General features: G+C 41.6%; 2 protein-coding genes and 1 long non-coding RNA gene across 6 annotated transcripts; 1 reads left to right on the forward strand and 2 right to left on the reverse strand.

The window, feature by feature from the left end:
- Positions 1-1862: 1862 nt before the first annotated feature.
- On the reverse strand, positions 1863-9846 carry LOC307182009. Its single transcript, XR_013827096.1, has 3 exons — positions 9281-9846; positions 2341-2425; positions 1863-2065 (listed from the first exon to the last, which is right to left on the reverse strand). It is a non-coding gene; the product is annotated as an uncharacterized lncRNA (long non-coding RNA).
- A 203-nt stretch (positions 9847-10049) lies between these two features.
- EPC1 (enhancer of polycomb homolog 1) lies at positions 10050-104092 on the forward strand. 4 transcript variants are annotated; one of them, XM_079913095.1, is made up of 15 exons: positions 10050-10263; positions 75546-75705; positions 86375-86520; positions 86926-87132; positions 87509-87657; positions 88558-88717; positions 89726-89902; positions 89990-90079; positions 90163-90311; positions 91888-92240; positions 100035-100153; positions 100234-100320; positions 101153-101294; positions 101404-101767; positions 103740-104092. In XM_079913095.1, exons 1-15 carry the CDS (start codon positions 10261-10263, stop codon positions 103810-103812), a joined length of 2379 nt encoding a protein of 792 aa, XP_079769221.1. In that variant the 5' UTR covers positions 10050-10260; the 3' UTR covers positions 103813-104092. The 4 variants fall into 4 exon arrangements, with proteins under 4 accessions (XP_079769221.1, XP_079769222.1, XP_079769219.1 ...); XM_079913093.1 differs by lacking the exon at positions 10050-10263 and adding an exon at positions 36800-37243; XM_079913094.1 differs by lacking the exons at positions 10050-10263; positions 100234-100320 and adding an exon at positions 36804-37243.
- Positions 12955-37034, reverse strand: LOC307182008 (uncharacterized protein; the record flags this gene model as incomplete). Its single annotated transcript, XM_079913097.1, has 2 exons — positions 12955-15889; positions 35302-37034. The coding sequence occupies one exon, from the start codon at positions 37032-37034 to the stop codon at positions 36294-36296; it is 741 nt and encodes a 246-aa protein (XP_079769223.1). The 3' UTR covers positions 12955-15889; positions 35302-36293.
- Positions 104093-144179: the final 40087 nt, after the last annotated feature.

Here is a 144179-nt window from a genome sequence, read left to right on the forward strand (position 1 = left end):
GTGTTTTAATTTTCTTTGGCTATATACCCAGGAGTGCAATTGCTGGATCATATGGTAGTTCTATCTTTTAATTTTTGAAAAACCTCCATACTGTTCTCCATAGTGGCTGCACCAATTTACATTCCCACCAACAGTGCACAAAGGTTCCCTTTTCTCCACACCCTGGCCAACATTTGTTATTTGTAGACTTTTTGATGATAACCATTCTGACGTGTGTGAGGTGATATCTCACTGTGGTTTTGATTTGCATTTCTCTGATGATGAGCAATGCTGAAGTTTTAAGCAGTATGGTCTCTGTCAATGTATGATTTTTTTTTTTCATCAGTAACCTGCAGTCCAGGGTGGGGTGGGGCAGTCAGGGAGGGAGTTCTAGACAGTCCAGTTTTTTAAGAGCAAAAAGAATAACTTTCATATTGAATACTAGATGAAAAATTCCTTTGTTGTGTTTTTACTGTGATACTTCCAATACCATATACTACAAAAAAACTCCAACCTGGGGTTTTGCTGTTTAACCACTTCACTAGGTCCACAATAGGTCAGTTACCACAGAGCCTAGAATTCTGATAAGCCATACAGGAATAAGAAATCTGAGTGGCCCAAGACTTAGGGTTCATAAAATGAAGATGACTGCTGCTGATGGAGACATGTGCCTTGCTCTCAAAGAAGAATATAAGAAAAAGAATATTCAGAGAGGGAGTAGTGATGGAATATGTGGCTCTAGGACACTGTGTCAGCAACGTGGTTACAGGGAAACAAGTAGAAATGTAAGCTAACCATTTTTTTAAATTAATTAATTAATTCATTTATTCTTTTGCCTGCGTCGGGGTCTTAGTTGTGGCACGTGGGATCTTCGTTGCGGCATGTGGGATCTTTTTGTTGTGGCGCGGGGGCTTCTCTCTCGTTGTGGCACATGGGATCCAGAGCGCGTGGGCGTTGTAGTTTGTGGCACGCAGGCTCTCTAGTTGAGGTGCACGGGCTCAGCAGTTGTGGCATGTGGGCTTAGTTTACACAAAGCATGTGGGATCTTACTTCCCCGACCAGGGATTGAACTCGCATCCCCTGTAATGGAAGGCGGATTCTTAACCACTGGACCACCAGGGAAATCCCAAGAGAACCATCTTTTTTTTTTTTTTGAGAACCATCTTTAAATGAGGGAAATGGGTACTTGTCTTAGGCACTTGTATCAAAGAGATTATTGAATATTTTTTAAAAGAATTGTATCTGTCCAGCTCTTTTACAGTGTCTATATTCAAATTATCAGATCCCACTGATACAGGAGGGAAGGGGGTAGGGCACAACCCTTAAAGAATGACACAGCCATTGAGAAAAATTGGATACAACAAAAAGTGGTCTGAACAAATTAGGCCCAAGATGGCGGAAGTTTCGACTTCCAGCAGAACTTAAGCCTCATTATACGCTCAATGCAACACATCAGCACCTAAATGACACACCACAGGCACCATGATGGTTCCAAGGCTGATGATAAAAGGCCAAAAAGTGGGCAGTGGCCCAATTCCTGGAAATCCCCGCCCCTTCTCCAGAATAGTTGGAATACTCCTCCCACGCATTAGCCCGTGGAATTACAAAGCGCATAAAAACTAACCATCCCATATTTCAGGGCCGGTCTCACCTTCTGAGACAGGCTGCACTCTGTCTATGGAGTGTGTTTCTCTCTCAGTAAACCTGCTTTCACTTTGCTATGGCTCTCGCCCTTGAACTCTTTCCTGCACGAAGCGAAGGGCCCTCACTTGGCGGCCCACCCCAGGGGCTCACGTGAGACCTGAGACAGGACCATCCTCTCGTGCCCCGTTATCCTGCAAACTCTTTGCAAATGATACTAATAAATCCACTTCTTACCTATCAATCACTTTGCCTCTTGCTGAATTCCTTCTTCGCCAAGACATAAAGGACCTGAGCTTCAGTTAAGTCCTGACACCAGGCGAGTGATTTTAATTAAAAGACGGTGGGTGGGTTCGAGTCCCAGCCCATGGGTTCAAGTCCGAAACTGAGTTTTGGCTGGTTTCAAATCCCATCTGAGGCGTTCAGTTTCAGTTTCACCTTCACTCTGTTACACATTAAAATAGCTTTCTTTAATTAAGGGATAACATAAAATAAAACACATTCAGTGCACACATCAACGTACAGCTCAATCATTTTTACATATATGATATACGTGTACATATATGACACACACATGGACATAGATAAATTCATATCTCATAACTATGTAATCACAACCCAGATTAAGACAGATTTCTTGCATTCCCTAAAGTCCCCTCATTCTCCTTCTCAGCCTGGTACTACAAAGCATTTAAAAAGTAGCTGAATATAGGGACTTGCCTGGTGGTCCAGTGGTTAAGGCTCCACACTTCCACTGCAGGGGGTGTGGGTTCGATCCCTGGTTGGGGAACTAAGATCCCACGTGCTGTGCGGCACGGCCAAAAAATGGAAAAAAAAAAAGTAGATGAATTTAACAGAGAAGGTACTTTGAAGATTACTCACACTAATTGTACTAGGAATTGTATTTGGTTATGAGGAAGATACCCCACAAAGCAGTGCTTTAAACAAATTGGTGGTTTTCTTTTTTTTTTCTCTCATGTAAAAAAAGATGCAGATGGTAGGAAGGCTCCAGAGAGCCTAGCTTCCTTCTTTCTGTTCAGCTACCCTTGGCCTTGAGCTCTCCTCCCGGTTGTCAAATTAGAGCTCCTGACTTCACCCAGGTGTGGTGACCACACTCCCAGCAGGAAGAGGGCGAAGGTGATGAGCAAAAGGCACCTCCCGCTGAGTCAGCCCCCTTCACGGGCTTTCTCAGAGGCTCAACCAATGGACCTCTGATTAAACCTCACTGTTTAAACCTGTGTGGGAAACACAGGTCTGGGTGGCAAATCCAATATAAAATCCAATTTTAGGGGCTTCCTTGGTGGCGCAGTGGTTGAGAGTCCACCTGCCGATGCAGGAGACACGGGTTCGTGCCCCGGTCCGGGAGGATCCCACATGCCGCGGAGCGGCTGGGCCCGTGAGCCATGGCCGCTGAGCCTGCGCGTCCGGAGCCTGTGCTCCGCAACGGGAGAGGCCACAGCAGTGAGAGGCCCGCGTACCGCAAAAAAAAAAAAAAAAAAAAAAAAAAAAAATCCAATTTTATCAGGAAGAAAGAAAGGGAGGATGGATATTGGTTAGTCAGTGAGCAGTCTCGGCCACACTGATGGTCTACAAACTGCTCCCGGGAATGACCCTTCTAGAAAATGCCACCTGGCTTGCAGTGGATGAATGCGATCTAAAGTCATCCCACAATGGGCAAAGAGGTTTAAAGTAAACACTCTTAGCCTCTCTGCCAGAGACATATTCAAACATTTGGGAAAGAAAAGGTCTGGTGAGGTGCTGCTTTAAAATACTTTGCCAAGAAGGCATAACTTTCACTATTCCTTTTTTTTTTTCTAGATTGAAGTATAGTTGATTTACAATGTTGCGTTAGCTGCTTCTGTACAGCAAAGTGAATCTCACTATTCTTAAGGAAAATATGGGGGAAATCATCAGGGGTAAAATTTAGAGGATTTGTCCAAGACCGAACAAGTAACTAAAGTAATTTGTTAGTGCAGAGTACCTTCATTTATTAGGGCCCGCAAATGGAAATCTGACCATTTCCAAACTGTAATTTTGTTTATTTCTTTTTATTGGATATGTTTCCCTGTGCTATACAGTACGACCTTGTTGTTTTGTAACTGTTTATAATCATTAGGATTATGAGCTTTGATTTAAGCTAAGAATATCTTTTTTTGTCATTCTATTTATTTATTTATATTTTTTCTTCCAGTTTTATTGAGATATAATTGACACACAGCACTGTATAAGTTTAAGGTATATAGCATAATGACTTGACTTACATACATCATGAAATGATTACACAGTAATTTTAGTGAACGAACATCCATCTTCTATAAATACAAAATAAATAATAGAAATTTTTTTTCCCCTTGTGATGAGAACTCAGGATTTACTCTCTTAATTTGCCTGCCACATGGGTCTGTATTAAGCAATCTGGCAGGCAGTATTCTCATGTTTAGCTTCCCCTTCCAGATATTTTTTCCCTTCTCTGAAATCATAGTCCTTTATAGCATTATTTCAGATAGACAGAATTACTTTTGAACTCTTTTTTTTTTTTTTTTTTTTTTTGCGGTACGCGGGCCTCTCACTGTTGTGGCCTCTCCCGTTGCGGAGCACAGGCTCCGGACGCACAGGCTCAGCGGCCATGGCTCACGGGCCCAGCCGCTCCGCGGCGTGTGGGATCTTCCCGGACTGGGGCACGAACCCGTGTCCCCTGCATCGGCAGGCGGACTCTCAACCACTGCGCCACAGGGGAGGCCCTGAACTCTTTTTCTTTTAACATAATTTTTTTCAAAGCTCTTACTGAGAGAGCCAACTTTTGGTTTGGCTCAACCCTCCTGAAAATAATAAAATTTAATATTCCACCTATAAATATCTACCACACATGAAAATATTCACTATTCTAGGCCAGACTCAGGTAGGAAATATACAATTTGATTCTTAAAATATGGAAACCCTTGACAAAAATTTTAAAGGGTCATAAGAATATTTTTTTAAGAAACAACTGGAATGGGATTAAAGTCCACGGTTGCACAATCCCTTATCCACAGTCAAGGATTCTCCAAATCTTTGAAAACTGAAAGCTTCCTCAAAAGTTGTAGTATCTGTTTGGTGACAGAAGCTGACCTGATCTAATATAGGGCTTCTTACGGTCTGCCTTTACCTCATTTAGTGTGACTGATCACATATTTCATTACAATATATTATTTTATTTGATTATGGGGTGATTATGATAATGCATCTATTACTATTTTTTAATTATTTAAAAAATCTGAGTTCCAAAACAAATCTTGCTTCCCCACACAGTTCTGAGAGGTAGAGATCTTAAAAACTGCATTCCTAATTGGTTCACAATTTGATTTGTTTACAGATTCCTATTACTATCAAAGCTCATTCAAGGGATTACATATCATTGATTTGACCTACTTTTAAAGTCTAAGAACCTGCTGTTCTAAGTCTTGGAATCTGAGAAATTGAACACATTGTTTCTGCCCATGTGTGCATAGGATTTTGTTTGCTAACAACCAGTTAGTAAATTCAAAAACAATAACTGTTTTTATTCCAACTATATGAGTTAAATTCTAGCTTTAATAATGCTTTGCCTCATTTGTTTAAAAAGAAGTGTTAATTGAGCTTCGTTCAACTGATATGAAATGTGAGGTTTTTTGAATAAAAAATACCAGAATTGGGGCTTCCCTGGTGGCGCAGTGGTTGAGAGTCCGCCTGCCGATGCAGGGGACACGGCTTCGTGTCCCGGTCCGGGAGGGTCCCACATGCCGCGGAGCGGCTGGGCCCGTGAGCCATGGCCACTGAGCCTGCGCGTCCGGAGCCTGTACTCCGCAACGGGAGAGGCCACAACAGTGAGAGGCCCGCGTACCACCAAAAGAAAAAAAAAAAAAAAAAAAAAAATACCAGAATTGACACTGTTAAAGAGAAGCACAAAACTGAGGCACACCGTTGCCTTAATTCTTCCTTTTGGTTTTCCTAGTAATGTATATGGTCTTAGATATTTGTTTCTTGCTCATATTTCTTTATGAACATAGTCATAATCAATGTCTATAACAATGCAAATGAAGTGTGGATTTTTAAAAATATGATACCAAAACACCGCGATACAGCTATGTAAATTCAAAATTAGCGTGGAGGTTTTTTTGGTCACTTCACCACAGCTTCGCTGGATCTTACCCACACTGAAGCCTTCAAACTCTCAAATTCCAACATTTTACTCTCTAAATAAGATTCACTTTCTTCAATGTGGAACTCCTCTCTGTAACTTAAAAACTTCGGCAGGATGTCACTCCATTTCTGACCTCCTCCGATGTCATTTTCCCTTTCTCTCAACAAGCTGCAGGGCCATTGAGCTCATTTTACTTCCTGGAATACTCCAAGCTCCACTCTGCCTCAGAGCCTTTGCACACGCTGTAACCACTTCCGGGTCTGCTATTTCTCATGCATTTTTCTTCTCACCCTTTGGCTCCTTCTCTTCCTTCAAGTCTATCATCAACGCCATGTTCTTAGAAATAACTTTCCTTATCCTCTTATCTATGTCTTTCCCTCCCTGTTATTCTGGAAGACTGCACTCTGTTTATTTCTTAGTAGCAATTATAATTTGCAATTATGTATTTGTTTACTTGCTTGTTTCTTTGTGTTCCCACGAGACTGTGAGCTTCATGAAGGAGAGGAACTTCCTGCTTGTCCATTAATGTGTATGTAGCACCAAGCATCACGCCTGGCACACCCTAAGCTCTCAAGAACTATTTGAATAAACAACATGAGAATTATTTATCCTATGTCTTTCAGTGATAATTTTTCCAAAACATCTCACTCTACATTTGACTTTTACCAAAACAAAAGATGCTCAGATCACGTGTATAATGAATATTGTCTCAAAAACTCTGAAGAAAATTCGGCCTTTCGGAAGTGCATAACTTGAAATATGTGTATTGTGGAAAATGCATAGAATATTCTATGGACATGCACATCCATATACTTATATATAGATGTACATATATACTTACATTTACATGTATAACTGTATGTATATATACATATATGAATCTCATGCATATGTAAGGGTGGGGGAAGGGATGGGAGAGAAAAGGACAGGGCTGGGGAGGTGGATAGACAAAATAGTATGTAGTGAAAATGGCCCCTAGCAATTTTTTTTTCTGTTGGAAGGACAACTGCGTAGAAATTTCTCAAGAATTGTAATCTACTCTCTTCACTAGATGACTTCTTAAGGATGTTTTCCTGACTGATCACATAAATGTCGTTGAAATCGACTCTCATCAGGTAACTACTGATGAGATTACAGAATAAAACGTTCGAAAAATGTCCTGGTTTAGACAATAAATTGTATAGTCACCCTAGCTATTGCTCTCTAAGAATGTTACCTATTTTTTTTAACATCTTTATTGGAGTATAATTGCTTTACAATGGTGTGTTAGTTTCTGCTTTATAACAAAGTGAATCAGTTATACATATACATATGTTCCCATATCTCTTCCCTCTTGTATCTCCCTCCCTCCCACCCTCCCTATCCCACCCCTCTAGGTGGTCACAAAGCACCGAGCTGATCTCCCTGTGCTATGCGGCTGCTTCCCACTAGCCATCTATTTTACGTTTGGTAGTGTGTATATGTCCATGCCATTCTCTCACTTTGTCACAGCTTACCGTTCCCCCTCCCCATATCCTCAAGTCCATGCTCTAGTAGGTCTGTGTCTTTATTCCCATCTTGCCCCTAGGTTCTTCATGACTTTTTTTTTTTTCCCTTAGATTCCATATATATGTGTTAGCATACAGTATTTGTTTTTCTCTTTCTGACTTACTTCACTCTGTATGACAGACTCTAGGTCCATCCACCTCACTACAAATAACTCAATTTCGTTTCCTTTTATGGCTGAGTAATATTCCATTGTATATATGTGCCACATCTTCTTTATCCATTCATCTGTTGATGGACACTTAGGTTGCTTCCACGTCCTGGCTATTGTAAATAGAGCTGCAATGAACATTTTGGTACATGACTCTTTTTGAATTATGGTTTTCTCAGGGTATATGCCCAGTAGTGGGATTGCTGGGTCGTATGGTAGAAAAATGGAGCTGGAGGAATCAGTCTCCCTGACTTCAGACTATACTACGAAGCTACAGTAATCAAGACAGTATGGTACTGGCACAAAAGCAGAAATATAGCTCAATAAAACAGGATAGAAAGCCCAGAGATAAGCCCACGCACATATGGTCACCTTACCTTTGTTAAAGGAGGCAAGAATATACAGTGGAGAAAAGACAGCCTCTTCAATAAGTGGTGCTGGGAAAACTGGACAGGTACATGTAAAAGAATGAAATTAGAACACTCCCTAACACCATACACAAAAATAAACTCAAAATGGATTAAAGACCTAAATGTAAGGCCAGAAACTATCAAACTCTTAGAGGAAAACATAGGCAGAACACTCTATGACATAAATCACAGCAAGATCCTTTTTGACCCACCTCCTAGAGAAATGGAAATAAAAACAAAAATAAACAAATGGGACCTAATGAAAGTTCAAAGCTTTTGCACAGCAAAGGAAACCATAAACAAGATCAAAAGACAACCCTCAGAATGGGAGATAATATTTGCAAATGAAGCAACTGACAAAGGATTAATTTCCAAAATATACAAACAGCTCATGCAGCTCAATATCAAAAAAACAAACAAACAGCCCAATCCAAAAATGGGCAGAAGATCTAAATAGACATTTCTCCAAAGAAGATACACAGATTGCCAACAAACACATGAAAGAATGCTCAACATCATTAATCATTAGAGAAATGCAAATCAAAACTACAATGAGATATCATGTCACACCAGTCAGAATGGGCATCATCAGAAAATCTACAAGCAACAAATGCTGGAGAGGGTGTGGAGAAAACGGAACCCTCTTGCACTGTTGGTGGGAATGTAAACTGATACAGCCACTATGGAGAACAGTATGGACGTTCCTTAAAAAACTACAAATAGAAGAATGTTACCTATTAAATGCCAGGCGAGAATAGGGATACCAGACCGAGCGTGCATGCGTGTGCGTGTGTGGGGGGGGGGGGGGGGTCGGGGGAGGGATATGTAGAATGCAGGCACTTGCCCACTCCTTTCTTCAGCCAATTTCTTTAAACCCGGTTCTACCCTTGGCTCACTAGAAATTTAGCTGGCAAAGAATTTTATACCGAATGTGTTCAATTAACACGTGTATGCAGTATTTGACATATTTCCATATTTGCTGACTTTTGTGGCTTTACATTTGCAATCAATCATAGCCTAACGTTCATCTAACGTTAATCCTTTTTTAAAGTTTTCAACTTCGTTTTTATTTAAAAGCCCTGTTGCAACCACCAAATACCTGACTCAGCTCGCTGCTAGACACAGAGCGTCAAATTTCCCAGCCCACTTAATTTGAAAGCCTGCCAAGATAGGTGAAAGGCCTTATAAATATGTAAAACAGGAAGTTCAAATTACAGTCAAGTAAATCTCTAGTGATTGATGTTCGTTTCAAAACAGTTTTTTAAAAGAACTAATGAAAAGCAGCACATTTCTAAGACACCCCCCACCCCCACCCTCGCCCCAGACCCCCAAGGCTTCACCGGAGTTCAGCCTGGACAATGTACTTTTAGTACTGTATTTATTTTGGATTTTTACCACTTCCTGGAGGCCTGGAGGAGCCACAGTGGGAGGATCCAAAAAAACTCAGTACCACAGCCATTTTGTTTGTAAGGCAGACTGGTAGAATTCTATCAGCCGGCAGACGTTTCTGAAACAATTTTTAAGAAGGAAAAAAAAAAAAAGTATGCCTATTGTTTGTAATGTAGCCGCTAAAAAGTGTTATTTTATTTTTATTTTCTTTACAAATGGAAGTTGTTGTGGCTAAGCAGTTCTATTTTTTTTTTTTTTTTTCCCAAGGAGTTAAAGCTGCAGACGACATGAATTTTGTGCAAGGCTTCTTTGGGTACCTTCAGGACGTCCAATGGGGAAAAAAAAATGTTTGATGGGAATCATTTTTCACTGGCCACATTGGTATCCAAATTAGACATCGATGTCGGTGAATGACCATCTGCTTAAGAAAAGCATGCTATTCCCTAAAAACCCACATGCAAGAAATAAGAGCGTTGCCGGTCGTCAAAGGGACATTTTCCTGAGCTCACGGGCGGTCGTGGGCGCTATTGTTTTGCAGTGTCACTTCATAGCGAGCTCAGACTTTGTCATTTGGGGGGCTGTGTGTTTAAAAGCCCAGTGTAAAATGGCACTCACACTGCATTTTTTTCCGAGCTGCAGGAGGCGGGAGGAGAGGGGGACACTGGCCTCCCAGCCAATCAGGGCCTGCCTGCTTGCCATCGCAAAGTTGTTAACCCCAGAGTCTTCTAAGGCTGCCTCGGCCTCCTCTGCTTTTAATCTTCCGCGGATATTTCTCCGATTTCTCCCAAACGCCCACAGATCCTTGAGAAGCCACCGCGAGCAGCCACCGATCAGGGAAGAAAGTATGACTTTTTATTTACCCAATATTGTGAAGATGTTGGAAGATCCGTGTGCCGCCTGGAGGCTGTTGTTTCTAGGGACACAAGTGTCCAGCCTATATTGTTACAATTCTTTTTCCAGAACTGGCTTCTTCTTCGCCTCCGCTGATGGTAAGTTTGTAATTTTAAACATTTATGTCATTACATCTTTGAACGAGCCGCCAGCTAAGAAGGATTTTCATTGTGTTTCTTCTAACAAAACCAATCTTTGTATTTTTCTTTAGCTTTGATCTCTGCACATTTCCAGCTAATCTTGTCTGGCTAATTTTTACCAGAAGAAAAAAAAAAATTAGTGTTTTTTTTTTTTTTAACCCCATGACTAAAGCTAAATATTTATGATATAAATTATACTTTAATTACTGTGAGCTAAGGGAAACTCAGCTATTTCAAGATGGACTTGTTTTGTGCCAGCATGTTGGTAACGCCAAATATGTGCATATCCTCCTTATAAAAATGATGTATTACCTAATTTGTCCAGGACTAAATGATTAGCAGGCGAACTATGGATGTAGTTTGGTTTGAAACAGGCCTATTGTGGTTTTCCTGATGGATTACTTGGATACAAACTACAGAAAAGCTGCCCTTGGTATAATGAAGGTGGAGATTGACATAACCGGGTTTATATTAAGTTATGGCTGTTACTAAATAGTGGATCTTTTATTTGCTGATCAGATCTAAACTTGTGTTCCATGATAGTAATTCTCTGAGGCTCCTCATTAGATAATCTTTGCAGATCTATCTTGTTTTTTCTCCAAAAATGTATATTTGGGAGACATTTTGTAATTTGGGGCATTTTTCTAATTTTTTTTTTCCTCTTTTTGCACACGGTGGGCGATCTTTTTTGTTTTGCATGGATCTGTGCTGGTGGCGCTGTATAGCTCTCAACAATTTACGTCAGTTTCACTAAAAGAAAAAAGGAGGAAAAAAAAAAGAGGTGGGGCAAGATTTGATCTATTATCCTCTCCCTTTATTTCCTAAAAGAAAGTTCAATTTGGTCAGAGGAAATTATTCAGTTGTGTTAGTTTAACGTTTTCTGTGAACTGTGAAGGGTGAGAACAGACACGTCGTCACAGCCCGTCCGGGGAGCAGCAGGGCCGAGCATGCAGTTTGCAGTTGTGTTTTTTCTGATCTGATTATCTCTAGATCAGAAAATTTTCGATAGTAAGCTGTCAGCTTACCCTCTCTTTCCTCAGTAACATTTTGCATTTTCCTTCTATTACAATATCATCCATTGCTAATGTCTTCAATTGAACAAAACGTTTTGCGTTTTAGCTCACTGAACGTTGTAAAAGTTGAATTTCATTTTGAACCTAGGAATTTCTTAAATAACTATTCTAAGTTTCTCCTGGGAATTTTCTAGGAGTTTGACATATAAGAATGCCTACATTGTTGTTTGTTTTATTTTGAAGTGATACTTCAGTTGGATTTATGTACATCCTTGCTTTAAAAAGAGCAAATATTTTGGAATAGGATAATTTTTTTAAGAATATGGATACAACTGCTTTTAACTTTAAAAATATTGGTGTTTGTATATCTAAATGCAGGGTAAATCTTTTCCATCTTTGTTCTTATTGGGAGTTATCTGATTAGAGAATATGGGATTTAGGCCCAAAGCCTCCCAAGAACAAAAATGTATATTATGATATGACATAGTTCTTACTGGTCTCTGTGAACATTTCAGTTGTTTATGAAGATAGTAAGTATGTCCTTAATTGAAAAAGAAAGTGGGAGAAATCAGTCATTGTACCTAAAAACACATCATTTTGCCAAATAAAACAAACAAAAAAACTGAAATAGTATCCTAAACCACCTTTTCATATGATTGTAGAGATGATTTCTTGAGTAAAAATTTCTGGAGTTATTATTAAGTGTTGTTATTCACTTTGAAATATGTAAATGCTCATTTCACTAATCATTAAAATTTTGAAGTAAAAGAATGTGTGAAAATGAGTAGGAATAGTATTTCCAATTTCTGTGTCCTTATAATTTATTTATCTGTGTAGGACCCTTTCCTTGAACTTCAAAAATATTTATATATGATGCCTATATTTTGTTTATACTCTGCTATAAAAATTTGAAAATGTTCACTGTAACATTTTATCTCTTCAAAAAATTTAAATGCCGCCATCAAGACTGGTTTTGACGTTATAGATTATTTATAGAATGGAATACTGCAGGTGTAAATATATTATCTAACCCCCTGATTTTGCTGGAGTTTAGTTCCCCGAAGTTAATCTACTGAATAAAATATACTGCCCAATATGTTTATTGCTAAAATATTCTCTTATTCAGCTGGTGACGTTTTTCATTTTAATTTGTGAAAACTAAAAATGTTTATATAATGTAGCCCCTCTTTTTAAAAACAGACTGATGCTGTGAAGTCCATATGTAGCTATGCAATGTTCTTTGTTCTCCTATATCATTGACTATTACATCATTGATTATGAGTAACCATTATAGTTACATCTTCACTTTTTAAAATCACCCATAGATATTTATGTTAAAGATATTCTTCTATCTGTGACTCTTACATCACTAAATAAGGAGGTTTAAATCTATGAGGCAAAAACAACTCATTGTTTTATATTATTCTCCATTTTTAAATCCACCTTGGGCTTCATTTTAGCTCTTCATTCTTTGGACGTTAATTTTTTTTTTTTTTTTTATTGACAACGTTTTGTAGGCATTTAGTTTGAGTTTGGTGAGATTATGATTAGAGTGATTATAATAAACTATGTTTTATCAGAAAAAAATCTTTATTTATTAAATTTGGTGTACAGGGAACTAACTCAGTTTTTCATAGTAACAGTTGCTAGATCATGAACAATAAAGAATTATTTTTTTAATCTTGAAATGTCATTTCAGTCAACATTTACACACTTATTTTTTCTTGCACACCTTTTTATCAGAGATAGTAGCAAGTAGCAAAATTGACTATGTTAAAATATCGTTATCATTTTTTTCACCCTGCCCATCCCTCTGAGGGAGGGGGAGGGATCAATGAGTAGTGAAATGGCCAAAAAACAGTTTGCAGAAAGAAGAAATAAATAATGCCAAAGACACAGAAAATCTGTAAATCAAATTCCAAACAATAAACCTCAGAAATACGAACTTGAAATTATGAGCTTGGTCAATAATGGAAATAAACTGAAAATTTTATTAAGACTTCATTTAGTGAACCAACATAATTTCCTAATTTATTAATTTGTATGCATTAGTATTGCTAAAGATTGGGGAAATTTTCAGGTTAGCAAACCTATTAGGAAAGATGAAGTAACAAAGGGAAGAAACATGTGCAGTGATATCAAGATGACATCATAAAATGCTGAAAATATCAATTAGCCAGAACCAATCTAATACACCTTGGAATAAACTTTTTTAAAAGAAGGAAAGATAGCTAAAAATTTTGCCCTCTGAAAACCAAGTTCAATAGAGACCTGAAACTGTATATATTTCTAATTCCACCCTCTTTTTGTGCGTACTTACCTGTGCTATTTCTTGGACATATCATTACATGTTTTGCAAAGGAAGAGACGGGGAAAGAAAATAAGAGACCAAATGGGTGTTTGTGTTATGACTTTGTTTTTTATCTTTCCCAAAAGATTCTCAAATGGAGACTCTGAAGGGAAAGTAAAGCAAAGATAATGATTTCTTGAAGAAAAAGATGAAAGGAGTATCCTTTATACTTGATTTATTCAGCATTTTTTTCTTTTGGGGGTATGTTTGTTCTAGTATTTCTTCCTATTATGTGCTATGATGCTAAAGGGCTGAGATACAATATTAAGACAAAGAGGCAAGGATCCCTGCTCTCAGGGAGTTTACAGTCCAATGTGGTTCAACATTTTAAAGATACTTAAATCTAAGATCTTGGATGTGGGAGGTTCCCATCTGAGAATAAAGGCAAAGTAAGATTTCTGGGGTAAAAACTTAAAAAAAATTTTTTTAATCTATTTATATAGGATTTAACAAGTGTCCTTCTGTCCTTCTACTAAAGGACCATTATTTGGGACACAGTGAGGGGAAGATAGCCCTCAGATTTTAGATATAGCCCAAACAGATGCTATATAAATAGCTGGTTAGCTAATGCAAATTCCTATTGCAAAGTGAGAAATAAAATATTAACTTATTCGCTTGAGAAGAAAGGAGACGGGGATCACTCTGGTTGTAGGAATTTTGGATGTGTCCTTGTGAGGTCCGTTTAATGAAAACTTTTTTTTTTAACGTGGTGAAGCCTCATTTTGTACATTTTGCTCTCCTTGTCATGAAATAAATGTCAATGTCAATAAAAATGGTGAGATGAAGCAGGGAAATACAATTATAGTGTTGAAGGATTACATCAGAATTAAGATATTTATTTTTATTTTGAAACCTGAAAATTTTAATGATATTTATGTAACAGAAATTTTTATAATAACCTTTTGTATTTTAATTTATGAAGGTAATATGATTAGACATTTAGCTAATCGGTAATTAGTTAAGTACATCAGATATGGAGCAGGAAAGTCAGACTGCTGTTATATATAGATGAATTGGAAGGGAAGGAACTCTTCATTAAATCTCTACGTGTGGTTTAAGATCACCTCCAGAATAAAGTCACCAAATTAGTTTGTCACACAGCCAATTAAGATACTAAATGTATTATATCATATAGTTTGCTTTTGTACTAACGTAGGATCCTACTGATAATGGTGTGAAAAAATGAGGAGATTTATTATTTCAACTAAATTAATAATCAGGAGGCAAGCCAGTTCTAGGTTGGGTTCAATAGCTCAACAATGTTACCAAGTTCCTTGGTAGGTTCTATTCTTTTACATTGCCGTAATGTCAGCAGTGTCTTTCCTCATAGTCACAAGATGGCTGCTGCAGCTCCAAGCATCATATCCTGATATTACAATTTCCAGAGGGAGGAGAGTTTCTCTTATGTATCTTTTTAGAAGGGAAGAAATTCTTTCCCAGAGGCCCACAGCACACTGCTTCTTACAGTTCTTTGGCCAGGTTTGTAGGAAATGCTCATACCTAAACCCTTCACTGACCGGGAGATTGAAGTTACCTTAATCGGTTTAGCTAGGGAGGATCTTTTGGAAAGGTGAACACCTGCTGAGTAGCCAGTGCTCAATGTGGCTAGCTCCCATTTGTTTTGTATAAACTTTAATGGCTTTGTAAAAACATTCTTCAACGATAAAACATGAATATCTGTTTTCATAGAGAGCAGACTGCTCATGGATGCAGCTAATTTAGAAAAAAATAAACATTTAATTAGAGCTTACTATGTCCCAGCCTCTAGGTTAAATGCTACCTTTATTAAAGATCTCTTTAAATCCTCACACAAACTTTGGGGATAGGATAATTATTATACCCATTTCACAAATGAGGAAACGGAGGCTTAGAGAGGTTTGGCCCAGGTTACACAGTAAGTGAAAAAGGTGGAGTTTGAACCTGGAAAGTCTGAAATCATAGCCTGTATAACTACCTATTCTTCTATACTGTCACACTGGATATTTGTGAATTTATGTTCTGTAAATTGGCATATTTTAAATGCACTGTATGATACTCCTGTTTAAATGAATCCTCTAGTGACTAATTTTATAAATCTAATAATCTTTTCTTAAGATGAGTAGTGCTTACCTAATTTATCAGTTGTACATATCTGAATTTTTGTATTGAATTTGCAGAAGGCACATGTACTGCATCTCATCTCTTCAGGAACATCTCTGAAATTCTTTTAGAAGTTGCATTTCTATAGGGAAAAAAAGATCAGAGAGTAGAGAGTCAGTGAGGCTTTGTTGAAGAGGGTAAATTCATGATTCATAGCACTAGGTTGAAAGAGAATACTGGCTCCTATTTCACGACTTACAAGGTCAATTTTATGTACAAAATGTTTCCATCTTTGGGATGTATGGAAGTTTTCCCCTTGGGGGATTCAGTGTACCTCAAACTTGAGTGTGCACCGGAATCACCTAAAACACAGGTGTCTGGGCCCACACCTGGGGTTCCTGGATCAGTGGGTCTGGGGCGGGGCCTGAGAAGCTGCCAGCCCCCAGGTGCTGCCGATGCTTTCAGTCCAGAGACCACCCTTTGAGACGCTGCTCTAGAGGATCAGATCGTACCTGCCATGGTAAATATTCTGGCTTGAAATATGCCAAACTGTAAAGGATGTCATTTCATAAATGGCGAATATATGAATAAATACATATGCAGGATGAATAGGTGGTCAGGATATCCTGCTTGAGAGCTGAGCGATGACTTGAAGGAGGATTCCTCTTATCCTCAGCATGAACAACACATTTGAGACTTATTTTTCCATCAATTCATATATGTGTGTGTTTTTAACTTCAAAAAAAATTAGTCCATAATTTACCAATTATTTTTAAAACCAAGTAAAAATAGAACTTAGTTGTACTCGGTAGCAAGTTACATCTGAAAAAGACTTGTGTATCTGTGGCATTTTGATGGTTTTTCTCAAGATTTTATCCCACCAGCCACTAAAGCCCCACTTTCATTAAAAGGACACAGTTTTGATGAGACTGAGAAAGAGAGGCCGTCATGCCAATGACCTATATTTAGCTCTGAAACTCAGGCCGCTGCCCCAATGCACTGGAAACCCTCCATCCTCCCAAGACAGAGGTCACAACCTCCAGCTGAAAAACACTCTCACGTGCCAAGGAGCCAAGAGGGCCTTTCCAAGAGTGTAATTGCTTCACTGCTTTGAGACATAAGAAACAAGTTAGAGACTTCCCTGGTGGCCCAGTGTTTAAGAATCCACCTGCTAATGCAGGGGACATGGGTTCGATCCCTGGTCCAGGAAGATCCCACATGCTGCGGAGCAACTAAGCCCGTGCGCCACAACTGCTGAGCCTGCGTGCTCTAACTACTGAAGCCCACACGCCTAGAACCCGTGCTCTGCAAGGAGAGAAGCCACCGCAATGAGAAGCCCGCGCACCACAACACAGCCAAAAATAAATAAGTAAATAAATAAATTTAAAAAAAAGAAATAATTTAGTTCTGAAGGCTTTTGCTCATTTTTCATTAAAGTCCAAGAAACAAACCTCCCACATAAATGAGTAAAAAACAGTCAGCCAATTCAATGTCCTTAACATTTCCAGTAGCCTGTGTAAGTGTTGAGTTATCCTTGTATCCACTGGAGGCCTTGGCAAGAAGCTGGGATGAAGTACCCCGAGGAGGCAGCTTTGTACTGGTTTTGTCCAGTATCAAAAAGCGTCACTTAGCACCTGTGTAATAACAGACGCACATCATTTAAAATGGCCAGGACTGCCAGAACTGTGCTGTCCAGGATAGTGGCCACTAGCCACACGTGGCTGTATGTAAATTTAAATTTGAAGTAATTAAAATTAAACATTCAGTAGCTACACCTGGCTGGTGGTTATTGGACAACAGGTTTGTGGAATGTTTCTGTCTTAGTCGTTCAAGTTGCCGTCACAGAATATCATAAACTGGGTAGCTTATAAATGACCGAAATTTATTTCTCACAGTTCTGGAAGATAGGAAGTCCAAGATCAAGGTGCCAGCAGATTCTGTGTCTGGTGAGGGTCCACTTCCTGGTTCATAGATGTGTCCTCGCACGGCAGAAGGGGAGAAGGAGCTCTCTGGGGTCTCTTTTACAAGGGCACCGATCCCATTCATGAAGGCTCCACCCTCGTGACCTAATCACCTCCCAAAGGCCCCACCTCCAAATGCCATCACATCGGGGGCTAGGACTTCAATATATGAATTGGAGGGTGGGGGAGGACATAAACGTTCAGTCTGCAGCAACGTCCATAGTTGTGGAAAGTTCTCTTGGAACTTCAGACCACGGTAGGCAAACAATGTAGACCAGTGGTTCTCAACTCTGTCTGCACTTAGAATCAACAAGAAACTCAAAAATAAAATGCCTGCACCCCATCCTCAGAGGTTCTAGCTGATCTGGGTGGAATCTGGGCGTAAGTATTTTGCAAAAGCTGTCCACGTGATTCTATCGATATTACATAGCCAGGGTTGAGAATTGCTGAGCGACACTACGGAAGAGAGCCACTAAACCAAAAATTGGGGTGGTCAGTAGATAGTGTTGCTACTTCTCATCTCAATCTTTCAAAAGCTACAATCCATCTTCTAGGAAGTGAGGAAGGTTCAAACTGAAAGAATAATTGGACAGTCCAACCAGTTCTGTTAACATATTCTGATTGCCTAATGAGCAACTTTAGTTGGAAGAAAAATGGATCAACTGCTAGTCTTCAGTTACAAGTTACTTGATGCTCTCAAGAGTGAGTCTTGTATATTGAAAGACTATAGATAGTCTTGTATATTGAAGGACTTTTGGTCTCACTTATATAAACACCTCCCAACTTTTTATATACATTTATACATTTACTACATCTGATTGCCTACTTTGGTACTTTAGCAGACATTTTTAAGTTAAGAAAGTCTTACCTGTCTCATAAATTGAACTTCTAAATATGTTGATTCTTAAGTTCTCTTTAATGTTTATACTTCATATAACTTAGTAGGAGTTCTACTTAAATGTGTAATAAGCTAACCTCTTACTCCATTAGGTCAAATGTAATGAAACAGAAAAATTACATAGACTAAGAAAACATTTCTGTACTTATCCTAAATCTTTCTGAAGTTGAAAGATTCTTACCTACTAAGAAAAGAGTTATCCTACCAAACAATTTGTGGTGTTGCCTTCTCAAGTTTATTTTTTGTCTGCCTTCTCAGCTAATTGAAGTTTCTCGATGAGCAGAGATTTTGATTAGAACACAATTAGATCCTTGTCTGAGACACTGATGTGACACAATGAGCCTTATTTATGTTCACTGTATCAAAAAAAACAAAAAACTATTCTCAAAGTCTACTTCCCTGAGATATTGAGTCATATCTTTACCTTTTTTTCAAGTCATGTCAGAATCGTTGGTCCCCGTACAAGTGGCTACATCAACTGACAAATATTTGAATTTCGCATTTCTTAATCTTTTAGAATATATAACTGTCCCTTAGAGACCTTTGAACTTGGCAGGCTTCTACATTCTTTGTTTTTTTTTTTTTTTTTTTTTTTAGTTCTCTTAATAATTTTATCTTCTGTAGATACAAATAAACATGTTTCAGATGTAAGGATTTCAGTTTCCCCCACCACATAAGAACACTCCCCATGGGGACAATCTTGTTTTACTTCCCATCAGCCAAAAATGGAATTTGATAATAGACGTAGCTCAGTAGAAAAGGCAGACGTTACTTATAACTATTCAATTACAATTATGAGAAAACTTAAGAGCTGGCTACTTATACCCATTCCTGTGAAAAATAACAATCATCACAATAATAGAAATAATAGCTACCGTTTATTGAGTTTTACTGTGTTTCAGGCACTGTGCTAAGGGCTTAAAGTGAATTATGCTGTGTAACCCTTAAAGCCCTGTGAATACTACCGTCCCCCCAATTTCCAGAGAAGAAGAAAATGGAGGCTTAGAGAAGTACTGTCTCAAGAGCCACAGAATTAGGGAACAGCGGAGCCAAGGTTGCAAGGCAGGCAGTCTGCCTTGGAACCCCTGCTCTTAATCACTGCTACAAGCTACAAGCACTCAAAGAACTCAAATAGAAGTCCCTCCCGTCCCAGGTTATCTTCATAAAGTAGTATGAAAAAGTGGAAGATGTAAATGAAAAAGGCCAAAAAAACCTCCGGTTATCCTATTATGGGGGGAAAACACAAAAACCCAAAAAACCCTATACTAGTTGATGTTACTTTCCTTTCTTTTTTTTTTTTTTTTTTTGCGGTACGCGGACCTCTCACTGTTGTGGTCTCTCCCGTTGTGGAGCACAGGCTCCGGACGCGCAGGCTCAGCGGCCATGGCTCAGGGGCCCAGCCGCTCCGCGGCATGTGGGATCTTCCCGGACCGGGGCACGAACCCGTGTCCCCTGCATTGGCAGGCGGATTCTCAACCACTGCGCCACCAGGGAAGCCCCCTTGATGTTACTTTTCTTAGTCAAGAAAACAATGCCATAGCATACAGCTCAGAGTAAGTCATATAATAAAAATACCAAGAAACAAAATAAATAAAAATGTACATATAGCATCATTAGGCTCACTTTAGTCTAAACAAATATAGAATATTCAAGAAATCAAGAATTCTTGCAGGCTCCTACATTCTTTCACATTCTGTCTTGTAGGCAATCAACTCTTGCAGATATTAACAGATTTAACTGACACTGAGTCTCTCTCATGGCTTTCATCTGACTATATGGTCACAATTTCCAAGGCGATTCTATTGACAAGGTTTTTTTTAACTTCCAGATAGCTGACTGGAAGTCTCTCCATACACATTTCTGTTGAAGACATTATGAGAACACTTTAAATACACAGCTTTGACCAATCTGAGTTCCTCGGTCTGCCCTTTACGACGTGTGTAACCTTTGGCCAGTTACTCAACTGTGCAGAACCCCAGTTTTCTCTTCTATGAATCGAAGTGATATTACTTACTCACCTGGCTGCTGTGAGATTACAGTGGGGTTCATGCATGTAAAGCGCCTAGAATGGTGCCTGACATGACATAAGCACTCAGTGTGCGCTTTAAGTTCACTTTTTCACAGTCACTCCTGATTTTAGGGATCAAAATCAGTCTTACTTGGTGTGATGGGAATTAAAAAGACCACTCTATTCAGGTGTAAGGTTGTTGCAATATTAGAGAGGCTCCCTTTGTCCTCCCCCAGGTCCTCTACAAAAAGTCAGTGAATCAGCTATCCTCTCCAAGAATTAAGATTCCTTTGCTAACTGCTCTTCACTCATTAAATAAATCCTTATTGAGCTTCCACTACATTAAAACAACAACTATATGGTGCAGGGCCTTAAAGGATTAAAGGGAGAACAGAAGAGAAAGATTTGGGAATTGGGGTAAACCTCGTGGAGCAGGTACTTTTGACCAGAACCTTGGAAGGTGGATAGGCTTTCAACATGTAGAAATTGAGAGAAGACATGCGGGTAAAGAAAGCGTGAGTGAGCATAGGCAAGGAGGAGAGAAAACACTGTGGCACTTGGGAATACCAGCTAGAAGTCCAGTGTGGGTAGACAGTAAGCTGTAATGCTTGGGGGCTAGAGACTGGGGGGAGATAGACCCATGATGGTAGCTGGGAAACAGCACAGGGAGGACTTGGGAACCTGGATGTTGGTCATTGCCCATCAAACATCAGTTCAAGTGCTTGTAACTGGCCAGAAAATGGTGATGGGTTAAATAGGGAGGAACTACTTCTTTGATATATAAACCTGTTTACGCATTAGGCTGGTAGAGGAAAACTCCAGTGGTCTGGATCTCCGGCCAGATAAGTTTTGGTGGGAAAAGTAAAGAGAAGTAAAATAGGTTGAAAGTTTGGGACAATTTTCAGTTAAGTGTGAACACTGGGCAGCAGGGGGCAGCAGGGGGCAGCACTGAAGAATTGAAAGAATGCATAAGGGATTTATTTGCTTTTGTTTACTATTTCTTGGCAATTATGAGTTTGTATCTATAAGGCTACTTGTATTGATAATAACTGAGTATTCTTTTTCCCTAAATGAATAGAAATGTAAAGAGAAAAGAAGAAAAATAACAGGCTAGCTGATGGCAGAATGACATTACTCTTCATTTGAGACCATAAAAATAGACGGTTGTCTATGTATTATTTCCTTTCAAATGTATGGGAACTCAAATTTCGTATAAAATTTAAAAGTATACATTTCAATTGGAAACACATCTTTATTTGACTCTTTAAGATTTTGTGCTTTTTTGGAAGCACACTTGTTCAGCCACACTATGTTAAAGGAACTAGTGAAACAGTGGGGGAAATCTTGAAAATAAAATTTGAGTTAAACAATGAATAGAAATTTTAAGTACACATTCTATTTGACATACCAAATATATGGAATTTCAAATTTTGGTTTTTATGATTATGAAATTTTATTTTAAAACTTTATTCTTTAGATCTAAAATTCAAGATTAGCTACACTAAATTTCATAAGATTTTTCTGGCGTAATTCACCTCTTACTAAACTTTTTAAAAGTTTGGATGGTTAGTGATGTTAAGAGTGGAATATTGGAAATTTCCAGGTAGTTTCTTTTTAGCTCTGGAATTTACCATTGCAAATGCTACATTACACCCAACAGAGAAACTCTGTCTCTCTCTCTCAAGTGTGTGAGGAAGGTGGTATCACACTGCTTCACACACTTGGGGAGGAACTTTCTTCTCTCTGTTCCTTCGTGATTCTCTCATTGTCTATCATAGATGTTTAGGAGGTCGTGATCCCTGTGTGGGTTCCTCATGTACTGCTCTTTGCTCCCTCGTTTCACCTTTGCTGTAGGTGCTTCTTTCCATGTACTGCCATAACACCATTGTCACTTTAATAGATACATAAATTACTTACTTTACAAGGTTGTGTTAATTTCTGCTGTACAGCAGTGATTCAGATATATATATATGTGTATATATATATATACACATATATATATAAATTCTTTTAAAAATATTCTTTCCATTATGGTTTATCATAGGATATTGGGTATAGTTCTCTGTGCTATATAGTATGTGGTGTTGTTTATCCATTCTGTATATAATAGCTTACATCTGCTCACCCCAACCTCACTCCATCCCTCTCCCGACCCCCTCTCCTTTGGCAATCACACGTCTGTTCTCTATGTCTGTGAGTCTGTTTGTTTCGAAGATAGGTTCATTGGTGTCATATTTCAGATTCCACATATAAGTGATATCTTATGGTATTTGTCTTCTCTTTCTGATTTACTTCACTTGGTATGATAATCTCTAGTTGCATCCATGTTGCTGCAAATGGCATTATTTTGTTCTTTTTTATGGCTGAGTAGTATTCCACTGTATATATGTACCATATCTTCTTTATCCATTCATCTGTCCATGGACATTTAGGTTGTTTCCATGTCTTGGCTATTGTAAATAATGCTGCTATGAACATAGGGGTGCATGTATCTTTTTGAATTAGAGTTTTGTCTGGATATATGCCCAGGAGTGGGATTGCTGGGTCGCATGGCAGTTCTATTTTTAGTTTTTCAAGGAACCTTCATACTGTTCTCCATAGTGGCTGTATCAATTTACATTCCCACCAACAGCATAAGAGGGTTCCCTTTTCTCCACACCCTCTCCAGCATTTGTTATTTGTAGAGTTTTTCATGATGAATAGTCACATAAATTGATGGTTGACTATTCCATGATGGTTGAATATTGATTTCCAACTTCATTATGGAAAATCTGAAATGATGAATAAACTTTCGGTTTAAGATAGTTAACCTGAAAAATTAGTTCTTAAATATCATGAAAAGAGATGAAAATAAACCAGTTTGTAAAGTAAATTTATGAAACATTTCCAGTATATTTTATTTCAATCATTTGTAAATCTGAAAATATAAAGATATAAAATTATTTTAAATGTTCCTTTCAAACCAGGGTATTCCAGAATATTCACACAGGACATACCCTGTTTGTTTTTACACAACTTAAGTTCATTAAGGACAATGCCATCTCTTTCTTTGTATCTCCCATGGTTCGTAATACAATGCTTGCACAGAGATGGAGCCCCGTAAATGAAACAATGTTAGGAAAACTTATTAAAGTATATAAAACGTAACCTAGTTTTTTGATGTAAGATTTAAACGTACTCTTCATACTTTCATCATACTTTTCAAATTGTTATTGGTTACATTGTTACTATTATTGTTGTTATTGTTGCTGTTTGGTATTTTTTTCTCAGTGCTTGAACAATAATATTGTGTTAGTTACTTTCTTTATTACATAGAAATTCCCTGCACTTTTCCAGTGGTAATATCAGACTAACTGCAGACGTTTTATTACCAGACTTAATTATTTTGACCATTTCTGCTTCAGCTTTTGTTTCGAAGTTTGTATCTTTCTTTCCATATTAATTCTGAATATTTATTTTCCAGTTTTAATGATATATTTGTAAGCTACATGGATTTCTCAGACCACATTTGACCACACTTATGGCAAGACTACTTCTACTAAGCATTCTTTAAGAACTTTTTGTTTAATCATCAAGTGTTACTAATTACCAACTAACACAGTATAACATCTTGACTCACTCATTGAAATTACTCTCCCTAAGGCATATCTTCTAGGACTTTATTAGCTCTCATAACCTTCATAAGGGCCTTCTATACTATGTAAACATAGAGTCAGGAAATGCTGAAGGCATAGTTTCCATGGAAATCACATATCTCAAATTTAATTTTCTTTTCCTAGCGTTTTACATTTAGAAAATTTCATGTATCCCCATTTTTTTCGACCAACTACAGCAATGGGGAGATAATCATAAAATTTGAGTTGGAAGCATCGGAAGGGATCAGTAAGTCTTAGGCCTTTTTTTCAAAGTCGAAGATACTGAGGTCCAGGGAAATTAAGATCAAGATCACACAGCTAGTTGGTGGCAAAGCCAGGATTGGAACCTACATCTTTTTCTTTTTTTTTTTTGCGGTACGCGGGCCTCTCACTGTTGTGGCCTCTCCCGTTGCGGAGCACAGGCTCCGGAGGCACAGGCTCAGCGGTCATGGCTCACGGGCCCAGCCGCTCCGCAGCACGTGGGATCTTCCCGGACCGGGCCACGAACCCATGTCCTCTGCATCGGCAGGCGGACTCTCAACCACTGCGCCACCAGGGAAGCCCCTGGAACCTACATCTTTTAAAGTAAAATGCTAATAAATATTTAATACAGATGAGATAGCCTAGTGTGAATTATTTTTTAATTCATTGATGACTCAATTATAAAAATGTAACATGGCTTAAAAAGCTCTTTGCTTTTAAAAACTAGTCCTAAAAACTCACGTAATGGAGACAATATTATTATAAAATTAGACTATTTCCTGTATACTGAAAATTGTTTTTTTTTTATTCCCATGGGGAATTAAGAAAGACCATTATATATAATTTGTTAAAAATTAATGCTGAAGAATCATTGTTTCTCAAGGAGAGCATGAAAGTTTATTCAAAAAAGGCACAGGTTATGGAACAACCCAAGAAAATAAAGGCAAAGAGAATTCTCTTAAGGTGGAAGGAGGGCAGGGGCTTCCCTGGTGGCGCAGTGGTTGAGAGTCCGCCTGCCAATGCAGGGGAGGCGGGTTCGTGCCCCGGTCGGGGGAGATCCCACATGCCGCGGAGCGGCTGGGCCTGTGAGCCATGGCCGCTGAGCCTGCGCGTCCGGAGCCTGTGCTCCGCAACAGGAGAGGCCACAACAGTGAGAGGCCCGCGTACCGCAAAAAAAAAAAAAAAAAAAAAGAACATGGAAGGAGGGTAACGAGATGCTGGAGAAACACGCAATAGTGTCCCCTACAAGCCTGATGTGAAAAAGTGTGTGTGTGCATGCACGCGCACACAGGCACTGGTATTTTTGTGAAGGGAATGAGAAAGGATGGGGTTTGGAAAATTATTCAAGAGGGAACACTTTTTTATTTAGATAGCATTTCTTTTTTTTAAGGTTTGGGTTTTGAATGTTTTTGTTCAAGAGAAAGGAGGACTAAACAGCTAGTGTAAACCCAGTGTAGCGTTTATGTTGAAATGAAAGTAATTTGGACCTGGGTCACCCTACCCGAGCAACCAATTTTCCACCCTCCACTGGAAACTATTTCTTAGTCTATAAGAAAAATACTCAGGTTTTTTTGTGAAATAATATCCAACATTTATTGGAATCTTACTATCACGACAGGAACTGAAGCCATTGTAAGATTTTGTAAGGATTAAATGAGATCGTGCAAATGAAGCACACGGGCCAAAGTAAGAACTCAGTAACTTTGTTTATGTGGCTTATCTGTATATTCCAAACAATACTTGGAAGTATGCATTATCTCAGTGTAGTGTAGAAGTTAAGAATTTTATACAGGTTCACAGAGCTAGAAAAGAGCAGAGTTGAGATTCACACCCAAATCGTGTCTGACTCTGGAGCCAGCACTTTTAACCACTATATTACAATCTTTTAACAATTGTTCTTAAATCTCCTCCGTATCGTCATCTGCCAGAAACCTTGAATGCTGCTTTAAAGGTAAATTAGTGAACAAAGTCAAGAAAACATTTTTATTTTCTGTTCTAAATGTGGGTTTAGATAAGGAGAAATTTGAGAAAACTATAAAAAATTATAACCATAAAAAATATAATACAGGTACATTTTTTATCTCAAAATAATTCAAACTTATCATAGATTTCCTAAATTTTTATCTTGCGCTAGACACTCTCTAGAATAACTGAAAAAATATGGCAAGATAAATTAAAAGTGGTGAAAGAAAGACTATTGAAAAATAAATAAAGTGGGTGAATTTTGGTGTTGTCTTGAAGATTTCCTATTTAAGAAAATGTCTAAAGGGCCCTAGACTAGCGATAAAATCTTCTGTGATCAACTGGACGATTTGAACAGCTGACAGATGTTCTGTTTCAATGTGTTATTTGGGGGCAAATATACCTATGCCCTTCCTAACCAACTATGGTGAAATGGAAATTAAATAACATATTCTTCCTTATTATATGGCATTTTGCAATTGTCAAAGATTTTTCACAATACTATCTCTTTTTTTTTTAAACATCTTTATTGGAGTATAATTGCTTTACAATGGTGTGTTAGTTTCTGCTTTATAACAAAGTGAATCAGCTATACATATACATATATCCCCATATCTCTTCCCTCTTGCGTCTCCCTCCCTCCCACCCTCCCTATCCCACCCCTCCAGGCGGTCACAAAGCATGGAGCTGATCTCCCTGTGCTATGCAGCTGCTTCCCACTAGCTATCGGTTTTACATTTGGTAGTGTATATATGTCCATGCCACTCTCTCACTTTGTCACAGCTTACCCTTCCCCCTCCCCATGTCCTCAAGTCCATTCTCTAGTAGGTCTGTGTCTTTATTCCTGTCTTGCCCCTAGGTTCTTCATGACCTTTTTTTTTTTTCCTTAGATTCCATTTATATGTGTTAGCATACGGTATTTGTCTTACTCTTTTTGACTTACTTCACTCTGTATGACAGACTCTAGGTCCATCCTCCTCACTACAAATAACTCAATTTCGTTTCTTTTTATGGCTGAGTAATAGTCCATTGTATATATGTGCCACATCTTCTTTATTCATTCATCTGTCGATGGACACTTAGGTTGCTTCCATGTCCTGGCTATTGTAAATAGAGCTGCAATGAACACACAATACTATCTCATTTGTTCTTCGTAATGGTCTAAGAGGGAGGAGAAAAAGTGTTCTCTTAGATCAGGCATACAAGAAGCTCAAGGTCCAGTAACGAAATCATTTCTATAGGCTCATGCTGCTGGTAAATGGTAGGCCTTACATGAGCATCTGGATCTTCCAACATGGAAGCCAGCGTTCCTTCCAGTACATAATGCTGTGTCTCACTACACTATGTTGCTACTTTGAATGCAAAATGTTACATAGCATTGGACTCTTTTTTCACACAGCACTCACCCTGAGAGAAACTGTAGCAACCTGTGCAGAGAGGCCCTGACCCCCTGGGGAGGTGGCCTGACCAGATTTGGAGATTAAGCAGTCACTGGGCAACCGCCTGGTGAATCAATTGGCAATGGGGGGAGGGGGTACAGCAGAGGTCCTTGTAGATTTCAACATAGGAAACAAAACTCCGAAATGGAAACGAAACAAAAAGATGAGTGTAAGAGTTTACATAGATTAGTTTATATATGTATCTCGGTCTCTGGTTTCATTTGAGGATTTCTTAGTTTTGTTTCCTTAGCTAAGAGTTTTGAAGCCTTTACAATGAATGTTATGTTTTAGACTGTATGTACAAAAATAAAGCTCAGAAAAGTAGAATGACCTATTCAAAGGAATAGAATAAAAAATATCCTTAAAAAAATAGCTCGGGCTTCCCTGGTGGCGCAGTGGTTGAGAGTCTGCCTGCCGATGCAGGGGACACGGGTTCGTGCCCCGGTCCGGGAAGATCCCACGTGCCGCGGAGCGGCTGGGCGCGTGAGCTATGGCCGCTGAGCCTGCGCGTCCGGAGCCTGTTCTCTGCAACAGGTGAGGCCACAACAGTGAGAGGCCCAAGTACCGCCAAAAAAACATAGCTCGTGGGGGTTGATCGTGACTTTTGTGTCAGGTCCCTGCTAAACTCTTTGCATTAATGATTTCATTGAATCAATGTAACAACATAGGTGATAGATTGTATCATGATTCCTATCTTATGGACGGAGAAACTGCAGCTCCAAGAGCATAAGTAAGAGTAAAAAATTAAATTAAATTTAATTTAAAAACCTCTCTGAATCAAAGTTCAACATGCCCTTTTTAGTGGAGACACTTTTGGAAGGAAATGTAGCTAGACATTTTAGTTAATTTAGTATTAAACACCAAATATATTGCCAAAGTATAGCAGCCTGCTCAGTTCTAGTGCCTGTCTTATTTGCACTGTTTTTACCAGGATAAAAATCTTAAGAAGTGTTAATAAAGATACATTTTTACATTTATAAGAACTTTGTTTTTTCAAAGTTCACATGTGAGACTTCTTAAGTAATTAGATAACTTGATCAGATAAAACTTCTATTTCCTTGAATTGCCTAGGTTAGAATTTCCCAAGGTGTGCTTTTATAAAACTAAAGGTAATAATTGATAGTATATGCATGGTAAGGGGTTGCAAGGTGAGATAACTTTGGAAAATACTGTTCTAAGTAAATAAATTTCTGCAGGACTTCTTTGCGCCTATACATTGTGAGCCTGTATGTATTTTAAAGAGAAAGATATAATAGGCAGTATTTCCCTCACTTATTGGTTTTATATGGAACTCTTTATGGAACTCTCATCTTAGAACATAACTTCTGGGATTAGTGTTTTATGAAACATACTTCTGAAAAAAACGCTAAGCTAACATTTGGGAAGAATATTTAATGAGGTGGTACTATCTCAAATTACACTGAGAAGTGAGGACCACAAAATAATATACAGTATTATTCCAATGTTATAAAATAAGAAAGTGAAAAACAGAAACAAAGCCAGAAAGACTGGAGGGAATAAAAACATCAAAAAGTTAACTGGCTAATGAATAAATCTATTAACACCAAAATATATATCCAAATATATGTGTTACCACAGTGTCCTTGTGCTGCTTGTAGCTAATGAGCCTAGTGTTTGGGAAACCTAATTCAGAAGAAATTTTAAGATCTGGGTGTGGCGTATGCTCTTGTCAGTAACTCACTTCAACAAGTCAGGTTGGTCGTTTGTTTACTATTTCTGCAACTTTAAAGATGGAAGATGTGGTTCACTTCCTCCTGTCACCAGGATTTTGTGAGGACTCGAGAAATAACGCAATATATTCTCTTCTAATGGGTCACGTGGTGGCGCGGTGCTGCTGATGTGTCCCTAGCTGTGTCCTGAGGCTAAGCTGATTTCCTTGCCTTCAGGGTGCTCTCACTCCTGTGAGCGAGTACCTAGAAAAGTCTTGTAAGGAGGCACTTATGAGGCACTTGACCTCGCTTGACTTGCCTGGGAAATGACTGATGAGCACGTTTCAGGCACCACTCAGCCCGTTACTCCTTCAGTTTTCCGCCCACGTTGTCCTGTGGCAATCGGGATTGCTGCGTCTCCAGGGACCTCCTCATCGATCGCCGCCTTGAATAGTCATCTGGCTTCTCCCAGCCTCCTCTGCTCTTCTCCTGGCCCTTCCGCCTCTGCTGTCTTCTAGATGTTGGTGTTCCCCGCCGTTCCATCCCCAGCCCCTTCTCCTCATTCCATGAATCATTCTTCACACCCATAACCACACTCCTCAGGTTTGAAACCATTCACCTGCCCTTCGCATCTCTGGAAGAGAGGAGGAACCGGACCCGGAGTGCTTATCTCGGCAATCGGCACAACGTTACTCAAACTGTCATAAAGAAGAATACATGTAGTGAAAGTAAAAGTTTTATTTCGCTAATATTACGTTTCAGATGAGTATAGCAGTAAGTTCCTTCCTTGGGTCATAGGAGCAAAGGCAGTTCACGCAGTCTGTCTCTTGAATGCCTTCCTCCCTGTCAACGTTTCTTTGTCCATCACCCACTGGTAACTTTGACTTCAACCTTTCAACATAAATTTCGACTTCATTAAACAGCTTTTTTTCTTGTTCCTCTAAGTTTCATCCCTTCACCCCTCACGTACCATTTATACCATACTGATCTGTGTAACACTCAAGTAGTATGTTTCATATGCTCAAGACTGTAGGGCACCTAAAGGTTCCTACATTTCCCTCTCTCCTCCCTCTCGTTTATGTCCTTCTGCGCCTTACATTGGACCAACACGTAGGCTACAGACAGTGTCTATCAGTAAGTGCCAGTCACTGGATTAAATAAGGCAACAGTAATTTAAGGGGCTTCCCTGGCGGCGCAGTGGTTAAGAATCCGCCTGCCAATGCAGGGGACACGGGTTCGAGCCCTGGTCCGGGAGGATCCCACATGCCGCGAAGCAACTAAGCCCGTGCGCCACAACTACTGAGCCTGTGCTCTAGAGCCCCCAAGCCACAACTACTGAGCCCATGAACCACAACTACTGAAGCCCGTGCACCTAGAGCCGGTGCTCAGTGACGAGAAGCCACCGCAATGAGAAGCCCACGCACGGCAACAAAGAGTAGCCCCCGCTCGCCGCAACTAGAGAAAGCCCGCACGCAGCAACAGAGACCCAACACAGTTAAAAATAAATAAATAAGTATATTAAAAAAACAGTAATTTAACAAAATCCAGTTTAGATAAATACTACCAAATACATATTTATTTTTTATATTTATTTATATAAATACATATATATATTTATTATGAGCCTCCGGACGCGCAGGCTCAGCGGCCATGGCCCACGGGCCCAGCCGCTCCGCGGCATGTGTGATCTCCCCGGACCGGGTCACGAACCAGTGTCCCCTGCATCGGCAGGCGGACTCTCAACCACTGCGCCACCAGGAAGCCCCCGTTACAGCATATTTAATGGGGGTCACAGAAGCAATATCTGAACTGCTGATTTCTCTACAGAGTTGATTTATGCATGGAATTCTGTACATACTATTTAAGAACTATGTTTTGTATAAAATAAAAACAGTTCAGAATATATCCAGAAACAGTCTGCCTCTACCTTAAAAGAATAAAAGGCGAGGGCTTCCCTGGTGGCGCAGTGGTTAAGAATCCGTCTGCCAATGCAGGGAACACGGGTTCGAGCCCTGGTCCGGGAAGATCCCACATGCCGCGGAGCAACTAAGCCCGTGCACCACAACTACTGAGCCTGCGCTCTAGAGCCCGTGAGCCATGGCCGCTGAGCCTGCGCGTCCGGAGCCTGTGCTCCGCAACGGGAGAGGCCACAACAGTGAGAGGCCCGCGTACCGCAAAAAAAAAAAAAAAAAAAATGCTGCAACGCAATTTCAACATTTACTTTCTAACATACAACACATCATAAAGGGCTCCCAGTTTTTATTTTCTTAAATGTTATTTTGGAAGAATTATTTGATGCCATTTCTTTATAGCTTATTATGAAAATAAAAAGAAAGTGAAGGAAAATGATTACTGCAGGCGAAGATGTATTTAGTACTTTTGCACAATGCTCTCAATTAGAGCCCTGTATCATTTTTTTTAATGTTGAGATCATTGTGCATCACACGTCTTGAAGAGATTAACTGCACATTTCCCAAGTAAATACAAGCGCGGTATCTTACTTTATTCTTAGCTCTGTGAGGCTACAGGGATCATGTCTTGTTTATTATTGTTCTTCTGCACAAACGGCTTTGCCTAGCTGTCTGTAACCATCCAGGAAATATTTGTTGAATGCTTGAAAGGAGGGAAGAATCTGGACTCCTGCTACCCAAACTGGTATCAGGATTTATTATGATTATTATTTTTAATCTTTTGGCCCATCAGTGAGAGTTTATCTTCTTTGGAATTCTTCTCTGAGAGTTTAACCTCAGAGGAAGTCGGTCCTAAAGTTAATCCATTTACATGATTCTTTGCTGTCAGCAAACAAATATGCCCACGTCTCTCCCACCCTCAGAAACAACGCAATCGGTGGCCCGACACGTCCCGCTTTCCTTCTCGCTGCCTCCTGCCCTGATTGCCAAGCCTCTCTCTCGGCTCACTCCCAGTTCATGCCTCACTTCACTTTATTATCTGGTTTCTGGGGCTCCACTCTGGAGTCAGATCCCAGGGATTCTGGTCTCAGCGTTGCCTCTCACCAGCTTTGAGAGGCAGGACTTGCAACCGCTCTTAACAGGAGGCACCTCATAGATATTGAAAATTAAGTGAGATGATGCATTTAAAATGTACTTCAGGGCTTCCCTGGTGGCGCAGTGGTTGAGAGTCCGCCTGTCGATGCAGGGGACACGGGTTCGTGCCCCGGTCCGGGAAGATCCCACGTGCCGCGGAGCGGCTGGGCCCGTGAGCCATGGACGCTGAGCCTGCGCGTCTGGAGCCTGTGCTCCGCAACGGGAAAGGCCACAGCAGTGGGAGGCCCGCGAACCACAAAAAAAAAAAAAAAAAAAAGTACTTCTGCGCTGCCTGGCACATAGTAAATGTTCGATAAGTGGTAGTTACCGTTCTTGCTCATTGAACACTCTAATAGGAGTTCAGAGATGAGAAAGATTGGCGAAGGCTTAAAAATTAGTTTGAATTCACCTAACTACTTACTCATTCTTCAGATTAGGAAATTAGAACCCAGAGAAGTGACGCCGTCAAAATTTCATGAAGGAAGATCACTGAGTTGCATTTTGAAGGATAACAGCAGTAGCTTACATCTATTGAATGTTTACTGTGGACCGGAGACCGTATGAATGCTTGACATGGATTGTTTCATTTGATCTTCAAAACATGCCTGTGAAGTAGCATTTCAGTAGCTAGAAGTAGATGGTCTGAAGCTGGACAGGGAGAACAGACAGAAAGGAATAAAGAAAAAACCTGGAGACAGGAAAGACTTGGCCGGTTTCTAAAGCTGGTGATGAGATGTAAAATCCAGAGTGAAGAGCTTTTCTGTCTTACGCAGTAAGGAGAAATGATGTTGGAGAGAGTGAGGCAAAACTATAAGGCCTCGACAGCCACGCCAAAAAAACACCCACAAAACTGGCTCTATCTAATGAGCAAGATGAATCAGTGAGCTGGGGAAGGGAGGATACAGATGGAAGTGGGGCTTCAGGTTCACTGATTTGGGGGCCTGCACTGCACCGTGAATGCCTGAAGGGCAGTCTGTTCTGTATCGTCATATCCCCAGGGATCCACAGCCTCAACAAGCCACCGTTGGTTCCCAGCAGCCACCGTTAGGAGAGCATTAGCCCCGTGGCCTATAAAGTGGAGTTTCATCGAGGCTTATTGAAGGAAGGAGCGAAATCAAGGAGACTTGGACTTGGAGGTTGTTTCTAGGTGGGACGTGATGAAAGCTGAGGTGATGGTGAAGACAGTGGGAAAGGAAATAAGGAGGCAAATCCTAGAAACAATTTCAAAGAGCACTTAATGGGACTTGGGCACATACTGGGCATAAACTAATATCTAGAGCTGCATTTCAGGTTTATCATCTATAGCAAAGTGCAGCGTCAGCGCTCTAGCATTTGACATATTCTCGTTGTTGTTTAAGTAGACGTTTTGTATGTGAGATCAATCGTAATGAATCACGTTGCAAGGTGATGATCTTATGAGCGATTATTATTACCGTTAAAACGTATGTCTCTTTCCTTTCTACTCCTTCTCCCTCCACCCAGGTTCTTGCCAGTTTTATCTTATACCTGTGTTGTTATCATCTCCTACTGAACCCTGGCCAAGTCCTCCTTCTCATCTCCACACACACCTGGCAGTAGCCTCCGCCCCGCTTTCTGTCCATAGAGTTGCCCTCTCCCATGAAGACCTTTTCCTCTACCATTTCACTCCCGTTACCAGTTGGAATATTAGCCATCCTTCAGAACCGAATCACACGCTATCTTCCCCATAATGTCTGATCAACCCACCTGGAACTGACTGCCTTCTTTCTGAACTCCCAGAGCACTGCAGGCCACCATCCTGCCTGGTCATGGTCATTTTGTTAACGGGGTGACCCCTTAGCAGGATCTTATTTGTATCCCCGCCATGATGGTACTGTGTGCTGCCTACTTATTCAATAAAGATTTGTGGCGTGAATCAAAACTGTTTTAAATACCGCACGTCCCTTCCCAACCCAAAGCTTCCCTTTGGGGAAAGGCTAGTGCATACAGCTTTACATTAGTATGTATCTTTTGCAACATGGCGAATGTCATCTCATTCTTGTTGTGGGTACTTAGAAAAAAAGGGAAGTTTGAGTTGGGAATAGAAAAAGTGAAAGGCAGTGCAGGATTAGCCATTTTTGCAAGGGACCTTTGGGTTGGATAAAGGATGCTGAGGAAAATTAAACCAGAGCCTTTATTGCTGCACTCCTGCCCCATAGGAGGGAGGGAAGTGAACTGAATGTAAGAGGCTTGGGACTCCAGCCTGTGGGTCTTTGGGAAGCAAGTAAGACCTACAAGTCAGAAATCCAGGGCATTGAGCTGGATGGGGACCGGTGGCAGAAAGAAAATGTCTCTCGGCAGGCAGATCACCTGCAAAAGGCAAGCAGAATTGGAAAGCATGTCTCTGAACCTGCCATGGAGGGTGAGTCTAGAATTTCTAGAGAACAGGAAATTAATCGTATAGTGCCCATTATTACTTGTGTAGGATATGGAGAATGTTATCAATAGGCTCTTATTTTAATGAAAGTTATATATATATATATATATATATATATATATTCACTTTCTTGGTGGTTCACTCATGACTTAAGACTCTATTTTAGTTCTTAGGTTCCTCAATCAACCGAATTCTACTACTAGGATTTTCAGAAATCTAATATAGTAGGCTGGCGAGGACTGCTGTACTAATATCCAGCCAGTATTTTCGGAACTGTTCAACCTGGCTAATTAAGTGTCATGGTCCACGGTGCGGTGAGGATCCCAGAATGTGACACGCCCACTCAGGGCTCTGGGTTTTCCCACGTGCTGCTCCCCTGGCCCAAGATACCTTTCTCCTCTTCATTTTTGCAACCTTGGCCCATACTTACCCTACACCCCGATATCATCTCCTCCAAAAAGCCTTTCCTGAATGCTTTCGTTAGAGCCACTCACTCCCCACGGATTGGGTGCCACTTCTGCCTGGTTCCAAATAGCCTGAGCTCTCGCCCTCACACTTACCCCAGGTGTGGCAGTTGCCATCCGCCGGTCCTGCTCCCACCATGTAATCTCCTCCGGGAGTCCTGTGGGTGCTGAGTAATTAGCAGCATACTTAGAGGGCCGTGAAGTCTCAAAAAATGTTTGTTCACTGAATGAATAAATGCATCGTCTTAGTATAGGACATGTAGATGAATGTCCATCTGCTGCATGGGAGGTGAGCTGTCAGTATTAGAGTTTGAGGATAATTTTGGCGACCTGCAATCCGTTTTCTCCCCACCCCAGAGGGTGGTAGGAAGCCAGCCTGAAAGATAGCACTTTGTTTCCGTGCCTTAAGCCAATAACAGTTCCCATCCAATTCAGTAATTAAGAATAGTGATCATTTTTACTAGGTATCCCCCGGGGAGAAAAGTGGAGATACAGGACATTTTTGTATCTTGGCAAGTATTTGAAAATTTGCTGTCAAACCTATTAAACCCACCGCAACAGTCTTCCGGATTTTTAAAATATTCCACTGCAAAGAGCTCTCTAGATACTCATTTTCGTGTGTAATATAAGTCACATGGTAGCCATCACATCTATCTAAATCTCTTCTAACAATACATCTTTTCCTCTTTTTTTAAGTCTTCTTTTTTTGGTTTGACAGGAGCATTATAGGGTCTTCATATAATTCAATTGTATAAAGTTTTTCAGAGGACAAATGATAAGTGTCAACCCATGGCTATGTTGAAGCAGCATTTTCTTCCAGTGTAGAAAAATCATCCGGCTCTCAAATTTTGAAGTGTCTTGCTTTAAAAAAATTTTCCCTGAAGGTTACGGTGTCCAATAATAATTATTCTCTTTGCTTCGATGACAATAAAAGAGTGCGGGTCGATAAAATGCAGGATGAAAAAAAAAAAACCCCACCAAAGCCCTACTTTGGAGCAACGTAGGACGCCTCCTGTTTACACGGAGCGCAATGATGGGAACTGACACAGGATCCACGCGGAGCCCATCAAATACAATCCAGAGTTTCATTAGACGTAAAGATAATGGCTGGTAAAAGTTCCGGCAAAGTAGCATCCTGCCGCGAATGCCGTCTGCATTTTCGTCATAAGACCTGAAGCGCCGCGCCGGCCCGGGCTGGGGGCGCCCGCTCTCCCACTGCCGGGCCGGGCCGCCGGGCAGTGACAGGTGCCCGGGCCGCCGCCGCCGCCGCCGCCGCCGCCGCCGCCGCGCCGCGCCGCGCCGAAAGCCGGCGCGCGAGGGGCGGTCGCTTCCCTGCACCCTCGCCTGTCAGCCAACGGCGCCGGGCGGGAGCGAGCGCGGGCGGCGGGTAGCGGGCGCGCAGGGCGGGGAGGTCGGCCGTGGCCCCCGGCGTCCGAGGGCCCCGCGCGTCCCGGCCCGGCCTGTTGGCGGCCGTGGGGGCGGGGGCCGGGCGGCCCGGCGCGGGGAGCGGGGCCGGGCGCCGGGGGTTGGCGGGACGCGCGCTCCGTGCCGGCGCCCGGCCTCGAGCCCGCGCCCCCCCCCCCGCGTGCCCGCGCCGCTGCGCGATGCAGTGTGGGGAATGGCTGGGGTTGGCTGAAGAGCGCACAGTGGAGTTTTAATGTCCGCCATGTTGGCCATGGCGTATTGAGGAGAGCGAGCGAGAGAGGAGCGGAGCGGTTCGGCCTCCCACCTCCCGGCGGCTCTGAGTGCCCGGACGGCGGGCTCCGCGCTCCGCCCCTCCAGTCCCCGGCAGCGGCGGGCGAGTGGGGACCGAACCCCCGGTTCTCCATGATCCCGCTGGCCGGGGCCGTTTCCCCAGAGCGGAGAGGTATCTGCTGCGCCTGAGATGAGTAAACTGTCGTTTCGGGCGCGGGCGCTAGACGCCTCGAAGCCGCTGCCGGTTTTCCGCTGTGAGGATCTGCCCGACCTGCACGAATACGCCTCGATAAACCGGGCCGTGCCGCAGATGCCCACCGGAATGGAGAAGGAAGAGGAGTCGGTACGTGTTAACTCCCCTGTCCGACCCACCGCCGGGCCCCGCTGCCTCCGCTGCCTGCGGCGGCGGCGGCGGAGCGCAGACCCACACAAAATGGCCGCCATCTTCTCTCCGCCGCCGACTCCCGTCGCCGGCGGGGCCTTTACCTCGCCGCCCCCGGCCTCTCCCCCCGGCCGCGGCGGCCCGGCGGGGCCTCCTGTTGGGCCACCCGCTGACCCCGGCCCCTCGGACCCGGGCCCCGCGGAGTTCAGGCGCCCGCAAGGCACAAAGGGGTCACGTGACGAGGCTGCCGGCAGCCATTTTGTGGTCGGAGCGCTTGGGCTGGGCCTTGTGCATCCGGAGAGGGAGCGAGCGGGCGGGCGGGCGGCGGGGGGTGCGGCGGCCGGGCCGCGGAGGCCCCGCCTGCAGGCCTCTCCGCGGGCCGCTGGGTGGCGCTCTGGGGCCGGTTCGGCCTTCGCGCTCCGCCGGCGCCGGCAGCGCAGGTTCCGGGCGCTTGGGGGCCGTGCTCTCCCGGCGGCCGGGGAGGCTGGCGGGGCCGGCGCGGCCCACGTGGAGCCGCCAAGGGGCCGGGCGGGGGCGGCGGGAGCCCTGCCGCGGAAGGTCGCGGCTCCCGAGCCGCCCGGATCCGACTTAGGTGGTGCGTCCTCTTTGTGGGACTTGTACCTCCATCCCTCTCCAGTCCTACCTGGTCGGACTCCTCCTCCTGACTTTTCCTTTGATCCTTGAGAATATGTTGCGGGTTTGGGGGAGGGTACTATGTGGCTCTTCTGGAGCCTGTAACGTTATTAGTTGCTTCCCTAATAAAACCTGAGTCCGCCCGATGGCTGGGTTTCTCGAGCTAGGGGAGAAAGGACCCCATGTAAGCAGGTGTTAACAGATCTACCTGTTGGAAGAGGGCTTTCTTTCTTACCCGCCACCGAACTCAGGTTAAGTGAACCCCTTCCTAGAAATCTTAACCTGGAGGTGTTTCGGTTGGGTGGGCTTCGGCATGTAAGTGTCGACGGCTCCCGGACGCCGTACCGCAGCGGCAGCTCTCCCTGGTCGTGGAAGTTGGGCTCAGACCCACGGATAATAGGCTCTTCCCCTCGTTCCCCCAGGTCCTTGGCAGGGTCACTTGATGGCTTCTCACCCTAAGGAATTGCATACCTTGGTTTTCAGGTACAGCCACTTAAACAGGGGGCAGTGTGTTGACAGTTCCAGGAAGTCGAGGAGTCGCTGGATTGGTGCTACAGTTTTGTGGTGGAAAATCGTTCTGTCATACCTCTGTTTGGTGCTGTAAGAATTTTCTAAATGCAGAAATCCTGCTCTGTAATGTCGATTTCGAAAAATAAAGCTGTTTAAACTCTTCGGGTTGTTTGACCTTTCAAAGTCAAATAGTGGTGACCGTCGCCTGCTCCTTCCGAGAGTAGCGTCTTAGCGTGTGGAGTAGTTGAGATTGTCCAGCGCGGTCCTGACCTTTAGCACGTTGCCTGTGAGACACCACCTCTCAACGTTTTACTTGTATCAGCGGCAGAGTAGAATGGTGCCGCTTGTTTATTTTTAAATAAGTGATTTGTTTTTAAAAATTAAAGTACTTGTGACTGCAGAATCTCGTCTTTTGGTTTTATTTTTGTTTCCAAGTTTTGCAGGTAATACTTTCAAGTGGGGGTGTCGTCGTTACCACTGCCCTGGAAATTAATTGGTAGTTCCTGTTTTGCAGCCGAGGAAGGGGAGAGCTTTGATAAGAACAGATAACCCTGCAGTACACTTTGAAATTCAGTGAAGTCTTGCTCCTCGGAGCACATTGGACTGTCCCAAGGGCCCCAACCTGAAATCAGAGCTGAGCTCAACTGAAGTATCAAGGCTTATTAGGTTTTTACGGATCATTTCTGTTCACTGAAATGATTTTGACATTTTGTAGTTCATTGTTTTCTAACATGTTGAGTCCCTATTTTTGAGGGATTGTTTTTTTTTCCCCCTTCAGACTGACTTTTCCCATTGTCCGTGTAGAATTTGTTTCACTTCACATCCAACCAAAACTATGACCAGTGAAACATAGACTTCAGGAATAGACACTGAACTGAACAGAAGAATGTAAACAGTCCCAGGCAAACAGCTGCTGTCCAGTCCTGCGGCTCGTGCTGGCCGGGGGTGGGGGTGGGAGGAGGCTCTGTAGATCATAGGATTGAAAGTAGCATGTTAGCGCTGAAATGTATGCCAAGCACAATTAAAGGTAATTGAATTCCGGGTTAGCCTGAGGAGAAGAAACTTTTTGATAATTTGCTGAAGAATGATGTGCTTCTTATAAAGGCGAACTCATGCCTCCGATTGACATGTCAGGGTCAGGAGCGATCTAGAAACCTGAATTGAGTGTCTGGTTTAGAAAATGTGTAATCCTATGTTGATCATGAAAGATAGGGCAGAATTAGATGAGGACAGTATTGTATATATGTCACCTCACTAAGAAGGCATTTTATGATCAAATATATCTGGAAAATTGTCATGTGAACTGTACCTGCTAACTGTTACCATATTTTGTTTCTGTGGTAAACGTGGCAGAAATGCTAGGTCTAAACATAGGGAAAATAACACTTATTAAAGTATTCCCATTTAAATTTAATTTAAGCTGAACGCACTGCCTTAATTAGGCATGCCTCTTAATTTTTAAGAAACAACTTTCAGTAGAAGTCCCCTCCTCCCCTCCAAACATGAATCATACTCAACTTTAGAACTTAGTTGTTAGTCCTTTTTTGATGAGGATTGAGAAATAACTCCAGATTGTAATAAACTGAAGGACTTGACTGCCAAATAGATGTTAGAGATTCAGTGTCTCAATCGGTATAATGTGATACATTGTAACTTGCTGTATCAAAAAGTAACAGTTGATAAAGGCTTTGATTTAATGAATAACAAGTAATTTTCAGATCATGGGAAATCAATAGGATGTCAGCTCTAAATATGAAATAAGTCCCTTAATTTAAACACATGGGGGTGCAGAGGTTGCACCATTTTAATTTTTTACCATTTTAATTTTAAGATTATAATCTTAACTTTAAGGTTAGCAATGTTGAAATATACTACTTAGTGCCATGGCTTCACCTTTAAATGAAAGGGTAGTTTTTCCAAGATATCAGTACAATTGAATGTTTTCGTTACAATTGGAGCTTTACGTTTTCCTTTATGGTTACTTCTCACTTCAGCAAAGACATTCTGAAAAAGTTGGTTTTAAAGTGATACTCAACAAAGTGGAGCTGCTTGTTTCCTCTAGTAGTTTAACTTTTTTCATTGGGATGCCAGAGTGTGTGACTCCATATACTGTAAGGGGTGGAGGCTTAACCTCTTCTCCAGCCGAGGAGAAGAGAAGGAAGTGTGACGGTAATTAAAACGTTAATGATGATACTGCCTTTAATGATGATACCGCCTTTAATGATGATACCGCCTTGTTACTGCCCTACGCAGCCACCTTTGGGACTGTTGGGTGTAGGGCCCAGCCATCGCAGTCCAACACCTGGTTTTAATAGGGTTCTAATCAGACGTATAGTCCCAGACCCTTGTCTTTCCTCTGTTCAAACTGTATCCTTCATTAGTGGCCAGTATACAACGTTATGAAAACCAAGTTTATAAAGTAGACAGGTAGGTGTTTTTTGTTTTTAATTAGGGGTTAAAGTGGAAATACGTACATATCTCTGTTAAGAGGAAAAGTAGTTAAGCACTACATTTTCAAAACGATAAAAATCTAGTTCGTTTTATAAAAAGAAGCTTAAATCACTTTAAGTGATATGTTTAAAAGTCCGATTTTTCTGACAGAAACTAAGAATCCTTTCTTTCCTTTAAAATTTTGTAAACCAAGATTTCTTAGTCCTTAATCTAGATTCCTCCATTCTGTCCACCGCATTGGAAGTGAAAAGAAATATGTGAAGTCGCACCTGTACTAGAAGCAAAGCTTAATTTTTACAGCTAGTTTGAATTAGAAAGGAATTGAGGATATTTGGGGTTTTCCATTAAGTAGCAAATAATTTAAGTCAAAGATAATTGAGAAGCAATAATGAAGTCTAGTTCCAACTTTCTGTCCTGCCCAAGATATTTTTGAGTGTATCAGCTGGGTTCTGAAGGTTATGTGGAAATGATGCTAGAAGTAGTGAATTCCCATGATACGCATATACAGTTTTGTGACAGTATATTTTTCTCGGGAGAAAATTCATGTTTGTCATGAGTTTCTCAAGGTATCGATAAAGGCAGAAAACCCAAGGTTAAGATTTGCTGTTCTAGAAATTTCAGCAGTCATTTTGGTTTCATCAGTATGGAAGTTATTACATAGACTTAATCAGAGAAGAAAAATTAAAGGCAAAAATTAATCGGCAACTCGGGAAGACTGAAGGCTCTTACCTACAAAAGGAGCCTCTTGAAAACTGTAGGGCCTGGTGCCTAAAGTGTTAATATTAGCTCTTGTTTCGGTGTGCTGTTTGATATTTAAGATTTTGGATTAGTACCATTTGTACTTAGACTTCATTTTCTTATAAAACAATAATGAAAACTAATGGGCTTATGTGTCTAATGGTGTTTTGTGGGTGCTTGTGATCTGTAATGGAATTTATGCAGAACTACCTTTTCTTTCTGTTAATCAACAGGACTTAATTAAAAGTGCCATCTAAATACAGGAGAGCTTAAATCTTGTAAATAAAGAATAATAACCTGTGCTTACAGGTTCATGAATTTGTGGATAGGATTAAATATTAAACTAGCCATTCCTAATAGAATCTACGACTAGGTTTGGATAAACTGGAGGTGTAGGTTTTAGTTTAGTCTGTATATTGCATTCGACCATATTGTGGTCTGTAGTAGTAGTAATGGGAGAGAAACAGATGGAAGATGTATGTGTATCTATGTACGTACATAATGGCAAGAGATGAAGGTGTGGATTCTGACTATGTGATTCCATTTTTCTGAAAAGTTAAGGGTAGTTGTTATCAGCAATTGGTTAAAACGTAATTTTAAAGTAGAGGGTAGCATTTTATATAATGGAATGATGGTATGGTTTGTGATTCTATTTCTTAGAAGAAGACAACCCACAAGGAAATGAGAATTTTATATTGTAATTTGGGAGTAAAATGACTTCTGAGTCTCCAAGTGCAAAAGTAGTATGAAAGTATGAAATAAATACATAGGCAGAACTAGATAGTGTCTTTTACTTTTAAAGTAAGCTTTTGAACCCTTGAAGTGTGACTTATATTAATATGTTACAATAACTCCTCTGTAAGAATAAATCAATTTACAGGGAAATCACCGAGAAAAGAAGTGATTCAGATGTTTTAAACAACTTGCTAGAACTACTTTCAGTGAATTACTTGAAGCTTAACTGTTGACTTCTGTCCATTATCTTGGTCAAGTTTACTAAAGCCTCTGATAATAGTTAATGATTTTGAGCAATTTCGGTATTTTAAACAGAGTGGATACTTAACTTTTCACCTTTAAATATATGAATTGAATTTCATCCACCAGCCCCACTGTAGGTAGATGAAAATCAAAAACAAACGTGCTGTTCATAAATCTACTGTGACCCATGATCTTAGTTGTCTCTTTGATGAGTAGGGATATAATCAGTTCTTTAAAAGATAAAGCCCTTCTTCGATTATTTGTTGTCATGGAGGTTATCCTTAAGAAGTTGGTTCAGCTTCAGATACGCCTGGTGACAGTTTGCTGAGTTTTGCAACACATTATTAAAGCAAATCATTTTGGTTGAATTTCCTTCCGTATAGCAAGTGCTGGCTGAAGAAGTATGACGCAGCCTTAGGGTAAAGCCAGGGGCAAAGGTAAACTGAGGTTTGAAATATCCTGTGGGTGATTTTCTAAAGGTTCAAATCTTCTTTCTATATTGGGATGAATTATTTTGATTATGTTAGAATCACAAGTACCAGTTGTATATCCTCTGAGAAGAATGTACTTTGGCATTTGTGGCCTTTGACAAGTCAGTTAAGCTTACTGGATGAACTTTAGTTTCTTCCTGTGCCAACGCTCTCCTGACCTACCTTATGAGGGAGGTATAGCTCTAGGGAGTGAATCAGACGGTATCCGTGAAAATGCTGTACACATGCATTTCATTATTACCAAATACTAAGTGATTGTTCACGATGGCCTTGCTTTTTGTTGCTGTTCAAAACTACTTACATTTGTACAATCCCTTGTATTTAGGATTGTCTGGTATAAATTTGTTAGATGTGTTGTCTATCCTCAGAGGATTGTATGATGTAGTTGTGAGACGTTGTGTCTTTAAATTTAGGTAATTATTAATTGGGAAGAGCATCAAGTTGGGAGTTACTAGACCTGAGACCTCAACCAGCTTCTGACTGTGTGTGCACACGCGTGTGTGTGCGTGCACACGCGTGCTTGCGTGCTCTCACACACCCGGATTTTCTTAACTGCAAGATGAAGTAGGGCCGTGATAGTTTCCTGTAGTAGTGAGCATATTATGTTGCCAGTGCATTTAGGTCTGTTAACTCATGCATTTTATGTGTTTTTAGAGTAATCATTACATCTTGAATTAGTTGATGGCTTCATTTGCACTCTACATAAACACAGTTTACACAGAGGTAAAGGTAACCTGGGTGCATGGATAATTGGTTCCAGTTTAGTCTAGAAGGCTTGTGTTTTTTAAAGCACTTAAAGAATATAAGTCGGCTGCAGTAGTCACAGAATGCTTTTACTGTTATGAGAGTTTGAAATTAGAATCAGAATATTGTATTGAAGGTTGCAAATTTGTGCTTTACATATAAGATAATAAGAGTCTGAAGGGGAAACAAAATATAAATATGGCTGTTTTGAAGTCTAAAGCAAGAATTTGATCATTGTTCTAATGGCTAAGTGAAGATTTTTGAGGTATATTGTACAAAGACTAAGAAAATATAGATAAATCCAATTTCATTCACTTTTGTAGCAAATATTTATTGTGCACTTACAGTGAACTAAGGCCTCCTGTGGGCTCTGTGGATCCGACAGTCAGCAAACAGCTCCCTTTTTCATGGAGCTCACATTCTAGCTCCTAGGCTCTATGAGGGCAGGACTTTTTGTTTGCTTTGTTCACTGGTGTTTTTTCAGCACCTGAAATAGTGCCTGGCACATAGTAAGTGTTCAGTATTTGTTTAGTTGAATGACTGAATTCTAATGGGAAAACAGACAAAAAGCGAATGAATGAAAGTGGCGGTGGATCAAGACAGTATAGAATTTCAGGTGGCAGGAGGAGGATAGAGATTTCTTTGTGCAGAGGGTCAAGGAACGCTGGCTCTGAAACTTGAAGTGGGAGGAGCCAGCCCTGCGAAGGCTTGCATGGAGAACGGCTTGCATGGAGAACGTGCCAGGCAGAGAGACTGCAGATGCAGGGAGCCCAGGTGAGGGACAGAGGCCAGTGTGGCCGGAGGGCAGCGAAGAGGGTTGAGCAGTACGAGGACCCAGAGGACCCAGTCAGGGGCCTGTATCTGGTGAGGTATTGCAGGCTACTGCACGGAGCTGGGGTAGTTTTGAGGTGAAGTAACAAGCCTTTAGAGAGTTTCAGGCAAGGCAGTGACATGATCCGATTTATGTCTTTTCAAGGTTATTCTCTCTACCATGTGCAGAATGAGTCGTACCGGGCAAGAGTGGCTGTAACTAGGGTGGTGGTAGGGAAGAAGAGAAATGGATAAACTGGAGGTATAGTTTGCGGGTAGGACCAACAGAACTTGGCTGACAGATTAGAATGTACTAGACGGAGAGAAAGAATCAAGGATTAATCCCTGATCTTTACCTTGAGCAGCTGGGTGGATGGGTGATTAGGCCCCTGCTTCCTGATGTAGGGAAATTTGGGGGAGGGAGGGTTTATAAAGGATGGATTTATTACTCAGTTTGAAGTGCCTCTTACTCATTTGTGTTTAGCTGGGTACGCAAGAATGTAAGCATTAGAGCAATCTGCACTAGAGGTGCACAATTCAGAAGTCATGGGCTCTACGATAAATTTGAAGGTCTTTGGGTTACAGGTGTTTCTAAAGCTGTTCATTGAGGCTCAGGAAGAGGAGGAGCTGTTAGAGAATTAGGAAGAAAGTGAGGGTAAAGGTGTCTCAAGAAGGAAGGACATTGGTTAAGTCCATCCACGGAGAAGATGAGTGAGGGGAGAGGGACCGTTTGATTTGATTAGATATGTGCCATTGGCCTATTTTGACAGCGTGGTGGGAAGGAAAGCCTGAGTGGAACAGAAGAAATGCTGAAAGATAAATAAAAGGGTCAGAGCAAGTATAGACGACTCCTTGGAATAGTTGTGCTGGGAAGAGGCACTGAAAAAATAGCTGGGGGGGATTGGGGGCATCAACAAATCCTTTCTTTTAAAAATTAGTTACAAAGTTTAGGCAGACGCAAAGCAGGGAAGCAAAGCTGAGTCCTCCATTGCCCAGGCCGCTACCTAGAGAGTTTCCAGGCTACAGGTGCAGGTAGGGGAGGCCCCAGATAGAGCCTGCCAGCCTCCTGGAGTTGAAGAGGCAGAGAATTCAGTTTGGGGAGGCTACAGTGGCTTCAGGGCTAGGTACCAGAGATGCACAGAGGTCTGCAGAGAGGTCCCCTGGAGTCTCTAGCCAAAAACTGGTCTGAGCCTGTCTGGGGGCGGGGGGGTGGGAAGCACCTGGAAAGAAGTAGGAGGGACATTTCTGGGAGCTCACACAGGGCTGGGAATATGTTATGTCCTCAGTGACCAGAGTGGAAAGACCTCCTAATGCAGAGGGCATCAGATAAGAGTTCTCAGAGGGTCATTTCCTTAGTGGTAGGGCCAAATTAGCTCTAGACTAAACTGTTCTGGACTTACCCTAATAAAGACTAAACACTGGCCTCAAAAGGAGCCAACTAATTTCGGATAACTGTGTCCCAGAGTAAAGCCCCACAGCGTTTAGAGGAATACTAAAAGATCCTACGACATAAAACTTAGTGTTCGGCATCCAGTTAAAAAAGAATCACCAGGTATGCAAAGATGCTGGAAAATCTAACCAATAACTAAGGGAAAAGTTAATCAACAGAGAGAGATGTAGAAATAACCCAGGTAGTAGAGTTAGCAGACAAAAATGTTAAAATGGCTATTACAAATAAACAAGTTACTAGAACTAGTGTAATCGTTGGAATGATGTCATTAAAAAGGATGAAATAATCCTATTTCCTCTCCTACTGGAGGACTTTGTTCCTAAAAACTGTTTCCTATCTTTTCCTGGATTGCTTTCATGGAGGGCTTGGTCACTGATTTAAGCAGAAGTACTTTTTCCTTTTTAGAAGTAAGGAAGGATATGATATGACCAGTGGTAGAGTTTGGCAGTGGGAGGGTGGGGTATTTATTCTATGATTCTATTGCCTGTATGCAGTATGAGGTGATGTCATCACCTGAGAGCAAGGGGGGGGCCTTGAGACGAAGGTATGTGTGGGAAGCTCACCTACTAGAGAAGTGTAACAGGACTGATGGGCTAGCTGGGGGCTCAGGGTTTGTGATCATTTGAAGTGAGACCAGTCTGCTCACTTGGGCAGTTGAATGCAAGCATTCAACTTGAGTTCAAGAATAAAGCAGGTATATAATAAGGTCTTTCTAGGGTTGAGGTTTGCCCAGCAAGTACAAAGGGGGGAAAGAGGGATGAGGGCATTAAAAGTATGTGTGAGGTAGATGATCATGATAGACCTGGATCCAAACTGGTTAAGCAGGGAAAGGAAGGCCTCAGGGAGCTGGTGTGGACCGGGGAAGTGGTCGGACACACCGGGATGGCTCTGCGGGGGAGGGGTGCCGTGCTGGAACAGGGGAGCCTGAGCCAGGAGGGTGCCAGTTAAAGAGTGAGATGCTTGAGTTTCGATTTCAGCGGTGTATCGTCCACGTAGACGTCGTTACTCAGGGTGATGCCGAAGGTGTGGGAATAGTTGAGAAGACGACCGTGAGCTCTGCCTGAGCAACAGAGTGGATACGGCAGCTCCGGGGAGAGGGAGTGAGGGTGTGAATAGCTGAGGGGTTAGGGTTTCTGAAAGGACAGTGGAGAGGAATGGTGTGGCCTGGCAGTGGCGGGCAAGGAGGACACTTAGCCCATCTGTAAGTGTGTGGGATGTGGGAAGATACACAGCTTCTCCTTGGAAGGGCTCCGGGAGTGCTGCTTCTGGAAGACACTGCCAGGCTTAAAATAGAGCAAGGGGATGAGGGAACGTTGAAAGAGGCTGAGACTGTGGAGAGGAGTTTACTGATACGTCTTATTCTAGAGAACAGAGTGGAAGTGTGGGGGAGGGGGGAAGACCAGAAGATTGGGTCAGATTAGGGGACGTTGGGTCAGAGTGGTAGTAAGAGCTAGAGTGATGCTGTCAAGTCGTGAACTCTGGTAATGGGTGTGAAGAACAATGGGATTTATCCGGCCAACCTCAGATGCACAGATGGTTCAGAATCCCTTCCTGCCGCTGGGGACGGGGGGAGAGCCCAAAGGAGGGGCGGCCCCACCAGACAGACACTGGCCCGATGACCTCCGAGGCCTGTCACTCCTGCCGCTCAGGTGTGTAATAATCTGTACAGAGAAGAGCTTTTGTACAGCGCGCCTGTTTCAGGACCCAGGAAATGGGCCTTTACGGTTGTTACTGAGCGCCTGAGAACTCTCCCTCCTCTGCAGTGCTTCTCAACACTGCACCAGTCGCTCACCCTCAGAACATTCTGGAAAATGGGGGGGGTTGATTGTCACAGGTTTGGGGGAGGTGCTTTGGGGGACAGAAACAATGCAAGTGCCACCACGCAGAGCACAGCCCGGCAAAACAAAGAATTGCCTGTTTGACTTTTTGACTGTCCCGCAGAACATCCCAGTTGGTGAGATTTCCATTTACAGATTATCTGAGTCAAGAACCTAATTCCATTTTACTTGTAAAGTGTTTTTTGTGTAGTTTTGGTATACGCTAAAATTTCCAGGGCTGCAACTGTATATAAAGTAAGGGAATGTTGTACTTTATGTTGTAGAGAACTTTTGCAGTCACTGTTACCGTTTTGGAAATAGTAATAACTTTATCAACACTGTTAGTGGTATTTGAGTCAACAGTAGTACAGGCCTGCAAAAAGTCTGGTTTTTTAGCTCTCTGTAGACATCTCAGCTTCTGTAGTTACTTCCTTTTGTCTTCCTGGGTACATATCCCAATTATTTACATGTTGAAACACATAGTATTTTATTATAACTTACTTTCCTTTAATTTCCACTTGGTTTTGCAGTTAGATCTTTGGATTGATTATATTAAAACGTGCATAAATAGAAGAGTGGAGTAATTTGAAAAAAGGGAGCATTGGGTCTGACAGGGTTGAAAACAGCTGTTCTGCTGGGTTCAAAACACGAGCTAAGTTGTGGTCTGTGTTACTTACATTTGCCCCAGGTCTCTCTAAGTGTGGTATGAGAATGAAATGAGCCTGTGTAAGGTGTATAGCGTGGTGCTTTACTCACAGTAAGTGCTTGGATCTTTTTTTTTTTTTTTTTTGCGGTACGCGGGCCTCTCACTGCCGCGGCCTCTCCCATTGCGGAGCACAGGCTCCGGACGCGCAGGCTCAGCGGCCATGGCTCACGGGCCCAGCCGCTCCGCAGCACGTGGGATCCTCCCGGACCGGGGCACGAACCCGTGTCCCCTGCATCGGCAGGCGGACTCTCAATCACTGCGCCACCAGGGAAGCCCGGATCTTTTTTACTTATTATTTTTGTTTAATTTTTGTCCTTGAAGGATGGAAATGTGTTTTTTAGGTAGGATTTTAAAATTTCAACAGATTTCCATCATAGCAAATGATTTTTGATATGGAGTGTTTTGATAGTGAGTGGGTATGTTTTTTATACGTATCTAGTTGTATTTATGTCAGAATGTGAGATAATAAGCAAGGTATCAAAAAACAAGGTCTTAAGTCGTGTCAAGGAAGTCAACTCAAATGGATTATTTTCTCAACTTAAATACATGCTTGGTTTCCCAGCCTCAAATGTATGAAATGTGTTTCAAAGAATTTGCTGGAAAAAAATGTTTTCTGTACTTTTTAACAGGTTCTGTACATTTTAGTGATTTTTGGTTCTGTTTTTAAAAGATGTTTAAACGTTTTTAATCAATTTTTTTATTGAAGTATAGTCGCTTTACAACGTTGTGTTAATTTCTGCTGTACAGCAAAGCAGTTCAGTTATATATGTGTGTGTGTGCGTATGTGTATATACATAAATATATATACACACGCGCACACACACATTATTTCTTAAAGTATATTCTTTCCCATTATGGTTTATCATAGGATATTGCATATAGTTCTCTGTGCTGTAAGATTTTTAGTTCTGGAGGCTGCTCTTTCACGTACATCCGTGCGTTTGGGTCTAAGAATTTCTGTTAAAAGATTAGGATGTGCTCTAATTCTGAAAGGTTTATAATTGCTTTTTAACCAGTCTCTGTACTCTAGTTTTCAATTTTACACCCCCCTCAAAGTTGTCAGGATGATATTTTTGAGTCTGGTTGTTATTTTGCTATCTAAAATTCTTAAATTGCTCCTTTTTCTGATAGAATAAAATGCAAAAACCTTTCAGTGGGGTTCCCTGGGCCCTGCAGGATCTGACCGCTGCCTCCATCCCCAGTTTTTCCCCTTTCCCCTCCTTCAGCCCTGTATTCGTTGTTTGTTGCTGCATAACAGATTACTCCCAAACTTAGTAGCTTGAAACAACGAACACTTAACTTTCTCACACGGTTTCTGAGGGCCAGGAACCTTAGGAGCAGCTTATGTGGGTGATACTGGCCCCGGATCTTTCACAGAGTCCCAGTAAAGTTGTTGGGACAGCAGCCCAGTAGGGCTGCAGCAGGCTTCCCCCAGAGGAATGGGTCCAAAAGAGAGAGAGAACACACAGTCTTCTGTGACCTAGTTTTGGAAGTTACACGTCGTCACTTCTATCTCTTGCTGTTGGTCACACAAACCAACCCTGGTAAGTGTAGGGGGCGCCTCACACGGCTGTGCATGCCAGGAGACAGGGATCATTGGAGGCTGGCTACCACAGTTGACCACATGCAGAATACTCTCCCTCCCTCCCAAAGCCCCCAAAAGTCTCGTCCCCTTACAGCGTAAGGATCTCATCCAGATTGGTTTCAGGTACAGCTGAGGCGTCTCAAATGTAGTTCATTACGTATAGCTTCTCAGGTACAAATTCCTCTCAACCTGTGAAGCTAAAGAGACATCTGCTCCCACCCTCTGCCACCACCAGTATACAGTATTGGGTCAGGCTTGGGATAACTGCTATAAAACGTTCCTATTCAAGGGGAGTTCTTGGTCCACAGCATTTCTGAAATCCCGCCAGGCAAATGATGGTAATTCCTTGGCTGAGTGTCAACTCCTGGGTATAATTCACGCAAGCTGTCAGTTTTGCCCTTTGGGCATTCGGTTCACCCTTCCTTTTTCACGAAGGTAGAACCTAACCTGTTTGCTACTGGGTTTTCTTAACTTGCTTCCTGCCAGCAAAGCCCTTAACTTGTTTTTAGGACTTTGAAGGCCTCTTCTCATTTTGTATTGTCTCTTATCTCCATTAGTTCAAGCTGGTAATGTTTCTGTCTATATAATTCTTTTAAAAACTTTGTGGGTCTTCCATGCGTTGTATTGGTCTTCTATTTAATTTTATTCCACTAGCCAAAAGCCACGCCCATGAACCTCTTTGAGGTAAGCCTTTTACTACCTCGAGCTCCTGCTGAGACAACGACCTTAAGCTTCCTCACAGCCTTATTGTTTGAGTGAGAGAATCTTTGAAGCACACAGTTCTGTGTAGCAGCCTTTGGTCTGACGGAAGAGTACTCTGAGACACCATCTTGGATCTTTCTGAGGTCTTACAGAGGACTTCCTAGTCACTCCCTCAGCGTAGTGTTTAGGCCGTGTTTGTCTGTCAGAGCCCTGGATTTGATCTTGGGTCAGAATCCATTCCTGAATTTGAGCACCGTCTTCAGTCTGGTGAGACTGCAAATCGTCCAAACCTTCGCGTCCTGGCTCCTCTATAACGGTTCTTCATTTCATCTTCTCATTTTTTACCATATATGGCAGAAGAACAGGGCAGCACTTGCAGCTCTCTGGTGGAAAGCCTCCTTAGCTAAGTCACCCAGTTCATTAGGCAGATTGCCCACTTTTCACACACCTGACGGGGTCGGTGTCAGTAAACCGTCTGCTCCTTCCTGACGGGGATACCCCTTCCTCTGGTTTCCAGTAACGTTCGCCTCACCTTGTGAAACACCGCAGGGCTTTTACTAACAGCTTCTTCGCTGACAGTGTCCTCAGAGACCGGGGCCCAGTGCCAGACCATTCCAACAGCTTAGGGTTGTGTTATTCAGTGAGGACTCTCCGTACTCACGTATGTGTGCGTTGTCCGTTGCTGCGTGACAGCTTATCCAGAGTTGCGCCGCTCACGACAGCAAACACTGATCCCGGCTTCTGAGGATCCGGAATCTGGGAGCGACTTTACCGGGTGGCTCTTGTCGGCAGAAGCTGTTGGCGTTGCAGCCATCACCGGGCCTCTCTGTGACTCCCTCCCGTGTGTCCACACTGCCTGACACCTGCACCCCGCCCCCCCCAGCAGGCCAGCCAGGAGCAGGTGCGCGCCCGCCCGACACGGGAGTGCTCTGGGCGTGGCCGCCATCACCTGTGCCACAGCCCTGGGTCACACAGGCCAGCCCTGGTACGTGCGGGAGGGCCGCCCCAGGCTGTGAGCACCAGGGGAAGGTGCCTGCATCGCTTGGAGCCTGGCCGCCCGCCGCGAGCCCGCTGCTCGGTAAGGCGGGCTCCACGCCCTCTCAGCTCTCGTAGCTCCCCTGTCCGCGCGTGCTCGCTCCACCCCCCTGACCCCACGTGCCTTTCCAGGCGCCATGTTTAGTCAGCTTTTCTGAAGCACTTCTTGACTTAGCCTCCCCGAGTGACATCACCGAGAGTTTTAGAGAACAAATTCAGTTATATGATTGTTGCTTTCACTGCGCTTGAAGCCCTCTGAAAGCAGAAGCGGTGTTGTATCTCAGAAACTTAACACTGTTCTGGCACAGATGTTTCTTTAATCAGTGTTTATATAGTTCTGGAAAAATCTAGGTACTTTATGATTATCTGCACTCTAAAATGGTGGTCAGTTACCTGCTTTACCTGCCTTTGAGCTTTTGGAGCAGGCTGGTAAAAGTAGGATTTAAGCTATGGCTTTGCATGGTTTTCTCTGCGATCGCGAGGGACATGAGACATTCTAATAATCCAAAATTTTAAGCCAGAGAAAATGTCTTGGCCTTTCCAGTGGTAAGTTTTGTGAAATGCTCTGCTAAAAGCACTTATTTTATATGGTGTTGATGTATCAAATATTTGTAAACTTACACTTACAAAGTATAATGCTAAGTATTGTAGGGTCCACAGACATGTCTTTTCCTTTAAGGAGCTTAGACTTCATATGGTACATAAACTATAATCTGAGGCAGTCGTTTTAAGTCCTGGTTGTAAAGATCAGAAATGTCTATTTTTACTTTGGGTAAATTGGTACGTTATCACTCAGAGTCTAACAAAACTGTGTAAGCCAACTTCTAACGTTGAGTTCCTGAAAAGTCATCTCTTTTTTCGCCCCCCCCATTTGAAGTAAATATAGGTAGAATCATGCAAAAATCAAAATCAATTATTTTACTGAAAGTTTTTACATTAACATTTTTACATTAAAGATTTTTACATTAAAGGTAAGTTTTTACATTAAAATTCTTTCTCTCTGATCTGAAAGTGGCTTGAAAACCAAAATTTTGGTTGCAGTTATGTTTTTATCACTGTCTTTGAATTTTCCTTTTCATCTATCATAGTGGTATCTTGACACTATTTGTGAAAATTCTGTATGAACTTTTTTTGCCTTAGTGAATTTTTCCTTTGTAATGCAATTCCAATGAAATAAAAGCCATCTTTTTTTTTCTGTCTACCAGGAACTATCAGAATCAATTCCATAAAAATATGTTCCTTGATTCCTTTGTCTTGAGATTTTCTATGCACCACTTTAGAACATCTGTTGAGTTCTACTTTATGTATCGTCTGAACTTTTATGCTGTGATTTTGTGGAATATACCTCAGAAATTCTTCCTATCTTTTTGTAGTGATGAAACATTTTTGTTCTGTTTTTTTGAAGATGGACAGAAGAAAGAAATGCTTGTGGCAGGATTAACTTTTTTTTTTTCCTCATCTTTCTATTTTTAGGGCTGATTTTTTTCCATATAAAATTTCTCAGTTGAACCTTAACTCTTATTCATATCTAAAACTGTTTCTCAGGGGTGCCTTATACATTGAATCACTAGCCAGAGGCCAATTTTAAAACTATAATGTCCCTTAATTTCTGGGCCCAGCCATTTTAAGTCCTTCCTGGAATAAATCTTACATTTGAACTTTTAAAATCTGTGATTTCTAAGATCCTGGTCTAGAAAGTTTTCAGTAAGTAGCCTGCCTTACCATGTGGGAAGCAATGGAATATACTATGTGTATCTTTTTAAAGTGTTTCTGGGGTCTGTTGGAGAGGTATCTTGTGATATAAATGTGTTATGCCAGCCCTATCATGTTGGTGTCATGCTGTCCTTTCACTCAGTTTAATGTATTTGGGTTTACTGTGAATCAGAGTGGAGAAATTAGAGAACTACGATAAAAGTTCAGGGAGGCTAGCAAGAGTTTAAAATATCTTGAATAAAAATTCCAGTGTAGTGGTATTTAATTCCCTAAATAGTTCACACGTTATCATCTTCAGTGGCACTTCCCTAATTCAGGGTACTAACATCTCTTGCCTAGATTTCAGTACCTTCCTAACAGGTCTTCCCAAGAGTACAGTTGCTGCTTCCCTGATATTCTTAGCACAACCAGGGGTCCTTTGAAAACTGAAATCTCATTGTGTCACTTCCTACGAAAGACCTGTAAAGGGTTTCCACTGCTCTTCAAGTGGCTTATCTGTGAGGCCTTACATAATCTGGCCCCTGCCTCCGTTTTGTTCCTCCAAAGCCTTCAGGTTCCCTCCAGCAACAGGATCATTCCTCATTTATCCCATGTACCAAAACGTTACTCCCCTGCGGGTTGGCTTAGTGCTCTCCCAGTGATCCCTCACATCTCCTCTCAGGGTCACTTGCTGAGATATCTACCCATTAAGATAGGTCGGTTACGTGCTCCCATAGTATCATTCTTAGCAATTTACTTCTGTGAGCTTCCGGTCCATTTATGGAGATGTTTGATTAGTCTTTACCGCATGACTCGGAGCTCCCAGTACCTTTCAGCATTGGAGCTTAATGCCACCATTACTTGTTGAGTGAATGACTGGATTGGCCTATTGCTAATTTATTCATATGTTTCTAGTTCAGTCTATCCCAGAACTGTGTTTAGAGATTAGAACATAACTCACTCTGTAATTTAGAATTCCATGAGGATAATGATGGTTCCATCAAATTCTTGTACCATGTGATCACTCTGTGATCAGACAAGTCACTTAATGGTAGACCTCATGTTTATCAGTTGTAGAAGGAACCTGACATAGTTGATCTGTAAGTTTGCCTCTGACTCACGTGTTCAGAGGCGTTAAGGGTTTCCCTCCATTTATCAGACAGGGTAGGCAGGGTTGTACTGTGAACACACAGCCGTGAAACCTTAGTGGCATCATAACAAAGATTGGCTTCTAACTGCACTGTCGCCTGGGTTGACTTGGGGGTTCTGTTTTATGTGCCCCCATTCCAGGACCCAGCTGACAGGACAGCCTCCATTCTGAACCTTGCTGGGCACTATACTAGAGGGAAGAGCTCTTGGAGGTCTCCTGTCTTGTATCAGTTACTCACATGCTCTGGCCAGAAGCCAGACACGAGGGTTTCATCACCTCAGCTCACAACTCATTGGCCAGAGCAAGTTACATGGCTCCACCTAACCGTACCTTTGACCAGGAGATACAATTCTGCCATAATGACCAGATGGCAAAGAACAAAAACATTTGGCAAACAGCAGTTAATGACAGACCTGCCCTTCTGGTCAACCAGAGATTTGCATCACTGTCGTTCCCACAGACAAAGTGTACTCATCTCCCCCGCAGTGAACCCAGCCTGAAAGAGACCAGCTAGACAGCATCAAGCTTGGAATATTAGGATTTCCAGGTGATACACATATTTCCCTAGATCAGGTTTGGATGTGCTTCCCCTTGACCTGGAGATCTGTGAGTGAAAATATTATCTGCCCCCCCGCCCCCCATGCAGTTTACTTTGGAAAAACAGAGGCCTGATCAACGCCGTAATGCTCCCCTTTGGACAATGGAAACAGCAGTTCCTGATGCATAGCAACTCAAGACTCCCACCAGGCTGGCTTTATAAGGGTCTCCTATCCCTGGATGTGAGGAATATTCTTTTTTTTTTTTTTTTTTTGCGGTATGCGGGCCCCTCACTGCCGCGGCCTCTCCCGTTGCGGAGCACAGCCTCCGGACGCGCAGGCTCAGCGGCCATGGCTCACAGGGCCCAGCCGCTCCGCGGCATGTGGGATCTTCCCGGACCGGGGCACGGACCCGTGTCCCCCGCACCGGCAGGCGGACTCCCAACCACTGCGCCACCAGGGAAGCCCAGGAATATTCTTACGTAGGTACCAAGTGCAGGCTCCTGGAGGGGCTCCCAGTCCACTGGTTTGTGTGGCTCTTGGCATTGATACCCAGGAGATGCTTCCTTTCTTTCCATCATCTTCTTAGCCTCATCTGAAGTAGGTATTGGGGGCCAAAGCCCTTCACAGCCTGCTCCCTTCCTCTAGAAGCTAGGAGACCTGAGGGTACTTTTCAATCAATCTGGGCTGTTGATTTTTGCTTGTTTGTTGGCAGCACGACATTGTAGGCTTGTAACGTGGTTCCGTTTAGCTCAGTGTGCAAGATGGCCTGTCCTCTCAGTTCTTTACAGCTGTCTGTCTGTCTCCTAAATGCTAATCCCAGAAGCCTGTTAGCTTTTGCTGGAAGAGCTGCATCCTCAGTGTCTGTCTCTGTCTCTCTTTTTTCTCTGAGCATTTTGTTCAACTGAAAGCACTTAACTGTGTGTCCAGTTTTATCTGGGTCTCTGCTCTGAGACTCTAATCCATTCGTGTGTTTTAACCGTGGGTATCCGGGCCATACCTTGGTTTGAGAGGACAGGCCATCTTGCACACTGAGCTAAACGGAACCACGTTACAAGCCTACAATGTCGTGCTGCCAACAAACAAGCAAAAATCAACAGCCCAGATTGATTGAAAAGTACCCTCAGGTCTCCTGGCTTCTAGAGGAAGGGAGCAGGCTGTGAAGGGCTTTGTTAGTCAAAGGCCTTCTTGAGTTGTTAATTTACGGGTTGAGTTGAGAAGCACTTTTCAAGCACTGCAAATCCTCAAATATTTGGCCTCTTCTCTTTTATTCCTCCTTACAAACTAGTCAATTTTTAAAATTTGTTTCTTTCTTGTAATATCAAACAAAGCAACCAACACACCATTTTAATATCCAGGTTTTTTAACCTCTTCTAGAGCTACAAGTTTATTAATTACATGATCTTTCCAAGATCATGGTAACTGACTTTTACCAAATATTTTGTACTACCTACTATGGAATGCCACCCTTTCAGCCTCTTGAGAAGTTTCCTTGCTGCCTGACCGCCAAGCTAATGGCATGTATTTTAGTCTTTGTGTTATAATAGTACCCCACTTCTGGGACCAGTTTATGTCAGTCAGGATAGCCAGGTTATGATGAGTGATTACAGACAGTCTCAAAAGTTTAGTTCTTGTTTGTGTCTTGTTTGTTTATCATGGATCAGCTGGGCAACCAAGCTAATGCAGCAGAGGTCTCAAACTTGGTGACAGGTGGGAGGAGCGCTTTGAAAACGTTGCATCTTCCACCGGCAGTTAAATACTCTGGTCCAGAAGTAACGTGAGTCGCTTTGACTCATAGCTCAATGGCCAGCATTAGTCACCTAGCCCCAGCACCTACAGGAGGCCAGAAACGATTTGGGGACCAAAACTAAAGGCTGTCTATTACACGTTCAGTGTTCACCTTTGAAGATGAAGAAAAGAGGGTATTTATTGTAAATTACATCCTATAACTCCCTGCATTTTTGTCGGTGTGCTGGCTTCTCATGTTTAGAAGACATTTGTGAAGACAGAGATGTAACTTCAGCAGTTAATTTGCCTTTATAGGGTTTAAAACACACACACACACACACACACACACACACACACACACACACACACACGGTAAATTTGGAATTCGTCTTATTAATTGATTCATGTATATAGCTACAGTAAAATAATTTCTATTAATAATTTAAGTTATTATAATTTGCCTGTTAACAATAATAATACCCCAGGGCTTTATGGATATAACTTCATTTAATCCTCAGTGCAACCTGATCAGGTAGGTAGCTTTTTCTGCCCTTTACTAGTAGGAAAAAAGGTTAAATTGGTTTCATTATTTATAGTACAAAGAGCTAATAAGTGGGTGCTGGGTTCTGTGTTAAGAGGTTTCTCTCCATGTCTTATCTCATTTTATCCTTATAATGGCAGTTACCTCATTTCACTAATAAGGAAATTAGAATTTAGAGATGTTAAGTCACAATTAGTAAAGGGCAGGATTGGGATTCTAATCCAGGTTTCTGACATAGAAAAATGTGTGCTCTTAAATAGTATGACTTCTTATATGTCTTTTTTTTTTTTTTGATAGAGTATTCTTTCCTTTTTTTTTTCTTTTTTGGGCTGTGCCGTGTGCCTTGCAGGATCCCAGTTCCCTGACCAGGGACTGAACCAGGGCCCGCTCCAGCAGTGAAAGCACTGAGTCCGAACCACTGGACCGCCAGGGAATCCCGAGAGCGTATTCTAATAAAGTCAATATTTTTTCTGTACAGTATGTTTTATATAAGAAAATAATTTATGGTACCAAATAACATTAAATTAATCAAAATCACTTGAAATTATGAAATATTTATTTTCGTCTATCAATGTGTTTGTTCCTTTAAATAAAGGAGGAGTGAGTTTAAGTGAGGGAAACAAACATTATTAAACAAAAAAGTTTTGAGATTATCAGAGCCCCTTCTATTTTTTAGCCACTCTAGAAGACACAACTTCAGAAATTACACAGGAGTTTTATGGTTTTGGTAAAACCAGGGGACTTGATTTCAGTTAAGAAAAGGAAGGAAATTTTGTAAGATTATTTTTAGCTTTGGTCCTAAGTGAATAATAAGTACAACATATGAACTATCACCTCTTCCCGTACTAACCATGTCATAGTATTTTCCACAATTACCTTAAACTTGGACAAATCTTAGCATTCCTACAAGCCCTAAAGTAGTTTTACATATGTTTTTTTTAACCATTTTTTAAGTTGAAGTATAGTTAATTTAGTTTCAGGTATACAGTAAAGTGATTCTGTTTTGTGTGTATATATATATATAATGCATATACTTTTTCAGATTCATTTTTATTACAGGTTATTACAAGATACTAAATATAATTTCCTGTGCTATACAGTAGGACCTTGTTGTTTATGTATAGTAGTGTGTATATGTTAATCCCAAACTCCTAATTTATCTCTCTCCCCTCTCCGCTATCCCCTTTGGTAACCATAAGTTTGTTTTCTATGTCTGTGAGTCTATTTGAAGTTTTACATTTTTGATGGGTAAAACAGAGTATTAATAAAAGTGTATCAACAGCCGAGTCTTGATTGCTACATTGACTGGTAGGAAACTACAATAGGTAAATCTGTTATTTTTGATAGAATAACGGGATGGTGCAGTGTAGTCTAAACTTGACTTTATTTCAGCCTTCTTAGTTCATCACAGAGTCCTTCGCTCTCTGGAGTGGTAAATCATTTGGTATCCTCTGACTATTTTTATAGTAGATTATATAATAGTACCTAAATAAAGTACTTCTAAAGCCAAGTGAGTCCTTCATAATTTCCTTTTAACTAAAAGCTGATTCCCTTCTTTGAGGGAAACTCATATTACTAATTATTTCTATAAAAAGAAGATTATTTTGGCTCCGCATTTGGTGTATGTGGTGTCGAAGATACAGTAAGCAAAAGTGTTGGAAGTCCAGGGGAAGAAATAACAAATTTTAATGCTTTTTCTATTGCCCATACAGCAAGATAAAACAATACTTACTAGAGAAGACTATACTTTACCCTTTACTATGAACCTCCGTCTTCGTTGGCGATTAAGAGTAGTTAGTTACACAGGGGAGCATATGTACCTGGCCTAGGCTCTCCTGTGACGTAATCTTCCTCCGCTCCATCCTGCATATCCAGGTGCCTGGGTGTTGTCAGCAGTTAAGCTTTATGAGCTGTCATCTAGTAAAGTACTCAGAAGAGAATCCTGCAAGAGAAGTGAGGAAATCTGCCCTTACTTCCTTAACTTACCTGGTTGTAGCTTCCCCACGCTCCTTGTACCCACGATGCTGTCAGTCATTTCTTCAGCTGTTTAAAGTCCTTTCTGCTTCTCTCAGTATTCTGAGTCCTCCCCTGAGTACCAACCAGAGCTCAGCCATTCATGGGAAAGGCAAAAGAAGGCAAGAAGGAGGAATTAAACTACAGTAGAAAGACCATGGGGTTCTGGAGTCAGACCTCAAGCCAAATCCTACTTTCACCACTCGGACAAGTGACTTACCTTACTGAGCTTCACTTTTCCCTGCAAAATAGGTATTATAATAATACACCTTCAGAATGAAGATTAAGTGTCTAATGTAGGGTCTAATATAGTGATTTTTTTTACTTAATGAGCTTCCCTCTTTTGTCATGTTCATCGTGTAAATAGCAGAGCGTGCTCTGTGTGTGCCAGTGATCCGCCAGACTGCTGAATCTCAAGCATTAAACAGAGCGTAAATAACTGTATCTGCATGAAGAGTCTGCAGACTTTCTGTGGACAGTCAGATAGTAAATATTTTAGGCTTTGCAGGCCTTACAGTCTCTGTCACAGCTCTTCTGCTGTTATGGAGCAAAGCAGCCGCGGGCAATATGTAAATGAGCACGTGCGGCTGTGTTCTAATAAAGTATTTACAGAAACAGGTGGTGGGCCAGATTTGCCTCGCTGGCAACAGCTTGCCAAACCCTAGTCTGTATTATTGTCCGTACAAGGGAGACCTGTTGCCAGAGATTTCATAGTCTTACATCGTAATACAGCCCTCCTTTTTAAAAATAAATTTAGTAAACTTACCTCACTATGAGTTGAACAGTGGAGTCAGGAGGTTATATTTCTCCAAACGGATAAAGTCTGTTATTGTAGAAGAGAGTGTTTCCTGTACCACTGTTTAACTGCAACTTTATTTTAATGTTTGCCTTACTCTTTCTGTTTTTTGAATTTTATTTTATTTATTTTTCTATAGCAGGTTCTTATTAGTTAGCTGTTTTATACATATTAGTGTATACATGTCAATCCCAATCTCCCAGTTCATCCCACCACCACCCCTCAACCTTACTTTTTAATACTGAAAATTAAAGGCTTGGTCCCACCAAACATTTATATAAATCACACTAACAGTGGTCAGTACATAATTAGGAAATGTTGACTTCTATATTACTCATTTGGAAAATCATGGTGCATTTCAGCAAATGCAAAACCACTGAGGATGCTTCTGTAAAGAAACTGTTCAACGTTGTCTGTTACTGTCTGTGCGTTTTCCAAAATTATTTAATCACAGAACTCATAGAACAGCTAATTATGTCCCTAGAACTATATTCAGAAGACGGTATTCTGAGGCTCTCTGGTCTCACTGACTTAGGAGATCATGCAGTTACTTAGCAATTCTGGAAGAAGAATTTACATCTCTTGCTCTTGAGTATACAGTCTACTATTTCCCCCCTCACCATTTCGTTCTGCTCTTAGCTTAAAGAAAACAACTATTACAGTTGACCCTTGAACAACATAGGTTTGCACTGTGCAGATCCACTTATACATGGATTTTTTTCTATAAAAACTACACCACTACAGGCCTTCCCTGGCGGTCCAGTTGTTACGACTCTGCGCTCCCATTGCAGGGGGCACGGGTTCGATCCCTGGTCAGAGAACTATGATCCCACATGCCGTGCCGAGTGGCCAAAAAAAGACTACACCACTACAGATCCGTGGTTGGTTGGATCCATGGATGCAGAACCGCAGATGCAGGGAGCCCACTGTAAAGTTATACTCAGATACTCGACTGACGGGGGGGCAGGGTCTATGCTCCTAGCCCCCGAGTTGTTCAAGGGTAGTCAGCTGTATTTGGAAATAATTTCAAACTTACAGAAAAGTTGCAAGAAAAAGGGGAGTACACCCATGTATACTGATTGTTACCATCGTGTCCCATTTGCTTTGTTTGTGTTTTTCCATACACCCATTCTGTCATACATACACATGCACACGCATGTATTTTTTTTCCAAACCATTTGAGATTAGTTGCCTATATCATGGCCCTTTACCCCTAAATATTTCAGCAAGTGTTTCATCTTTTATGATGTGGACATTTTTAGAGATTAGCGTCCCTTTGGTTTTTTTGAATAGGGTGATCCCGGTTCGGGTTTGTCTCATGTTTCCCGGTTACATCCAGGTGTTGCATTACCAGCTAGCACATTATATAAACGATGTTATATCCTCATGGCATCACATTCAGAGGCACATATATCTCTCTGCCCCTCATTGGTAATGTCCTTTTTTTTTTTTTATTTTTTGTGGTACGTGGGCCTCTCACTGTTGTGGCCTCTCCCGTTGCGGAGCACAGGCTCCGGACGCGCAGGCTCAGCGGCCATGGCTCACGGGTCCAGCCGCTCCGTGGCATGTGGGATCTTCCCGGACCGGGGCACGATCCTGCGTCCCCTGCATCGGCAGGCGGACTCTCAACCACTGCGCCACCAGGGAGGCCCCGGTAATGTTCATTTTGATCACCCAGTCAAGGTGTGGCCCAGTGTCTCCACTGTATCGTTGCTGGTTTTCCCTTGAATTCGTAAGTAATCTGTGGGGAATCTACATCCTTTTGAGAGTCGATGCAGTAAAGTTGTTAAGAGCTTGTACTCAAGTCACAGCTGGGTTCGAGTCCAGCTAACTCTATGAACACAGGCAAGTTTATTATCTGTGAAATAGGGGAGGTAGTTGCCATCTCTTTGTCTGTCTATTTATGAGCTTTAAATGAAACAATGAAATAAGAATGTGAAGCTCAGGCCTGGCATGTAATAAATGCTTCGCAAATGTCAGCTATTATTTTAGTTCTGGAAATATGCATTAGTAGGCATAGTAGTAAAGCCTAAGGCTTTATAACCCAAAGCTAAAAAAGACTTCCCGAAGTTATTTCTTCCACGAAGATTAACATTTTATCCAAGATGAATGTGTTTTTAAAGTATCTTCTTACTGAGTTTGTTCTTTGTCTTGGTGTTCTTTCCTACCTGCTGTACCCTGTCCCTTCTGGTATGTGTGAGACAGGTAGTTAAGGGGTGAAACCACTGTCAGGAAATATTCTTTCTGGATTCAGAGTTGTTTGGTTTCCAGTTTCATAAAGATCTTAATTGAACAGACAATTTAAAAATCAGCTGTACCTGTTTTCTGTGTTACTACCACTGTGATAGTCTCCTGTAACTGTCGTCAAAGACTTTCTAAAAGAGGGGTAGACATGCTAGTAGAATTAGAAAGAAATGAGAGAGGTTTAGATGGACTTAAAACACAGGGAGCAGCCTCACATGTAGATATTATTAGAAGGTGCCACGAGGTGCTCCCTGTGGCTGGCGTGTGAAGTTCAGGGTAGAAAGTGGTATGGTGGTGGACTGGCAGAATTAGTTAGCGCTCGACCATCAGGGACCCCATTTTGCCACACCAGGATCGTAAAGGCAGTAGAGAGCCAAGGATTAAGTGTGAGAGTATCGTGATCAGACTTTTTGTTTTGGCCATACCATGTGGCTTGCAGGATCTTAGTTCCCTGACCAGGGATCAAACGCGTGCCCCCTGCAGTGGAGTCTCAGAGTCTTAACCGCTGGACCGCCAGGGAATTCCCCATACTTTTTGAGGAAGACCACTGACGGTAGCTACAGAAGGGAAGTGGAGAATAGTGTGATGCTAGAGGTGAGAAGGCTAGCTGCAGCCTGGATGTGACAGTGGGATGAGAAAGCACTGAATAATTTCTAGACATGAAGGAGAAGTTTATAAGATCTGGTGCCTGATTTGGAAATGGGGACGTAGGAAGCAAAAGGGAGCTGGAAAAATCAAGGCTTCTGACTGGGTGACTGGATGTACGATGGTGCGATTCACTGAAATTGATAAGACACAAGGAGGAACAGGTTTGGAGAGTCGGCAGATGGGGACGTTGATGTTAACACGAGATATGTCAGTGGAATATAGAGTAAGAGGTCTTTCTACATGTGCCTAACGTTCAACAGAAATCTGTGCTAGAGAGTAAGATTTTGAATTGTGTCATCAGCGTGCAAATGGTAGTTAAAGCCATGATAGTGGATGAAATTGCAAGAGTGAGTATGTGCAGGGCTAAGGACTAAGACTTGGTATAGCATTTGTTTGTATTAGCCTATAGAAACATGTTTAGTTTTCGATAAGTTTAAATTAGATGTTCAGTTTATTCAGTGCTGTTGCTTTAGGGTCTAACCCCCCAAAATGAGAAACATGTTTGTATTTTATTTGACTGCATGGGTTAAAAGGTATTAAATAACGGCAGATGACTAGCTCTCTGGGGTACATTGGAGGTGCAGAAATCCTCAGCATAAAGATTATAAACAGAAACAAGAGCTTTTTGAGCTGTTTTAACTTTAATTTTTAGGGAAACATTCTGATTAGATTGTAATTTTATGAGAGTAGAAAGAAACTAATTTCAGTCCCTTCCCTTTCACATTGCCAAACATCACACTGGGCAGGCAGACTCTTAATAAGCACAGCACTAACAGCCCACGTCCAAAGGGATGTCAGGGGTACAAATAAGGGACATGAGAAGGTGAGGATCAAAATTAAACTGAAGGGCTTCCCTGGTGGCGCAGTGGTTGAGAGTCCGCCTGCCGATGTAGGGGACACGGGTTTGTGCCCCGGTCCGGGAAGATCCCACATGCCGCGGAGCCGCTGCGCCCGTGAGCCATGGCCGCTGAGCCTGCGCGTCCGGAGCCTGTGCTCCGCAACGGGACAGGGCACAACAGTGAGAGGCCCGCATACCGCCAAAAAAAAAAAAAAAAAAAAAGTAAAAAAGTAAACTGAATTTTGCCTAGGGCTGCCTTTCCTGTGCTTCTTAGCAACTTTAAGTCCTGAATATGTTATAAGTACCAAATTGACAAATACTTCACACTGACGAGAAACAAGAAGACTGGACAGTTTTACCCATACCTTAGCAAAGGTCTTCCTTTACTGTTTTATAGTCTAGAAGTAAAATAATTTCAGAGTACTGAGCTTTAAGTGAGAGGAGTAGAGAGTAATAGAATCTTTTACCATTTATTTCTTGTAGAAAATATAAGTATCGAACTGCTTTTTTTCTTGCCAAGTAGTCTAATCTGTCTTCAGCTATTTTAAGTGTTTACCCCGAGTATTTTAAGCACAAAAGCAAAATGCGTTTGTCTTTTTTTATTTTTTGCTTTTATGAAATTTAATCGTATTTTCTTTTAAGGAAGTCCATTCCAAACCAGAACAGTTTGTGGACCTTAAATAACTGTTGTAGGGCTTCCCTGGTGGCTCAGTGGCTGAGAGTCCGCCTGCCGAGGCAAGGGACACGGGTTCGTGCCCCGGTCCGGGAAGATCCCACATGTCGCGGAGAGGCTGGGCCCGTGAGCCATGGCCGCTGAGCCTGCGCGTCCGGAGCCTGTGCTGTGCAGCGGGAGAGGCCACAGCAGTGAGAGGCCCGCGTACCGCAAAAAAAAAAAAAAAAAAAAAAATTGTTGTAGTTTCACTGGCACATTTGTTCAACAAACATTTATTGTATACGTGTATGTGTTAGGCACAATACTGGATCTGGGGTAGACAAAGCAAAAAAGAATCCCTATCCTTCGTGCATCTTACATTTTGGGGAGAAGAGACAGACGATGAACAAAACAATAAGTAAATTCAGTAGTCTGTGAGGAGGTAAGTGCTACCCAGGAAAAGAAAGCAGGGTAGTGGGATAGAACAGGGTTGAGGGGGAGAGATTCCGTATTTTTTGCAACATTTTACTATGAAAAATTTCAAACGTACTGTGAGGTTGCAAGCATTTTATAGTGACCACCCATGTACCCCGTGGCTAGACTCCACCATTAACATTTCACTCTACTTTGCTTTATCACACATCTGTTCATCTCTGCATCCATCAATCCTTCTTGTTTTGATGCATTTCTAAGTAAATTACAGACATCAGTGCATGTTTCCCTAAATACTTCAGCATACATATCATTAATTAGAGTTCAGCATGTATTTACTGTTTTTTTTTCTTCTGAGGTAAAATTTACATGCAAAGAAATTCACAAATACTTGGTGTATATTAGCTGGATTTTGACAAATTCACCTACTTGTCTAACCCATCCCCCAACAAGATATGGAACTTTACCATCATCCCAGAAAATTCTTTCATTCCCATTCCAGTCAATCCTTGCCCCCAGGCCTCAGAAGCAGCTACTGCTTTTCTTTTTTCTTTCTTTTTTTTTTTTTTACCGTAGATTAATGTTGCTTGTTTTGAAACGTCACATAAATGGACTCAGAGTGTGGACTGTCTTGTGCAGAGCTATTTTCCCTCACCCCAGTGTTTTGGGGACTTGCCCGTGTCATGCCATGCGTAGGTGGTTTGTTCCGCTGTGTTGCTGGGTGGTCCTCCGTTGTGTCACCGAACCGCAGTTTGTGCACCAGTCCTGATGATGGACGTTCGGGCTGTTTCCACTTTGGGGCTATTACGAATAATAAAACCGTATGAACATTCTCATTCAGGTCCTTTTGTGGGCTTGCATCCTCATTTCTCCTAGGAGTGGGATTGCTGGGCCCTGTGCAACGTGTATGTCTGGTTTCATGAGATCCGCCGCCCCTTTTTCTCACTAACCGTGTCTGAGAGTTGGAGTTGTTCCTCATCCTCAGAGTTGTTCGGTGTGGTCAGCCTTCTCAGTTGTAGCCATTTTGGGGACCGTAGAGTGGAAGAGCTGGTGAAGAATGCTCTGTCTGCAAAGGGGAGTTTTGAACCAAGATTTGAAGAAAGTGAGGAAGCGCAAGCCATTCTGAGTTTGACAGAGAGCAAGGAATCTAGTATGACAAGAGCAGAATGGAAGTAAGGGTTGCCTGGGCACAACAAGGAAGGGGAATGTGCACATCCTGTTGGACCTTGTAAGCAGTTTTAAGAACTTTGGCTTTTATTCTGAGTGAGGTGGGAAATAATTGGAATGTTCTAACGGAAGAATGGCATGGTCTGACTTGTATATTAACAGATTACTCTGATTATTGCATGAAGACAGACAGAAATGGAAGCAGGGAAACCAGTCAGAAGGCTGTCGTAATGAGCCAGGCAAGAGCTGGGTGTTCGGATGCAGAACCTGGGAGCCCTTGCTGGAGCACTGTTCCTGAATAGGCATGGCTGTCTGGTTCTCAGGAAAGTCGTCAGGAAGCAGCTGAGAAAGTGATTCGGCTCAGCCCTTCTGTTGTGGTGGCAGTGGAGTCTAGCCCTCCCTGCATAAATGAGCAGGGGTTCAGTAACTTCTTAGGTGGCTTTTTACAAATTAGTCCTCACTTATTTACCCATAAGAAATCTTATACAATATTGTTGCTTTCAAACCTGTTTTTAATTCAGTAACCCAAAAGGTCTAAATGTGGTCTTAATTGTTGTTATGGCTGACCGTTAAGGCCATTATTTTCTTAAATAAATATACTTAATGAATAAGTTGATATAATTTAATCTTTGTTTAGGAATTTGCCCAGTATAACCTTGAATAACTCTTTCTGGTTTGGTAATATTTATTAGAACTTACTATAGAGCAGGTAGAAATACCTTTTTCATTTTTTTCATTCAATTTAGTCTTATCGTTATTTTTCTATAATGATATTTTTTAGAATACTGGGTACCTGCAATAAAGGAAAACATAGTTCTAGCTGCTAAGTAGATTACAAAGATAATCTTGTTTATCCCTCATCCTTAAAAGAATTGAGAGTCCCCCATACTACAAGAGAATACATCTTTTAAAGGAAAAGATATAAAGGTTAGTTAGACATAGCATCTAATCTTAAGGAGCTTAACATTTTGGAGATCAGTATGTAGACAAATAAGTGATTACAGCACGATTTCTTACGTAGAGGATGTAGTGCTGTAAAAGCACAGATAGGGGAAGCAGAGGGAAGATCGTTTTATTTTATTTTTTTAATAGATCTTTATTGGAGTATAATTACTTCACAATGCTATGTTAGTTTCTGTTGGCAAAGTTAGTTTCTGTTGGCAAAGTTTCTATGGCAAAGCGAATCAGCCATATGCATACATATATCCCCGTATCCCCTCCCTCCCACCCTCCCTATGCCACCCCTCTAGGTCGACACAGAGCACCAAGCTGATCTCCCTGTGCTATGCAGCTGCTTCCCACCAGCCGACTGTTTTACGTTCAGTAGTGTATATAGGTACATGCCACTCTCACTTCGCCCCAGCTTCGCCCTCCAACCCCATGTCCTCAAGTCCATTTTCTGTGTCTGTCTCTTTATTCCTGTCCTGCCCCTAGGTTCTTCAGAACCTTTTTTTTTTAGATTCCATATATACGTGTTAGCATAGTGTATTTGTTTTTCTCTTTCTGACTTACTTCACTCTGTATGACAGTCTCTGGGTCCATCCACCTCACTACAAATAACTCAATTTCATTTCTTTTTATGGCTGAGTAATATTCCTTTGTATATATGTGCCACATCCTCTTTATTCATTCATCTGTCGATGGACACTGAGGTTGCTTCCATGTCCTGGCTATTGTAAAGAGAGCTGCAGTGAACATTGGGGTGCATGTGTCTTTTTTTTTTTTTACAAACCCACAATTTATTGTTATATTGTTGCTTTAAACAGTCACATGCATTTTAAGAAAAGGGAAACAATCTTTTATATTTACCCATAATTTGGTTCTTTGTTCTCTCCTGATAAATCTGTTTCCATCTGCTATTGTTTCCCTTCCATCTGAAGAACTTCCTTTAGCATTTCTTTTTTAAATTAATTTATTTATTTTTGGCTGCATTGGGTCTTCATTGCTGCTCACGGGCTTTCTGTAGTAGCGGTGAGCAGGGGCTACTCTTCGTTGTGGTTCGCGGGCTTCTCATTGTGGTGGCTTCTCTTGTGGAGCACGGGCTCTAGGCACGCGGGCTTCAGTAGTTGTGGCGTGTGCATGTGTCTTTTTGAATTATGGTTTCCTCAGGGTATATGCTCAGTAGTGGGATTGCTGGGTCGTACAGTAGTTCTATTTTTAGTTTTTTAAGGAACTTCCATACTGTTCTCCATAGTGGCTGTATCGGTTTACATTCCCACCAGCAGTGCAAGTGGGAATTGCACTGCAATTACATTCCCTCTTCTCCACACCCTCTCCAGCATTTATTGTTTGTAGATTTTCTGATAATGGCCTTATTGTGGTTTTGATGTGCATTCCTCTAACGATTAATGATGGTGATGGCAGAGGAGGCAAGAGCATACACGGGAGAAAAGACAGCCTCTTCCATAAGTGGGGCTGGGAAGCTGGACAGCTGCCTATAAAAGAATGAAACTAGAGCACTCCCTAACACCAGACACAAAAATAAACTCCTAATGGAGTAAAGACCTAAATGTAAGGCCAGACACTATCAAACTCTTAGAGGAAAACATAGGACAAACACTTTTTGACATAAACCACAGCAAGATCTTTTTTGACCCACCTCCTAGAGAAATGGGAATAAAAACAAAAATAAACAAATGGGACCTAATGAAACTTAAAAGCTTTTACACAGCAAAGGAAACTATAAACAAGACAAAAAGAAAGATCATTTTAAACCAGACTTTGAAGAACAAGTGGGAATTTCCTTGGGAGTGGGGCTGGCGTATGGTCCATCTGTGTGAGCAAAGGCACACAACAGATGTTTAAGACACAGTACTGTCCCTTCAGATGGGTCTTATCTACCGATACCTAATGTCACTCTTAATCAATAAAAATGATATTTTCTGACTTCTCAAATTTGTGATATGCCCTGTTTATAACCAGTTAACCATTTTGCATTAATTACCAATGTTTTTATCAAAGAGACCATTACCACCTGAAAAGGCAGAAATTTTCTAGGGGTAAGCAAAAATAACAAAGGGGAAAGGAAAAGAAAAACATTAAGTGCTGGAAAGAAAAGAGGGAAAGACGGGTAAGAAAAAAAAGAGATATGTATATAAAACAAATAATAAAAATAAGTAGCAGAGTGACTTGCTGGACTTAGGGTCTGAGGAGGAAGCTAAGATTCCTGCCTGGGTCTCTGTCTCTAAAGCCCACGCTCTTCCAGTGCGCCAGGTGGGCTGAAGTAACAAAAGTGAATATTTGGAGCCTGCAATTGCAGGGTTCATGGGGACACGAAAGTGTGCCTCTGAACTTTCCGAAGATCATCGTTCAGTCTTTTCTGAACTTCTTCTTTATTGTTCACGTTGCTATGTATAGAAAACATTATCATTACTTGCAGCGCAAGAGGCTTTTAAAGTAAATTGCCTAATCGTAAGTTACGATTCATCTGATTCCATTTTATGTAAGGTTGACTATCTTAAAATTCTTTAGATTATTTAATAGTATTTACTTTGTTCCCTGTAAGATCAGATTTGAGAGGGTATACCTTTGTTATTTTATGAAAAATGGGAATTGATCCTGGTGTTTTGATGATTAACTCTTAAATTGCACCTGAGCCTAGTTATTATAAATATTCTATGATATAAAGAAACTTTACCCTCCCAGGGTGTCAAGCTAGTAAGTGGTCTTCACACACAGCTACTTCCTTTTCTTAAAATAATCTTTTAACTCCTGTTCTAGCTTAAATGTCACTTGGCACTAGTGAAAGTGATACTGTCCTTGAAATCCCTTTCCTATTTATATTTCCCATTAACACATTGTTCTTTTCCTTCACAGCACTTATCACACTTTACAGTTTATTTTTAGGGCTGTTTTATTAGTGTCTGTCCTCCCTACTACAGTGTCAGGAACCGTGCTATTTTATTTACCATTGTGTTCCCAGGAGAGGCACATAGTGGGCAGTCAGTAAATATGGACTAAGTTAATTAACGAGAAGCTTAAGCCCAGCTGTTCTGCCCTGTATCTCCAGTTGTTGTCCTATACCCGCATTTCCCAAACTGCATTACAAAAGTTCTCCATGAGCTATTAATGGATACTTTCTGAAAAAATGATTCTGTGGTCATAGATTTGGAATGACTGAACCCTCTGTCATGAGCAAACACAGTTTACATTGCCGTGTTAAAAGCTTTCATTCCAAAAGTTTAAAAATCCAACGTTCTCTCTTTTTTTTTTTAACTGTCAGACTCATTATTGGACTACCTATTGATAATTTGAAATTAAGTATTCCAGTGAACACAGTTTGGGAAGGCTGGCTTATTCAGTGCTGCAAGTAGATGTATTTAGAAGTTTCATTGACAGATATTATCTTCCAGGAACATCTGGCATTTTATATAATTGTAATTTAGGATCGGATCATCTTAGTTATTTAGTCAAGGCATTCAATAAGTAATTATTGAATTGAATTCATAGCTCATCTTATTCTAATTTATTTCATGTATTACTTGGCTTCACCATTTCACAGCTTCCTACTCAAAGCAAAAATTTCATTTTCACTTATAATTTAATGTTACTTTAATATAATTTAATGTTTTTTTCTTGGAAGTAGATGTATATAGTTTGGGGTTTTAAAAATACGTTCTTTACCTGGAAAGCTGCAAGTGTAATGTTTTACTCTGGAACTAAACTTGACTTAAATGGGAAGGGTTTTACTGAACTAAATAAATTGTGTCTTTCAGAAATTACCTTTGTTTTAGAAAATCATGTAGTGAGATGTACTCAAATATTTTTTGTCAAAAAGAATTACAAAGAATTTTAGAAAATAAGGGAAATAAAATTATAGAAGAGTATTTCAAAATTATATCACCAGGAGGTGATCTGTTAACTGGTGTACATACTTTGAAACTTGACACATATGTGTGCCTGCTTGCATCTGTGTGGTATGTGTGTGTGTGTACATACACAGATACCTACATACATATTCATTCAACAGATATTTAAGCACCATGCTTTGTACTCGGCACTGTTTTCGGGTGGTTATTTAGCAGTGAACAAAATAGACAAAAATCCCTGCCCTCACGATGCTTAGATTGCGGGGGGGAGGAAGGGGTGACAACAGTAAACAAACCAAGGATATGACATGTCAGAGGACTGTAAGAGCTTTGGAAAAATATAGCAGTGAGAAGAATAAAGGAGCATAGAGAGAAGGATTGTTACGTGTTCAGCTGCTTTTAGACTTTTTCCTATATTTGTGTGTGTTCAATTATGTCTTTTGCTTTTAAAAAAGATTAAATACAAATATCCTGAACATACAATTTTCAGATCTGTCTTTTTACTTAATAAATTGATGGGTTTTTCCATTTCATTAAATATTATTCTGAACCATTTAAAGGCTATGCATGTTCCATTTTCTAGAATATGGTCCGTTTTCTAGACAGCAGCCAGGCTGATCTTTAAAATCCTTCAGCCACTGTTGCTCTTAGTACAAGGACAAATCTGTAACATGCCCCATGTCCCTGCATGATTTGACCCTGACCCCCTTTGCACTCTCACCCCCTGTGCTCCAGCCACACCGGCACCTGTGTGTGGTCTCCTTCCCATCCTCGAGTCTTTGTACATACACAGGGCTACAGTAAATAGGAAGGTTTAAGGTTATAGTTACACACCAGTTGTTGAGTGATTTTTAAGGCTTAGAAGAACATATTTGTTGTATATTGTACATATCTTGGCTCCTTATGTTCCTTATGAGGAAATTTTGTCGAATATTTTATAAAACAAAAAAACACATGGAAGATTTTTTTAAAGCAGTATTTACTATAATATTGATAAAAAGTTTGATTTCATGATTCTAGGAAAATGGATATAAAGATAAGGAAGTCTTTCTACAGAATGCTGTTAACACTAGGAAGAATAGGAATGGTAACAAGCGTATGGTAAATCTTCAGCTTCTCTAGTAATGAAAGGTACACATTTGCTACCACGTTTTAGGTAGGTAGTGTGTCTCAGCCATTTTATCTTAACCACAATCCCATATGGTAGGTACACAGTATACATTTATAGGTAATAAAACTTGCTGGTATGAATATCTTGTCCCAAGTCCCAAAGTCATGGAGCTAGTAAACGGTGGAGCCAACCTTCCAATCCAGAGCGCTCCCGATTGCAAGTCATGTTCTTCACCACCACACTACAGTGCCTGTAAGAAATCTAAAGCCTTAGTGGCCCCATTTCACACCTAGAAAGTAATTTTCATTGTGGTTCATCTAGAGAAACGAATGAAATAGCCAGGAAAGTTCTGAAAAAGAATCATGAGGAGTGAATTTAGTATCTAGTCAGCACTAGATAATAAAATGTAGTCTGCGGCTGCACTTTGAAAAACACGTTAAATACTAGCAGAGGAGGCAGTTGAGTAGAGGAGGGCAAAAGAACTTGGAAATACTCCCAAGTGCAAGTGGAATTCTGAGAAAGGCACATTTTTAGTCATTAAAATAGGGAATAGGTGATTTTATGCATGACGTTCATACACCCTTCGAGATGGCTTGCTGTCTCTCCGTATACAAAAAAAAAAACCGTCTCTCACATGTTCACCTACACAGAGAAATGCTAATGGATTAAGGACAAAATGCAAATGAAGAATAGTGTGCCTCACTCCCCCGCTCCCTCCTTGAGTTTGATGTAAGTAGGGGGCATAGGTCACAGAACATTTCTCTTGCTCTTTGAGGGTATCTGAGAGGAGAAGAGTACACCTGTGATTGATTTCCCCCCTGGGGCTCAGAAGCACCCTGTGTCAGAGGGCACAAGGGCCAGTACACACGCCCATAGGCTGTTCGGAGTCACCCCTCCCCCCCTCACACTTAGTTTCTACCAGCTCCCAGGAGCCACAAGGCAGCCTGAATCAAAGATAAGTTGAGCTATAAAAATGAAAGGTTTTGTTTACACACCCTAGTTTGTGACTATACGATTTATACCTGTTACTAAGGATGACAGAATCATAAAGGAAAAGGTTAATAAATTTGACTAATAGAACTTTCCTGTGTGGAAAAAATCCTCTAAACAAAATCAGAAGTCAAACTTCAGGAAAACAGTTGTCAGTTTTATTACATGGGGGCTAATTTCCTTAATATTGAAAAGGAAAATAATCCACATATTTAAACATCAATGAGAAAAAGAAAAGCAGCACTTTTGAAAATGAGCAAACAGCAACACGTAAGGGAAGAAAAACTCATTGTAAAGAAATTAACCTAAAATAAAATGGGTCATTTTAAAATTGAAAAGAGATGTTAAGGAGTTACTGCAAGGAGTGGTAGGAATATGCGCTGTAACTTCATATACCCTTTGAGCGCTTCCGTCTCTTGTCCTACAGATGCTTTCACGGGCTCACAAAGGTGTCTCATGCATATAGTAGTACAGGATTGGTTTTTGCAGCGTTCAGGGAGAAGGATAGGCATTTAAGTTGCTTCCAGGGTTTTTTCCCTATCAATTCGTGTCTGGTTAAATAAGTTACGGTACATCCACATAGTGGAATACAATGCAGCTGTTGCAAAAATGGTAGTGAAAGTATCAGTATGGAAAAATCTCCCAGGTATGTCAAGGGACCAAAGCCCTAGGGATAAAGCTCTGTATGTTGCGCAGCAGAATCCTAGGTGTGAATTGATATATACGTATATGTAACATTAACAGAGGCTACGTATGAAGACTGGAATTTTTTGTTTTCATACTGTTGGAATGTTTTTCATCCTTCAACGTGTATTTTATATACAGTATTTTAAAAACTAGCTTAAATTTAATGAAATGTTTATCAAAATTCAATGATGATGGGGTGGGTGAGAACAGGTATTTCTGTGGCAGCTGGTGAAAATCTTTCTGTGTGGCACCTCAACCAAAGCTTATTTTGAGCACCTGTAACTGCCAAGCATTGTACTAAACATTTAATGCGCATTTAGCTTACTTAAATCTCCAACCATCCGTGGAAGATTCTATTTTTCTTTTCCTGGAGGAAACAGATTTAGAAGAATGAAGTGTCTTGCCAGGAGTCACAACGTCTGGAGCCTTTGCCTTCAATCCCTATACTTTACTACCGTTCAAAAAGGGCTCCAGAAATTCAGAAGAAAGGTTATTACTCGAAACACAGACCAGGTTTGAATCCGTGTCAGCTTCGTGAATGAAAAATGGAGACAATAATCTGTACCCTTCTTTGGAATGATCATATTAGTTGATTTGTATGACATTTATGAAACACTGTATGAATAAGCAATTAGAATCGATAAAATATTTTTTATACAAAGCCTGCTTTCGTCATACAGTACGTTCGAATGTTTTAACCCTCTTTTTAAAACAGTCTCATCTGTAGAATGCAAACTTCTTTTTTAAAAATAAATTTATGTATTATTTTTGGCTGCGGTGAGTCTTCGTTGCTGTGCACGGGCTTTCTCTAGTTGCAGCGAGCGGGAGCTACTCTTGGTTGCGGTGCGCAGGCTTCTCACTGCGGTGGCTTCTCTTGTTGCGGAGCGTGGGCTCTAGGCACGCGGGCTTCGGTAGTTGTGGCACGTGGGCTCAGTAGTTGTGGCTCGCGCGTTCTAGAGCGCAGGCTCAGTAGTCGTGCTGCACGGGCTTAGTTGGTCCGAGGCATGTGGGATCTTCCCGGACCAGGGCTCGAACCCATGTCCCCTGCATTGGCGGGCGGATTCTTAACCACTGCACCACCAGGGAAGTCCCTATAAAATGCAAACTTTAATAACAGTTTTAGTCAGTTTTTGGAATCTTTTGTATAATTTAACTCTCAATTTCGGTGTAGTACCTTTTCTTAAATTGAGGAAATAGGGCTTCCCTGGTGGCGGTTCAGGTTCATGCCCCGGTCCGGGAAGATCCCACATGCCGCGGAGCGGCTGGGCCCGTGACCCATGGCCGCTGAGCCTGTGCGTCCGGAGCCTGTGCTCCGCAACGGGAGAGGCCGCAACAGTGAGAGGCCCGCGTACCACAAAAAAAAAAAAAAAAAAAAAAAAAAAAATTGAGGAAATATACAGTGTATCTGACAAAATCTTGTTTCTATTCAAAATGTTTTTACCACAACTGTATTGTTAGCATCCTTGCAAGGCTACTAAAATTCCTCTATTTTAAAAACAAATGAAAACCTCTTCATGAGGCTACATGTTCTGTTTGCTAGTTTTTTAATACGTAACTTACCTCTTTTTCCCTCTTTTTAGGAACACCATCTTCAGCGGGCTATCTCGGCACAGCAGGTGTATGGCGAGAAGAGGGACAACATGGTCATTCCAGTCCCGGAGGCAGAAAGCAACATCGCTTACTATGAGTCCATTTACCCCGGGGAGTTCAGGATGCCAAAGCAGCTCATTCACATACAGCGTAAGTAATTCCTCTTCTGGTAACTGTACTGTGCATTCTCTTCTTCTGTAACTCTCGGCAGGTTTTTATCAGTTCGGGGCCATTTTCAGTACCCACTTCACTGACCAGAATCAGCTTGAGAGTTATTAGAGCCCATTTTCACCTTTTATAATTGTGCTTGAGCTCTCTGCCTGACAGAAAAGATAGCATTTTCATCCCAGATTTTTGGCTTCATCTCAATATGGGACCTTATGCTACTGTAGATGAGTAGGATAAAGAATATACCTTAGATGTAGAGATCATTTTCTTACTCTTCAGAAATAGTAATGTTAATTGCCTTAAAGAATTTCTTAATAGAAGTCAGAGGTCAGCAAACCTTTTCTGTAAGTATTTCAGGCTTTGCGGGTCATTCAGTCTCTGTCACAGCTATTTTACTCTGTGTCCCAATAAAACTGTATTGACTAAAACAGATGGCAACCCAGTATTGGCCTACGGGCTGTAGTCTGCCAACCCCGTCTGTGTTTCTACTAATATTTTTCGTTTTTTCTTTTTTGGCCGAGCTGCGCGGCTTGTGGGATCTTAGTTCCCTAACCAGGGATCGAACCCAGACCCTTGGCAGTGAAAGTGCTGAGTCCTTACCACCTGACTGCCAGAGAATTCCCCTAATTTTTATAAATATAGCATTTTTAATTGGTAACTTGTCTCACTTGGTACTGATAGGCTCTTCATTGGAAATGATCCTTTGATAGCTAATCACATTTGATGATGAACAGCTGAGAGCTTGTAGACTTAGGCAAATATATTTCATTCACTCAGTCCCCACATAGTGGACAACTTAAACAGATAATTGAAAGGTTACTAAGGTAAAATTGCTACAGCTTTCATTGTGGTCTTGCTGACCTTTATGATCAAGAGGTTTTTCCAGGGGCCTGTTTCAACTTTTTCTCAGGACAATATAAATCTGTTTTGTTCTTATTGTTCTTTCTACGGACATAGAGAAACTAGCTTTAACCAGTTTCCAGCTTATTAACTACTTTTCTGACTCATTTAACCTCTCTCCAGATGATCTAGTTCCTGTCCTGGATTCTAAGCATTTTTTTTTTTAACTATTTCTTGAATATGAAAACTAAAAGTAGACATAATGCCTTTATTGGCTCTTATCAGTTCTGTATTGGCGTTTGATAGTTTTAACTTGTAATGTTTTTTCATCTTTACCTCTGACTTGTACCTAATCTTCCTGACTTCCTTTAGAAAAAAAAGAAATTTTTCCAATTTATTAAAGGCTACTTTGAAGTGAACCAAACAAGCAGCATGTGTTTTCTTGCCCACTCACATGTTTAATAACATGTCAGACACAGACATTCTAAACAATTTTGACCAGTATTAAGGACCTAAAAATTAGTTCTCTGGAAAATCATGTCAGTGTGAAAGTACCAGAACTGATCCTTCCTCTACACGTGAACTAGAGCCACACTGCATTCCACAGCCACAGGCTGTATTATCTCACGAATACAGGCTTTTAGGTTGAAGCAGCACTGGGCAAGATAAAATTACATGAATCAATTTACATTATCATTACTATCAGAAAAAAAAATTTGAATGCATGTTTTACAAATAGTTGCTTATTGATGACCAAAATTCACAAACCACATTTTATTTGTAGCTCATGGATTAAATTGTGGTCAGAAGAGTCAAAAGGGACTGTATTTAAAAAGGAATTGACTTTGTTGACATTGTAATCAAATAATAGTAATAAAATGGGAGCAGAATTGTGAATTATTTTGGGAAAAATTTTTTTGCATCGGTACAAATTTGGAAAGATGTATTACATTGGAATGTTAATAAAGACAGCTAAATTAGTGTTAGCTGCCTTTGGATTTCTTTTAACATTTTGTCTTGGATGATTATAGATTCACAGAACATGTGAAGCCTTGTATAATCACCACCACAATTAAGATAATTGTACCATCACCCCAAGACTCCATCTTGTTGCTCCTTTAAATGCACCCCTAGCCCCGGCAACCACTAGTCTGTTCTCCATCTCTGTAATTATGTTTGTTGATGAAGGTAACATAGATGAAATCATGCAGTATATATCCTTTTGAGACTGACTTTTTCCTCTTAGCATAGCCTCCTTGACGTTCATCCAAGCTGTTGCATGTATCAGTCGTCCTTCTTTCCTCTTGCTGAGCAGTCTTCCGTGATCCATGTGCACTGCATGTTTCACTGCTCACCCACTGAAAGACATTTGGGTAGTTTCCAGATTTTAACTATTGATATTTCAAATAAAGCTGCTATGAGTGTTCATGTACAGATTTTTGAGTGAACATAAATTTTTATTTCTCTGGCTTAATTACCTTAAGAGTAGTTGCTGGGTCATACATTTTTAGTTTGACAAGAACGTCTACACTGTATCCCAGAGTGGAGGTACTGTTTTACATTATCATCAGCAGTGTATGTGTGATCCAGTTTCTCCTGTATCCTTGCCAGCATTTGAGGTTATCACTTTTTAATTTTAGCCATTCTAATAGGTGTGCAGTGATATCTCATTGTACTTTTTTTTTTTTTTTTTTTGCGGTACGCGGGCCTCTCACTGTTGTGGCCTCTCCCGTTGCGGAGCACAGGCTCCGGACGCGCAGGCTCAGTGGCCATGGCTCACGGGCCCAGCCGCTCCGCGGCATGTGGGATCTTCCCGGACCAGGGCACGAACCCATGTCCCCTGCATCGGCAGGCGAACTCTCAACCACTGCGCCACCAGGGAAGCCCTCTCATTGTACTTTAAATTTGTGTTTCTCTAAATGGCTAACATGTTAAACGTCTTCTCATGTGTTTGCCATCTATATATCTTATTTGGTGAAATCATCGCACAGGTCTTTTGCCCATTTTCTAATTAGATTGTTTATTTTAATGTTGAGTTTTGAGGATTTTGTTTTGTTTATATATTCTAGACACACGCCTTTGTCATATGTGATCTGGAAATATTTTCTCCCAGTATATAATTTGTCTTTTCATTCTCTTAACAGATTTTCACAGAGCAGAAGTTTTTAATGTTGATGAGATCCATTTACCAATTTTCCTCTTACAGTTCATGATTTTGGTATCAACTCTAAGAATACTCTTTGTTTTGCCTGGGGTCCAAAGATTTTGTCGTATGACCTGTTCTGGAAGTTTCACAGTTTTACATTTTACATTTTTTTTTTATTTAATAAATTTATTTGTTTTTGGCTGCGTTGGGTCTTCGTTTAGTTGCAGCGAGTGGGGGCTACTCTTTGTCTAGTTGCAGCGAGCGGGGGCTACTCTTCGTTGCTGTGCGCAGGCTTCTCACTGCGGTGGCTTCTCTTGTTGCGGAGCATGGGCTCTAGGTTCGCGAGCTTCAGTAGTTGCGGCACGTGGGCTCAGTAGTTGTGGCTCGTGGGCTCTAGAGCACAGGCTCGGTAGTTGTGGCTCACGGGCTTAGTTGCTCCTCGGCATGTGGGATCTTCCCGGACCAGGGCTCGAACCCGTGTCCCCTGCATTGGCAGGCGGATTCTTAACCACTGCGCCACCAGGGAAGTCCCTTCCTTTTACGTTTAAGTATGTGATCAATTTTGAGTGTGAGGTTTAGGTCATGGTGTTCCCCCTGCCTCCATTCTGGGTATCTAATTGTTCCAGCACCATTTATTGAAAAAGTGATCCCTCCTCCATTGATTGCTTTTGCTTCTTGGCAAGAAATTAATTATGCATGTTGATGAGTCTCTATTTCTGGCTTCTGTTCATCCACTATTCCACTGATTTCTGTGTTTATCCCGAGACAGTACCACTGTCCTGATTACTGCAGCTCTATGATAATCCTTAACATCAGGGAGAGTACTTCCTCCTTTATTTTTCTCCTTCAAGATTGTTTTGGGTATTCTAGGGCTTTTCCCTGTAAATATTACAATAAGTTTGTATCTGCAAAGAAACCTGCTGAGGTTTTGATAGAAATTGCACTTAACCCTATAGATCATTGTAGGGAGAGCTGACATCTTTCCTGTGTTGAGTCTTCCAGCCCACGACCACTGTGTGACCCTCCAAGTATTTAGGTCTTCTTTGATTTCTTTTATAAAGTTGAGACTTTTTAATTTTCATCATAGAGAGCCATGGTTTTTTAGTACTTCTTTTTAGATTTATACCTGTTTTCTTTGGAACATTTGAAAATGGTATTGCACTTTTGATTTTGGTTTCCACTTTTTCATTGTATACAGAAATGCAGCTTAATTGTATGTTGAGCTTATGTCCTGTGGCCTTAACTGAAATTACATATTAGTTCTTGGAGATGTTTGCAGATTCTTTGGGATTTTCTGAATGGAAAATCATGTCGTAGTCTGCAAATAGAAATGGTTTTGTTTTTCCTTTCCAACCTGTATGTCTTTAATTGCTTTCTTGCCTTAGTATAGTGGTTAGAACTTGAATATGATTTTAAAATAAGAATGGTGAGAGCAGACATCCTTGCCTTGTTCCTGATCTTAGAGGGAAGGAATTTAGTCTTTCACCATTAAGTATTATGTCACCTGTAGGGTGGTTTCTTTTTGTAGTTGCTTCTATGAGATTGAGGAAGTTCCCCTGTATTCCTAGGGTACTGGGAGTTTGTATCATGACTGTTGAATTTGTCAAATGCTTTTTCTGCAATGACATTGCAGAATGACAATGCAAATGCTTTTTCTGCATTGACATTGACATTGATAAGGCCATGTGATTTTTTTTTTCCTTCTTTAGCCTTTGATATGATAGGTTGTATTGGTTGGTTTTCAAATATTGAACCAACCTTGCATACCTGGAATAAATCCCACTTGGCTGTGGTGTATTATTTTTTTCATACATTGTTAGGTGCGATTTTATTGAGGAGTTTTGCATCTAAATTCATGAAAGATATTGGCCGGTAGTCTTTTGTGTTTGTGTGTGTGTGCTCTGCCTTGTCAGGTTTTGGTATCAGGGTAATACTGGCCTCATAAAACAAGTTGGGAAGTGTTTCCTCTTATTTTCTGGAAGAAATTGTGTAAAATTGATGTTAATTCTTTAAAAATTGGTATTGGCTTTTAGTATACTACAATACACAAGAAAAGGCTAGTTATACTGTAAATTTCTGCAAAGTTAAAATTGAATCTTGAATGCCAGGTGGTCTAAGAAGTTGCTTATGAAGGGTACATTGCCTTGAATTATGTATGTAGACCGGTTCATTTCAATTCTCATAATTTCTATTTTGTAAAACTCTTAAACTAATTTACACAAACTGCTCCTTGGAGTTTTAAAGATGATAATTAGTATTGCCTAAAAAAGTAATGATAAACACGTTTGAGAATTATTGCCTGTTATATTCTCCTTCCACCCCCAGAGTTACAATGCATATTACTTATAGGCTCTGGGAATCTCACAGTTAAAAAAGAAAGTTTCTTTTAACCCAGCATTTTCAAAATATATTCATTACATGTTATCTGTTAACATTTCATTGAACATTTATTTGGAAAATCTCAACGTTTTCCTTGTCTTTTAACAGGCTTAGGAAAGAGAGCATAATTTTCTCCTATCAGAGCTGTAAAGGAAGAAACCTGTATTAAAACCATCGTCCCCTTCTTATAGTTCCAAACTGTGGTTACTTTTCTAAACTATTTCAGAGTGCTATTCAGCATCTCCTGCTCCACAGGGTCTTAATGCTGTTTCTCTTTTGATTGGTGATCTGGAAGCCTTCTAGATTGTACAGCTAGGACTTCTCCTTTCCTATTCATACTGGCAGAAAGGACAAAAACAGTTCTGACCAGGATAGGCAGGAACAATTCTCTCTCCCCCTTCCCCTTTGCACTCGGGTCTCAAGGTTCTCTCCTGTTAATCCTCAAAGGAAATCTTTTTTTATCAGGCAGTCTTGGTGTATATTTGAATATGTATATATGTGTGTGTATAGATACAGATCTGTGCATTTCCGGTTCTGTCCACTGGTAGAGCCAAGAAGCAAAAAATACTCAGTAGCAATAAGCACACCTAGCACCTATTCCCTGATCTGTTCCCTGCTAAATAGGGCCAAGAATATGCAGAGAAATGGCTGATCCCAGGGCTGGGGCAGGGTGAGTACAAGATAAACCTGGAACATCTTGTTATGCCAGAAATTAAGAACTCACAAAAATGGCAGAGGCATATTCCACTGGCTAATTTAGGGACATTTTAAGCAGTGAAATAGTTGGGTACAGTGAACGACTTACAAACATGGAAAAAGTAGGAATTCATTATCACCACACTGGTAATAAGCCGTGCTAAATGGGGGCTTATTACTATGACCAGAAGTGTAGTCTCGTGGTTTTACAGTACAGAATGTCAAGAGCTGAACGGTGCTGTGGGAAGAGACTGCTGGAGAATCATCTTCGCACTAAGTGCGACCGAGATTGAGCCACACGAGAATCGCCAGTGTGTGCTCTCTGTAAGGGGAAATTCTCATGAGGGTCAGGACATTTCCATGGCCTTAAACTCTCCCCACAAACTGCTCATTAGTTACGGCGGCAGGTGAGGGCGGCAGTTATACGGTGGGGTAATGGGGCAATATCTTGACTGGTGGTCACAGTTACCACACTTATGAGAAACAGATGAACATCATGTGCCTCTAGGTGTGAGACCCTGGGAAGGACTAAGTCGAGTGGTGTGGCAGCTAAGAGAGTATAACCTAATCACAGTGGGGAAAATCCCACAGACACAGAGTGAGCAACCTGCTAGTAGTGGGAATGGTAATACTCCTGAAACAGACATCATCAGTGTCCTAAAAGACAGCGAAAGGCTGTGGAAATGTTCCAAAGTAAAGGAGGCTAAAGAGACGTCAGGAAAAATAATACCTGATCCCAGAGTGGTCGTGTACTGTAGTGGGAAATGTTATGAATTATTGGATCAGCTGGCAAAAGTGGAATATAAAGTTGATGACTGTACTGTGATTATGTGGAAACACACTCTGAAGTATTTAGCAGGAAAGAGCCATTATGAAGGTAATTTACCCTCTGGTGGCTCAAAATAGTGTGTGTGGGGTGTGTGCGGTGTGTGTGTGTGTGTATACACATGGAGGGGGAGAGGACACACACATGCAAGTGACAAAGCAAATGGAGTACAATTTTAACAGCAGGTGAATCTGGGTAAAGGATATGCAGGTGTCCCTTGTGCTGTTTTTATTTGGAGGCTTTTATAAGTTTGAATTTATTTATAAATGAAAAGATTTTTAAAAAACAGATCTTTATAGAGCCTCCTTTTGTTTATTACCTCTCAGAACAGAGGTGTCCTTTCTTTATGCCCTGAATCTGAAAGATTACATTTTCTCCTTCCCTTTCCCCATTATTCTTCTGGTTTTACTTTCTCACAGATAAAATCTATAGCATCAACCAACCGTGCAGATATAGCAGAACTTTAACTACAAAGGACTTCATATGTAGGATTTCAAATCTTTCAGATCTGGGATTCTCTGTTTACTGTCCCCAGGTACATTCTAGAAGTGACTCAGTAGTTTATAAATATAAAGAAGTTGAAGAATTTCATGATCTAGCTAGCCAGTGATCGCTTTTGTCTTCTTAGGTCCAAGCAAGGATGTCAAATACCTACCACCGCACAGTAAATACCACTATTACGATGGTCTTTTCTGCTGCCCAGAATTTATTCCAGGGTCTTTGCAAGTAGCTGTTACCAGTCACGGGGAGCTAGTGCTTGAGCGGAAACCTGTGTGCCCTCCCTGCTGTGGGAGGTTTCTCCTCAGCCTCGAATACTGTGCCTTCTTTTCCATCAGGAGTTCTATTCTGTTCCCAGTCTACGTTTTGTGCCATTTTGGGGACCCAAATACCCTTTCACTATTTGCTTCCTGTAATTTAAAAATGCTGCTTGGAGTTATGGACATACCTACCTGTGCACACGTAGTATGAGCTGTAATATGGCATTTGTTACATAGACTTTTGTATGCATTTCACCTTTACTACTGGACTCTAAGCACAGTGGTTTGTACCACTTTGTATCTCCTTTAAAATAATCTAATCAATTTACGTGTACTGTTGTGTTCTTTTTATTAGGTTTATTTTCTATAGAATTTCCTCCTCCATCTCTATAGAATACTGTATTTTGTTTACCTGTATACATATCTGGGTTTATCTCTAGCAGAATGTTTTAAACAGAGTCAGCTTCTACTGTATGTCTCCCATAGTTAACAATTATTGGCTAACTAGGGCTCACTGTAATTGGTAGAACTCAATTAGAAGAGGCAACTCATTTGCCTGTTTCTCTTTAGACCTTGTTTTTTGCACTCAGTAACATGGCCCAGGAAATTTGAAGATATTCCTGTTTCTAGAACCATGATGCATATATGTTACATTTTCTTTTTTTTTTTTTTTTTTTGGGTACGCGGGCCTCTCACTGTTGTGGCCTCTCCCATTGCGGAGCACAGGCTACGGACGCGCAGGCTCCGCGGCCATGGCTCACGGGCCCAGCCGCTCCGCGGCATGTGGGATCTTCCCGGACCGGGGCACGAACCCATGTCCCCTGCATCGGCAGGCGGACTCTCAGCCACTGCGCCACCAGGGATGCCCCATATGTTACATCTTTATCAGCTGCAGCTGAGCTGTCAGTTGGACATTTGGCTGAAGCCAAATTACACTTCAATCATTGGCTGTGGTTTTTTGGTCAAATGAAATCCTAAAGTGAGATTTTACATGTTAGCTTTTCTCTAGGGTTTTAATATTTTATATCTGAACAAGATTTGGTTCTCCTCATATTTGAAGGTCTTAGATGTGTTTGCATTAACTAAAGAAAAGCTTCTGGCACAGGCAAGAGCAGCCTCTCAGGTACTTGGTCACTTCAGTGGCGAAGACATAGAGCTCCCTAGGGCGGGAATCTTCCTTTCCCATCGCCTTAATTTGTTGGATGTGACTTGTCATTGATGATATAAGGTATGCCAGGAGTATGTCAAGTGTATCTTGATAATGCATAAGTAAGGTGATACTAGGTAGGCTTGTTTAGTTTTTATGAATAATTAAGCTTTGTAAATGTGATTTGCTCTAAAAGAAAAATAAATTTTATAGTGGAGGGTGCCAAAGCAATGTATGAACGAGACCCTACACACGTATAAAGTACACCCTTAAGTAGGCAGAACACTGATAGTTGGGCCCTATCAGTTTGGCTTTCTGGATTATCTGGATCACCCTCTTTAATAGAACTTCCAGTGATGATGGAAATGTTTTTATAATCTGTAGCGTCTGGTAACAGCAGTAACCACTAGCCACATGTAATACTTAGCACTTGAAATGTGGCTACTGAATTTTGCATTAAGTTAATTTAAATCTAATTGGTCATACGTGGCTAGTGGTTACTCCACAGATGTGGATTTTTTTGGTTAGGGACAAAACAACAAGTGTGTTTAATCCAACAGTTGGTTTTTTTTTGGTTTTTTTTTTTTTTTTTGCGGCACGCGGGCCTCTCACTGTTGTGGCCTCTCCCTTTGCGGAGCACAGGCTCTGGATGCGCAGGCTCAGCGGCCATGGCTCAACGGGCCCAGCCGCCCCGCGGCATGTGGGATCTTCCCGGACCGGGGCACGAACCTGTGTCCCCTGCATCGGCAGGCGGACTCTCAACCACTGCGCCACCAGGGAAGCCCATTAATCCAACAGTTTTAAACCACTTGGGAATCTCCAAAATCTCTGTTTACATTGCAACAGCAAACAGAATTAGATGGTGGAAAATCATTGAAGGGCTGATGGTGCAGGAAACATGGGTGCAGAGAGGGTAACTTATAGAGATTTTTATGAAGGATCTGAATGTTCATTTATTTTAATTAGGAATGTTACAGAAGTGTGATACAGGTCAAAATGAAAATGAAGCATAACGTTATAGTTGCACAAATAATTCGTTGGGTTCCTATGGGCCAGATACTGTGTCAGTCTTGAAGCAGGGATGGCACATGTAGGGCAGGCAGGGTCCCCCCCCTTGTTCCTGTCACAGATGTCACTACGCTGACTGCAGATGTTTTCAGGGTTTTTTCCCACTTGAATAGAGTCAATATCCAAATGCTTTTCAGTAGAGTACTGCGTGCAGAGTTGGTGTACAAGATGAACATGTTTACTGCCTCTGCACTGACGTACAGAGATGGATAAGACACAGTGCTTCCTCTCTGGGAGATCAAGCACATTCGAGTGCTTAACAAATAAGATTGTAAAGTAAAAAGGGGAGTGATCTAGAACAGGCTTTTTTTTAAAAAATTATTTGTTTATTTATTTAAATTTGGCTGTGTTGGGTCTTTGTTGCTGTGCGCGGGCTTTCTCTAGTTGTGGCGAGCGGGGCTACTCTCCGTTGTGGTGCACGGGCTTCTCATTGCGGTGGCTTCTCTTGCTGCAGAGCACGGGCTCCAGGCGCCTGGGCTTCAGTAGTTGTGGCATGTGGGCTCAGTAGTTGTGGTGCACAGGCTTAGCTGCTCTGCGGCACGTGGGATCTTCCGGGACCAGGGCTTGAACCCGTGTCCCCTGCATTGGCAGGCGGATTCTTAACCGCTGCGCCACGAGCGAAGTCCCTTCTTTCTTAAACTTTAAGTGTGGGAAGCTTAGATTGTTTGTGAGTCTGAAAACACAGTCTTTCAAAACTCTTTCCTGTTTCTTTAGAGATTGTCCAGACACCCACGAGAGGCTTTGCCCGTGTGTTCACACAGTAAACGGTTGCTTGTGGTTTTTTCTGTCAGCTTTTAGTTTGGATGCTGAGCAGCCCGATTACGATTTGGATTCGGAAGATGAAGTCTTTGTGAATAAACTGAAGAAGAAAATGGACATCTGCCCACTGCAGTTTGAGGAGATGATTGACCGTCTAGAAAAAGGCAGTGGTCAGCAGGTACAGCTTCATTGTATATATATTAAGTGTGTGTATATGTCTATATAAATCTCTCTTCCATATGGAAACAGTGTAATGCTGGGGAGAGGGTAAGCAAGCAGGCTCCGGACAAGCATGAGTTCATGTCTTGCCTCTGCCCGTTACTGGCCTGTGTAATATTCAGCATGTTTAAATTTCTCTGTGCCTCTCTTTCCCCATCTGTAAAATAGATGGATAAACATTGCAGGATTGTTGCAAAAATTAAATAATTTATATACAGCATCTAGCTCATGGTCTGACATGTACAAGGTGCTCAGCATGTCTGTTGTTACTGCTGTTGTTTTGATTATTGTCATTTAAATTTGCAGGTACTTTTGAGCCTTTTATTTGTATTATGTGAAAATGACGTAATGATTTTACATTTAGCCAGTCAGCCTGCAGGAAGCCAAACTACTGCTGAAAGAAGACGATGAGTTAATTAGGGACGTTCACGAGCATTGGGTCAGACGGAGAAGAGACTGCCGAGGGCCAGCCCTCATCCCAGCAGTGAAACAAGAGAAGCGGGATGGCTCCAGCACAAATGACCCTTACGTGGCCTTTAGAAGACGTACCGAAAAAATGCAGACTCGAAAAGTAAGAGAACCTGGGGAAATTCTGTAGTAATGTTTTTGATGTGAGAAAATTTATTTATAATTATCAGTATCTCAGTATCTGAAGGCTGTGTTTTAATTTGTGTTTAGACAGACTTTCTATATATTGTAATGAAAAATATTAATTTAAAATGTCAGCCTTAAAATTCATTAGAGTTATTAATGATATATTTTAATGTTAATCCATTAAAAACCATATTCAAAATTGATTTCCTGGTAAACCGTGTTCCATTTCAGTGTCTTTAAATTCTCATCTCACCCTTCAAATATATATATTCTTATATATCACTAGCTATACTCAGAATGCCAGTAGTCAGAAATGCTTATTGACATTAAACAAAGCAAATTCACATTTACAGAATCGTAAAAATGATGAAGCCTCTTATGAAAAAATGCTTAAGCTGCGTCGAGATCTGAGTCGGGCTGTTACTATTCTAGAGATGATAAAAAGAAGAGAAAAGAGTAAAAGGGAGCTATTGCACTTAACACTGGAAATTATGGAAAAGAGGTAAAGTATATTTTAATAGCATTAGCAGCGTGGTACCATTAGAATTTTGTGTAGAGTTAATTTATGTCCTAAGCAATTATCTGTAACTCCAGAAATATATTCTTTTACTAATAGAGACTACTGAAATGTGTGCTGTGGTATGCTTTGTATATTTTTACATACGTTCCTCTCTTTATTTTCACTTTTAAAGTGACTGGGTTCAGTAAAATTAAGTTATTAAGTTATGCCAGGTATTTACATTTTGGAATCATATTCTTTTGCCCTTACTTGAGTTGTGTGCAGGGCTGTGAGGGAGAGAACATTTGTCACTTCTAAAGCTTTTATTTTATTTACTAGATGGTACTGAATTTTTTCTTAACACTTAACTGAGCTTTTTAACAGGGAAGTATAAAAAGGGGAGAGGGCAAGGCCCATAATCTTAACACTCAGGTAATCCTTTAGCAGGGAGCACAGTGAAAACTTCAAGCCTCACTCCCCTATTTCGTAGTCCCTACTCCCAAAGAAAACCACTAATCAGTTTATTGTGATTCATTTCAGAAAAGTTAGTTTTATAGCACAGGCAACTCAAATTAGCAGAAAGTTCCTCCGCACCATTTTAGGCATGAATTTCAACATCTCCACCGAATCTTTCGCCAAAATTGCTATGTTAAAATTTAAACCTTTGTTTTCTTTCCCACAGTTACCTATTAATGGTGCCAAGATAAAGCTATAAGCCAAAAAGCAAAAGAAAGAATAGGAATTATGTAATCTTTAGTTTTAATAAGCATTCAGCAAATAGTTTACCTGTAATGTTACCTTAGGTCTAATCAGGATTTATAGTTATAGCTCAGTTAATTAGTCGTCACGAGGATGAGTACTTCCTGAACTAACGTTTTCAACTTCCTTTCTTTGCCATTTCAGGTATAGTCTGGGTGACTACAGTGGCGAGATCGTGTCTGAGGTCATGGCGCAGAGACAGCCCATGAAACCTGCTTACTCCATCCCCGTTGTCCCCCTCACCAACAGCGGCCAGTTCAAACACCAGGAAGCCATGGACGTGAAGGAGTTTAAAGCTAATAAGGTGATAAAAATTTCTGTGGGCGGTAGTAGCTGATAATGTTGAGTGGTATTTTATCACTAGATTCAGAGTGAAAAAGAAAAAATATGTATACAAACCCTACCGTGAAAGCCAGCTTTTGGTTTAAGACTGGCCTTTAGATATAGCAGTAGAACTTGTAAAGAGAGATACCTTATAGTTGAATAATTAACTTTTCTTTAAAAACCGTAATGCCATAAACTGCATAAATCTTGGTATAAATATTTATGTCAGCCGTGATACCTGCCATAATCTTTTTCTTCCTAACAAATATCATTTCTGCCTCTGATCTTTCTTGCCTGTTGCCTGTACCTCAAATTCATACCTCTCCTGGCCTCTGCCCTCACCTGCCGTACACATTTCTAACATGCACTGTGTTCATTGCTCTGTCACTCTTGCCTCTGTGTTTTATTCCCATGTTGTTTCCCTATATAATGATTTCATATCTTTATCCTCTAAAACTGCTCGCAATTCTCTCTCATTGTTTAGCTAGCAAGTCCTTACTACTCTTTATTTTTTTAATATCTCAGCATTATGGATTTATTTTTCACTATGTTAACAGTTATCTGAAGTTTGCTTTGTGTATATGTTTCATTATTACTTTGCCAATATTGATTTGTTAATTCTTTAGAATAAAGACTAGACATCCCTTTTTAAAAATGCTCCCCTAGAATTTTCATAGAAAACTAAGAAACAGATACAGGAGCCAGCAGTAAATACTAATTGTTGTTCAAGGATTTCAGCAGCTGGAGAACTTCTGTTCTCTTCTTTTACTTGATTATGATTATGTTTAGGTTGTAGAAACATATTCCTGTTTTCACAGAGACCAACCTCTAAGACTTTACAATAGAAGATGACAGAATGTTAAGGGTCTTATATCTCTTATGAGTGGGAATGCCTTCATTTTAGCAGTAAACTTATTTTTAAAACTCCCCCCAAACTTTCAGTTTGTTGAACATGGTTTCTAGTGTGTAATTCATGACTGTATTGCAGCAAGATAAGGCCGAGCTTATCCGACCTAAGCGTAAATATGAAAAGAAGCCCAAAGTCTTACCTTCGTCTGCTGCCGCCACTCCTCAGCAGGCCGGCCCCGCCGCGCTGCCTGGCTTCAGCGCTAAAGACCTGAACCAGTATGACTTTCCCAGCTCGGACGAAGAGCCTCTCTCCCAGGTCAGTGTAAACATTTCTGATTTCTCATGAACACACACGAGGAATGTGGGAAGGCACATGTTCTGACGCACTTCCTTTTATTTAAAGGTTCTGTCTGGCTCTTCGGAAGCTGAGGAAGAGAATGACCCCGATGGTCCTTTTGCTTTCCGTAGGAAGGCAGGCTGTCAGTACTATGCTGTAAGTTTCGGGCTCTCTTTTTAAGTAACAGACTGTTCACCTGGAGCTGACAAAAAAAAATAATCCAGATTTTCCTTTTTAAGCCTCACTTAGACCAAACTGGCAACTGGCCTTGGACTAGTCCTAGCGACGGAGGATTAGGGGATGTGCGATACCGCTACTGCTTGACCACCCTGACCGTGCCCCAGAGGTGTATCGGATTTGCACGAAGACGGGTTGGGCGCGGTGGAAGGTAAGGCGCTTCTGTGTTCCTAGCAGAGGGATGTTTTAGATGGTGGGCAATGGGATCTAAAGCTTAAAGTGAGGTGGTCCTTCTAAAGAGCTCGTTTTGTTCCTGTCTGCTATTCTTAACTGATTTTTTTGACTGAGATACTTCACCACTTTGTTACCTGTTTCTTATACAACCGTAGCTTTTAATGCATAACTAATGGTTCCCTAACGGATCTGCTTTTCTTCCCAAGATCGAAAGCCTCCGAGATAGATGAAGGCAAGTGTAAATCAGGATTACAAAAAATCGTTTTAGGAGTTCTGAGAGATATTGAGAAAAAGGATTAAATAAGCTCAGAAGTGTCATATAACTGGTACACTGAGTTAACTCGCCAGTGGAGAGGCTCCAGGGCCCATGCAGGACCTGATCTTTGTTTAGACCTGATAGAGCCCTTCATACTCTGGGTGCCTTTATGTGTGAAGTTGTGTGTGGGAGGGGGGAGGAGTTGCAGAACACATGAAAGGGAAGGAAAAGAAAGGCACTCGTATAATATTAGTGAAAAAAAATTAAAAGGCAAAACAGGTAAATCATCAAGGTGCTTTGAGGAAGAAAGCTAAGGGTATGATTTACAGTCAGTTAATGACTTATACACATTTCTTTCATTTTTGAATCTTTTTTTTTGTTTTTTGGTTTTTTTTTTTGCGGTACGTGGGCCTCTCACGGTTGTGGCCTCTCCCGTTGCGGAGCACAGGCTCCAGACACACAGGCTCAGAGGCCATGGCTCATGGGCCCAGCTGCTCCGCGGCATGTGGGATCTTCCCGGACTGGGACACAAACCCGCATCCCCTACATTGGCAGGCGGACTCAACCACTGCGCCACCAGGGAAGCTCTCATTTTTGAATCTTGATTGCAGTTATTATCACTTCACCGTTAGTTTAGAATTATCCAGTCACTAAAATACATTTTATTAAGCGCTTTTTCAACCCCATCATTATGTTTACATCATAGTAGTGAAAATTCTCTACATTGGCTATATTTTATTTGATACTAGCATGAGTCAGTGTTAACATCCTAAGATGGAATCATTTATAAGGTTTATATAAATAAAATGAAAATATATCCTCTCGAGTGGTAGCTTCAAATATTTTGTCTATAAAAAATTTTAATAGCGTAAAATATCCAAAGATCACATACCTTGTACTGCTTTTCTCCTACCCACCCCCTCGAAAAAAAAAAAATGAAGTTTTTGCTTAAATAAAGAACAGATATGTTAGCAATATTTCATGAATGTTTTGGTGCTTTGTAATGGAAGTGAAAAGTCAAATTCGCTTGTATGCAGTAAAACCAAATGTAGAACTGTTAGAAGACTCCAGCTGTGTAAGATGGGTCGTATACCTTATTCTCTAAGGCGGATTACTTTCTTCTTTAATCGAATCATTATAAAGTGAAAGAACCTTAACAGAAATTGAGATTTTAGCCCATAGGGCCAAATAACGAAGTAATCAAATTTATAGCTCTTAAATGTTCAGTATGAGGTGGCTTTGGGGGACTTGGGGGAGTAGCTGTTTTACATGTCTGTTTGTGCCTTATTTTTAACAGGGTCTTACTGGACAGAGCTCACTCGGACTATGACAGCATGTTTCGCCATCTGGATTTGGAAATGCTTTCCTCACCACAACATTCTCCAGTCAATCAGATTGCCAATACCTCAGAAACAAATACCTCGGACAAATCTTTCTCTAAAGACCTCAGTCAGATACTAGTCAATATCAAATCATGTAGATGGCGGCATTTTAGGCCTCGGACACCATCCCTACGTGACAGTGACAGTGATGGAGTCTCCTGTAGAAAATGGTATCGGAGTGTAAGTCGAACAGGAGCAGCACAGCCCGGGACCCAGACATGCAGCGCCTCTGCGCAGAGTAAAAGCGGCAGTGGCTCAGCGCACTTTGGTATGTTCATTCGTTACGACGTGCGTTTCTGTAGAAGCACCGGGTTCATCAGTTTTTGGAATATGTGGTCTATTATACTTACAGCTAAAAGTCCTTTTCTCTTAAAATAGAACTTGTTAAAAATCAAGGTTTAAGTATTTATTTGAGTCCTGATTGTACGTGTGTCTTCATTTAAACATTTCCACATACGTAAGATGTTTACTGCTATTTAACATATAACATTTGTTTCCTGGATATACTTTGTGAACTGCCAACCAAGACCCAACTATTATGTTTCAAATAATAAAAAAAGAAAATGGACCATAAGTTGATAGTGTTTTATATTTGGACACTTTTCTGGTCTTTTACTTAGACTGCTTTAAAGTAAGCCAGCAAGTCGATAGATATACAAGCTTTCTGTGCTTACACATTCATTCAGAATAACTTGTAAGAGGGAAGCTAATTTTTCAAAGAACAACGTTTGTGTAAGGATTATTTTAATAATTTTGGAAACATTTTCAGGTAATACCTACTTTAGCATTAGGCCTACATTGTGAAATGTGTCTAAAATAAATGCCATCTACTTAAAATATTCTTCAAAGTTTAGTTTTCTGTTTTAAAGCAAATATCTGTTGTTTGAGGCTTGTAGATTATAGAAATTCACTGTTAAAATTGTCATACAGATTTTTATAAAGATGTTTATTCTGTCCCCCTAATTATCTGGTAAGGCTACAGTTAAACCTAATAAATATGAAAATGTGCTTCTTATTCTTGAAGACCTTCAGAAAAGGTTCCATAAACTAATTTACTTTGTGGTTAGAAATAAAGTACTTCTGCGGAGCGGAAGTCGTTCAACTCATAAGAAAAATAATAACATTTCAGAAATCAAGTAGAAGATAATCTAACTTAGTCTGAGGCCTACCTAACAGATTATTTATAATCCCATTAATTTCAGAGTCTATATCATGAAGAGTCAGTTTCTCTCTGCTTTTATAGTCTTAAAAATCAAAATGAATTTTTCAGTATGAAGGAGGATATATATTGGTGTGAGTGTAGAGATTTTAATAGTATAAACTTATAATATGTTTCCCTGATAAAGATTTTTCAGTTGTTTAAAATTCTTTTGAGACTAGACGTAGAAAATTGGCTTGTTCTGTCAATTCGTCTTCTCCACCTCTTAAAATAAAGTCATCTAACTATCCTAAGGCTCTTACAGTGATTTTTTTTTAATGTAAATTGTTTGCCATACTACCTAAGTAAGCGTTGATACTGTAAAACTTACTTGATTTGTGTTTGCCGAAGAATATTAAAAGGTGAACATGGAACAGTAGTATTACCAAAAGTGTAGCTGAAAAAAATCTTTAATAACCGTATAATTTTCTTTTTAATCATTTCCTTCCCCTGTATATGTGATAAAATTAAATGGGTTTATCAATTTTTTCCTGTTGCATCTAATTGTTTTCAATTTTCCCTTAAATTTTACCAGATCTTCCTGTATAGTTAGAGAATAGATACCTGCAGGTTGCTTTAGGGTAGTGCTTCATTCTTTCATGTTTGTGGATATTCCAGAAACCTAAAGCTTTTCTCTTTGTGCTCTATAAAGTATGTAACAGTGGACTCATATCATGTGTAGCTTTAACTTAAGGGAATTCAGCTATAGGCCCCTGGGGAAAAAATTAAAATTTTAGCAGTTCAGATATTATACAGGATTCTAAATAGAGTTGAACTAAAAGAGTGAGCCACGCTGGCAGCGGGAGAAGTGAGTCTATTACTGTTCCTCTTGCAGCGTCAGTGCCTGCATTGCTGCCTCGCTCTGTTAAGCATCTCATCTTGTCGATGTAATTGTAGTTTTAAAGATTTTTTTTTTTCATTTGGTGTAGCCCCCAGATACAAACCAAACTGCTCCGTCTGGCATTCAGCCACAGAAACTCTGATCTAGCGTGATGCCAGAGGAAACGCGGCTGTGTCGGGCTTGTTGAAAGGAGGAGATGGACCCGTCGTGGTACACGCTAAAGGAATTTTTAAGGCTTAATTTTTACCACACTGACTTTAGAACTTAACCAGTCATTATATGACCTACGAGTCAGCTGATATACTTGCCTGCCGCCTAAGCCAAATATGTGGGTTTTGATTTAGCCATTTTTGATTATTCTATCATTGTTTTAAATATTAATATTTATGTGTATGCTGTGACATAGTGATGCCCTCTGGACTGATTGTCCCTTTTCTAATAAATAAGCCTCTATAAGGGCCTGTTCTCACTTTGAAATAGGAAATTCTAATGAGGCCGTCAGGAGCCATGTTTTTGGTAAAGGCCTGAGTTCTAACACGCCAGCTTTCGTAGCCTCTGTGTCAGCTGCTGCTTGGAGTCTTTTTTGCTTGCTTCCCTGTCTTGACCATTTTGCAGAGTTATGCAGTCAGACCAGTAGCCTGGTTAGTCAGTGCTAGAGTGCTTGGGCCTCTGGGTACTGTACAGCAGAATGACACAGTGTTAGAATTTTTAGGACTGGATTTTAGTACATAAGGATAAATTGTGTATTTTAAATAATCTTTAGTTAATATGTGATTTGGACAGTTTCCAAATACATTTTTGTATTTTTTTTTTATCTACAAAAATATCTTTGGGGAATTCCCAGGCGGTTCAGTGGTTAGGACTTCGCACTCTCTCCCTACCGAGGGCCCGGGTTCAATCCCTGCTCGGGGAAGTAAAATCCCACAAGCTGGGTGGTGCAGCCAAAAGAGAAAAGGAAAAAAAAACTTTATTAAAAAAATCTTTGAAAGCTTAGTGTTTGTTCAGTGACTAAGTATTCATTTGCATGTGTTTGAGGGGATATCAGATTCAGAATTAATACCTTTTTTCATAATTAGGAAGGACTCTGTAATTCAGAAAGACTGAAAACAGAAAAGTGATTTTTTTTTTCCCCAGAAAAGTGATTTTAAAACTATTATATGTTCAGGATTTGAATTCCTAGTTCCCAGTGAAATTTCATCAGCATTTTAAGTCATTTTCCCAAACTCCCATATCTACAGTATAGATTTGGATTATTTTCATAAGTCAATAAGAAATTGTAGCAAGAATGATAGGTTCTAATAAGTCTCAACATCTGTAGCTTACTCAGCAGTGCGGTTTACTTCTATTTGTAGCATAAATTTTTAAAACATTTTTATTGGAGTGTATAGTTGATTAACAATGTTTTGTTAGTTTCTGCTGTACAGCAAAGTGACTCAGTTATACATATACATATATCTACTCTTTTTTTTTTTTTTTTTTTTTGCGGTACGCGGGCCTCTCACTGCCGTGGCCTCTCCCGTTGCGGAGCACAGGCTCCGGACACGCAGGCTCAGTGGCCATGGCTCACGGGCCCAGCCGCTCCACGGCATGTGGGATCTTCCCGGACCAGGGCACGAACCCGTGTCCCCTGCATCAGCAGGCAGACTCTCAACCACTGCGCCACCAGGGAAGCCCCTATCTATTCTTTTTTAGATTCTTTTCCCATATAGGTCATTACAGAGTATTGAGAAGAGTTCCCTGTGCTCTATAGTAGGTCCTTATTAGTTAGCATAAAATTTTAATATTACGGTAAAAAAGGAGCTCTAGATTTGAACACTGAATATTTTCATTGTTAGATTTTGTAGATTTGTGGGACCTTATCCTTACCTGGATGTGTTTCAAAACTCAGAATTACTTCCTCAGCAGATTCTGGAGTAACACCCATAGTGAAATACATTAATAGTTCTACAGTTGTGTAGTGAAGTGCGAGAATAGTCACACTCAGTGGAAAGTTTGACCACAAATAACCTCACATTCAAGATGTTTGCAGCCAAATGAATTCAGGTTTGGTCGTGTTTTGCCATCATATGAATTACAACAAACTTTTGTTTTCAGATTGGCTGTTTTAGGTAACTGATACGTGCTCACGAACCTCCAGTCTGTCAGTTCAGGCTTACTGATGAGGCGGTCGTACTGTAATACTGTCTGGAGTCATTTCAGCTTATGTTTATTTCTTTATAGTTACCCTTCTCTCCTGTATTAAAATAATTTTCTACCTGTGTACTGCTCAGAGAAATTTCTAATTGAGGAGTATCTTTTAAAGCAGGTGTTTGGGTTTGTTGGTTTTTTTTTTTTAACAAAATATACATTTTGGTAATCTAGAATCCATCTTCTCAAACCGAATTTTCAAATTGTTTACTTTTTCCTAAGTACCTGTCACCTTCCTCCCCCCACAGCCCTGCCGCCCCCGGTCATTCCATTGATCTGCTCCAGCTACAGGAATGTGACTTAAAGGCCAGCAGGCTGAGCACTAGGCCATTCCTGGCGCTGGTGTACCTACTGCATGATAGGTCCTTGCATAGGACGTGGACTCGTAAAGTTTTAGATTATTTCATCTAAATTCCTACCCCAGAGGATTGTTAGAGGCTACCCACAGAGCGGTGGTTTCTGGCCTCTGCCTCGGCACCTCTAGGGACAGATTAAAATTCAGCAACTTTCTAGATCAGGTTATTCTGCAGTTGGGAGTCTTGTTTAGAAAGTTTGTCCATATATCGAGCAAAAGCTGCCTCCTTAAATTTAAATCCGCAGGTCCTGTTTGCCCTTGGAAGCACACTGAGTGCGTTTTCTTGCTCTCCCACATCATAGTGTCCTCCAGATATTTGAAGTCCTGTCGTGCTCCTTCCCTGTTCTCAGCTTTTAATCTTGTCCCTCCCGTGACTCTGCTCCGCTCCCTAGACCCCTGTCTGTCAGATGCTCTATAGATGAGATTTCTTTTAAAGCATGATGCACACTGTTGGTACCTAAAAAGTTTGATTATTTTTTGTAAATCATATTAAATCTGAAACAAACTTTTGTCTATTTCTTTTTATATTTAAAATCTCATTGGTTTGGGGGTAGCTTTATTTCCCCTTCCACTACTAAATATCTTTGTGACCTCGGATGAAAGTTTCTTCATCTCTAGTGTGAGATTATAGAAGGAAATCACCAAGAATCCCTCCTGATCTAAAATTTTTTGGTCCTTTGAAATGATTCTGATTCTAGGTCTGGTGATCTGTCCACAAAACCACCTTGTCCATCTTTATGTGAATTGCAAACTTGACTACCACACAATATCTGGAGGTAGACATACAACCTAAAAACTTTACCTTGATAGAGATACAGGGAAATATGCTCATTTTTGTTTATTTCCACTTAGCATTTGGTTAGACTTTGCTCAGTTTCCTGGGTAAGTAATAGTGCAAAACCCAGCTCAGATTTTATTTGCCCAAATTTACTGCCTTACCTTTGTCCAAGCTTTCCTACTCATTCATACAGCCTTTTGGATTGGAATTTTATTTCTCAGAAGAAGTATAAAATCTTAGCATCTCATGGCTTGAAAAGGACCTTAATGATGACCTAATTTAATCTCGTGTATTTCAGATGAACATACTGAGCCCCAAATGATTAAATAACTTGCTCAGGTGAACTCAGCCAGTTATGACAGAGCTGAGAATGAAAGAAAAATCAAGATCTCTTGGCCCCTAGACCCATGGTTTTTATTACCATCACTTCTAGCTTATGTTACTCTGTGCATTTCTTCTAGAACATCTATCAGAAATGGCCAGGGGAAATTTTTATAACTAGACTCTGGAGTATAGAGATATGTAAGAAATAGGCTAACATAGGGATCTCAATGAGCGTTAGTGATCTAAAATGTCAGTTGCATTTTTATTTCTAAATCTGTATTTGGAGGAAGTTAACAGTTGTTAAAAAAAAAGTGAAATTCACAAAACCCTCAGAGACTGAGGACTGAAATGTTGATTTAAATTGGGAAGAAATATTGGGAAACTTTATTCAAATCGATTTCCAATTTAATATTGCCAATGTTTAAATTAAAACAAATACCAGCAGAATTCTGCAAAAGAATATTTTCATTCATATAAATGGAGTTTTGTATATAGATCTTTACAGTGAATGCTAAATTATTGTTTTCTAGATGTGTAATGACGTGACCTTCCAGAAATGGTCCTTTTTTCTTCTTCTTTTTTAAGTTTATTAATTATCTCCTACCAGGAAATTCAAGGTTTAGGCAACGCACTTAAGCTTAGGAAATTAAAGTAGAAATCACAGAAACATATTAGCGAACCTGTCTAATAAATTAAGGATCTTTAGTTTTAAACAGTTGCTTTTATGGATTTTTTTCCAACATAGAGATATTATTTTAATTATAATCACTCTTTCAGGGCAGCTTTTTTTTTTTTTTTTTCAAGTTCTGGTTTAACACGTTTCTGTTATATGGAAATGGTCACGTTGACAGAAAGTTTATGTCAGTATTTAGGGATTATCCTATTATCAATAAAAGCTTTTTCCGGTAGAATTCAGATCTGAGAATTGCAAACATAGTAGGAAGAGAAACTCATCAAAGGACATATATCAACTAAACAGATTTGTAACACCCAAAATAAGAAAATGAAAAGTAGAATTTTTCCAACAAGAAATTATTTTTTGCCTTTGTAACCCAAGAAATGAGTTCAGCGCAAGTAGAAAAGCCTGTGTAAACACTAGTAACTTCTGAGGTTTCCTTAAACATTATTTCACAGTTTTCTGATGCGTTCAAAACGTGGTAGAATTTCTACTTAACATCTATCTAAGCATTTTGTAGGTGTCCTAGGCAGAAGCTGTATCCTGGGGGATAAAGATTCTTATGAGTTATAAGTGAAAATTGCAAAACTTGATGAAGTAATACTCTAAAGAAATTTTCAAAATGTCTTTAACTAAAGACAACAAATTAGCTGACAGTATTTTGAAAACATTAAACTTTAGATTGAGGAAATATGCATGATTTATAGATTCCCTAGTACCCAGGGATGCATGATAACCCTTTTTTTTTCTGTTTTAAATAGTTCTTACGCAACCATCACAGGCTTCTTAAAAGAAGCCTTAAAGTCAGATGTTGTGATTGTATGTGCTTTTTTTTTTTCTTTTTTTTAAATTGGCAAAAAAAAAAGGAAAAAAAAAGAAAAAGGTTTCCTTTTTAAAAACTGCACACACTTTTTGGGGGAGTAATAAATGAACATTTTTTTGTTTGTTTTTTTTAGAACTGAGCTCTCCATAGACAAACATAAGTAGCATAACACAGTGTCTTTCCTCAGACATCATTCTGTACAGTAAACCAACATAAACATCTCCGTTCTTATTGACTGGATTTTTTCCAGGTGGGTTAATTGGGTGGGGAAAATTAACCTTTGGAGCCTCTTTTCTTCTTGTTAAACTTAAAGGATGGGTTCTTTAAAAAAAAAAAAAGTAATAAACCAACAACCTTATATTTCATATGAAGGAAATTTTTGTAATGACTAAAATTAGAAAATATGTAGAACAATTAGTATTTCTACACAGAACTGCTAGGGATCATCTGAATGCATTGGGACAGTAGTATGAATAAACTAGAAACTAAATGGTGATTATCAGATTTCTTCTCAAGCTCAGTGCAAAGTTGAATTTCAAATAATGCGGATGAAAAAAGCTGGTATTACCTTTTACACTGTCTAGCACAAGTGTCACAGCTTACAAAAAGTAATGGTTTTGAAACTTGGGAAGTGAGCACTTCTCTTTCCTATGTGCAGCTCGGAAAGTTTCATTTTGTTTTTCTTTAAACTCAAGCCACTCTCGTTAAGTGTGGTTATAAAAATGCTGAAATTTTCATTCGGAAGTGATCTTTAACAGGATGCTAAAATGCTTTAATTCTGCGCACATTTTTTTTAAATGCTAAAATTTGTTTTCGTGTTCTGTATGATGCATGCGATAGCTGTGCCTTTTTGTAAAGTGTTTTCTCATTTTATGTTCAGCATTTACAGCCGAACAATACCAGCAACATCAGCAGCAGCTGGCACTCATGCAGAAACAGCAGCTTGCACAAATTCAGCAACAGCAAGCAAGTAGTAATTCCTCCACCACCACGTCACAGGTGAGGGATTTGTCTGTCTTATGATTATCCCTCATGGTTTCCCACCAGAGTTCATCTCTAATTACCAACTGTTGTCATAGAGCCTTGCATCTAACCAGCAGGAAAGTGGCTTTCACCTGAATCTACATCATAGCCATTCTGTACAGGGTTTAGAAAGAACGTTCCAGGTGAGTATAGAAGCTGTTGCCCTCTGCTACCTATTTTAAAAAGTAAAACTAAAAAGCATAGTCAGATGAGATGAAGACCCTGTCTTCAAGCCTGACCTGTAGTCTGTGAATGTACCTCTTTAATATACAACCCCACCCAGCTCTCTATGTGGAGAGTTTTAATTATTATTAAAATTTATGCTAAAATAACCTCTTTTACTATTAAATCACTTTTGAACTTAAAGCATGATAAATGTTTGCCACTTAAACGTATTTAAGGCTTAACTAAAGGCTGAGATTCGTGTCTCTAAGCATCTTAGAGGAAAAATTCATTAAAAAAAATTCAAGACGCTTCTTAATTTCTAGGCTGAGTTAGAATGTGATGTTTTGTTCCTTCTGTTCCAAAGGGATAGTTATCTTACTGTCCCAAAGGTGCCTTTGGTCACGTGTGTATATGTATGTGTAAGTTAGATGAAGGAAGTTTTACATACTTATTCAGATTATATGAATTGATTCATTCATTGACTCATTCATTGCAAATCACTGAAATGTTTTACTAGCATATTTCGTGTCCAACACTTTGTGTTGGAGGTTTACTGTTTCCACCTTATAAAAGGTTTATTTTGGTAATTCCATATTATATATTGTCACATAAGAAGATCAAAATTCATAATCCTTGAGTTACAAGATGATTTGAACATTAATCCAATTTATGCCTGTCAGAGAGATGAAGATATTTCAGTGGTTTGCAACTTTCATTTATATTCAGACTGATTTTGGTAACCTGTGTAGCTTTAGTAATAATTTGAGACTAAGTGATGCTGATTAGATTTGTGTTGTATTTTCTTTTTAGGGTTTTGTTTCCAAGACTTTGGATTCTGCCAGTGCTCAATTTGCTGCTTCTGCTTTGGTGACATCAGAACAACTGATGGGATTCAAGATGAAGGAGGATGTGGTGCTTGGAATCGGGGTGAATGGCGTCCTTCCAGCCTCAGGTAAAAGGATAAAGACGTTTGAGGTGTTTTGATAGTGTTTGTAACGTATGTCTATAGTAAACAAGGAGCAGAGTTGCGGTTGTTCAGCTGCTTCTTTCCTTTTCCCTAGGAGTATACAAGGGCTTACACCTCAGTAGTACTGCACCCCCGGCACTTGTCCACACGAGTCCGTCGACAGCAGGGCCAGCTTTGCTACAGCCTGCGAACGCGACGCAGACGGCGGGTTCCCACAGTGCACCGAGTCACCCAGTGACTGCTGCCAGTTCTGCAACAACTCAGGTTCTGATTGGGAACAACATCCGATTAACTGTACCTTCATCAGTCGCCACTGTAAACTCTCTTGCCCCCATAAACGCACGACACATACCTAGGACTTTAAGTGCTGTCCCATCGTCTGCCTTAAAGCTGGCTGCCGCAGCAAACTGTCAAGTTTCCAAGGTCCCGTCTTCATCCGCCGTAGATGCAGTTCCACGGTGAGTAGTTATTTAAACCCAAAGTGTTTGAAAAATATGAAATCTGACTTAAATTCTGTGGCATTGCTCTCTACTTATTTCTTTGTGTTTTTTGCTCTTTTCCTTATATACATTAAAAATGTATAGATGAGAATTCCTTATTTATGTAAGAACTAAACAGATAAAATGTTGTAATTCAATATTGCTGAGAATTTGAACTTTCAAGGGAGTATAGTGAATATTGCATGTATGATTGGGACATGACTTAGTATAATAAGAGCTTATAATAGTCTCACTCTTTATTTCACCTTTGGATCGAAGGAGTTCTCTTTAGAATGTTTCTCTTGCTTATGATTTCTTCCACAGCTTCTCACATAGAAGTGATAAAACCCGCCATGGCTAGTACACTAATTAAGCCTCTCTTAATAGTGTAAATAATGTGAAGGGTTACAGTATTCATGCCGGGTCAACTTTTAATCAGACCGTTATTTTCTATGCTAACTTGTTTTCTTAGGTTTCAGTAGACAGTTTAGAATGTTTGCTCAGGCTCTATTCTGTTTTAAATATTAACGGGAATTAAAATCTTGCTGTCTACTTGAGGGGAAACAAAAAGAGAAAGACAGGAGATTTCAGTTGAGTTAGAAGATGAGCATAAAAGTGTGAAAAGTTAAATAATATTAATTGTAAGTAATAGGTAAAAATCGTTCTAGAGGTATCACAAAATATAATACACTTGTCAAATTAGCACGTATAGAGTGTGGCTGTAATTTCCATATAAGAGATATTTTTTACACCAGGGATATTCTGGGAATGTTCTACCAAAAAAAAAAAATCAGATTTCATCTTGGCTGGGCAGAAGGGAGGAAGAAAAGAGTTCGGGAAATACGTATGTGTTTCAGAGGTTACCAAGTAACCTAGTTTGTCTAGAGATTTGGGAAGATTAGTGGTAGAGGTTGGAGTGGTTGGCGGCCAGACTGTGAGGCGTCTTGGCTGCTGCTCTGACGCATAGACTTCCTCAGCTGGCAGTGGCCCAGGGCAGGAGCAGGCTTCGTAGCAACAGACTGCAGCTATTGGTTTCTGGACCCGTGCATCCCTTCTGCTTCTGAACTTATGTGGTAGTCACATCTGCTCAGTGCTTATCCATTCTTAATATTCTGGGTCTAGTCATAGCTAGCCAAACAACTATAGCTCTTACTTAAATATATAATACGTGGTTTTCATCACGACAGAATTATATAACCACGGGAGACTCGAAGTGTAAGGGAAACGTTCGCATCACTTACTTTAGCCCCTCTGTTTAAAGATGAGGGAACTGAGTTTGCAGGGCAGAAGTTGAGACACATGTAGAGAACAAACGTATGGACACCAAGGGGGGAAAGCCGTGGGGGGGTGGGGATGGTGGTGTGATGAATTGGGCGATTGGGACTGACATGTATACACTGATGTGTATAAAATGGATGACTAATAAGAACCTGCTGTAAAAAAAAGTAAATAAAGTAAGTAAGTAAGTAAGTAAGAACTGAGACCCAGAGGAGGAACTGAGCTCCCAGAGCACGTCAGCAGTCGAGGGGCAGGGGCAGCGGGGACCCTGGTCTTCTGATTGCTCAGCTCCACGTAGAGAAAAAACTCGGACTTAAAAGTCCTGACATAAATGACCTTCACTCACATTGTTCCTTTTTAAAACTCTTAGGAAAGGTTTAATAGAGGAAGAGATTGAAACTATAAACTGAAGCTTGGTTATTCTTTATGTGTTGGAACATCTAGCTTGCTTGGGTGCTACTACAGGTTTGTTGGTAATGTAGCTGACCATGGAGTGTGCAGCGGACCCAAGCCTGACTAAACCGTAAAAGTTCAATTCCTCTACTTGCTATCCTGTCCCAAAAGAGTCAGATCTCTTTCTATTATTAAAAACATGTAAACTTTTTATTAGGAAGATCCTCTTGATTTGTTAGATTGATTGCAGATAAGTAATTTATGGAACTTTTTTCAACAGGGAAAATCACGAATCAGAAAAGCCAGCACTAAACAACATAGCAGACAATACAGTAGCGATGGAGGTGACGTAGCTTCCTCGGGATGGAGCCGCAGCCTGGGGACTTGATTAGGTGCTATGCATCAGTAGCATTTTGAATGCAAGGGATGATGGAATGCAGCACATGCGTTTCTGTGGCAGCTGTGGGGACTTGACAGCAATGCTCATCTCTCATGCTTCAATTTTTCTTTTCTTACTGTTAATAGGGAAAAAAATCAGCATCTGTAAATTAAGAATACAGCAGTTATCTGTACAGTACTGCATATTTGTAATACCCTGTATATATGTTACTTGAATACAGAGATGTCCATTTGTGATGCTTTGCACTTGGGGGTGGGGGGGAGGGAAATAAATTGCAACAAAGAGTGTGAGATGTGAGAGTGTGTAGAGATGAGGTGTCATCACATCACGTGCATGGTGCAGAACCTGCTGTTTTATCTATTTATTGTGCCGTGTTTACAGTTTTGTACACTGTACCTTCATTGGTTCCTGTGCTGTAGTAAACGTGTTAGGTAGCTGTGGACTCCTTGGTATTTTGTAAATGGTATAACATAACTTGGTTCCCCTCTGGGTCCCTGAGTTTTCTGTGTATCATGTGAAAAAAAATGGTGACATACATACAGAATTTTACAAAAAAAAAAAAGGCATCAGTTTTTAAAAAATGGGGAATGTACTGTTAAATGGGGATCTTCCTGGTCTACTATCATTAGGACAAGTAACGAGCTAAAAATGAAGTCTCTTGAATCTTCCCATCCCCACCTGCCCACAGAGCTGTGGGCAGTTTCTGGTACTTAAAGCACTAATGTTATGTTGCTGCTCTGCAAACAGCCCAGTAGTCCCATTTCCTTCCACACCAGAAAGTGTTAAATCAAGTATGCAAATGGAGTCCTTACAACTGGAGTTTATGTTGTCTTGCCCTTTTTTTAGCACAAGAAAAAAAATGTACTTTTTTATTGTCGAATTGTTTCAAAGACTTCATTCTTTACTTGTTCTTACAAAAAGGATATAAGGGAGAAGAATGCAGTAATTGCTGTACGTGTATCATCATTCCAGTTTCTAAAAACAGCCAGCCAGCTTTTTTCCTTCTAAGATTCTCCAGAAGGCTGCGAGGCCAGAACCACAAATATCGGGTGCCTTCCTTTGGAAATATTTGACCTCTCTTCTGTGAAGAGAATGGTACTTAACAGACTACTACTAGTGCTTTGTCAGTACCGAAGTCTGAATGCCCAGTCCAATGGCATACATTATCCTTAAGGTTTTTAATCCCACCTGGAAAAATTGTGATAGAATTCTCACAAAATAAACCCAGGGCATTACATGTTGACAAACTAATGTGTAGTGGTCGTTTGCTTTTCTTTTCAACCCAAGAACTTTTGTGTGACTTTAATGAAAATCATTCAGTAAAGGCGGGGGCAGGGCCGGTCATGGGAACGTGAGCAATTACTTTCCAGTTCATTTTTTTCAACAATTATTTATTGAATGATTACCCAGTATGCTTGGGACTGTTTTAGGTCCTACTACAGTGAAAAAATTTCCTGCCTTCATGGAATTTATAATTTCATTGAGTGATAAAAACAAGATGAATATGTAAAATTTAAATTGTATTAAGGTAAGTATTTGGGGGGAAAGTAAAGCAAGGAGAGGGGAGAAGCAGGGCCAGGATGGGGTGGAGGTTGCCGTTTCCGGTAGGGTGGGCCGAGAAGCTCCCACAGAGATGATGGGGAAGGGGAGGTGGAGAGGATACATACAAGGGTCGGGGTGTGCCTGGTTTGCTGAAGGAACAGCAGTGTGGCTCTGGCGCACAGGCAAAGAGGAGAGGAGTAGGCAAGGTAGGTCAGAGGGCATCGGGGAGGCTGCTCGTGGCGGGCCTGATAGGTGACTTTAAGGACTTAGGATTCTGGAGCAGAGGAGTGATGTGGTCAGAACAGGCTCACTCTGGCTTAGGTGTTCAGAATACAGTAAAGGACCAAAGTTCCTCCAAGTGTGATGAAGACAATCCACAGACCTCAGGAAATCAACGAACCACAAGCACAGACACGAAGAAAATTTGTTAAAGCATGTAATCAAATTGCTAAATGTCAGTGATAAATAGAAAAATCTTTAAAATAACTAATTTTTAAAAAGACGTATTACAGAGAAGAAAAGAGTGACGGCAGATGTTCACTGGACGACATGCAAGCTGAAAGGCAGTGGAGCAATATCCTTACTGAACAAAAAAAACTCTCAACCTAGAATTCTAAACCTAGCAACATTGTTTTTCAAAAACGAAGGTGAAATATTTCTTCATACATACAAAATCTGACAATTCATCACAAGCAGACGTCCGATACCAGAAATGTTAAAGGATGTCCTTGAAGCAGATGAAAATGGTATCAGAGATCTGGGTGCACACAAAGACCATCAGAAATGGTAAATATATGTGTACGCATTAAAACTCTTTTCGTGATCTTTTAAGTCTTTAAAAGATAATCAGCTTTTTGAAGCAAAAATAGTAAAAGTGTATTATGGCATTATAATACAAGGAGAAGGAACATATATGAGAAAGTAGCACAAAAGTCAGGGAAGGAAGAGGCCTAGGGGCCTGATCCTACACTCAGAATGGTATAATATCCCTTGAAAGTAGACTGTGCTAAGTTAAGGATGTATACTTAGGTCCTAAAGCAACCACTAAAATCACAAAAAAGAGGTACGGCTGATAAGCAGGAAAGAAAATAAAGTAAAATCATAAAAAATATTCTATTGACCCAAAAGAAAACAGAAAAAGAAGAAAAAGGAAACGGAGGACAGTTAATAGAAAACAAACATGAACATGGTAGATTTAAACCCAGCCACATCAATAATAATATTAAATGCTGATGGTCTAAACAACCCAAGTGAAAGGCAAAGATTGTCAGATGGTATAAAAAAAGAAAAACCCGTCTATATACAGCCCTCAAGAAACCCACTGCAAATCTAAAGACACAAATAGGACAAAAGTAAAAGGATGGAGAAGGATATACCATATTAACACTCATCAGAATCTAGAGTGGCCATATTAATATCAGACAGTACATTTCGGAGCAAAGAATATTACCAGGAATTTTAAGAGGTCATTTCATAATGATAGAAGGATCACTTTATTAAGAAGACATAACATTCTTAAACATTCATCTAATTACAGAAATTCAAATATACGTAAAACAAAAGTGATGGAATTAAAAGGAGAAATAGGCAAATATGCAATTAAAATTAGAGGTTTCAGTATCCCCTTTCCAATACTTGATAGAACAAGTAGACAGAAAATCAGTGAGGGCTTGAACCACGTTATCAACTAAGTTGCCCTAATTGACATTTTTAGAACATTCTATCCAACAAATGCAGAATACACATTTGCTTCAAATGCACATGAAATGTTTAGCAAGGTACACCATACTGTGAGCCATAAAGCAAACCTCAATAAATTTAAAAGGATTTAAATCATACAGTGTATTTGCTCTGACTAGAATAGAATTAAGTTAGTAGTATTAACAGAAAGATCTAGAAAGCCCTTAAATATTTGGAACCTAATAACAAACTTCTAAATATCATATGGGTCAAAGCAGAAATCAAAAGGGGCATTAGAACATATTTTGAACTATGGACACTGAAAACTGGAAAATGGAAGTATACATATCAACAGCTGTGAGATGTAGCTAAATCACTTGAAGGAAATTTATACCAAAAATTAAGAAATAAATCAATAACCTAAACTTCTACCTCCTTACAAAACTAGAATAAGAAGTGCAAATTAAACCTACAGCCGAAGAAAGGAAATGATGAGCATCAGAATGGAAGGAAAATTTAAAAAGTGAAACAGAGAAAACCAATGAAACCAAAAGCTGGTTCTCCGAGTAGATCAATAAGATTGATAAACCTCTAGCCAGACAAATTAGAATAAAAAGAAGATACAATTGACCAATATCAGGAGTATAAGAGGAAACATCACTACAGATTCTACTGAAATTCAAATACAAGGAAATATTAAAAACTATATGCCAATAAATTTGACAACTTAGGTGAAATGGAAAAATCCCTTAAAAGACACAAATTACCAAAGCTCTCTCCAGAAGAAAGATTTAAAAACAAAAAAAACTACAACAAAAGAAAACTACAGGTTAATGTGCCTCGTGAACATTGACACAAAAAATGCTTAACATTTTTTAGCAAGTCAGTTGCCACAATATATACAAATGATACGACATTATGACCAGTAAGAATCAAAAAGGACTGTGTGGCATATCTAGGTGACTAATGCCTGAGATAACTGCATAGTTTCTCATGGTCCAGGAGTGGCATTGTAAAGCAGCTGAAATTTACCCCATGCTTCTAAGGAGGTGTGGATAGAGCTTACTTAGATGGAGCCAGAGCTGTAGAGAGTCAGCACCGGAGGACAAGGGACACAGTTCTGTATCAGCATCCAAGGATCAGATGGGGCACCATATATCCTAGCATGTGCCAATGTGTGTTCAGATGACAAATGAAGCCCAGGCAGCTCTAGTTCAAATTCTGGTTGTACGCCTAACTGTGTGACGTTGTGTAAGTTACTTAACCTCTCCCAGTGTCTTAATCTCTAAAACGAGGAAAATAATAGCACCTACATTGTTGGGAGATTTAAATGAGACCATGCAAGTACAGTACTCACTCAGGCCAATGTTTAAAAAAAAAAAGATAAAAGAATGTAGTCCCTGTCCCTAAAAAGAATTAAATTTCATTTTATCAAGATGATGCAGTCAGGTGGGAACTGGGAAAATAACTCACAGCTTAATACTTGTTCTGGGGTTTTGTTTTTTGTTTTTATTTTTTGCCAAATAAGTTGACACGCAGAGGTACCCTTCGTTTCTTGCCCTTCCTATTATTATGAGAAAGTAAGTAAGTCTCTCAATTTACTGTGGCCTAAATTGCAAAAGGAAAAGACACGTGAAAAGTCGGGACAGTAATATGCTGGATGGAGCCAGCTCACATTGACTCATGAGAATCAACTTAAATTTTCGGGAATTTTATGAACTGGTTGTTAAACAGCCATTATTAGAAAGTAAATTATATAAACTTACAAGTAAATAAATTATACAAAGATGATGATACAAAAAAGGAAAACTACAGAACAATGATGAATATTAATGCAAAATCTTCAACAAAAGATGAGCAAACAGAATTCAATAGCACATTAAAAGAATTATACACTGTGACCAAGTGACCTGAAATGCAATGAGGGTTTAACATACAAAAGTCAATCAATATAATGCACCACGTTAACAGAATGATGGAAGAAACACACGTGATCATCTCAACTGATGCAGAAAAAGAATTTGACAAAATGTGACACGTTTTCATGATACAAACACTCAACAAACTACGAATAGAAGAACACTATCTCAACATGATAAAGGCCTATAGGACAACCTCAGAGCAAACATCGTACTCAGTGGTGAAAGACTGAAAGCTTTTCCTCTAAGATCAGAAACAAAACAAGGATGCCTGCTTTCACCACTCCTATTCAACGTAGTACTGGGAGTCCTGGCCAGAGCAATTAAGCAAGAAAGAGAAATAAAAGGCATGCAAATTGGAAAATAAATAGTAAAACTATCTCTGTAACAGATGACATGACCTTATATAGAGAAACCCCTAAAGATTTCTCAAAAACACCTGTTGGAACTAATACACAAAAGTAGCAAAGTTGCATGATACAAGATCAAAACACAAAAATAAATAGTGTTTTTATACACCGACAATGAACAATCTGAAAAGGAAATTGAAAAAAAATTCCATTTACAATAGCATCAAAAAGAATACAATACTTAGGAATAAACATAAACAAGGAAATGAAAGACGTACACTGAAAACTACAAAACGTTGCTGAAATAAAGACATCAATAAATGGAAAGAGAGCCTGTGTTCATGGATTGGAAGACTTAATATTGTTAAGATGTCAGTTCAACCCCAAACAACCTACAGATTCAAAGCAATCCCTATCAAAATCCCAATGGCAGTTTTTGCAGAAATAGAAAAAATCCATCCTAAAATTCATACAGAATCTCAAGGAACCCTGAAGAGCCAAAACTATCTTGAACAAAGTTAGAGGTCTCACATTTCCTGATTTTAAAACTTACCACAAAGCTCTGTGATCCAGCAATCCCACTCCTGGGCATATATCTGGAGAAAACCATAATTCAAAAAGATACATGCACCCCAATGTCCATTGCAACACTATTTACAATAGCCAAGACATGGAAACAACCTATATGTCCATCAACAGATGAATGAATAAAGAAGATGTGGTATATATACAATGGAATACTACTCTGCCATAAAAAAGAATGAAATAATGCCATTTGCAGCAACATAGGTGGACCTAGAGATTATCATACTAAGTGAAATAAGCCAGACAGAGAAAGACAAATATCATACGAGATCAGTTATATGCGGAATCTAAAAAACTGATACAAACTTATTTACAAAACAAACAGACTCACAGACATAGGAAACAAACTTGTGGTTACCAAAGAGAAAAGGTGTGGGGGGGAGGGATAAGTTAGGAATTTGGAAGTAACATATACACACTACTATATAGAAAATACATAAACAACAAGGACCTACTGTGTAGCACAGAGAACTCTACTCAGTATTTTGTAATAACCTATATGGGAAAAGAATCTGAAAAAGAATGGATATATGTATAACTGAATCACCTTGCTGTACACCTGAAACTAACACAACATTGTAAATCAACTATACTTCAATTAAAAAGTATTTTTTAAATAAAAGAATATATAGAGAACTCCTATAACTTAACAACAAAATAATCCAATAAAAAAATGGGTAAATGATTTGAATAGACATTTCTCCAAAGAAGATTACAAATAACCCCAAGCGTATGAAAAGGTGCTCAACATGCCTATAACCATTAGAGAAATGCAAACCGAGACCAGAATGAGATGCTACCATCTCATACCCAGTAGGATAATGACTGAAAAAAAAAAGAAAGAAAAAAACAGAAAATAACAAGTGTTATTGGCGAGGACACAGAGGAATTTGAACCCTTGTGTACTGTTGGTGGGGATGTAAAGTGGTTCAAATGCTAAAGAACAGTGTGATAGTCCCTCCAAAGACTAAACACAGAACTACCATATGACCCAGCAATTCTACTTCTGGGCACATGTGTATAAGAAATTGAAAGCAGAGTCTAGAAGAGCTCTTTGCACACCCACATTTACAGCAGCATTATTCACAATAACCAAGAGGTGGAAACTACCCAGTGTTCATCAACAGAAGAATGGATAAAGAAGACATACTATAGACATACAGTGAAATACTATTCAGCCTTTAGAAAGTAGGAAATCCTGTCATATGCTACAACATGGATGAATCTTGAGGACATTATGCTAAGTGAAATAAACCCGCCACAGAAAGACAAATACGGGATGATTCCACTTACATAAAGTATCCGAAGTAGTCAAACTCATAGGAACAAAGCAGAATGGTGGTTGTCAGGGGCTGGGGGAAGGGAGACATGGGGAGATATTCTTCAATGGGTACAGAGACTGGGTTTTACAAGATGAGAACAGTTCTGGGGCTTGTACAGCAATGTAAATATACTTAACGCTACTGAAATAAATGGGTAAGATGGTAAATTTTATATTGTGTTTTATCACAAAAATTTTTTAAAATCAAAGATAATAAACAGACCTCGTCATTTCCTAGTTACTTTGCTCTATCCAGTTTACACTCTTGAGCTTACTTCTGCTGTGTTTATGAGGTAGACATACTATGTACAGCTGGGCCTCTGCACATCACTTCCCAACTCGGCGTTCAATGATATCTCGTTGATAGCTTGGAATCGGCCATGATGGGAGAATTTACCCCCGCAGAAACCGGGAAACACTAAAAATTGTTTGTTTGGAGTGCTGGTTGCTGAACATGTACCAGCCACCACTAGGCTCAGCATAGATGTTGGTCTCAGTCCTGTCTGCCACTGAACGATAAACTCACCACTGGCACAGGTCTCGGGATAATGAGGGTGAGTGTTGAGACGTGTGAAGAGCTTTGCTTCTGCCACTGGCCCCAGGGGAAAGGGATGTAAAAAGAAAAAGATCACAAGAACCTGATGAGGAGAGTGTGTCGAGCCTGCAGTTCTGTGTCTCAGCCTCTACACAACTGCTGCATTGCTCACAGTGGCCTTGCTGCGCAGGACAGCCCAGATCAAACCCCTGCAAACAGGACCAAGCCTGCACACCCAACTCTATGCAAATAGATCTCTCTATTATCAGCAGAGAGACAGCCCAAAGCAAGTGGTTCTGGATTCACCCTAATGCCACCAAAGGCAAAAAGATCCAGATCGTTGAGGACATAGGTGGTAAAGTCCGGCTGATAAGGTGTCCTATGCCTCTTTCTTCAAAGACTTGCTACTTGTTTGCTAATTTGGCAACTTTGACGAGCACTATTATTATATTAGCACTAGGAGGAAGTCACTGGTGCCCCCTTGTGGCAAACTTTGCAAAAGAGCAAACCCCCAACTGCCCAGAAGACGCGGAAAAGGAAAGGTGACAACACCAAGCGCAGAACAGGGCGACCTGCTGCTCTGGCACTTGTGTTATGAATGGGGGCAGTGGTGGGACGCAGGTCTACACTGTCTCTAGGAATGTGCTGAGGCAATGTAACGCTTCAGAAAATGTTTTTAAGAAATAGAGGCAGCTTGTCCTTGTAGAAGGAGGATTGCACTGCAAGTGTTAACTGAAGCTGTACCAGCCTCACCTGGGCATGTTTCTCAGAGTCTGGTCCTCCATCCGACTGCCTGCATCATAGTTCCCAGTACGCTGATAAAAAAATCACATTCCCGGGACTTCCCTGGCGGTCCAGTGGGTAAGATTCTCGCTCCCCATGCAGGGGTCCGGGTTCAATCTCTGGTCAGGGAACTAGATCCCACATGCATGCTGCAACTAAAGACCCCACACAGCCTAAATAAATAAATAAATATTTTTAAAAAAATGCACATTCCCAAACGTCACCCAAGCCCTACAGATTCAGTTTCTCTTGGAGTGAACGTGCTAAACCAGCTCCCCAGGTGTTTCTTATGAACACTGATGTTTGAGAACCACGTGAATTCAAAGATGAGCAAGAAATTCAAGCGGGTTGTTAATGTTGTCATAGCCACCTGTCACTGAAGGGCTCTCATTGACTCTGTCCCTGATCAAAGGAAACTGAAGGGGCAGGACAATTAAGTATGATATGTGCTCCTGGATGGATCCTGGTCCAGGAAAAGGGTATTCGTGAGGCAACTGATGACATTTGAAAAATGTCTGGGGCTTCCCTGGTGGCGCAGTGGTTGAGAGTCTGCCTGCCGATGCAGGGGACGCGGGTTCGTGCCCCGGTCCGGGAGGATCCCACATGCCGCGGAGCGGCTGGGCCCGTGAGCCATGGCCGCTGAGCCTGCGCGTCCGGAGCCTGTGCTCCGCAACGGGAGAGGCCGCAGCGGTGAGAGGCCGGCGTACCGCAAAAAACAAACAAACAAACAAAAAACATCCAAACCGGGTGAGTAGAGTCAGCGCCACCTAGAATCCCGCCTGCACAGTTTCACTTCTCCCTCCCCCCTCCCCCCATCAGGAGACCTCACATTCTAGAACCCCGTTCCCAAAGGGGAGGGCTGGGCTGCTTTTGGGGCAGAACTACGGCAACACTTGTCACACTGCTTTGCCTAAGAATCATAAGAGGTAATCCTCCTAGTTCTTGGGCAGGATCCAAAGAGGAGCATTTAAAAAAAAATTTTTTTTTATTAGAGTCTAGTTGATTTACAATGTTGTGTTAATTTCTGCTGTACAGCAAAGTGACTTGGTTATACTTATATATACACACTCTTTTTCATATTCTTTTCCATTATGGTTTATCACAGGATACTGAATATAGTTCCCCTTGCTATACAGTAGGACCTTGTTGTTTATCCATCCTGTATATACTAGTTTGCATCTGCTCATCCCAAACTCCCAGTCCATCCCTCCCCCACCCCACTCGCCCTTGGGAAATTCTCTATGTCTATGAGTCTGTTTCTGTTTTGTAGATATGTTCATTTGTGTTGTATTTTAGACTCCACATATAAGTGATATCACATGATATATGTCTTTGTCTGACTTACTTCGCTTAGTGTGATCATCTCTAGGTCCATCCATGTGGCTGCAGATGGCATTATTTCATTCCTTTTTATGGCTGAGTCGTATTCCATTGTATATATGTGCCACATCTTCTTTATCCATTCCTCTGTCAATGGACATTTAGGTTGCTTCCATGTCTTGGCTATTGTGAACAGTGCTGCTGTGAACATTGGGGTGCATGGATCTTTTCTAATTAGAGTTTTGTCCAGGTATATGGAAGATGCATTTTTAATAAATATTCCCAGGCAGGTTGGCTGAGGGGCATCTGAAGAGCACCCTCTAGGAGCAGTGCTTCTCAAACTTCAACATGCACTCCTAGGGAATTGTTAAAATGCACATTCTGATTCAGTGGGTCTGGGTGGAAGGTCCTGCATTTCCAACAAGTTCTGAGAACATGCAAATATTGCCTGACACAGAACCTGCTCAGAGAAGCAGGTTTCCCTGGTTTTCAGTGTTGGTCTGTTGTACCCCTGACTGCTGTGTTCTCTGATACCCTGATACCATGGGCTTTGCTCTGTTCTAAGCTTCCTGAGTTCTCAAAACTACAACTCAATCTAGGAAAGCTATGACAGTAATTTTGTGTAGCCTTCTCCCCGCTAAAAAATAAATAAAGTGTTGTGCGGTGGCTTGAACTTAGATAAAATTGCGTTAGACGACCAAACAGAATGAGATCTTGCCAGTCAGCTCAGAATGAGCCTATTTTTGAAAGCCATATAAAATTCAATAGAGAGTCTGCTGGGACCAGGTGCCTTCCGGTCTTTGGAGACAAAACTGCTAATTCAGGCTCCAGCTGCGAACATAGTTTTCTTCTTAATTTTTCTTTCCCTCTTGGGAAAAAGGCTTTTCAGTTCAGTGACAGCGGAGCTCCAGAGCCCATTCAGAAAGAACTTAAACAGTTCTCCAGTTTGTTTTCTGCTGAACTGTGTGCCTTCCAAAGGCCCTAGTAGGGGGGCACCTTCGCTGTGTCCATGGCCATCCCATGTGTCCATGGGAGAGATGGCACCTTGGCCTTGGATGATCACGCAGAATCAGGGTTTCAGAAAGGCCACAAGAGGCCCCTGAGCTTCTTTAGTTGTTAAGGTTGTTGGAGATTTTCCTCTTATTTTAAAAAATTTTTACTTTTTTAATTGTGGCAAAATATACGTAATAAAATTTACCATTTTAATTATTTTTTAAGCATATAGTTCAGTGGCATGAAGTACATTCACGTTGTTATGCAACCATCACCACTACACAGCTCCAGAACTTCTTCATCTTCCTAAACTGAAACTCTGTACCAATCAAATGAGAACTCCCACTTCCCCTCCCCCCAGCCCCTGGTAACCACTGTTCTACTCTCTATCTCTATGAATTTGACTACCTAGATACCCCATACGTCTTTGTCAGCTCAGGCCACCATAACAAATGACCACAGACTGGATGGCTTATACAACAGACATTGATTTTCTCATGGCTCTGGAGGCTGGAAGTCTGAGATCAGGGTGCCAGGATGGTTCTAGTGAGGGCTCTCTTCCTGACGTGCAGATGGCCACCTTCTCACTATGTCCACACCTGGTAAGGAGTGGGAGAGGGAAGGAGAGAGAGAAGGAGAGAGAGAGAACTATCTGGTGTCTTATAAGAACACTAATCTTATTGGATTAGGGCCCCACCCTTATTACCTCATTTAACTTTTTTTTTTTTAAGGCCACGCCATGCAGCATGCAGGATCTTAGTTCCCTGACCAGGTATTGAACCCATGCCCTCTGCATTGGGAGCGTGGAGTCTTAACCACTGGACCACCAAGGAAGTCCCGTTTTTTCTTATTTTCCCCCTCATTTAACCTTAACTACCTTCATCAAGGCCTCATCTCCAAATACAGTCAGATTGGGGGTTGGAGCTTCAACACGAGAACCGTGGGAGGACTCAGTTCAGTCCATAACATCATGAAAGAGGGATCAGACAGTATTTGTCCTTTTGTGTCTAGTTTATTTTGCTTAGTATAATGTCCTCAAGGTTCACCCGTGTTATAGCATGTATCAAAATTTCATTCCTTTTTAAGCTCAAATAACATTCCACTGTATGTATATACCACATTTAGTTTATTTATTCATCTTTTTAAAAATATTTATTTATTTTTGGCCGCATTGGGTCTTTGTTGCTGTGCACAGGCTTTCTCTAGTTGCGGCGAGCAGGGGCTACTCTTTGTTGCAGTGCATGGGCTTCTCATTGCAGTGGCTTCTCTTGTCGAGGAGCACGGGCTCTAGGTGCATGGGCTTCAATAGTTGTGGCACGCAGGCTTCTGCGGTTGTGGCATGTGGGCTCAGTAGTTGTGGCACACAGGCTTAGCTGCTCCACAGCATGTGGATCTTCCCGGACCAGGGCTTGAACCTGTGTCCCCTGCATTGGCAGGTGGATTCTTAACCACTGCGCCACCAGGGAAGTCCTATTTATTCATCTGTTGAGGGACATTTGGGTTTTTCCCATCTTTCGGCTATTGTGAATAATGAACACTGTGTACAGGAATCTGTTTGAGTCTCTGCTTTCAGTTTTTTCTGTGTATACCCAGAAGTGGAACTGCTGGATCAAATGGTAATTCTGCGGTTATTCTACTGAGAAACTGCCATATGTCCTTAGACTCCTGAGGATGGGCACATGTTGACATGTGGTTCCAAGGCCCCATCATATCACCTCAACCCAGGGCTGACCCTGGCAGAATCATAATGGGAGAATTTTATCCTTCTCTCTCTGAAATGTGTTCAGCATCTCTAGTGCTTCGTGGCTGTCTGGGGTCTAACCTCTGGTCCCCGACCTTCCTTCAAGGCCCTCAAGAAGGCAGCTAGTTACTTGTTATTGTTGTTCATTTTTTTTTAAGTCTTTATTGAATTTCTTACAATATTGCTTCTGTTTTATGTCTTGGTTTTTTGGCCATGAGCCATGTGGGATCTTAGTACCCCGACCAGGGATCGAACCTGCACCTCCTGCATTGGAAGGCAGAGTCATAACCACTGGACCATCAGGGAAGTCCCTTTGTTCATTTTAAAATGGAAACACGCACTTCTTATTTAGAAGACAACGTGACAACGTCTCTCAAAGCTGGAAACTCAGGAGGAGTGCAACCCAGTGATGCCATTTCTTTCACTGACAGGAATATTGTGCAGGACGTTTCACCCTCAGGCCTGTCAGCCTTTCCTTTTTGTCTTATGGGTTTCATCTTTCTGGAAAAGGGCTTTCCGTCCCCAAGATTCTACAATTTTTCTCCAACAATTTTTCTAATATTTTTATACTCATTTTACCAACTCTTCTGGAACTTGCTTTACGTAGGGATTTGTTTGTTTTCAAATTGATACCCAAATGTCCCCCAAACAATGTATGGAATGAACCATATTTTCCTCACTGATTGAGGTGCTATCTTTGTCACAGACTAAACTCCCTCATGTACCTGGATATGAAATGACAAAAGTGAAGGAGAACCCTGTCTGTCAGGTTTGAATGGTATATCAGTATAAATTCATGATTGTGTGTGTGTGTGTGTGTGTGTTATTTCCCAGCTCTGTCCACAGAAAGGGTCTAAAAACAACAAAATTTCAGAACATTGAACATATCTAATGTCTAGCTCTTGGTTTCTATACCATTGCCCATTGGAAATAATTCGGGATCTTTGGAATCCTCCAGCTGATTCCAAAACCCAAGTCAGGGAAAGTCCGAGGTAACATAAACAAGGTAACATAAAACATCAAATGAGATAATGTCAAAGGGACATAGAAGTCAGTTTGAAGGAGATCCCGCAAACCAAATCTGAAACAATCTGAGAAAAAGAAAAGATAAAGAAAGAAAGAAAAAAGAAAAAAAAGTTAAAGTTATGGATTATAATCTATTGAACTTTAAAGGTCCAGGAGTCCATCGTGATAGTCACAAAAGAGATACAGAAAAGAGAGGGAAAGGAAGAATTTTTCTTTTTTCTTTACTGACATCCAGCTAATAAAGGTAGAAGAAATGATAAAATAGAAAATCACCACTTTGTAACTCCCAGTGTGATATCAGTGGATGCTAAAACCATCAAGTAAAAAGTTGAGAAACAGGATTCACGTGGCTTCAAAGACTCATCCCCCACATTATGTATTAGTACAAAGGAAAAAGATGTGTCTTATGGTAGATTGTTTTGACATGACCACTATAATCCCCCTCCCTGTATTCAACTTACACTGCCGCTCCCCTTCCACGCAGGTCCTAAGCAGAGGCCCCACCCCACGCTCAAACGTCACCCCCCCACCAACCTAGGTCCTGCCCTACCTTAAACCCCACCCCTGCCTATGTTCCACCCCTGCCTAAGCTCCACCCCCATAGCCAGGGCTTTTTTTTTTTTTTTCCTTTCTTTTTTCCTCTTTTAGATTGGGGTTCTATTTTACCTTGTTGATTCATTGTTGTTGATTCTTTTATATTTTTATTTTTCCTAATAAATCTTTATTTTTCTAACTTTATTTTATTTTTTATACTTTGTTAGTGATCTCTCCTTTTGCTTGTTGCCAGACTCCCTCCTGGCTCGCAGTGGCGCACTAGCCCCTTCAGGCTGTGTTCATGCAGCCAGTCCTCTCCCTGCGCTCCAACTGAGCCTCAGCTCCCAGCCCCGCCTGCCCCGGCGAGGGAGCAGACAAGCCTCTCGGGCTGGTGAGTGCCGGTCGGCACCGATCCTCTGTGTGGGAATCTCCCCGCTTTGCCCTCCACACCCCTGTGGCTATGCTTTCCTCCGCGGCTGCGAAGCTTCCCCCCTCCGCCACCCGCAGTCCCCGCCCGCGAAGGGGCTTCCTACTGTGTGGAAACCTTTCCTCCTTCACAGCTCCCTCCCACTGGTGCAGGTTCCATCCCTATTCTTTTTTCTCTGTGTTTTCTTTTTTGTTTTGCCCTACCCAGGTACGTGGGGAGTTTCTTGCCTTTTGGGAGGTCTGAGGTCTTCTACCAGCGTTCAGTAGGTGTTCTGTAGGAGTTGTTCCACGTGTAGATGTATTTCCGGTGTATTTGTGGGGAGGAAGGTGATCTCTACGTCTCACTCCTGTGCCATCTTGAAGGTCTCCCCAGGGTCTCAACTTTTAAGAGCTCATGGAATTAGATTACGTTCATTCAGATAATCCAGTTTAATCTCTCATTTTAAGGTCTTTAACCTTAATCACATCTGCAAAATCTCTTTATCCATATAAGGTAACATATTCACAGGTTCTGGAGATTAGCATTAGGACATCTTTGGAGGGTCATGATTCTGCCTGTCACACAGAATATATTTCAAATGTTCAATAACTGTCTTTTTTTGCCATAATTCTTTACAAGTGTGAGAGTGTACCACAGTGGGTCCAGTTCACTAGGAGAACTGTTATGTCAGTGACCACATGTTAAACCCAGATAGAGCTAAAGCCAAGAGGACTTGTTCCATCTATTCAAGCTATCATTCCAGAATTACAATCTAAAATCTATGCACTAAGAGAAACACAGAGAAGCCCTCAAATGTCTGGTGGTAAAGAGAAGTACTTAGATATTTAATCAAGATGTTTAAATGGTTAAATTTGTCCATTTTAACTGAATTGTCAACTTTTATTTTTAGCTTTGTGTAGAGATGGGCAGTGACTCCAAACAGGTACTGGTTCACATTGAAGCTTTTGGTTTTTCCCAGTGTCCATCCAAATCAAAAAGAGAAAGTCATTCTGAAAGATACCTTTTTTTCCTCTGAGTTAATATGCATGATTGGATGACTTTGCAGATCACCATAACCTGCAGATACATCTGCTCATCTGAACAACTTGAATTGATTCCTACGAAGCAGTGGTCTACAGGTGAGGCAAGGTGTACACAACGGCCCGAAAACTGGACCCAGGGAGGGGCACTCTGACTACGGTGTGCTTGATTCCTCTTGTTAGTTGACCACACTGGTTTTGAACTCAGCCCAAGTTCAAATCTCAGATCTTGCTGAGAAAATTTTGAACTAAAAAGAGACTCTAACAACTTAATAAAAAGAGATTCTCACAAGTGTTTTTCCAGTCCCCTTGGCAGCCTCAGGTGAATAAGGAATGTGTTTTCCATCACTTTGCGCGTCATGACCAAATAACTCTACACAAGTACAAATTTTGGCAATCTCTTCATGTGGCTTCTTTTAACTAAAATTTGTTGAACAAAAATCGCTTTCATCACTTTTGTTAGGAACTGTCAAAAGAGTAATTATGTGTGATCACCTCTCAAACTATGAATGCACGTGAATGAGAATTCTTGGTGCAAGTTTACCTCAAAACTGAAACATTGCTGTAGATCCTCATACTTTTTTCTTAAGCTGGAGAAACTGAGCTGAATATTTATTTCCTGACTGATCTTAAACACTTTTCTTCTTCTCATTGGAGAACATTTTGACAAATTGATTAAATACACGTCTGCTTATATTACGTGGCTTATTTCTTTGTTTGTTTACGGCAAGTGACGCTATTTTTTCACATGTGGTAGTCATACACGTTTTTCTTTTAAAATACATTTATATTAGTAAACATGAGTCAAATTAAAAAAATGTATACATTGAAATTTGGGAAACACTGACAAAACAAAATAAAAAGTATTGGGACTCCCCTGGTGGCGCAGTGGTGAAGAATCCACCTGCCAATGCAGGGGACACGGGTTCGAGCCCTGGTCCAGGAAGATCCCACGTGCCTTGGAGCAACGAAGCCCGTGCGCCACAACTACTGAGGCTGCGCTCTAAGGCCCGTGAGCCACAAGTACTGAGCCTACGTGCCACAGCTACTGAAGCCTGTGCGCCTAGAGCCCGTGCTCCGCAACAAGAGAAGCCGCCGCAATGAGAAGCCCGCGCACCGCAACAAAGAGTAGCCCCCGCTCGCCGCAACTAGAGAAAGCCCGCGTGCAGCAATGAAGAACCAATGCAGCCAAAAATAATAATAAATATTTTTTAATATGAAAAAAATAAATAAACAAATAAAAAGTATTTACCCAAGTGCCTGCAAATAGTAAACACAAAATGAAAGGTAGCTACTATTTTTTAAACATTTTACCTTATGTTTTTAGTTAAATTATGGTGAACTTATACATTTATACTATTTATTTACAATTTAAAGTTGACCCAACAAATAGATATTGCCTGCCCGTAGCGTGCTAGGCCATGGGAATTCAAAGATGAAAATGAAGGAGATAGCCCCTGCTTTCAAGAGGCTTTCATTTTAGTGGAGAGAGAGACACTAAACAACTAGTGACGTCACAATGCTTTATTTCTTATTATGGACTATGTACTCTGAAAGGAAAGTACAAATGGAGTGAGTATTGGCAAGAGAGCTCTCTAAGGCGGAGCCAGGAGGCCATCGAGAAAACGTGACCTATGCGTGTCTCAGGCTGGATGGAATCTGACCTTTTGACCTGGTGAGGTCATCCAGAACATCTGCCAGAAACCCGACAACCTATCAACTTATCAGACACTTACCCTAAAATAATAACTCATGACAGTCTTCCTATTTATCAGACACCTACCCTAAAACAACTTGTGATTCCTTAAGGACAATGTATTTTTTGACTTACGTCACAGTCCATCACAATTATTGTCAGGCAACTTTTAACAACTTTGCGGCTTTTTGCCTTTATAAGCTCCTGACTCTTTCGCTTCCCCAGAACACTCTTGGGGTTACCCGGATCTGTCTTCCGAATTGCAGTTCTTAAGATCCCCAGGAAACTCTTCTGATTTGCAGCCTCCCGCGTTATTTTTTTGGTTGATATTACGAAGTGCTATAGGAGCACAGGGGAAGTGGGTCTGCCGGGGGGTCTGGAACTCTTTCAGGAGGAAAGCAATTGAGCAGAAAGGTGACTAGAAGAAATTAAGTTTCTGGACGGGGACAGAGAGGGAAGAGGCTTCGCAGGAAGGAACCCTGAGGACCTAGCGTGCCAAGCGCCACATTTTCGGTTGCCTCTTTGTGGCTAGCGGAGAGCCGCTGCAAGATTTTGTTCTGGGAGGTAAAACAATCTGCATGTTAGAAAGCTCACTCAGGCAGGAGCCATGTGGAGAAACCACTGGAGGGAACGAGGCTAGAAGCAGGAGTGGCAGGCAGCTGTGTAACAGCCCACGTGGGAACTGATGCGGTCACACCAGGGCAGAACGAGGAGAGGGTGGGCAGATGGCGCGCTGGGCCAATGGAAAAGCCGGCTCCGTGGCGGCTGGGAGATGCAGGGCAAGGGAAGGCCCTCTCCAGCCCTTCCCACAAACCTACCAGATTTCTAGAGACTCCTGCAGTCAGTGCCGCTTTCTCTTAGTCGAAGCAGAACAGCATTCTTCGCAGCTACAGGATGCCACTGTCATGCAAAATAACAGGAACTGTTTGGTTTCCAAATCAGGCAACTGTTGATTGCCTTGTCTTTGGAAATCAGTATTCCATTCACAATACTGCAAATGCCTGCTAATGAATGTGACTTGAACAGATGTTAAAATAATGTTTTGGGCAATGAGGGTGCTCTGTGAACAAGGTTAGAATCTTCCCATTACAATTTTCCAACACCACACACCTGGCATCTTTGCTAATTGAAACTGCTGGATATCATTCGCCATGAATCTTCCTCATAGGGCTAATGTAGCATGAAATTATGCCAATCGAAGCAAAACAGAACGCATAATAAACACTGGCAAAACCAGTGACTGTGACAGCAGCTTGCATATGGAGAATAAAATCAAGTTTTCTTCTTGGAACACGTGGCCAATTCTTTTTTTTTTTTTTTCGCCGTACGCGGGCCTCTCACTGCTGTGGCCTCTCCCGTTGCGGAGCACAGGCTCCGGACGCGCAGGCTCAGCGGCCATGGCTCACGGGCCCAGCCACTTCGCGGCATGTGAGATCTTCCCGGACCGGGGCACGAACCCGTGTCCCCTGCATCGGCAGGTGGACTCTCAACCTCTGCGTCACCAGGGAAGCCCTTTTGTTTTTTATTAAGTAGAATGCACAAAGCAAAATAAGGAATGTTTACTAAATTGCATTGTAAGGTAAAAATTCACTGGTAATGGAAACAGCAATAGGATCACAAAAAGGATTCTACTCAAGATTTTCTCTGGTTTCTGGAAGGTGTTTGTGACAACCTGGTGCAGCTCTTGCACGTTAAATACTCAAGGCAAATCTGGCTGTTTAGGGTCCAATCACCAAAGACATACAACTCTCCCATCAGCTGCAGTGCTTCTCTGTTTCTTTGCCCTCACCTAAGGGTCAGGCAAACCTTAATAATAATAATAGTAGTAGTAACATATTTACTGAGTGTGTGCTACGAGCCAGATATGGCCTCAGAGCTATGCATATATTATCTCAATCCTCTAGACAGTCGTATGAGGCAAGTACCATTATTATTCATACTTTTTAGCTGAGGACACCAAGGCACAGAGAAGTTTACTAATTTACTGATTTGCTGAAAGTCAGACAGGGCAGAGTCAGGACTCAGACCTGGGGACTCCTGACTGCCTCCTGCACTGCCTCTAACTGAGAGGAGAGCTTGGTGTCTTATCTTGGGTTTATACCTTAAGCAGAGTCTCCTGCCTGTGAAACTAGAAAACCTATCACACAGTCTTCGTGTCAATGAAATACAGCTAAAAGACATAATTGTAAGGTAAGACTTCATTCGCAGTGATGACCTTACTGCCACCAAAATAAGACTCAAAGTACTTGGGCATTCATGTAACTTAGGAACCAAGAGAGCTAATCAATGAAAACTGCAAAATCAAAGTGGAGACTTCTTAACCTGAGTCCATCCTCATTAGAGTATTTAAAAATATTTAATATTCTTTCTTGTTTTTTGCTGGATAAACCTCATCACAAATTTATAAAGTTCTAGAAAACTTTCTTTGAGAATTTTAATTAAAATGAATACTACAAAGAGGAAAATCACGTCTTCTCTCGGTATCTGGAGGGATTGGTTCCAGGACCCCTCGGAGATACCAAAATCCATGGATGATCAAGTCCCTGATATAAAATGGTGTATATTTGCATACAATCTACATACCTGCTCCCTGATACTTTACGTCGCCTCTAGATTCCTTGTAATAGCTTATACAATGTCAATGCTATGTAAATAGTTGTCAGTGCGCAGAAAATTCAAGTACTGATTTTTGGCATTTTCTGGATTTTTTTTCTGAATACTTTCAGTCCACAGTTGGTTGACTCTGTGGATGTGGAACCTGAAGATACGAAGGGCTGACTGTACTTTAAAATCACAATGAAAACTAAACAAGGCTCTCCAGAAATTAACTTCAACCATTACTTGGATGTAGGGAATTATAAACCCAGGAGTACCACAGCAGAGGGGAAAAGGAAACTAATAAATACTGTTGGAACAAGTCTACAGCTGGGTAGCAGATGGACAAATCTGAGTCCCCAAACTGCAAACTATTATAAGTGGATTTAAAAAAAATTTTTAAATATAAAATCTATAAAGCACTAGCACAACCAGCTGGAAAAGATAAATAAACTTATGAATGAATAAGTCAAAGTTATCATCAGTTCTAAGATGTTTGGATATTTTAAAAATTTATAATCGCATAACGGAACATATTTTGTACATGTCAAAAGGAAAACAACAGTCAAGAAATTACATATGTGAGAATACAAGTGACATAAGTGTCTGTTAAGTACATGCAAATAACAGAAACAAAAGTATTTATTAAATGCCCATATTTCATTCCAGGAGTGATTCAAAGTAGATGAATTCAGAGTGTACAAGGAGGTAAATCAACTATACTCCAATAAAAATTAAAAAAAAAGTGTACAGGGAGGGAAACAGAAAGATAAAATCAGTACTAAGTAAACTATAAGCATACATTTTACTTTTTCATAAGATTTAGGTTTTTTTCATTTTTATTTTATTTATTAATTTTTGGCTGCGTTGGGTCTTTGTTGCTGCGTGAGGGCTTTCTCTGGTGAGCGGGGGCTACTCTTGATTGCGGTGTGCGTGCTTCCCACTGCGGTGGCTTCTCTTGTTGTGGAGCACGGGCTCTAGGCGCACAGGCTTCAGTAGTTGTGGCACGCAGGCTTCAGTAGTTGTGGCTCGCAGGCTCAGTAGTTGTGGCGCACGGGCTTAGTTGCTCTGCGGCATGTGGGATCTTCCTGGACCAGGGCTCGAACCCGTGTCCCCTGCATTGGCAGGTGGATTCTTAACCACTGTGCCACCAGGGAAGTCCCTCCAGGACTCTTTTTAATCCATGCAGACGTACCTATGAAAGCAGATTGCCGACCCAAGACCCAGCCACATAAGAATCAATTCCATAGGACTGAACTGAGGGAAATCTCACTCTGGTATTTTGTTTAGAATATTGCTGGTATTAGTTTTAATACTCTAATTTCCATGCAAAGACTAGGAAGTCCTGTCTCTGTCTTTTTAAGTTATAGCTCTCAATTTAGTATCGATGCTTTGGTAAACTGAAACATTTGTACATTTTTATTTTATTTTATTTTATTTTTTTAAAATATATTTTCATAGATCCAGGGAGTTTTTTTTTAATTAATTAATTTTTTAATTTATTTTATTTAGTTATTTTTGGCCGTGTTGGGTCTTCGTCTCTGCGCATGGGCTTTCTCTAGTTGCGGTGAGCGGGGGCCACTCCTCATCGCGGTGCGCGGGACTCTCACTGTCGCGGCCTCTCTTGTTGCAGAGCACAAGCTCCAGATGCGCAGGCTCAGTGGCCATGGCGCACGGGCCTAGTTGCTCCGTGGCATGTGGGATCTTCCCAGACCAAGGCTCGAACCCGTGTCCCCTGCATTGGCAGGCAGATTCTCAACCACTGCGCCACCAGTGAAGCCCCATTTGTACATTTTTAACGTACAAACTTTTGTACATTTTTAATGGTATCTGATTCTCACCGCTCAGAATTCAGAAAACACTTTTACTAAATCACCTCTTTTTACACTATCATTATTTGTATAGGTTTAATAATAATTTGTCCTCCTTTTTAGCAGAAAATAATGGAAAGCTCACTTGTGCGATCAGGATCATATCCAGAGTGCTCTATTTGAGAACGATTCTGATTCAGTCAGGTCTAAATAGGTGTTGCTGGTGAAATCTGGTATGTAGAGTGTCTTAGGAGTGGTAGTTGCCCAGTAGTGTATGGTTCTGGGTTGCAGAGTAAACTCAAGTTGGCCTGACAGGTAATTAATTTTCTCGCTACACGCACGTAAATAATTAAGCCAAGCAAATCTAATGAGACCAGCTTTCTCGGTTGGAAAACAATCTTTGGCGATTATTTCTGATTACAAGTGAGGGAAACTGTCAGAATATTTATGCAAAACTTGGAAACAGACAAAAGAGACTTCTGGGTGTTCTTTCAGTGCAGTGCCAGGTTTGCCCTTTGATTTTCTTTCTATTGATTGGGTTGTTTTGCAACTCTTTAAAGGTTAACCTAAAGAGGTCTGGTAGTGATGCAAATAATCTGGTGGAAGAGATAATCACGGGTTCCCGTCTATTGCCCTGTAGCATATTAAACAGTTTTTAATCTAACCCAGCAATTTCATCCTAAAAATCCTTTATTAAATTGCCTGTAAGTGCCCCACTCTGCAAATGCTCCTGGAGCCATTATTAACATCTTCCCGGATTCTTCATTAATTAATGAATTGGAAAAAATCTTTGAAATGTGTTTTTATATATTTGCATTAAGGTCATGATTTTACCTATTTTAGCAGAGATTCAAAATGTTTGTTAAATAAACGCACAGCCCCACAGATGAAGAGTCAAGCTGTGCACTTTGAAGATGGGAGAAACGAGCTGAAGTCTAGCCCAGGCTCCCACCACTAATCCTGTTCCCTGTCATGGGGCTGCATCCATCCACAGGAAACGCATCTTTTTCTTACACAAAGGTGTGCCTCTGGGGATGAACATATACACACTACTATATATAACATAGATAAACAGCAAGGACCTACTATACAGCACAGGGAATTATATTCAATACCTTATAGTAACCTATAATGGAAAAGAATCTGAAAAAGAATACATATATAATTGAATATATATATACATACATATATACAAAGCTGAATCACTTTGCTGTACATCTGAAACTAACAAATAAACTGTAAATTAACCATACTTCAGTTTTTTTAAGAAAAGATATGCCTATAAGGCTGTTTTCTCCTAATTTGCACAAAGGCACCGATAGGCCAGTGGTAGCCCTAAATGTATCTATCAGGGTAACAAAAATATTTTAAAACCCAGTGAAGTAGGTACTGCATGAAAACTAGTATAAATAATTTGCGGGTAATCTGGAAATATTTTCATTCTCTGAAAGGAAATCGGTCAATATGTAATAAGCTATGAAACTCACTATAACTTAACTCAATGATTCTATTTTAGGGTATATAGACTAAAAAGATAGATTCTCCTCTACCCTTCTCCTCCTCAAATAGATATGTGTAACAATGAGGTACCACCTCACACGGGTCAGAATGGCCATCATTAAAAAGTCTACAAATAATAAATGCCGAAGAGGGTGTGAAGAAAAGAAATTCCCTCCTACACTGTGGGTGGGAATGTAAATTGGTGCAGCCACTATGGAGAACAGTATGGAGGTTCCTTAAAAAACTAAAAATAGAATTACCATATGATCCAGCAATCCCACTCCTGGGCATATACCTGGACAAAACTATAATTCAAAAAGACACATGCACCCCTATGTTCATAGCAGCACTATTCACAAGAGCCAAGACATGGAAGCAACCTAAATGTCCATCAACAGATGAATGGGTAAAGAAGATGTGGTACATATATACAATGGAATACTACTCAGCCATTAAAAAAAAGAATGAAATAATGCCATTTGCAGCAACATGGATAGACCTAGAGATTATCATATTAAGTGAAGTAAATCAGACAAAGACAAATATCATGTGATATCACTTACATGTGGAATCTTAAAAAAATGATACAGGGCTTCCCTGGTGGCGCAGTGGTTGAGAGTCTGCTGCCTGCCAATGCAGGGGACACGGGTTCGTGCCCCGGTCTGGGAAGATCCCACATGCCGCGGAGCGGCTGGGCCTGTGAGCCATGGCCGCTGAGCCTGCGCGTCTGGAGCCTGTGCTCCGCAACGGGAGAGGCCACAACAGTGAGAGGCCCATGTACTGCAAAAAAAAAAAAAAAAAAAAAAAAACAAATGAACTTATTCACAAAACAGAAATAGACTCACAGACATAGAAAACAAACTTATGGTTATCAAAGGGGATAACGGGAAGAGGAGAGATATAAATTAGCAGTTTGGGATTAACTTATACACACTACTATATATAAAATAGACAAACAACAAGGACCTACTGTATAGCACAGGGGACTATATTCAGTATCTTGTAATAACCTATAATGGAAAAGCATCTGAAAAAGTATAAATATATATGTATAACTGAACTTTGCTGTACACTTGAAACTAACACAACATTGTAAATTAACTATACTTCAATTTAAAAAACTAAAAGAAAAGATATGTGTACATAACAGCACATTAATAACATCAAAACATTCCAAACACTATATGTAGTTACACAATGGACTGTGTCAATGCCTAGGAGTGTTTCTATAAACCAATAGTACATGAAAAAGAGTAGAATAAAAAAAAATGCAGGGGCTTCCCTGGTGGTCCAGTGGTTAAGACTCTGCGCTTCCACTACAGGGGACGCAGGTTCTATCGCTGGTCCCGGGAACTGAGATCCCATATGTGGCAGGGCGTGACCAAAAAAAAAAAAAAGTAAATTACTTGATGGCAAGATCCTGTGGCCCCAGCCCTACAGCCCCTGGCACCTGGCAGGCATGGTGCTCCGTAATAATAGAATAAATTTGTACGGGATATACACACTAAAGAGAGCATTGTAAAATTATGATGTGTGTGTAACAATCCAACTCCAACGAGGCTGGAGAGGATTAGAGCTGTGTTGTCAAGGCTGATACCAGACTGTGGCGTTTGAACTTCACGCTGTGTCTAAGGAGAGCTGCAGAATGTTTTTCAAGAAACAGTTTGATGGCAACAGTATTACTGGAAGTCGTGGTGACCATTTGGACAAAGGTGAATGTGGGATAGAGTTGGCTCCAGCATTCCCAGTCTTGAAAAGTGGCAGAAGATTGAGAGTGAATGATTCTCCATTTATACAGTAAAGGGGAGTTTGAAGTAATGTAAATAGCAACAAGATTGACGTTGATTCTTTTTCTGTAGAGTTGAGTAAATTTCTAATTAATTTGGTGGTAACAATCTTTTATATATATATATTTATTGAAGTATAGTTGATTTACAGTGTTGTGTTAATTACTGCTGTCCAGCAAAGTGATTCAGTTATATATATTGATAGATAGATTAGATAGATAGATAGATAGACACATTCTTTGTTTAAAACATAAATTTATTTATTTATTTGGCTGCGCCAGGTCTTAGTTGTGGCACATGGGATCTTTAGTTGCAGCATGCATACGGGATCTAGTTCCCGGGCCCCCTGCATTAGGAGTGCAGAGTCTTAACCCCTGAACTACCAGGGAAGTCCCCCTTTTTTATACTCTCTTCCATTATGGTTTATCATAGGATATTGAATATAGTTCTCTGTGCTATACAGTAGGACCTTGTTGTTTTAACAATCTTAATTTAAAAAAAAAGCAACACCTTGGTTGACCTGGTTCTCTGTTCAAGTGGCCTTGCGCGGGATTATCGCTAGAGGGCAACCTCATCACATGCACTTGACATCTATAGAGCGTGCCTGGTCTAGTGCAGCCCTCGGACCAGCAGCATTAACCCCATCAAGGTGCTTATTAGAAGTGCAGGCTCTGGGGCTCCCCCGAGACCCACAGAATCAGAATCTGTACTTTGACAGGCTCCCCCGTGGCTGGGGTGCACGTCAGAGCACGAGAAGCCCCGCCCGGGGCACACAGGTCTCTCCCACCTTTTTGTTAATGGTGTGCCAGCCTCAGTCACTCGTTTGCTTTATCTTTCTCATCCCTGCCCTGTGCCTCCACGCTTTCCTGTGGCCTTCGTCCACGTTCACTTTTATCCCACAAACGGTGGCATATGTCCACGGAAAAGCAGGACAGGAGCAGGTTTAAGAGCTGAGCCAGCAAACCCCACAGCTGTGCAGCCCTTTACGAGGACCAGCGCTTTTTTAAGGCCAACACAGAACAGCTGTTTCCACCCTCTTGCATTTCTGCGGGATAAGAAGATCAATTCTGTTTTTGATTTACCAAAACAGAAATAGACAACAGCTGCCTTTTAAAGCGTGTTTACCACGGAGGTCACATTTTAAAGTCAGATTTAGCTCTTGAAATCCGGAAAACCAAACAGCATCATCAGCCAACCCCCCACTCTAAGGGCAGGGCAGGAAGGGGTCTATCTCTGGATGGGGCGCGACTGGGTCTCCGTGCACAGGAGCCTCACGTGGGACTGGCTCGAGGTGTCTCTGCCCTCGTTCCTCTCCACCAGAAGCTGCCAGGTTTAGGGCAATAAGGTAACTCTTGGCTCCATTTCTGCCTCTTATGCTAGTGGAATCCTACCAGCCCACATCCGTGTTTCCCCGCATCTTAGCTCTCAAAGAGGCAGCCTTGCCCTCAACGCAGGGAGGTGGGCTTGCAGCGAGGGGTGGAAACAGCACGCTCCCAGGGCAGCAGCTAGAGCCTTGGCCTGTTCCCTCCGCTACAGTTCAACTCCATTCTCAAAACTGAACACAGCAGTTCTCAAACTTTCCAGGGCATCAGAATTCCCTAGAGGACTTGTAAAAACACGGGTTGCTGTACCCTACCTGTAAAGTATCTGATTCAGTGGGACCTGGTGCATTTCTACCACGTTTCCAGACTGGCGATCACACGTTGAACACCTAAAGAATCTTTTTTTTTTTTTCTTGGACCCATCTCTTGGCTTGTGGGATCTTAGTTTCCTGACCAGGGATCCAACCCGGGCCCCCAGCAGTGAAAGCGTGGAGTCTTAACCACCAGACGGCCAGGGGAGTCCCCGAGATGCTCTAAAGCATCCTAATGCACTACTGTATGCTCCTGCAGAGAGCTGAAGATTGTTGGGTCAGGCCTGGGGGACTCGGGTAGACATGAGCCAGCAATTCTGGCTTTTGGTCCCCACTGAGAAGCCCATTTAAAACTGTCTATAAGAAATAGAGACACAGACGCAGAGAACAAACGTACGGATACCAAGGGGGAAGCGGGGTAGGTGGGAGGAATTGGGAGACTGAGATTGACACCTATACACTATTGATACTGTGTATCAAGTACACAACTGATGGGAACATACTGTAGAGCACGGGAACGCTACCTAATGCACTGTGGTGACCTACATGGGAGGGAGGTCCAAACGGGAGGGGATAACTGTATGTGTCTGCTGATTCATTTTGTTGTGCAGTGGAGGCCAACACAACAGTGTAAAGCAACCATACTCCAATAAAAATTAATAATAAAAAAAAAGATCACCACTAAAACTGTCTATAGAACTAAGTACAGATCCACCATGACCGGATCTAGCCCAAGCCCACCAAGGGCAGGATTACTCTCTGAATATTGGTCTTGTTTCCAGGCAAACAGGCCTCCTGCTAAAGAACCTGCCTCTGGGGCTTCCCTGGTGGCGCAGTGGTTACGAGTCCGCCTGCCGATGCGGGGGACACGGGTTCGTGCCCCGGTCCGGGAAGATCCCACATGCCGCGGAGCGGCTGGGCCCGTGAGCCATGGCCACTGAGCCTGCGCGTCCGGAGCCTGTGCTCCACAACGGGAGAGGCCACAGCAGTGAGAGGCCCGCGTACCGCAAAAAAAAAAAATAAATAACCTGCCTCTTGCCTCGTCCTCCATAGCCCACAAGGTGGGACTACTGGGCTGCCACAAAGAAGGCTGGGAAAATCCCCATGATATAAGGGCATCCATCATGGTTCTAAGGGCACCAAAGGCATCTTAGCTTCAGCTTACAAATGTAACTGTTTAAGGTTACCCTTAACCAAAGCACAGTGTGACTCCAGAACTACTGATGGCCCTCCTTGCATCAGGAGAAGGGTAACTGAGTGATCTGAGGTCAGCAGTCTCCCCAGCATAATTACTTCAAAGAATATATTCCTAAAAAAAAAAAAATATATATATATATATATATATATATATATTCCTGCAAATATGGTTAGCTCTTAAACCTGAAATAAGCATTGTCACCAGTTAATGCTGAAGACATTGTGAGATAAACAGACATTTAACATTCAGTAAACAGTGATCACTCCTCCCGTGCAGAGTTATATGCCCGGTACTGGCTGGGGCATAGCTTTAGACAGTTTTCCCACCTAACAGCTCTTTGCTGCCCACATATTTACGTTTGCCATTATTTGGGACACAAACAAATAGAGTTATATTACTTCAGCACATTAAAAGCCACCATGTATTACAGGTAGGGAGAACCCAAGAAATCTTTTAAGGTATGAATTCGTCAGAGTCGGTTTTAGGCCAAAAGTCTGCCATCTAGTGGCACGAATGATTAGTGCAGACACAGCCAAACCAGTTGTAAGAAAAAGAAAGGGCACTAAAACATTTTAAGGGCCTAAGTTTCGCCAAGCATTGCGATAAGCAGTTCATTTCGTTACATCTTCCAGTCTCCCCCAGTCTTCTTTGTTATGACTAAGTCACTGCTGTAACTTGTCTTCACGAGCAGAGGATGAAAAGCAAAAGAGAAACTTCTTGTAAATTTATATGTAAGTAGAAGAGAGAAAAAGCAAGAGAGGGATACAGAATTAGGGAGTTCAAAGACTCGCAGATGTGAGAACCTTTTTCCATGACCATGTAAATTAAATGAATTAACAGATATAAACATTGTCTGGAACATAAGAACTTCCCAAAGGGTAGCTATGATGTTGATGATGTTGGTGATGATGATGAATGATGGTTCTATAATAAGCTTCTTTTTTAATACAAATTTATTTATTTATTTTTGGCTGCGTTGGGTGTCATTGCTGCGGGCGGGCTTTCTCTAGTTCTGACGAGCGCGGGCTACTCTTTGTTGTGGTGCGCGGGCTTCTCATTGCGGTGGCTTCTCCTGTTGCGGATCACGGGCTCTAAGCACACGGGCTTCAGTAGTTGCAGCACGCGGGCTCAGTAGTTGCGGCAAGTGGGCTCTAGGCGTGCAGGCTTCAGTAGTTGTGGCGCATGGGTTTAGTTGCTCCGCAGCATGTGGGATCTTCCCCGAGCAGGGCTCGAACCCGTGTCCCCTGCATCGGCAAGCGGATTCTCAACCACTGTGCTACCAGGGAAGCCCCTAAAATAAGCTTCTTGAGGTAGAGACCACATCATATATGATTGCATCCTTTACTCTCCTCCCTTGAGCCTAAGCAAGACAGGTGTGGGTTTTCCTCTTGATAAACCTTTAGCTGAAAGTCATTTCTTCCCTGACCTACTCACATTTCCAGCAGATGCTCAAATGACGAGGCTTTAATCAGAGGGAACAGTGCTTATTTTTCAGGACAGATTTCTGGGGAATTTTTTTCCTAAAGTCACTATTACTGTAGCCTTCTCCTTCCAAATCAAAACCAGAAATTACATCACAGTCTACCTCCCTATTGTATATTTAGCTACTTTAGACATATAGATATTTGAGATGATTTAATCTAGTTTTCTCATTTTACAGGTAGAGAATGAAACCCTGAGGTTAACTTAACTCCAAGGTACAACAACTTATCAGTGGTTCCTGCCTCTGGGCCTCCAGCTTCATGTCCTGCCCTGTAATCCACACAGCCTCCCCTGGGATGGTAAGAGCTGGGATGGAACTGCTATCCTGGGCCTCTCTCCCTGGTACAGTAACAGGGTTCTGCTGCATCTTGATTATTTATTGATGGATTTGGAATCTTTAGGGGTAAAACTGTAATGGACCTGGCAAACGTCCATCCTGGAAGCCAGGATCATAAATCCCTTTGACTAAGTTTTTTTGGAGCATAGATTTTTAAAAAAGGTGTTTGAAAAGGGCAAATTAAAGGAAAGAAGGAGCAAAAAAATCCAGGAAAATAAAGTCAATTAGTTTAACCTCAGGAGCTGGGGAAATAAGATATTGATTCTGGAATCACCTTGACAGGAACCACATGAAATGAAGGAGACAGCATTTTCCCAATTAGACAATACATCGTGTTAAATTAACCAGATTTCTTTGATAGGATTACAAAGTACCGCATAGAACAGCGTAGAACAGCATGTTAGATACTGCACTCCTGTACGTGGTGGATTTCAGAGAAATGGAGGCGATTCTCATCTCATGTCATGTGGATTTCAGCAGGTGCCTCAACTCAGACCTAGATAGGAATTGCTTGTAATCAGATAATCCTTCAAGTACAACCAGGTGGCTGCCCCCACCCCCCAGGGTTAGGTTAGTAAGTGATTGGCAGTGAGGAGGCTGGCCTCTCCTGGGCTGGGCCCCGGAACACCATTTCTGTGGCCTTGTGGCCCAGTGGGAGAACTAACTCCTCTTGTGCCCCTGCCCCCAGCCCTGCAGGGGCTGCCTGAGCAGTAGCTGAGTCTGTGGATGTGAAGTTTCCAGCTGGCATCTTTCTACCTACCAAGGGCTTCTCTCCTAGCAACCATTTGGGTTCCTCGTCCTGCAGTTCCCTGACGGGCTGGTGTGGGTCACCCCACGTTGGGAAGGTATTCTTTTTTTCTTATTTAATTAATTAATTAATTTATTTATTTTTGGCTGCGTTGCGTTTTCGTTGCTGTGCGTGGGCTTTATCTAGTTGCGACGAGCGGGGGCCACTCTTCATTGCGGTGCGCGGGCTTCTCATTGCGGTGGCTTCTCTTGTTGCGGAGCACGGGCTCTAGGCTCGTGGGCTTCAGTAGTTGTGGCGCATGAGCTCAGTAGTTGTGGCTCGCGGGCTCTAGAGTGCAGGCTCAGTAGTTGTGGTGTGCGGGCTTAGTTGCTCCGTGGCATGTGGAATCTTCTCCGAGCAGGGCTCGAACCCATGTCCCCTGCATTGGCAGGCGGATTCTCAACCACTGTGTCATGAGGGAAGCCCGGGAAGGTATTCTTGATGCAGGGAACACCGCTGGAACCTTAAAGGCAAACCACGTGTGATGCTGAGCCAGGCAGGCTCTTTACATCATGATGTTTGGTCATCTGCTTCCCAAGTCTCACGGGTAAATACTCGATGATACACTCTGAGGTTTTCATTGACCAGAAGCAATATGACTGTGGATCCTAGCTTTTCTTAGGTTCCTCTGTTTTTTGGCTACGCACACGGCTTGTGGGATTTTAGTTCCCCGACCAGGGATGGAAGCCAGGCCCTTGGCCATGAGAGGGTAGAGTCCTAATCACTGGATGGCCAGGAAATTCCCACAGGTTCCTCTTTTCAGTATTTCAAAGTGAAAAAGATCTCCCCTCAGGAACCTTAAATTCATATTATTAAGTGAAAGAAGCCAGTCGGAAAAGGCTCTATCCTATATGATTCCAACTATATGATGTTCCTGGGAGAGAAGAAACTATGGCAACAGTAGAAAGTCCAGTGGTTGCCAGGGTTTGGTGGGGCAGGGATGAATCAGTGCAGCACAGGGGACTTTGAGGGCAGTGAAAATGCTCTATGTGATGCTATAATGGTGGGTACGTGTCATTATACATTTGTCCAAGCCCACAGAGTGTACAACACCAAGCGTGAACCCTAATGGAAACTATGGACTTTGGGTGACGGTGATGTTCAGTGTAGGTTCATCCTTAGTAAAAAAAAAAATGTGCCTGCAGGTGAGTGACGTTGATTGTGGCGCAGGTGGCACGTGGGAAATCTCTGCACCTTCCTCTCCGTTTGGCTGTGAACGTGACACTACTCTTCAAAAAAAAGTAACCCCCCCAAATAATAATAAAATAAATAAAACAGAACCTTCCTCGATCCCAATTTCCCCCCAAATCAGGTGACCTCCAGGAAGCCGGAAATGAAATCTGATCATGATTGATGATCTGCCTGTTTCCCGAGTCCCTCGCTCCCTTCTCACCACCCGGCACATTTTCAGGCTGATTCCCTGGGCACGTGGGGACCATCCCCGCAGACCAGCCCGGCAGGTTCCCCCAGGGCCGCATCTGTGCCGAGCTCTGTGCTTCCCTCCGGCCCACGGGTGTGCCCAACACCAGGCTCTCAGATTCCCTTTCCCGACCCTGGCGGGACCTCCCCATCTCACACTCACGCGCACACACGCACACACACGCGCGCACACAATCCGCAAACCCCAGGGGTCCCTTACAGACAAGTTCCCTACGACAGGGCTTCCCTGCGAGCCTTGCCTCAGAGTTAAGCCCAGCAGCGACCCTCAGCGCATGGCGGGGCGGGGGGAGGGGGGATGGCGGATAAACACACCACCTCCCCCAGCACTGGGGGCGGGAGGTCAGTTCTCAGGCGTGGTCCACAGCCTCTGCAGCGTCCCCAGCAGTAGGGCGGCCACGTTGCCCACAGCGGCCCTCCGGCCGGTCACTGCACCCGGATCCTCGTCTCAGGGCCTGTTTGGGGGGAAACTCAAACCACAGTGGGCCTCCCCCCTCCTCCCCAGACACCGCCCAGTCCCATCCCTCCCGCCTGCGCCTCGCATGAGGCAGAATCTGGCCACGGTCACGTGCTGTCCCCTCTCGGGACCCGGCGGGAGTGTCCCCTCCATCCTGAACCCTCAGGTCTCCTCCGAGGGGCTCCTGTCCCTCAGCACCCGGCTAACAGGCCCGCAAGACCGTCTCCACACGGGTGCTGTCTGTCTGTCAGCTGCAACCACTTGGTGTGCTGGCTCCACCCGGACTTACTGCACGTACTGCCTCCTCACCGGCTCGCTTCCCAAATCTTCTAAAGCCCATCTCCCTTCCCGCTTCCTGGAAGCTGTTCCCTTGAAGGAGACCTTGGGGTCACCCAAATCCTCCCTCTGGGTCATATTTCCCCTTGATTTCTCCACATTCTTTCAAAAGTCGACGCTCCCGGGATGTCCCTGGCGGTCCAGTGGTTAAGCCTTCGCCTTCCAGTGCAGGGGATGCAGGTTGGATCCCTGGTTGGGGAGCTAAGATCCCACATGCCTCGTGGCCAAAAAACCAAAACATAAAACAGAAGCAATATTGTAACAAATTCAATAAAAGACTAAAAAAAATAAAAGTGGTCCACATCAAAAAAAAATCTTAAACTTTTTTTTTAAAAAAGAGCTGATGCTCCCACTTTTCTTACAGGCTCTCCCTTCTCGGCCGGCTGTCCCCGCTCTGCTCTCTCTCCATCCCCCTCTCCTTTCCTGCATCCTTGAGTTCTTCCTTCTGTTTCTCTCCAGCTGTGTCCCCCAGGCCTGTCCCTAACCCTCCTTCCTCATTTCCTGTGGACGTTCCCCGCTGTGTTCTCTTCCTTCAACTGTCATCTTTCAAGGAGCGATTCCCAGCTTGGTGAGGCTTGTCTGGTGCCGGGCTCTCTCTGGAACCCATCCCTCTGTCTGCATCTCCCTGCAGGGAGCATGCGACCCTGTGCTCTGTGGGACTCCGTCCCCAGTGCTTTGGGGGCAGCAGGCAAGGTCATCGGGCGGAGCTGGGACGGTGGTCCAACTGCCCTCGGGCTCCCCACGCTGGACAGGTAGGCGGGGGTCTCCACTGAGGGGCTGTGATTACACAAGCCTGGTCTTGGCTTCCCCCCTTCAGTTGGGGGGGTCCAGGGGCCTGACCTGGGGGGCTTCCTCTCTGGGGACAGTGGTGGAGTGTGGGTGGGACTTCCATCCCCAGGGTCACCTCTGAGTTGCTCCCCACAACCAGCCTTGGAGGGCTGTCATTAGATGCCTAAACAGCCCCTGGGTTTACAGCCCATCCGAACTCTTCCCTTCTTCTCAATACCCCCACACGAGAGCGCCTTCTGCCACACGTATGCTTTTGCCCAGGCGTCAATTCCAACAGCAGTTGCAAAAGCTCTCAAATTTGAATGATTTGGGGCTCACTCCTTGCTGCCTGTATCCAGTCAGTTGGCAAGACCTACTGGCTCTGCGACGGTTCCCTCACATCCATCACTTCCTCTCAGTAGAGCCAGGTGAGTGCAGGGTCCACAGGTAGACTTTGACCATGGCTTCCCTACTGGGCCGCCCAACCCCTGCTTCTCTCTTCTTCTTCGATCTCCCCACTGAGGGTCGACTGTGGGGTCCCTGAGAAAGCCTGCAGAAAAAAGCACCGATTCCACTGCTTGGCTTTCAGCCTCTTTGTGACCTGCCCCCCAACTGCCTTTTCGGGGTTTCTCCTTCTTTCTGTGAATCAGACTAAACTGCTCACTTTACCTTCTTCCACATATCTTCTCAGCCTACTCCTTTGGCTTCGCCCACCTCTTTCTGTTAAAAGCGTGTTCATCTTCAAGGCTCAGTGGAAACCTCACCTCTTCCCTGAAGCCTTTCCTGACTACATTCTTTTCTCTTCTTAATCCTTAAATGCCCCAAGTCTTAAATTCTACCTTACACAGTAGGCATGTGTTTTGTCTCCCCGACTAGACAGTATGTTCCTTGGGGTCAAAGACTTTGTTGGTAACTTTGCATCCCACGTACTAACTTAATGCAAACAAGAAACTCAGTAAATTTCCCTGGAACAAAACGCCCAATTGCCCAGAGATAGATCTACTCTAAGAAGATCTATCACCAACACCAAAGCCCAGAGACTAACACTTGTCAGTGTGACTACGTCTCGGGTTTTCTTTTTGTCTCTTCTCTGCTGTGATCAGCGGCTTATAATAACATTGACGTGTTAAGCCTCCCTATCTTTGGGTGGCTCTGGTTGGTTTCTATGAGGACTGTCAGTCAGCAGCTCTGTAGTTAAGTACAGATCACATTCTTTTTCCGCATCAGTCTCTGGCCCCTCCCGCTCCCCTGGGGCAGGAGGTGCTCACAGGCTGTGGCCGGAAGACTGTTCAGTGTGCGCACATCACGGGAGAGGCTCTGGGGCTTGGGGCTGTGTTGATGCTCAGAGACAAGATGTGGCCGCCAAGGAGACGTTCTTCATCCCTGTGTTTGCCTGCAGCGTTCCCTGTGGTTCTTGTGCCTACAGTGGATGCCTGCTGAAACACCCCTGCCTCGACCAATGGGCTGCCCCCTGCTTCATGACCTAGACTGTCTCTAACCTGGGAAGGAATCCCCGTCCCTTCTCCCCATGTGTTGCTCTTCCATCCACTCCACTGACAATAAAAACTTAAAGTATTTCATTCCATAATTGGAGATGACATTGCAAATACCAGCAAAGCCATCCAAGCCACATGGGTTTTTCTAATTGAAGTACAGTTGATTTACAATGTTGTGTTAGTTTCTGGTATACAGCAAAGTGATTCTTTTCATGTTCTTTTCCATTATGGTTTATTACAGGATATTGAATATAGTTCCCTGTACATACTATAGTTCCCCTGTGGTATGACCTTGCTATTTATCTATTTTATATATAGCAGTTTGTATCTGCTAATCCCAAACTCCTAATTTATCCCTCCCCCGCTTTCCCCTTTGGTAACCGTAAGTTTGTTTTCTATGTCCGTGAGTCTATTTCTGTTTTGTAAATAAGGTCATTTGTATCATATTTTAGATTCCACATATCAGTGATATCATTTGGTATTTGTCTGACTCATTTCACTTAGTATGATAATCTCTAGGTCTATCCATGTTGCTGCAAATGGCATTATTTCATTCTTTTTTTTAATGGCTGAGTAATATTCCATTGTATACATGTACCACATCTTCTTTATCCATTCATCTGTTGATGGACACTTAAGTTGCTTCCATGTCTTGGCTATTGTAAATAGTGCTGCTTTGAACATTGGGGGGCATTATCTCTTCAAATTAGAGTTTTCTCCAGGTATATGCCCAGGAATGAGATTGCTGGACCATATCAAGCCACAGGTTTAAACTAACACTATAGTGCTAACTACTGGGTGCAGGCAAGAGATGGGCAAAGAGTCTGGGTACCCAATCCAGTCTTTGCTGACCTTGTCGAGAGCAACATATGTCATGTTTCATGGCCGGGCTAAGCAAGGGTGTAACTGAAGGAGAAGGGGTCAAAGTGCTTCAGAGGCCGGCTTGGGGAGGACCAAAATACGGCCAGGTGTTAACTCCTGACCGTTAAAGCAAGACCATTCAAGCTTCACCTTGCAGGCAAAGCTGTCCTCCCTTAACACCCTTCCATTCACGGCTGTCCCTGCTGCTCAGGGTCTCTCTTTCTGGTCTTCCTCGTTCTCTGCTTCTCTCTTGGGAATTGGTATCGGGCCGGACATTGCTCCTGCTCTCACCTGAGAAGGGTGAGCAAACCTCCTGGAGCACCGCCATCCCCAGCTGCCCAGTTTTCAAGAGGCTCCACACCCTGCCCCAGCCCACCCCTAAAACACACAGCGGGAAGAGAAGAGGCCACGCAGATGCCGTCGATTCACCAACAGCCGCGACCCTCACCACACCCTCATTCCCTGCGACTCAGATACTTGGTGGGACAGTGCAGTCGCAGGTTTTAGACAAGATTCTGTGTGGGTTTGCTGGTGAAAGTCTCCAAGGACTCAGCTTACTCCGCCCTCTGAATACCCGTGGCTTCAATTCTTTCAGAAGCCGGAACTGGGAGCCTGGACTCCGGGATCAGACGCTCCTGAGTCTGAGTCCTGATTCCCGCACTTGCCGTCTCTGTGACTAGGCAACGGACGAACCCACTCAGTTTTTTTGTTTTTTTTTTTGCGGTACGCGGGCCTCTCACCGTTGTGGCCTCTCCCGTTGCAGAGCGCAGGCTCAGCGGCCATGGCTCACGGGCCCAGCCGCACCGCGGCATGTGGGATCTTCCCAGACCGGGGCATGAACCCGCGTCCCCTGCATCGGCAGGCGGACTCTCAACCGCTGTGCCACCAGGGAAGCCCTAGGCATTCTTTTTTTAATATTCTTTTCCATTATAGTTTATCCCAGGAGATGGGGTATAGTTCCCTGTGTTCTACAGTAGGACCTTGTTGTTTATCCATTCTAAATTTAATAGTTTGTGTCTACCAACCCCAAACTCCTGGGAATTGGTTTTGAACCCAGTTAAGGTCCTTGACGTCCTGTATGTTCCCAAAAGTGTGGTGCAGAACTCTTATGAAATTTTGTTCCAGTTTCTGCTTTTTCTGGTCATCGGGATAGATGACCACACACAGGTGGCCTTGTGTTCTTTCCCAGGAAGCCCACGGGCCAGTGTTGCAGTTACAGGTTTAGGTTCTCTGGGGTAAGGTGGGGTTGGGCACCTCTGGGGAGCTGATGCTGGCTGTAGCATCTCCTCTTTTCCAGGAGGCTCCCTCAGGGCTGATCCAGCTCTGTTGGAGGGTGGGTAAGTCTAGAAGAAACATTTTTAGGAATTCCCTGGTCGTCCTGTGCTTAGGACTCTGCACTTTCACTGCTGAGGGCCCGGGTTCAATCCCTGGTCGGGGAACTAAGATCCTACCAGCTGCGTGTGTGGCCAAAAAAAAAAAGAAAAAGAAGAAACATTTTTGAGATTGTTTATGTTGTGACCTACCTGAGACAAATTGGCCATTCATAACCATCAGGCCCTTGTAAGGATTCATGGTTGTGGGTCATCACACAAAGACAGAGGTAGGTGAGTTTGTTCCATAACACCATTATCTATCAAGCAGGTGGTTACAACAAAGGCAAGTCTCAGAGAACTGTCACACCTACAAATATTTACTAGCGAGCTGGCAAATCCTGGTCGTGGAGCCTGTTCTGTCAGTTCCATGAAATGGCAGCTCTGTTTTCTGAGACATTCCATCCAGGACCTTGCATGAGAAGTTTGCCTAAGGTGGGCTCCATGATATCCTAGCAGGAGGATTCGGCAGGCGTGGTCAGGACCGGGTGTCTGGAAGCCTGGACACAGGACTGCGTCTGGAACCTGGGGCTCTGTTCCAAAGTACGCAGCAACAGGCTTGCAGGGGCAGGAGGGTCCCAGCAAGGCCACGATGTTGGAAGCCGTTCCACGTGGCTTCACCCCAGTCATTTCACCAAATTCAAGTCAGTTATAAAACCCATTATGCTAATTATCAAAGCCCCATGGTGATCAGAGAGAAAGCTAACTGAAAGGCCTAGAGATTTCCTCTCTGGAATATGGGCTTCTGATTAGTCTTTCAAGCTAAATAAACACCCCTCAATTGAAACCCCAGTTAAGAATGGTGAAGATCAGGGACTTCCCTGGTGGTCCAGTGGTTAGGACTTTGCCTTCCAATGCAGGGGGTGTGGGTTTGATCCCTGGTTGGGGAGCTAAGATCCCACATGCCTCGTGGCCAAAAAAACAAAACATAAAAAAAACAAACAAAACAGAAGCAATATTGTAATAGATGCAATAAAGACTTTAAAAATAGTTCACATCAAAAAAATCTTTAAGAGGGCTTCCCTGGTGGCGCAGTGGTTGAGAGTCTGCCTGCCGATGCAGGGGACGCGGGTTCGTGCCCCAGTCCGGGAAGATCCCACATGCCGCGAAGCGGCTGGGCCCGTGAGCCAGGGCCGCTGGGCCTGCACGTCCAGAGCCTGTGCTCTGCAACGGGAGAGGCCACAACAGTGAGAGGCCCGCGTACCGCAAAAAAAAAAATCTTTAAGAAAAAAAAAAGAATGGTGAAGATCAAAATTCACACACACACACACACACACACACACACACACCACCTTTGCTGAAGTACTTAAAAGTAAATTACAGACCATATAACAGCTTACAGCCCTTCAAATGCCTTTTGTTGAAAATTTGTTTTATTGAAGTATAGTTGAATTACAGTGTTGTGTTAATTACTGCTGTACAGCAAAGTGACTTGGTTATACACATATATACATTCTTTTTCATATTCTTTTCATTATGGTTTATCATAGGATATTGAATATAGTTCCCTGTGCTCTACAGTAGGACCTTGTTGTTTATCCCAAATGCTTTCTGTGCTATCCAAATCAGAAAAAAAAAAAGGCACTGCTTACATTTAGCTACCAATTAAAAGAACTAGCCACAAAATCAGAGAATGAAGGTCACATCTGGGCTCAGTCTTGTGGCCAATAAGGTAGCTGGCTGCCTGCATGACCCTCATCACTCGGTCAGCTGACCTGCCGTCTCTCCAAGTGTCCCCAGAATGACTACACATTAAGATGTGGAAAACTCTAGGGGCCTTTGAAAAGGTAGAGCTTGGGGCCTTGACCATCTGCTGCAATGGCTCATGGGAAGCTGATGGGGGAAAGGTCCTGAAAAAGGAGCCTGGGGGAGATAGTCCCTGCTCACGGAGGAGTCATGAATGAAAAGAGGAGGCTAGAGCTAACAAATTCGACAACCTAGAAGAAATGGACAACTTTCTAGAAACATAGAGCCCACCAAAACCAAATCAAGAAGAAATAGGTAACTTGAACAGATCAATCAGTAGAAGTGAAACAGAAGAGGGGGCAGCCTGGCAAGACAGAAAGCTTGCAGAACGTGACCACTCAGTTCCAGCCAAACACCACAGAGGAAACTGTGGTTTCACCTTCACTCCCACCAGCAAAGGCTGAGTGGGGAGCCTAGACTACTACCCTTCCCGGGTTTGGGGTAATGAGACACCTTCTGGGGTGGTGTCAGAGGAAGCCCATCAGAGAGTCAAAACTTTCACCCCTGCCCAGAGGTAATGAGGTCACCCGTCCTGGTCTCATTAGGGGACACACAGGGAGAGTAACAAGGCATCCCTGTGCCTCCCACCCAGGGTGGTATCAGGGAGGACTAGCGGGGGCCTAAACTCCCACTCCTGCTCTACAGTAACAGGGATCCCCTCTCCCCTAGGTATCAGGGGAGAAACAGTGGAAAACCTGAACTTCAACCCCAGGGCAGTGTCAGAGGGGCCTGCTAAAACAGAAGATTTAAATAAGATCCAATATTACTCAGCCATAAAAAAAGAAAAGAATGAAATAATGCCATGTGCAGCAACATGGATGGACCTAGAGATTGTCATACTAAGTGAGTAAGTCAGAAAGAGAAAGACAAATATCATATGATATCACTTATGTGTGGAATCTTAGAAAAAAATATATATACACACACACACACAAAAATAAGATCCAGAGTTTCCCATCATAATACCTAAAATGTCCAGGCTTCAGTGGAGAATCACTCATCATACCAAGAACCAGGAATATCTTGACTTGGATGAGAAAAGACAATCAACAGGCCAATACCCGCTTTACAAAGACGTTAGAATTATCTGACAAAGATTTTAAAACAGCCATCATAAATATGCTTCAAAGAGCAATTACAAACATGCCCCAAATAAATGAAAAATAGTCTGAGTAAAGAAATAGAAGCTATAATGAAGAACAAACTGGAAATTTTAGAACCAAAGCCACAATTACCAAAATGAAAACC

Source organism: Stenella coeruleoalba (genome assembly GCF_951394435.1).
Source record: "Stenella coeruleoalba genome assembly, chromosome: 2".
Classification (NCBI taxonomy): Eukaryota; Metazoa; Chordata; class Mammalia; order Artiodactyla; family Delphinidae; genus Stenella; species Stenella coeruleoalba.

Bases quoted from the DNA above. Each gene is read 5' to 3' on its own strand.
- EPC1 (XM_079913093.1), top strand. From the start codon at position 37,091: ATGAGTAAACTGTCGTTTCGGGCGCGGGCGCTAGACGCCTCGAAGCCG. The intron at 87,133-87,508 runs GTAAGAGAACCT...TCACATTTACAG, and splicing joins AAAAAATGCAGACTCGAAAA to AATCGTAAAAATGATGAAGC. The intron at 89,903-89,989 runs GTCAGTGTAAAC...TTTTATTTAAAG, and splicing joins ACGAAGAGCCTCTCTCCCAG to GTTCTGTCTGGCTCTTCGGA.